At 44.1% G+C, this 144,179-nt stretch overlaps 2 protein-coding genes across 2 annotated transcripts; both read left to right on the top strand.

Moving 5' to 3' along the window:
- Positions 1 to 37,257: 37,257 nt before the first annotated feature.
- Positions 37,258 to 98,074, top strand: LOC137563177 (peptidyl-prolyl cis-trans isomerase FKBP8-like). Its single transcript, XM_068275316.1, has 8 exons — positions 37,258 to 37,888; positions 48,228 to 48,391; positions 50,525 to 50,613; positions 57,078 to 57,295; positions 58,551 to 58,723; positions 61,787 to 61,864; positions 89,364 to 89,510; positions 96,969 to 98,074. The coding sequence occupies exons 1-8, from the start codon at positions 37,498 to 37,500 to the stop codon at positions 97,053 to 97,055; spliced, it is 1,347 nt and encodes a 448-aa protein (XP_068131417.1). The 5' UTR covers positions 37,258 to 37,497; the 3' UTR covers positions 97,056 to 98,074.
- Positions 98,075 to 135,182: 37,108 nt separating this feature from the next.
- On the top strand, positions 135,183 to 143,904 carry SERF2 (small EDRK-rich factor 2). The gene is made up of 3 exons (XM_068272492.1): positions 135,183 to 135,391; positions 140,753 to 140,855; positions 143,425 to 143,904. The coding sequence occupies exons 1-3, from the start codon at positions 135,385 to 135,387 to the stop codon at positions 143,486 to 143,488; spliced, it is 174 nt and encodes a 57-aa protein (XP_068128593.1). The 5' UTR covers positions 135,183 to 135,384; the 3' UTR covers positions 143,489 to 143,904.
- The last annotated feature ends 275 nt before the right edge of the window (positions 143,905 to 144,179 follow it).

Below are 144,179 nucleotides of genomic sequence, written 5' to 3'. Positions count from 1 at the left end.
GCCCCCTTCTTCTGACCCTACCTCTTGCCCCTCACTAAGTATATAGCTAGCCTCGATTGGGGGCCCACTCCTGTATGTAATGCAGAATAGCAGCAGAGCATTATACAATACCTGCTTCTGGCGGCATGACAGGTCCTCTTCTATCCTCTTTAGTGCAGCTCATCGCTATACAGCCAATCACCAAGGGGCTTCTGTCCCTGTCACATGACATGCAGAGATTAGAGCCACAACATGATTGGCTGTATGGTGCAGCAATGAGCTGCACAGAAAAGGATGGAAGATGACCTGTCATGCCTCCTGGAGCAGGTAATGTATAACACTCCACTGCTGCTCTGCATTGCATACAGGAGTGGGCCAGGCTTACCAAGACCTCAGGCCTCCTGTGTGACGGTGGGGGTCGCAAGGGTTATTGTTACACCCCTGGTTATAAGGGAGAGGAAAGGACAGAGGCACTTATTGCTAGGGCTGCCAAGGAAAGGAGAGAGGTTTTAGTACCAGTGATGCTCGAATGTACCCAAATTCGATTCGAGTACATTCGAATTCAGGTCCGGGTCAAATTCGGGTTTGTCCGTGATCACGACCAGTAGAATTCGATTCGAATTCTCAACGTGATCGGTAATTGAATTCGGCTATTACCCCGAATTCCTGATCACAAATTCGGATGGCCTTAAAGCGGATCCGAGATGAAAAACTAAATATAACAAGTGACTTGTCTATATATCTTATCTAAAGTTTAGATAGTTTACACAGCAAATCCATCTTCAAACAGCTTCAACAGTATATTAATATTTTTCCTCCCTGTGATACAATGGGAGCAGACATGTTTTCTGCTTGTCACTATTACACAATTACACACACAGGCAAGCTTATCTGTATCTAGGCATGCTAATCTGCATATTCTGTGAAAACTCCACTCTTATCTCCTCCATTACACAGGCAACTGATCTGTATCTGCACTGCAGCTCTCAGATTGTGAAAACTCTGCCTCTGAAAATCTATAGCTAGTAACACCTTTTTTACCTGCCCAGACTGAAATCCCACAATCCCTTGCAAGCGCCAAGCCACTCTGGAGAAGCTGTGGGTGTGGCTTGTTTAGTTTATAGGGAATTAGAGTATTAAAACAAAACAAAACAAGTATTTGGCTTGAGGAATGCCCTATAAACTATATGTAAGGAACACAATTATGCAAGGAGTAAAAGTTCATCTCGGATCCACTTTAAAGCTATTTTTTTAAAGAGAAATCACAATTAAATAGGTGTAATAAAAAAAAAAAAAAAAGGATGAAAAACTTTTTTTCTGAACTTCTGGTTTATTCTTCTTCACCGTCTTCACCTTCTTCTTTTTCTTCTCTCCATCTTCTCCTTTTCTTTTTCTGTTTTACCATCTTCTTTCTCATCACCATCATCTTCATCATCTTCTTCTTCACTGGCACCTGGTTCTTCTTCTTCTTCTCCTTCTTCTTCTTCCGTAATTTTCCTCTTGTACCCAGCTTAATGTTTTTTCCCTTACAGAACTCAACTGTTGTAAAATTTGTTCTTCAACAGCATAGCTAAATTTGTAGCGTAATAATAGCTAGTGGCGTATGGCAGCAGCACATAATTCTGCGGACTCTGGCGGCGGGAAGACAGACAGCTGGTGTTAAATGCAGCAGCAGGAGGAGGAGTGATGTGTGGCAGCAGGCAATGTAACAGGCCATGGTACCTAGCGTTGGTACCACGGCTGTAATAATAAACACCATACAGCAGGAGGTTCCGGACAGCAGTCGTGAAACCCACATTGTGTCCAATACACAATTGGGACAGCACAGTTTTCAACCCAGACACCTCAAAATATATATATATTTTTTAAATGTAGCTATTGTAGTGGCGTAATAGCTAGTGGTGCATGGCAGCAGCGCATAATTCTGTGGACCCTGGTGGTGGGAACACAGACAGCAGGAGGTTAAATACAGCAGCAGCAGGAGGAGGAGTGATATTTGACAGCTGGCAGTGTAACGGGCCATGGTCCCTAGCGTTGGTACCTTGGCTGTAATAAACACCATACAGCAGGAGGTTCCGGACAGCAGTCGTGAAGCCCACATTGTATCCAATACACAACTGGAACAGTACAGTATTCAACCCAGACACCTCAGAATATTTTTTTTTAATGTAGCTATTGTAGTGGCGTAATAGCTAGTGGCGCATGGCAGCAGCGCATAATTTTGTGGACCCTGGCGGTGGGAACACAGACAGCAGGAGGTTAAATACAGTAGCTGGAGGAGGAGGAGGATGAGGAGTGACATGTGGCAGCAGGCAATGTAGTAGGCCGTGGCACTTAGCGTTGGTACCACGGCTGTAATAAACACCATACAGAAGGAGGTTCCAGACAGCAGTCGTGAAGCCCACATTGTGTCCAATACACAACTGGGACAGCACAGTTTTAAACCCAGACACCTCAGATTCATTTTTTTTACACAAGAACAGAAATAGTAGCTATTTTGAGAGTGTGTTAAATAGCTAGTGGCAACAGCGCATAACGGAGTGGACCTTGGTGGTGGTGGTGGGAACACAGACAGGAGGTTTAATGCAGCAGCAGAAGGACATACATGGCAGTAGGCAGCCTAGGCCATGGCACCTAGCGGTGGTACCACAGCACCTAAAGAGAAACCAGGCCAAATTTGCAGGGGACTGAAGGTTGATGTTCTGATAAAATAATTCCCAGGCACCTCATGTCCTCCTGTCGCCGACAACAGGTGCCTGGAACGTGCCTTCAATCCAGGCCTGGTTGATATTCAGGAATGTGAGTCTGTCCATGGACTCTGTGGACAGACGAGGGCGCTTCTCCATGACCACGCCACCGGCCGCACTGAAGCACCTCTCTGACACCACGCTGCAAGGGGGGCAAGACAGGACTTCCAGGGCTAGGCTGAGGCTTAGATGAAATTGGCACCAGAAAGAAGCATCTGACTCACCCCAAATGTGTCTCATTCTTCTCAGTGCAGCCATGGCTAGAAGCAATGACACAGCAATGACACACACCTGCGCACACAGCCCAACCATGATCTGATCTTTATGCTGTCAGTGAGTCAGTAAGAATTATTGTCTCTAGAATGCTGGTGGTGAATGTGTAGATGTGAAATCCTGTGGAGGGGTGATCGAGGTGGTCAGGTTTGAATGCATAGGCAAAATGCAGGAGGGGGGGTTACACCTGCCGAGAATCCCCCCTCAGGCCAGGGCTGGTGCAGTGTCTGGGGACAGGCACAAGTTGAGACCTCAGAATGTCTGCAGGCATCCTGCAGCTCACTGCACTGCCCCCTTTCTTTCCCCTGCTACATTTGACTTTCGATGGAGCAGTAGCATGTGTACAGAGCATGGAGCAGCAGCATGCTTACAGAGCATGGGGAGCTTAATATAGTTAGGTATGAGCACAGCCCTGTGCTCCTGCTGGGTGAATGCTTCACTTTTTCTTAATTACCAATGTCGGCTGTGCTCATTATTATCTGTAGCCATACTGCTCCTGATCGATCCCGTTGTCGATCAGGAGCAGATCAGACATTTAGGAAATAGTTGTAAGATCCTGTCCGGACGGGAAATTGCATTATGTGTGACCAGCATGATGTCCTACCATATTATTATACTGTATTGTGCGTGGATGAGGGAGACTTTTCAGGAATCCCCCCGTTTGAAAATCCTAGATTTGCCCCTGGAATGGTGAGCACCTTTATCAGTCAGCATAAATAGTGAGCAAGCTGCAAGCACAGTTCCCCCCTTGGTGGCATCCCTCTCCACTTCCCTCTCTAAATAGTGTCATTATGGTATGTTTTGGGGCGATAGAGACACAGTTTGTCTTGCTTGGGCAGAGAAGGATTAAAATGAAATGGGCCCAAGGCAAGATAGTAGTTTTAGCTGCACCCATTGGCCTTGATTCACTAAACCGTGAATTTGCAATCGCGCGAAAATGCATGTGAAAATGGCTGTGATATGGGTTATCACGGTTTAGTGAATCAAGCCCATAGTCTTTTTGATAGTCTAAGGTGGTAGACGAGTCAGAGAAGGTGGCCGCTGGGTCCTTTGATACCCTTCAGGCCCCAGGTGCCTGCTTAGATTTACCACTGTTCTGCAACAGTGTAACAGTGTACCTATTCCAAAAGTTTTCAATAGGTGACAGGTCTAGACTGTAGCAGGCCAGTTCATCACCCAAACTGTTGAAATACTTGCAACATGCAATTTGTTGCTGAAATAAGCAAGACGTTTACTGAAAATGATGTAATCTGAATGGCAGAAATGTTGCCCCAAATCCTTTATACATTGATCATATTTTATTGATGCCTTTTCATAAATTCCATGTGCATTACTATCCTGCCCCCCCCCCCCCCCTCTGCATTACAGATGCTGGGTTTTGAAATATGCACTGCTAACAAGCTTGATGCCCCCTCTTCTTGGCATAAAGAATGTCGTGCCCATGATTTCCAAAGCATATTTCACATTTTGATTTGTCAGGCTTAAGCTTAGGGAAGGTGGCCGTGTTTCTTTATCATGTTTATATATGATGTTTCTTCATTGCATGTTAGAATTTTATCTTACATTTGTGGATACAATTATTAAATATTTTTTTATAAATAATGGTTTTTAGAAGTGTCCCTGAGTAATTTCCTCTACATAATCTTGAGTGGACCTAAAATCACATTCATCCAATATTGGCCTTCAGTCTTGCATACAGAGTTACTTCCAGATGCTTTGAATATTTTAATGATATTGTTATATTTCTTAAAGGGAACCTAAACTGAGAAAGATATGGATTTTTCCTTTTAAAATAATACCAATTGCCTGACTCTCTTGCTGATCCTGTGTCTCTAATACTTTCAGGCATAAACCCTGAACAAGCATGAAGCAGATCAGGTGTTTCTGACATTATTTTCAGATCTGACAAGATTGCCTGCATGCTTGTTTATGGTTTAAATCAGACACTACTGCAGCCAAATTAGCCACAGCCCCTCAACAAGCATGCAGAGCAGGTGCTCTGACTGAAGACTGGATTAGCTGCATGCTTGTTTCAGGTTTATGATTTAGCCACTACTGTAGCCAAAGAGATCAGCAGGACTGCCAAGCAACTGGTATTGTTTAAAAGGAAATACCCATATCCCTCCCAGTTAAGGCTCCCTTTAAATTCTTTGCAATTTTTTAAGGGACGTTATTGTTAAATTGTATTATTTGGCTGGTGCAGTATTTTCAGAGTGGTGAAATCTTCCCCATCTTTACTTCTCAGCCTGTCTGAGATGCTATTTTTATACCCAATCATGTTATTGATGCCTTGCAAATTAACTTTATCAGCTGTGAGATGTTCCACTAGGTGTTTTTTTTCTTCAGTCTTCTGTTGTCTCTTTTCAACTTTCAACTTTTGTGAAATAATTGTGTTCCTGGGCCTGGCATTAAATGTACAAAGAGCATATATTTTTTATAGTAGTAGAGATTTGTACCATGTAAGCCATGTCTATGTATCCCCTTTTGATGTTGCATGTATATAGTTATCTGTTCCAACATCTTGTAAGCAAACAGTATTGAAGTCTGAAGAAGGCTACACAGGTGAAAGTTTGCTTACTCTTATACTTTTAAGTTAGCCAATAAATAGTATCATCCTGATTAAAAACGTATTGTTTATATTTTTTATAAAGAATCATTATAATTTTTCTTAATATCACCATCATTATTCTTCGAATCATTAAATGATCATTGTTTTATTTGCAGATACTACAGCATCCCAACTCTACTGGAAACAGAATAAAAAATGTTTATAACACTTTTCGTAGTTGCTAGGTGAAGAAGAGGTGTTAAGACAATACAATAAATATTTAAGGTAAGAGAACTTGTGAGAAAAGTTTAATCTATGTGTGGCACTTTTGTTTCGCTATATACAGTGGCAGCGCCAGGGGGGTGCTTTGGGTGCTAAAGCACCCCCTAAAATTCTCCTAGCACCCCCAAAGCACCCCCCAGCGTGAACTGACTTTCGGCGTCCAATAGAGGCCGTGTTAGTTCACCGCAGCCAGCAGCTCCGGCAGCAGCAGAGCAGGGCTATGGTAAAATGGCATCCGGAGCCCTGCTCTGGAGACTTTGAGTCTGCAGTGCAGGGCTTCGGGCGCCATTTCCCCGTAGCCCTGCTCTCAGCGCGGGAGTTTCAGTTGCTGGGCGCTGGCTGCAGAGGACCGTGGGTGCTGCGCGCCGGACGGAGGCCGGGAGAGGAGCTCTGCTTCAGGTGAGTAAATGGTTTTTTTTATTATTTATATTAGCAGCCAGGTGTATCGTGTATGTTCTGGCCAGGTCTGCTACATGATTGAAGTGTTTTCTGGCCAGGTCTGCCACATGATTGCATGTATTTTCTGGTCAAATCTTCCACATGATTGCATGTATTTTCTGGTCAAATCTTCTACATGATTGCACGTATTTTCTGGTCAAATCTGATGCATGATTGCATGTATTTTCTGGTCAAATCTGCTACAAAATTGCATACATTTTCTGGGCAAATCTGCTGACATGATTGAACGTATTTTCTGGTCAAATCTGCTACATGATTGCATATATTTTCTGGGCAAATCTGCCGACATGATTGCACGTATTTTCTAGTCAAATCTGCCAACATGATTGCACATATTTTCTGGTCAAATCTGCCAACATGATTGCACATATTTTCTAGTCAAATCTGCTACATGATTGCATGTATTTTCTTGTCAAATCTGCTACATGATTGCATGTATTTTCTGGGCATATCTGCCGACATGATTGCACATATTTTCTAGTGAAATCTGCTGACATGATTGCACGTATTTTCCGGGCAAATCTGCTCACATTACGTGTATTTTCTTGAGAAACCTGCACGATTATGTGAATTTTCTGGGGAAAGGGTCATTAAAACTTGGGCCCACTGTCTTTGCGTTGCACTTTTAAAGGGAACCCGAGGTGAGACTAATATTGAGGCTGCCATATTTATCTCCTTTTAAGCAATACCAGTTGCCTGGCTGCCGTGCTGGTCCTCTGCCTTTAATTCTTTCAACCATAGACCCTGAACAAGCATGCAGCGGGTCAGGGGTTTCTGACAATATTGTCAGAACTGACAAGATTAGCTGCATGCTTGTTTCTGGTGTAATTCAGTTTACTACTGCAGCCAAATAGATCAGCAGGGCTGCCAGGCAACTAATATTGTTTAAAAGGAAATAAATATGGCAGCCTCCATATCACTCTCACCCCAGGTTCACTTTAAATTACAGTTAGCTCCACCCTCATCTGGTCATGGCCACGCCCATTTTTCCACACACCGCATGTTATAGCCACACCCATTTTTTGCAGCGGCACGCTTTGCACGTCACGGGTCATCGGCTACCCCGGAAATTGGTCCAGCACCTGCATAGCAAACCCCCACACCCCCCCCAATAAAAATCCTGGAGCTGCCACTGGCTGTATACAATAGCTCCTTCAGGTGTTCACTTGTGCCCATAGTGGTATGATATATATACAGACGCATATAGATATCACTGTAGTTCCCACCCAGATTTTCTCTTGTGCCACTCTTGCAGAGTTTACGTTTCTCCATTTATTTAGGAAAGCCCGGCAGCTGACTGCATTAAACAGATGTGATGTCTATCATCATGCCACACACCTTGTGTAATATTAAACCCAGGAGCATATGTAGCAAAGTGATCCATCTATGGAGACAAGTGAACTGCTCCTTAATGATTGCAGATATGTTCTAACACGTTGGAAGAAAACTCTGAGAATGATAATGAGCCTTTTTGATGCTTGAAAATGCTGATTGTCGCTTGCATTCGTGTGTTGCTAGACTGTTGCAAGATGTGATAATATCTTTTTCGCCAGTTGGGAAAATGTGATACTTTGATAAATATGTAAATTGGAGTTGTACAGTGTGATACTTGCTTCATGTCCTGTTACGTTTACCTGAATGAGTGGTGTTTCAAAATGTTGGCATTCATGAGCCAAAATATACTGCAATATGTGCTTCAGCCAGTCTGATGGAGGAATAAAGTGTTGAACACATAGTTAAGAGAACTCGGCGAGGCGGACTTATAAAGCTGTCCCGTCCAGCAATCTAGTGTACATACAAGTGTCCCATGAGCTTGTTTAAAGATCTTGCATGGTGTAGCTTGAATTACAGCAGTGGTTGAGCACGTTGTTCCCCTTGGTTGCTTGAACTTGCTGGTTCAATAGCATCTCAGCTGTGACCAGAGCAGCACACACATGCAGGGATGGTCTTTATACTTTGGTGGTGGGTTGCTCTGCCCACGTAACAATGGGGGTAACAATAGACCCTGCAAGGAATGCAGCCACAGGGGGACCCAGAAGCCACAGGGTGCCCCGGTCCTGAGAGACTGACAACTAAGGACAAGGGGAAAAAAAGTTCTGCTTTCTGCACAATTGTTCTAATGACTGCATCTGCTCAGCCACTAATAAGGAATCATACAAAGTTTTGCAGGCAAAGATTTGTAGACAGTCCATATTCAGTGTTCAGCAGGGTCTTGTGTACAGCGCTGTTCTACCCCCAGCCTTTCTACCCCTCCCCAAGTGTTGTGTCCTGTAGTGATGCTTGAGGATATTGGGCACAGAGAGAAAAAGCTTTCTATTTTCTGCACAATTGTTCTAATGACTGCATCTGCTCAGCCACTGATAACGAATAATACAACGTTTTGTAGACAGTCCCTATTCAGTGTGCAGCAGGCTCTTTTGTACAGTGCCCATCCCTTAACAACTCTACTCCTCCCCAAGGTCTCTGTACTGTAGTGATGCTAGAGAAGGCTGCAGAGCTAGTTCTGCTCCATCAGAGATGGACACAGTGGGTGTAATAAGCTGAGACTAGGAGCAGTTTGGAGTGAGCCCCATCCAAAGTTTCGCATGGGGGCCCAGTGACTTCTAGTTATGCCCCTGGCTCTGCCTTTTTATAATTTTCCATTCTCTGTTTGCACTATTTTCCTCTGACGAAGCCCATTATCAGTGAAACATATTAGGAATTTTGGGTTGGTTTATGTAGGGTGTTTGAGCGCTTAATTATTTCCACTCTGTACTATCCTGTGGACCAGTACAATGAGTACCATCCGGCTATGCAATTTTTGTGATTGACTACTAGGAATACACTGTGTCTACCCTGATACACCCCTATCTTTCAGCCCACTTGTGGTAGGGTGAACTGCTCCATTGACCCTCTACAGATAGTGCTGCTCCACTGTGAGCTTTATGATATATATGTTCAGACTTTGTGCTATTTTTAGACAGACCCAATAAAAGTTATGTTTTATGTACTATTAGGGCTTTTCCTAGGCGGAACATGCTGCACACATTGTTCCCCTTCTTACCCTGCCTACCATAAGCTACTCCATCGTGCATTGTACGGTCACCGCCCACTGCAGTAGACCTTGTGATTTGTTGGTATCAGCTTGTGCTCAGAACTGTCACCACAGAGATCAAGCACTGATCTCCATGGATAACAGTTATAGTATGTGTGTATGTACCATTAGTCATCCTCTATTGGCAAGGTTATCTCCTCCATGGGTTTTAACTATCATCTGTATGCAGATGACAACCAGATCTACTTCCACACCCCTGACATATCTACCAGTACCATGGACAAGGTCTCCTCCTGCCTATCAGCCATCTCCTCCTGGATGTCCGCTAGGTTCCTGAAACTAAATCTAGACAAAACGGAATTTATGAACTACCCACCCCGGCCATCCATGAACCTCCCAGATGTGCATGTCACTGTTAACCACACTACCATTCGCCCTACCTCTCAAGCCTGTCACCCTGGACTCCGCACTCTCCTTCACTTCCCACATCCAAAACCTCACAAAGTCCTGCAACTTCCACCTTTGTAACATCTGTAAGATTGGCCCTTTCCTGACCTCTGCCACCACCAAACTCCTCATCCATGCCCTCATAACTTCCCGCCTTGACTACTGCAATGCCCTTCTGTCTGGTCTCCCTATGACCCGAACAGCCCACTGCAGTCCATCATGAATGCGGCAGCCAGAATTATCCACTGCTCCCATGCTCTACCACGGCGGATCCCCTCCTTGAATCCCTCCACTGGCTTCCTATCTAGTCCAGAATCAGATTCAAGATACTGTGTCTGACCTACAAATCTGTCCACAAAACCTGTCCAACCTACATTTCTGATCTTACTCAGAGGTACACACCTAGCCGCTCACTCCGCTCTTCCAATGAACTTCGCCTGACCGCCCCCCGCATCACCCAGTCCCATGCACGCCTCCAGGACTTCTCAAGAGCTGCTCCAACACTATGGAACTCTCTACCTCCACCTATTAGGGCAGCCCCTTCCTTCAACCTCTTCAAGAAGGCCCTCAAAACTCACCTTTTCACTCTGGCCTGCTACCCCTCACAAGTGCTCTAAACCCACAGCTGATCTCCGGTCCCCTACCTTTGTGTCCTTACCTCTCCCTCTAGATTTTAAGCCTGCGGGCAGGGTCCTCCTCCTTTTGTGTCCTATCTGATCATGCACCTCCATTACTGTGAACTCATGCTAGGCATTTGAGTGAACCTAACTTGCCTAATCTCCATGCTCCCCTCCAGTGACTAAGCATTACCTTGTACTCCTACTGTGCTGCCTGATCTGGTCTTTCTTGTATTCCTGTATTGTCATTTTGCTGTATGTCACCCCTAAATATTGTCTGTAACCTAAACGAATGTTCAGCGCTGCGTAATATGTTGGCGCTTTATAAACACAATAAATAATAATAATAATAATTAGCCAACAGACCCCTGATGGAGTACAAATAAGTTACACATGCGTTTTCTTTTCTCTGGGTGACATTTGGGACAGGTGCCTCGATCAATCCTAATAAAAAAAAAAAAGCAAAACATGTCTGCACACCTTCCAACATTAGTCAACTCATGCTTAATGTGGTAGACTGGGAGCATCTGTGTTATGAGTCAAGGGCATCTCTCCTTAATAAAGACAGATGCAAAGTATTCATTTAATGTCGCAACCTTAATTCAATCTTCCACAGTCAAATTCCATTCCTGATCTCACAGAAGTCCTTTATTCTAAGCTTCTTTTTTATTTATATAAGTCTTTGAAGTAATTTATTATGTTCACAAAGAAATGTTGTGCCTCCAGCAGTGGACACTGTGCTCTAGTGTCACATAGATAAGTCACATAGATAGATAAGTAAGAACACTTTAAAAATAAAGTTTGTAGTCCCCTTTGCAAGAGACTTCCCTCCACTGCTGAGTGGCCTAGGCTCTAATAACTAGTGTTGATTGAACACCTAAATGTTCGGGTTCGAGTCGGTTCGGCCGAACTTCGTCCCGATATTCGGCATTTTCGGGCCGAATTCCGAACCCAATGCAAGTCAATGGGGACCCGAATATTTCTGCTTTGCAGGCCAAAAAAAACATAAAAAATAAGGGAAACTTCTGCAAAATAGCTTGGCAATAGTGGGGAGGGGGAAATGAGATCCTGGAAAGCTGTCGTAGTACTACAACCCTAACCCTGTCATGATAACCCTAATCCTGATAAGCTGTCGTAGTACTACCAATGGGACCGGCAACGCTAACCCCGCAGCACACAGGATGGAAGAGGAGGTGCAGGAGGAGAAGGCCACGCTTTGAGACACAACTCAGGCCTTGCGTGAAGCCAAATTGGATACTGAAAGCAATGCACTTTGTCGCCATGCATTGAAAAATATAATAAAATTGAAATATTCCTGAAATTGGCACCGGCAACGCTAAGCCAGGCTGGCTTAGCGTTGCCGGTGCCATTTTCAGGAATATTTCAATGTTATTATATTTTTCAAAGCATGGCGACAAAGTGCATTGCTTTAAGCATGCAATTTGTCTTCATGAGAAAAAGGGAAAGCGGAGGAGCGCTCCATAGTATAAAACAAATTTATTAAGTTAAAATGCGCATAAAACAATTGCACTTACTAAAAAGTAGATGCATAAAAGCGTATCAAATGAGGGCAAAGCCCTTTTTCCTGGAACCCTGGGCGGCCGCCTTCTACGTGCTCCGTGGCCTGCGCAGATCGTGGTCCGGATGGAGAGGACAGGGGGTGGCTGACCCAGGGGATTTTTGCGTGCTGGCAGCATCACAACGTGTTTCGGCGAATCCTCGCCTTCATCAGGTCTTTTATGCATCTACTTTCTAGTAAGTGCAATTGTTTTATGCGCATTTTAACTTAATACATTTGTTTTACACTATGGAGCACTCCTCGGCTTTTCCTTTTTCTCTGTTTTTACTCAAGAATGCCTCTCAGCCGGGCATGAAGGAGCTACATACTGTGTGAAACCATCATCTGTCTGCCCGTACATCCACGGTGCCCAGAAGCGCAAGATTTCCCCTCACAATTTGTCCTCATGCCAGGCCTGGTTTGTGTCTCAAAGCGTGGCCTTGCTCTCCTGTGCCCGCTCTGCCATCCTGTGTGCTGGCTAAGCCAGCAAACAGGATGGAAGAGGAGGTACTACAGGAGAGCAAGGCCACGCTTTGTGACACAACCCGGGCCTGGCATGGCGACAAAATGCATGCGTACAGCAAAGCATTTTGTCGCCATGCAGTGATAAATGTAATAGAATGAGTTATTCCTTAAAAAGAGAGCGGCAATGCTAACCCAGCACACAGGATGGAAGAGGAGGTACAGGAGAGCAAGGCCACGCATTGTGACACAACCCAGGCCTGGCATGGCAACAAAATGCATGCGTACAGCAAAGCATTTTGTCGCCATGCAGTGATAAATATAATAGAATGAACACTAACCCAGCACACAGGATGGAAGAGGAGGTACTACAGGGGAGCAAGGGCACGCTTTATGACACAACCCAGGCCTGGCATGGCGACAAAATGCATGCGTACAGCAAAGCATTTTGTCGCCATGCAGTGATAAATATAATAGAATGAGATATTCCTTAAAAAGAGAGTGGCAACGCTAAGCCAGCAAACAGGATGGAAGAGGAGGTACTACAGGAGAGCAAGGCCACGCTTTGTGACACAACCCGGGCCTGGCATGGCGACAAAATGCATGCGTACAGCAAAGCATTTTGTCGCCATGCAGTGATAAATATAATAGAATGATATATTCCTTAAAAAGAGAGCGGCAACGCTAACCCAGCACACTGGATGGAAGAGGAGGTACTACAGGAGAGCAAGGCCACGCTTTGTGACACAACCCGGGCCTGACATGGCGACAAAATGCATGCGTAAAGCAAAGCATTTTGTCGCCATGCAGTGATAAATATAATAGAATGAGATATTCCTTAAAAATAGAGCGGCAATGCTAACCCAGCACACAGGATGGAAGAGGAGGTACTACAGGAGAGCAAGGCCACGCTTTGTGACACATCCCAGGCCTGGCATGGCGACAAAATGCATGCATACAGCAAAGCAGTTTGTCGCATGCAGTGATAAATATAATAGAATGATATATTCCTTAAAAAGAGAGCGACAACGCTAACCCAGCACACAGGATGGAAGAGGAGGTACTACAGGAGAGCAAGGCCACGCTTTGTGACACAACCCAGGCCTGGCATGGCGACAAAATGCATGCATACAGCAAAGCATTTTGTCGCCATGCAGTGATAAATATAATAGAATGAGATATTTCTTAAAAAGAGAGCGACAACGCTAACCCGGCACACAGGATGAAAGAGGAGGTACAGGAGAGCAAGGCCACGCTTTATGACACAACCCCGGCCTGGCATGGCGACAAAATGCATGCGTACAGCAAAGCATTTTGTCACCATGCAGTGATAAATATAATAGAATGAGATATTCCTTAAAAAGAGAGTGGCAACGCTAACCCAGCACAGATGTTAATGGTGATGGGTCGTGGGGTGTTGCGAAGTCATTTCCAATCCACGATTTATTCATTTTAATTTGTGTCAGATGGTCTGCATTTTCTGTGGAGAGGCGGATACGACGATCTGTAACGATGCCTCCGACAGCACTGAAACAGTGTTCGGAGATAACGCTGGCTGCAGGGCAAGCCAGCACCTCTATTGCGTACAGTGCCAGTTCGTGCCAGGTGTCTAGCCTAGAGACCCAATAGTTAAAGGGGATTGATGGATTGTTGAACACGGCTATGCCATCTGACATGTAGTCCTTGACCATCTTCTGCAGGCAATCGGTTTTGTAGGTGGAACTGGGCGAATGCTGTTCTGTGGGCTGCTGCCTGGGTGTCAGAAAAGTTTGCCACACCTTGGACACTGCCGATACCATTCCCTTGTGGGCACTAGCTGCATCTTGTGTTCTTTGCTCCCCTCCTAGTCCTGGGTTAGCGGAAGTCAGTCTCTTGACGTGGCTGGAGGAGGATGCGGGTGATTTTGCCGACCACGTGATCATGTAATGCTGGCACGGCACAGTACGGCAAAGTAGGGGCGGCTGGGAACCGCGTAACGTGGTATGGCCATCGACATCATGCATTTGAAGCTGTCTGTCTCCACCACTCTATATGGCAGCATTTCGCAGGCCAGGAACCTGGCAATGCTGGCTTTTAGTGCCATGGCCCGGGGGTCACTTGCTGGCATTTTTCTCCTGCGCAGCAACATCTCTGAGACAGATAGCTGAACAGTAGGCTCGCACACTTAAGGGCAGTTGGTTGTTGTCGATGACTGGAAACAGTCAAGAGCAGTACTGTTTAAACTCACATCGGGTGGTACGGATGTTTGTCCACCACGTAATGGCTGGTCTGCTGAGGAGGGTCTGGTGTCCACACCGGAGGAAGCGTTGCTGGGAGCTGGAAGCGAGCCCACTGTACCCTGGCCTTGCGCGTTTGACATATACATAGAGGCCAATGTATGAAGGAAATAGAATTTGCTATTGAATAATGGTTGTAGCAATAGCTATAGCAACCATAGCAGCTACTATGGGGCCCTGGAGAATAGGGGGCCCAGTGAGTACTTAATGTATTCACCATTAGCTTATTTGTGTTTCTCCACCCTCTGACTTTGTCTCAGGGCTCATGAACTATGTACAGTTTTGCTTGCAAGATAATGTCAATTGCCAAATTTACTCATATCCACAGGGTAGGGGTAGGTGGCAATGCTTAAGACTGCCTTGATCTGAGGGCCCCATGCAAGTTTTGCTATGGGGCCCGATGATCTCTAGCTATGCCACTGTATTGAATAAAATGCTTGAAATTACAAATGTAGAGTACTTGTTTGAATTATGTGTATGCCATGTTACTGACCTTTTAAGATTCATAAGGGTGTATGCAACAAACTGTGTTAAGCATATATGCTCTACTCATCATGCAGTTAGCACTGCTTTGTGAATCAAGCCCGATATATACTAAATACTATACTTGATACTAATTTTCAGAACTCATACGCTTGGCCACCACTGTTGGAACAATAAAGATCCCAGTAGGCCATTTCCACTGCTATAAGGTTTGTTTTTTTATACGCAAACACAGAGCCTGCCGCATTTTTTTCTGCAATTGCGTTTGGTAGTACAAAAATGTCACATTCCTGTGTGTAACGATCATTATCTAATGATACCCATACATATTTGGAATTGAAATAAACAATAGTCCTTCAATCAGGTTCGGCAAGACAGATCGGCACGGTGCACCGATGTCTGTCATTAGTTTAACCAAGTCTGGGCGCAGGTAATTGAAATCTATGCCCTGTTTGGGACTTGTTAACCCTGCCAGGGCGAAGATTTCAATTACAAAACCGCCTGCTACCACTGATTGCACCTCTCTCACGCCTCTTCAGCCCACTTGCCATTCGCTTTGGCTCATGCAGCTCTGTTGTCATAGCAACCGCAGAGCGACTGGGCTTCCACAATGGGAGAGCGGTGGGAATGGCAAGTGCAACGTGTCCATGCGGCGTGACATCGGGTAGCCCCGTATTTTGTATGAGCAATCTCTGGTCCGTTAAGGATCATTATCGCGAAAATCATAACTTTTAAAATACATATATATATATATATATATATATATATATATACATATAAGAAGTATTTTTCTTCCAGAGTAAAATGAGCCATAAATTACTTTTCTCCTATGTTGTTAACACTTACCATAGGTAGTAGAAATCTGACACAACCCATAGGTTTTGGTACTAGCCCATCTCCTCATGGGAGATTCTCAGGGTTTTCTTTATCTTCAAAGGCACTTAGTGAATGGCAGTTGCTCTGTCCAACTGCCAAAGAAGTGTGCAGCGAGCAGGGAGACTAGCCAGCATCACTGTATAAATCGTTTTCATGGAGTATCTTTACAAATAATGTAAGTAAAGTTGTATGTTGTAGGTAAAGCCTTAGTACACCTCTATGTAGTAGACAAATATTGAAAACCATGAGTAGACTGTGTAGGTAAACGCTCACTACATGAAGGTGGTAACATTGGTCAGTGATTGGCCAATTATAATTGAAAGGTGTCAGACCTATAGAAGCTGCCATATTTATTTCCCTTTAAGCAATACCAGTTGCCTGGCAGTCCTGCTGATCTATTTGATCAGTAGGATCTAAATCATACACCTGAAACAAGCATGCAGCTAATCTTGTCAGATTTGTCATAGACATCTGATCTGCATGCTTCTTCAGGCTCTATAGCTTAAAGTAACAGAGGCAGAGGATCAGCAGGGCAGCCAGGCAATGTGCATTATTTAAAAGGATATAAACGTGAGCCTCCATATCTCTCTCACCTCAGGTTCCCTTTAAGAATGTGTACGTAAGCGATGTTATTGTGCTTTGTAAAATAGTACAGTGCTGCTCTTACCTGAAGAGGTATTTGATCTGCTCCCGTGTTTAGCTTGTGCAGTATATGCTCAGCTTTAGATGCCTACAATGTAAGCTAGGACCACAGTTATCCATCTATAAGTGTATGACCACCTTAAAGGGAACCTGAACTGAGTAAAATTATTTAAAATAAACACATGATGTACCTGCAAATGAATATTACATACTTAGCTCTCCGCCAGTTCCTCTCAGAAGCTCACTATTATCTTCTTACAACAATTCCTTCCGATTTTGACAAGATTTTGTCAGAACTGAAAAATAGCAGTTGCTGTCAGTTATAAATGAAAGGACAATTGATGAGCAAGGCAATTTCCATGTTTACCTATGGCTCAAGTGGGCAATATTACAGTTTAAAAGCGTGCTGACCAGGAAGCTGTTATGGGGTAATGACCATTTTCAAAATGGAGGACGCAGAATTCCATTGGTCACAGTGAACAAACAGGATGCAGGAAAAGAGAAAGAGCTTGAGGAGTACACTACGTGGGAGATAAGTATGACATGTGTATGTTTATTTTAACTTTTAATTTTCTTTTCAGGTTTGCTTTAAACATGAATGATGACATGGTAACAGTGTGTCTGCACTCTAAAGGTGCGTACACACGCACTACCAGCGGCAACGACGGGTCCGCCGGACCCTGCCGCTGGGCGGACGTTCAGCCGACAGTAGTGCGTGTGTACGCGCTTTCGCCGGACTGATAAGGCTGTTTCTGAACGATCCGCTCAGCCGATTGTTCAGAAACAGCCTTATCAGTCCGCCGACAGCGTGTACACACGCACTACTGTCGGCTAAAAGTCCGCCCAGCTGTAGGGTACAGCGGACCCGTCGTTGCCGCTGGTAGTGCGTGTGTACGCACCTTAACACATAAGATCCTATGTCATATATATATATATGTCGTTAACACTGTGTCTGCACTCTACGACAGAAGATCCTATGTCGTATAAATATGTTGTTAACACTGTGTCTGCACTCTAATGCTGGGCATACACGGCTCGATTTTGCCGCTTGATTGTTTCACTGCTCGATTTCACAGTCAATTCTCTTATCTTTCACTTGTTTTCTTATCGTTTTCCATTCATTTAAATTCGGACTCGAGCGGCGAAACGATCGGGCGGGAGATCAGACATGTCGGAAATTATCTATTGAGCCATCTTAATGGCTCAAAATCGAGCCGTGAATTCCCAGCATAAGACATAAGATTCTATGACATATATGAAAAACGATTATTTTACAGAAGTCCAAAATATGTCAATCTCTTATATGTTTTGCAACATTCATTTGTGCTGGTGAATATTATCAAATCAACAGGAAAGTTACAGGCAGCACTGAAACTTTGTTAAGAAATAGATTGTCCTAATGCAACGGTCTTATCAGAAGAACACAAAAGCCATACTGCACGCTAAAGATAAAAGAGCTTCATGGTTTCTAGCAACACTGTAGGTTGGCCTTTGCTACACAAAGTGCAATACGTTTGTCAATTTTATTTGTCAAACTGTGTGGTGTGTAGCATGATAACAGAAAATTACATAGTGTACCAATGTAAATGATAGAAATAGCATTTAGAGTCTATTAACCATTTCAGCCCGCAGGTATTTTTCACTTTATGGACAAGAGGAATTTTCACATTTCAGCGCTCCTCCCTTTCATTCCCCAATAACTTTATCATTACTTATCACAACAAAATGATCTATACCTTGTTTTTTCCACCATCAATTAGGCTTTCTTTAGGTGGTACATTATGCTAAGAATTATTTCATTCTAAATGCATTATAATGGGAATAATAAGATTTTTTTTTAAAAAAAATCATTATTTCTCAGTTTTTAGCCATTATAGTTTTAAAATAATACATGCCACCGTAATTAAAATCCACACATTTTATTTGGCCATTTGTCCTAGCTATTGCAACATTACAATTATATCCCTAGTATAATGTATGGTGACAATATTTTATTTGGAAATAAAGGTGCATTTTTTCAGTTTTACATCCATCACTAATTTTCAGCTCATAATTTATTAATAATATGCCCTCTTGACATACATATTAAAAATAATTTTATTCCCTAAAGTCAATAGGTGTAATCAATGGATGCCTGCAATCACGGTGGCCTAGAGGCGAGATTAATGAATGGGCACTGTTCCCATTCATAAATGGAACGATCGGTGGTGGTAAGCGGCAGAAATCGTTGAGTGGGTGGAAGTGCGGCGGCTCTATTTAAGAATGAACTCTGTTTTTGAACTGAAACAGTGTTCATTCTCGGCAGACATATACGGATTGGCTCAGGGGACTTTTGTCCCCTGCAACCAATCCCCCCTGTTGCCAGCAACATCGCGATCGCGGGCATCTGCCTACACGATTGCATGCATAGCCCCCCAAACTGCAGGGACGTGACTAGCATGTCTCAGCGGCAGAAATGGTTAAACTACTTTTTTTGTAGAAAAATACATATATTTACATTGATCTGAACATGAGTGCTGAAAGAGGGACAATTGAGGAAGAAAGAGTAACAGAGGGATCTAGTACCCAAAGAGGGACTGTCCCTCTTAAAGGACCACTATCACGAAAATCGTAAAATTTAAAATGCATGTAAACACATACAAATAAGAAGTACATTTCTTCCAGAGTAAAATGAGCCATAAATTACTTTTCTCTTATGTTGCTGTCACTTACAGTAGGTAGTAGAAATTTGACAGAACCATCAAGTTTTGGACTATCTCAACTCCTCATGGGGGATTCTCATTCTCTTCCTTAGTTTCAAAAGCACTTAGCGAATGGAAGTTGCTCTGTCCAACTGTCAAAAAAAGTGTGCAGTGAGCACGGAGGCTGGCCAGTATCATTGTATAAATCCTTTTCAGGGAGTGTCTTTATAATGAAGAAATGCTTTGGTAAAAAAAACAATGAAGAGATAGACTACGGTTCGCTCGGTTCTGTCAGATTTCTACTACCTACTGTAAGTGACAGCAACATAGGAGAAAAGTAATTTATGGTTCATTTTACTCTGGAAGAAACATACTACTTTTTTGTTTGTGTTTTCATGTATTTTAAATTTTACAATATTCGTGATAGTAGTCCTTTAAAACAGTTGGGAGCTATGCCCAATGTAACTAACTGATCTGTTTGAAACTGAAATCCGTGCAGTTGCAAACTGCGCCTTACACGGGTGCTACTGCTTATTACATATATTGTAATGTACACGACTGTAGATCCTGTTTGTATGGCAGATGGTGGCAGAGCATGTTGGAACTTGTAGTTAATAGAACAACAGGCTTCCCCAACCTGTGACTCTTCAACTAACGCTACAGGCTCCAACAGGTGAGCTACCCAGGCTAGCAGATGCACAGATGCAGCCTGTAAAACTATAGTTTAGCTAAGAAATGAACCCATTGTTGTCCAACATGACAGAAATATGGTATGTCATATTTTTTAGGTATGTAAGGATTATGTGATATTATCTAATCACATGGCATGATTGTAGCAAGTCAATGCATTTTGGCATTTATGTACACAGGACACAATTTCTTCTCAGGTTGATGGGCTGAATCGAAATGTTCATAAATCACATAGCCATATTCACAGCTATCATATGGCGGTGGTGATAATCAGCTCCAGAGTTTGGCAATCGTATAGCTGAACTTTGTCTATCGTGCAGCAAAGGTGAACATCAGCACCGGAGTTTGGCTACCGTATAGCTGAACTGTGGATCATGGCGGCACACGTATAGATGAGTAACGGTATTGGCTATATCTTTCAGTGGTATTGGTGTGGTGCTCAGGTATAGTGTTAGGTGTAGGTTAGCAGGTTTAATATTAGGCGTAGGTAGTGGGAGGTTAGTGTTACCGTAGGTGTAGGTACATGGGGATTAGTGTTTAGTGTAGGAAGTAGCAAGTTAGTGTTAGTTGTAGGTAATTGGGGTTAATGTTAGGCGTAGGTAGTGGGAGGTTAGTGTTAGATGTAGGTACACGGGGACTAGTGTTAAGTGTAGGTAGTGGGAGGTTAGTGGTAGGTGTAGGTAATTAGAGTTAATGTTAGGCGTGGGTAGTGGGAGGTTAGTGTTAGGTGTAGGTAATTAGGGTTAATGTTAGGCGTGGGTAGTGGGACGTTAGTGTTAGGTGTAGGTACACAAGGATTAGTGTTAGGCGTGGGTAGTGGGAGGTTAGTGTTAGGTCTAGTACATGGGGACTAGTGTTAGGTGTAGGTAGTGGGAGGTTAGTATTAGGTGTAGGTACACAGGGATTAGTGTTAGGCGTAGGTAGTGGGAGGTTAGTGTTAGGTGTAGGTACACGGGGACTAATGTTAGGCGTAGGTAGTGGGAGGTCAGTGGTAGGTGTAGGTAATTAGGGTTAATGTTAGGCATGGGTAGTGGGAGGTTAGTGTTAGGTGTAGGTAATTAGGGTTAATGTTAGGCGTTAGTAGTGGGAGGTTAGTGTTAGGTGTAGGTACACAGGGATTAGTGTTACGCGTGGGTAGTGGGAGGTTAGTGTTAGGTGTAGGTACATGGGGACTAGTGTTAGGTGTAGGTAGTGGGAGGTTAGTGTTAGGTGTAGGTAAACAGGGATTAATGTTTGGTGTAGGTAGTGGGAGGTTAGTGTTAGGTGTAGATACATGGGGACTAGTGTTAGGTGTAGGTAGTGGGAGGTTAGTGTTAGGTGTAGGTACACAGGGATTAATGTTAGGTGTAGGTAGTGGGAGGTTAGTGTTAGGTGTAGGTACATGGGGACTAGTGTTAGGTGTAGGTAGTGGGAGGTTAGTTTTAGGGAAATTGGCCTTCCCCTCTGATGCTCTCCTGTTAGCTGCCATTGCAGAGTGTACAGGAAAACGCATGCACTGATTTTATATTTACCTCTGATAGCATGCAGCACAGTGGTCTCCTCCTCACACCTGGAACGCTTTCCCTATCCTTGCATCCACATAGCCTTGTGCTGATGCCAGTCCAGTGTTCCTTTATTGTCACTTTAGCGCCAAACTCTTGAGGGGGTGGGGGTGCACTGCTGGGGGGATTTGGCTATAAAAATACTGGAGGGTGGGGCGCTGGGCTTCATCATGGCCATACTATAAAAGTTTTGCTGGGGGACCTGTCACGGACGGTTGCGGGGACGCAGGCGCGTCCTAGCACCGCCCGTGAAGTAAAGAACGATCGCACTCGATTCCTGCATCGATTGCGCTTCAGACAGTATCCCTCAGCTAAGACAGATTCCCCAGCTGTTCCTAAGCTACAGTGACAGCCTGGGGGGAAGCTGTTAATTAGCTGGGACATATTCCCTGTGGAAGGCACAATTTCCCTTTTGGCTCTGGGAACCAGGTGACACTTAGCTGATCTCATGGAGATGTTAATTAACAAACCAGGAGTCTTTTCAGAGCCAAGGAAGCTAATCCCAGCAGGGGGCAGACTTAGCGGAACCATTCAGCCAGGATAGGGAAACATAGAGTTATGATCTTTATGCATGTTTTAGAAGTACCATACATCGGAGAAATGTGAAAGTTATATCATTCTGCTGGTCCGGAGCTTGTGAGTGTTTTGATATTAAATTTGGGCCCCTAGCCTAACCAGAACGCTGGGAATTCCACCGTTTTGTAACCGGGCATGCAAACATGCCCAAGTTTGATATCATATTAATCGGTAGGTTCTGGGGATCGAGAATATGTAATTATTATCTGTGTGCCGGCCGCGCAGGTCGGCCTAGGGAACCTGTCAGGATTATGGATTTGCTAAAGCCCCTGCCCAGGTGTGATTACCATAGTCCGGCCTAGGGGGCCGACTCTGGAAGCCCGCCTCTGAGCTCATCTCCATTAAAAGTGAATGAGCTGCCTGAGAAGATCTTCCTCCCTTTACCATCTTCATGACAATCTGCTGCCAGCCAGAGGACATAGGGCTGGTGGCCATTTTGCTGACCCATCTGAACAAAGAACTCTAAGAACTTGAAACCGTTTTGCTTGAACTTGATTGGAAACCAGAACTCTGATTTTTCCCACAAACAGGACATCTTTCCAGGAACTAAGTATTTTTCTCCCTTCTTTTATTTTTCATACTGGCTATTACTGTTTTCATAATTGTTGATTTTCATAATTGTCTGTATATATTAATTATTTATATTGCGTGAATAAACGACTTACCCAAGTCATTCACTGTTTCGCTACCCTGCTTATCAGCACACACAGAAATGATCCCGGGTCTCTGAAGATACGCTACTGTTTGTTTGTTGTTGGCTAGACAGAATATCGTGTGTTTAACCGTTTTATTCGCAGGATTAGTCAGTCAGTTAGTGGGCCCCACGGTCCCATAGTAACCGCAGTGGTGGCAGTTTACTCTGAACCAGTAGGTGACGTTGTAATCACCCGTGTCTCACAGGCTCCCTTCTGAGTTGTCTGCGGCTAATTCTTAACGGTTCCTGCGCATTGACTGCGACCAGAGTTCGCACGATCTGTGCGCTGGCACCGTTTAGAAGGCTAAGTGCAGTCAGCCACTAGGGCTCCTGTGACAGTGTTAGGCAGCGGTTGGGACCTGTGTTGTGCTGAAAGTATCTACGATAGCGCTAGCGCTATCGAGAAACGAACTAATTCGTTGGTGTAGCTGGAAGGCAATATATTTTTTATATATACAGAGAGACTGTGTAGCCAGTACCCCTTCCCCAAAGTTTTATTTTATTTGGCATGGAAATGTCCGGGAACTACCAGAACATGTGCCTAGCAGACCTGGAAAATCTTTGCGAAGAGAGGGGCATTGGCATCCTCCGCAAGACAAAACGGGACCTGATAGCAGACTTGTCCAGATGGGATGCCCAGCAACTGCGGGAGCCGGGAGTGTCCGCTGAGGTGGATACCAGCCCATCTGACAATCAAGGGGAACCAGAGGCTGAAGATCTTAGACGTACAGAGGTTGAGCATCCTGCGGGCCCTGTTGCAACAGTTACGCCAGAGACTGTCAGTGTGGTCCCCAATCTTAGAGGTTCTGAAAGTACTCGCCCGGAACCGGCCAGTACTGGACTGTCCGTTTGTACTGATCCGCTAATGCAGCAGGCATTACAAAAGCTGATGGACACTGACCTGGACAAGTACATGCAGTACATGGAAGCACGAGAGGAACGGGAGCGCCAATCTGCAGAACGCAAAGCTGCTGCTGCTGCTGCTGCTGCTGCTGCGGCTGAACGCCACGCGGAGAGGGATGCCGCTGAGCGAGAACGGGAGCGCCAACGACAGCATGAGCTAAACATGGCAAAAATGCAACAGGCCAGCCGGAGTTCACCGCCCAGCCTCCCTGCTGAAGGAGCTGCAGCACCCGTAAGTGCAAAATTTAAATTTGCTAATATTGAAAAAGACACTGACATTGACTTGTTTTTGCGGTCTTTTGAAAAAGCATGCCGTCAGTATCGTCTGTCCCAAGACCAGTGGGCCAGACATCTGACACCGTTGCTGCGCTACAAAGCGCTTGATGCCTTCGCAGAATTGCCTGCGGAGAAGGATAATGATTATGCTGCTATAAAAGACGCTATCATTACTAAGTACCAGCTGACGCCAGAAGCCTATCGGAAAAAGTTCAGGGCCTGGCAGAAAAAGTCTTCTGATTCGTACCGAGATGTGGTCAGCAGCTTGCTCACCACACTCCGCCAGTGGACACTAGGCCTCACCAAAGGGTCTTATGGCGTCCTGGAGGACTTGATAGTCCTCGAACAATTTCTGAACATTTGCCCTGCTGATGTACGACAGTTTGTGTTAGAACGCAGGCCGGCTTCAGCCACTGTCGCTGCAGACCTTGCTGAGACTTTTGCAACTACCCGGGTGGCTGATCCCCGCAGAACTGTCCCATCCAGCTGGAGAGGAGGTCAGCCCAATACCTCGGCAGACCCTCCTGCCCCTGTGGGCCGTCCGCCACAGAGGCCACCCAGCGCAGCTGCTGCACCCAGGCCCGCAGCGCCTGGAGAGGTCACCTGTCACTACTGCCGCCAGCCCGGACACATGAAATTCGACTGTCCGGAGCGGAGACAGACACCACCAGCACCTGGATCATCTGCATCACCTGCACCTCACCCACAGCAGAGGCAACCCGCCAGCGAACCACAGCCTGGATCATCCGATTTTGTCCTGTTTGCCCGCGGAAAGGAAATCCGCGACCGAACCGACCAGCAGCAACTTGTTAGAGTGAACGGCAAAGTTGTCACCGGATTCCGAGACACCGGAGCTGACATCACGTTAGTTCACTCACACCTTGTGCCAAAGGAGAGCATCAGCTCCAGCCGATCCCTTGCCCTTACTGGAGTAGAAGGCACCCTTTTTCACATAGCCCACGCCAGAGTGAAGCTGGATTGGGGAGTGGGAGGGGTCCAAGAAAGGGTTGTTGGGGTTATGAAGGATCTCCCAGTCCCTGTGTTGCTAGGGACTGATTTGGGCAAGCTTGTGTCCTACTATGAACCTGCCACGACCGCCTTGTCGCTCACGGAAGGAGACGGACTCTCCACCCACCACCAGGTACTTTATACACTTGGGGGAGCACCAGGGGGAGGTGGGTTGAATGTGCCCAGTTCAAGGGTACCAGGTTCAATAGTGCCTGCTTCAAAGGCACCTGAGTTTGAGGTACAGACTGTCTGTTGTGATGATGCTGTAACTGTACCTGAGTCTCCTGTACAACCTGTCTGTAATGAAAAAATGTCTATACCTGTCAATGTCATTACTGCATGCAATGATGATCTGAGTAATGTCCGTCTGTGCCATTCTGACAGTGTACCTGTGCTAGCAATACCGCGCAGCTGCACTGCTCAGAACCCGAGCTCAGAACAGGTGGAGGGGGTTCCGGGATCCTCCCCCTCCTCTGACCGCAGGGATGAGACCTTTCAGCCGCTGGCCTCGTGTGACATGAGCCAGTTGGCTGAAACTGACAGCGCCGTATTCTCAGCCGCACTACAAAGTGACCCAAGCCTGAAGGTGCTCATGCAGCAAGCCGCTGAGCCCCTCGCAGACGGGGCCGCTTTCAAGGTGTACTGGGAAGGTGGGAGACTGTACAGTGAGTCTGCACAGCCCCCTACAGGTAGATCCCACGCGAATACCAAATGGCTTGTGGTCCCGAGTGCGTTCAGGGGACATGTGCTGAAATCCGCACATGGTAATCCTCTGACAGGGCACTCAGGGGTCCGCAAGACACTCGCCGGTATTCGGAACCAGTTTTATTGGCCCCGGATGAACAGGGATGTAGCAAACTACTGCAGGGCATGTGCCGTCTGTCAGGAGCTGGGAAGGTCCAGGGATTCCCGCGGGGTTCCCTTAGGTCCACAGCCACTTAGCCATGGAACCCTGCGTGGGCTGGCTGTTGACCTAACCAACCCACTGCCCGTTGTCAGCAGTCCCGGCAGACACCACGTCCGACTGCAGTGGCGCAAACGCCCTGTCCAGAACGGTCCATGTTGGGTCAACCCTGAGGGTAGCAGACCGCGACCGGTCCAGGGGAACCGAGCCACAGGCTCCAATAGGTTTTCCCGCCGTACCGGCAACTCGAGGCCCGTCAGCCAGGTTAGCGGCGCCGCCACACATCTTGCGGATGAGTGGCTGAGCCGCGGACAAGGGGGAGGGCTGTCACGGACGGTTGCGGGGACGCAGGCGCGTCCTGGCACCGCCCGTGAAGTAAAGAACGATCGCACTCGATTCCTGCATCGATTGCGCTTCAGACAGTATCCCTCAGCTAAGACAGATTCCCCAGCTGTTCCTAAGCTACAGTGACAGCCTGGGGGGAAGCTGTTAATTAGCTGGGACATATTCCCTGTGGAAGGCACAATTTCCCTTTTGGCTCTGGGAACCAGGTGACACTTAGCTGATCTCATGGAGATGTTAATTAACAAACCAGGAGTCTTTTCAGAGCCAAGGAAGCTAATCCCAGCAGGGGGCAGACTTAGCGGAACCATTCAGCCAGGATAGGGAAACATAGAGTTATGATCTTTATGCATGTTTTAGAAGTACCATACATCGGAGAAATGTGAAAGTTATATCATTCTGCTGGTCCGGAGCTTGTGAGTGTTTTGATATTAAATTTGGGCCCCTAGCCTAACCAGAACGCTGGGAATTCCACCGTTTTGTAACCGGGCATGCAAACATGCCCAAGTTTGATATCATATTAATCGGTAGGTTCTGGGGATCGAGAATATGTAATTATTATCTGTGTGCCGGCCGCGCAGGTCGGCCTAGGGAACCTGTCAGGATTATGGATTTGCTAAAGCCCCTGCCCAGGTGTGATTACCATAGTCCGGCCTAGGGGGCCGACTCTGGAAGCCCGCCTCTGAGCTCATCTCCATTAAAAGTGAATGAGCTGCCTGAGAAGATCTTCCTCCCTTTACCATCTTCATGACAATCTGCTGCCAGCCAGAGGACATAGGGCTGGTGGCCATTTTGCTGACCCATCTGAACAAAGAACTCTAAGAACTTGAAACCGTTTTGCTTGAACTTGATTGGAAACCAGAACTCTGATTTTTCCCACAAACAGGACATCTTTCCAGGAACTAAGTATTTTTCTCCCTTCTTTTATTTTTCATACTGGCTATTACTGTTTTCATAATTGTTGATTTTCATAATTGTCTGTATATATTAATTATTTATATTGCGTGAATAAACGACTTACCCAAGTCATTCACTGTTTCGCTACCCTGCTTATCAGCACACACAGAAATGATCCCGGGTCTCTGAAGATACGCTACTGTTTGTTTGTTGTTGGCTAGACAGAATATCGTGTGTTTAACCGTTTTATTCGCAGGATTAGTCAGTCAGTTAGTGGGCCCCACGGTCCCATAGTAACCGCGGTGGTGGCAGTTTACTCTGAACCAGTAGGTGACGTTGTAATCACCCGTGTCTCACAGGCTCCCTTCTGAGTTGTCTGCGGCTAATTCTTAACGGTTCCTGCGCATTGACTGCGACCAGAGTTCGCACGATCTGTGCGCTGGCACCGTTTAGAAGGCTAAGTGCGGTCAGCCACTAGGGCTCCTGTGACAGGACCCATGAATTGCACTCATGCCCTTGGGGTAAGACAGCGACAAACATTCAAGAAGACATAATTGTTTTGTTCAATTGAACCATAAAATATCAGAACAGAAAAAAATAACTTTGTCTGTGCATGGCTGCACGAGGTAGTGTGCTGTTCAGTGATAAAGTTAAAAGGGTGATCTGAATTGTGTGGAACAGAGACACCTTCTGGCAGAATGCATTTATTATGTTCTGTGGCTTGTTTCAGTGAATGCGGTCTTCTGATGTTCTTATAGTCGGTGGCAAAATACCTATTTTTGTCCTGATAAATTATATGCAGTTTGACCAAAGTGGAAACGACTATAGAACCTTATATTGTAGAAGAGAACAGAAGAACCTTGTCTGCATTAAAAAGTCTGCAGCCTCAGTTCCAGGTTACAAATTACTGTGATTACATTAACCTCCTTTCTCATCAAATGAAGCTTCTGCTATGCAACCTTAGGATCGGATCCCACTTGCTGCCAAAACGTACCCATTCCATGCATTTTTAGCAGCTCTCACAGGGACATAACTAGAAATCACTGGGCCTCCCTGCAAACCTTTGTTGGGCCCCCCCACCCCTCTACATGCCTGCGCCTTGTATGCCTCTGACAGGAATTAGAACTAGCAGCACTGAAGACATAGAAGACTTAGGCACGCAGAGCCCCGTCCCCGCCTGGAAAACGTAAGTTAAAGGTGAGTTCCCCGTCTGCTGTCCCCACCCGCTTCCATAATTTCTGGAGGGGGGGCCAGGTCCGCTGAAGGGGGTCCCAAGGTGAGGGAGGAAGGGAGTTGGGCCCCCTCTCCACCACTGTGTGCCCATTGCCCCCTCTCCTGTGCTGCGCCCCCCTCCTGCTGCTTAAAACTACCTCCCCATCAGGCTCGGGGCTCGCCTGCGCCTGCATTCCTTGCAGGACACTATTGCTACGCCCCTGAGCTCTGAGTAATGCAGGAAGCGGATCCTATTGTTAAAAATAGGATACCCTTCCACTTGTGAATAAAACAGGCGGAGAAAAGGGAGTGGAGCGGTTTCTCAACTGTCTGTGCCGAACTGAACGATTGCGAGGGGGAACTGAGCCTTACTTTAACAAAAATGCAAACAGTTGGTTTTAGTCTCACTGTAACATGAGACACTTATCTTGATGGATAGGAAGTACAGATTGGTTTGTTGAGGGTGAAAATATTCTTAGTATTTAGTAGATATTTAGCGCCGACATCTTCCGCAGCGCTGTACAAAGTATATTATCTTATCATTTAACCGTCACAATCTATTCTCTCCCATAGTCATATGTCTATGTATGTACCGTATAGTGTATATATTGTAGTCTAGGGCCAGTTTAGGGCAAAGCCAATGAAGTTATCTGTATGTTTTTGGGATGTGGGAAGAAGCGAGAGTGCCTGGATAAAACTCAAGTAGACACGGTGAAAACATACAAACTCCGTGCATAATCAATGTATTATGACATTTTATTTCCAATCGCATTTATATGATCGCTCAGGTGGTTCTTTGCTGAAACTTGCACCGTTAGTGGGCAGCTCTTCCAGGGGTAAAAAAACATTATTAAGTAGAATTTGAACTGTATTGTCATCTTATAGCCAACTAAATACAATCCATAGACTTGAGAAGGCTCCCCAGTAATAGAGACATCTGCTTTTCGAGCTTTATTTTTTTATTTATTTTCTAATCATAGACGTCACTGACTGTGAGTAAGAGTTGCTCAACAGAGGCAGACAAGGGGGAGGATGAGGAGACCAGTGACAGCTCAGGGTTTACTGAAGGCCAGACTGATGACAGAAATAATTACACAAAGGCAGCTCTAGATGAGCATGTTCCCTGTTAACGCTTTCCTCTAACAAAGCCAATAAACTTACTTTCAGCATGTAGGAAAAGGATTTCTTATGACAATCCATTTTAACGTGTCAGTTCACCCTCATCCTTCTTTCTCACAGCTTGTGATTTCAAGTGAAATTTCACTCAAAGGATGTGATTCATGGATAAATTATACCCAAATAGGCATTATCTTAAATAATAATAAAAATTATCTTAGTCCATACAGTGGCAAACAACTTCTAGCAGATCTGTGGGGAGTATATATGTGAGTACATGTATGTTTGTGTATTGATACAGTTCCAGAGGTATTAGTAGTGCTTTGTATTCATCAAGGCACTTTCTAGGCTACATTGTTCTCAGGGCGAGGGTGTAAAAATTGCGTGTCCCAATTGAGAATACTATTTGCGATGTGGTATTAGGCAGCCCCCAGTATGAGTTAGCCAGAGGTGGCCCCCAGTATTAGGTATCCAGATATGACCAAAACTCCCCTCCCCACCACCACCCCCGGTATAGGTAGCCAGATACCCCTTGGTATAGTTAGCTATCCACATGTAGCACTCACCTCCCTGCCTAGATGTGCCTCCAGTATAGGTAACCAGGTGTACCGTTAGTATTGATAGCCATATGTAGCCCCCCACTACCACCAGTATTTGTAGCCAGATGTCCTTTTAGTATAGCTATCCACATGCAGCACCGTTCCCCAGGTGTCCCCCAGTATAGGTAGCCAGATGCTCCTTTAGAACAGGTAGGCACATGTACCCCCCCCCCCCTTCATTCCAGATGTGCCCCCACGTATTACTGATCAGATGATTCCCTGGGCCAAATGCAATTCACTTTTTCACCTGAGTCATCTCCTAGGAGATAATTTTCATCTTCTCTTTAAACTAACTTTTCAGCATTTTACAATTGAAAAAATACCAAAAAGTTGGTGAAAAAGTACCATCAAAATTATTTTGAGTATTTTCTTGCTTCCTGGTGGCTTAAAAGGCGTTTTATGACAAGGTGTGAAAATATCTCCTAGGAGAAAACTCAGGAGAAAAGTTTAATTGCATATGGGACCTGGGCCCATATGCAATTCACTTTTTCACCTTAGTTTTTCTCCTAGGAGAGTAGGAGGAGAATAGGGTCAGCCTGCGTTTGGACAAAATGATCAGTAAAGGTGGCCATACATTAGAAGATTATGGGCAGATTAGACCAAGAGACAAATTTATCTCTAATTGAATCTGATTAGAGATAAATGTGTCTCTTGTCGAATCTGCCCATACACTACAGGCCGATTCCCGTCCGATTTCAGCATGAAATCATCAGGGAATCGGCTGAGCCCGCCGCACCCACCCGGCCGCTGCCCCCAAAATGTATAAATGTATGTAGTGTGTGTGCATTTATACATCATACATACACCTTCATACACCTGTCCTGTAGCAGCCTCCGCACAGTGTCCATCCATTTCGCCAGGTAACAGACGCATACACGCTAGCGGCGCATAGCGTCTGACGTCAGATGCTATGTGCCGCCGGCATGTATGTGGAACCCGGCGAGATAGACGGAAACCGCGTGGAGGCCGACACCAGAAAGGTAATGTATAAATGCACCACACTACATACATTTATACATTGCGGCAGCAGCGGCGGGGGGGTTTTCGTCTCGTTGCTCGTTTGCAAATCGGCCGCCGTACCGCCGCGCACTCGACCAACCAACATCGGCCCGACATGTTCCAAAATGCGTGATCGACCATGCGGCCAATTTCTGTCCCGAAATTGGTCGCTTTGTCGGTCGGGCATGCACTTGGCAGCACCAATTTTCATCCAATTCGATTATAATTATCGAATTCGATGGTCGATTGGTTGGTTGGTCGACTGATATATGGCCACCTTTAGTCCAGATATCTTGGCGATGTATTAGTGAAGCATGAACCCACTTCCTTAGCCGAGAATCGGCTAACATTTGTACAAGGCTTTAAAGTACTAGTGATCATGGACTGATTGTCAGTGGCCAAAATATGATCATTTTTTTGATAAATATAGTACTATAAAAAGTGGTGCACGTGTTTTGAAACATAGGCCCACATGCAATTAGCTTTATCTCCTAGAAGATAATTTTTCAACTTCTTTTCAGTACTTTGCAATTGAAAAAGTCCATAAAGTCCTTTAAAAATGATTTTACCTATTGCTTGCTGGTAACTTAAAAAGGCATTTTATTGACAAGGTGTGAGAATACTCAGGAGAAAAAGGTAATTACATATGGCCCATGGGCCTTAATTCCATTCACTTTTTATCATAAGTTTTTTACTATGTGATAATTTTTCATTTTCTGTGTAAAATAACGTTTCAGCACTTTGTAATTGAAAATAACAAAAAGTAGTTGAAAAAGTACTTTTGAAATTATTTTATTTTCTTGCTTGCTGGTGGCTTAAAGGAAACCAGAGATGAATGCTTTGGCACAAAATAAAAATCTCCTCCAATAGATTTTACAAAATAAATACAATACCTGGTATTTTCACCGCTCTGGTGTGCCGTTTTTTGTGTTTTTTTTTTTTTCTTCTAAAACTCCATGCAAGACACGGTTCATCAGAAAAGCATATTATTTAGTGGGCTGTGTGCAAAATGAAAACAACATTTCTAAAAACCTCTTATGACTAACAAATATAGATTAAAAAAAAATGTTTTTCAATATACCTTTACATTAGCATCTCCTCCGATCTCATCACAGTCCTCTGTGATGCTGCAAATATACAGAACAGGAAAGCAGAGCCAGAAAGGGAAGGCTTGGGCTTGAAAAGACATCGGAGAAGACAGACTCAGCTACAATGATTCCTGAGCAAAGCCAGACTGAATGCTCAGTTGGGGATTTGCCCAGGGCTGATAACAAGCAGGCTGAGCAGTGAAGGATGAAACAAATAGCAGGGTAGGTGTTTTCTCTAATGTTCCTACTGATATATATGGTGAAATACATGAGGGTGCTTCGTCTCTAGTTTAAAAAACATTTTATTGATAAGATGCGAAAATGTCACCTAGGAAAAAACTCGGGATAAAAGGTGAATGGAGCAAGTTTCAGTAAATGGAAATCTATTTTTTTCTCAAATATTTTAGAAATTAATTTCCATAGTTTAAGCCTCCCTTTTTTGACGTTTGACGTTTTGACGTAGATTGTGTAGCAGGTTTTGGAATGAGTATCTCTGTCAGGTGTTCTGCAAAAGCTGCAGTATGGGAGGGTTAATCCATTACGCACCGTCTGCTGCAAGTTTCCAGAGGTTACATGATTTTGTACTTTGCAACTTCAAAATTCTTTGTATGAAAGTAACCTGGAGGAGGCTGGATGGAAATGGGAACCACTTCTGCATGTCCACATGGATCAGCAAAAAAGAGCCCCCAGAAAACTGGATTACTCAACAAATTAGGTCTTTGAACATCAAGATGTAAAGGAGCACCATTATTATGCTTTCATGCAGAATATTAGGTTTTGATGCCAAATCTGCAGAGTGGAAATGTGGTGCAGCATTTCAGAATGATTGCATAGCTAATACAATATATGTTGATACATTTCAGAAAATCATATCACGGTAAAGATCCAGTAGGCCTTTAATACTTTTTGTTCGTTAATATGTAAAATATAGCGATTACATGATGTACAATCATGGTCATTAAAAATGTTTTGCTTAGGCTAAAGCTGACCATGCATCTTCCAGATGGGCAATGATACTTTGCAGTGCAGTATGAACATCAATATATCGAATATGACTGCAAAAAAATGTTTAGGAAAGGCTCTAATATTACACTAATAGGCTTTTATTCTACATCAAAGGCTGTATTTTGAGATTCAGAAGCAATGTGACCAACCCTAGTGAGAGTGTTATCATTTGTTGGGAAGTTAATTAATGTTGAGGTTAGAGTTCATATGCAGGACATATGTGCTCCCCCTTGACCTATCTAGCACCTTATTTAGGGTCTGCTGCTCCTCCAATGTAAATGCTACACTTATGCATGAATACATTCAAAAACAGTAAAGTATGAACAGTTACCCTGTGTGAACCTCATACTTTCCTTGGAAGCACTATCCATAAGTCCTGTTTTAATTGTTGAGGTTAGGAAAATGGTTAAAGTACCCCTGACCTCAGGGCTGGATTTACTACAAGGCACTGTAGGCACATGCCTACTGGCACCTGATGATGGAAAGGCGGCTAACTCCCCTCCTCTAGTCAGAGGCGTAGCTAGGGTTTTCAGCGCCCAGGGACAAAGAGTTTTTGCGCCCCCCCCCAGACAAAATGGGTGTGGTCACACATCAGAATGTGGTCATGGGTGGAGTCAAATGTTATTCAGATAGCCATATGTGCCCCCTTACCCAATTCACATAGCCAGATGTACCCCGCTTTTTCGCCTGCTTGTAATGCTTCTGCACTCCTCTGCAGAGGGAGGGAGAGAAACATGGACACTTCAGGCAGCCAGTGAGCCACCTCTCATACATGTGAGGGTGCAACAACCATGCTGAGCGCCCTAACAGTGCTGTGTCGGGGACATATGTCCCCCCTTACCCAGCCATAGCTACGCCTCTGCCCCTAGTGCCTCCCTCCTGCCTTACCAATGCAGAGTCCTGAGCTGAGTGTAAATGAGCGGTTACTCACCCAGGTCTCGGCACTCCACTGACCAGATCTCCCTTCAGATTGGTGCACCCCTAGCTACTTAATACTGAGGATAGCTCTGGCTACCTAACACTAAGGGGCACCTGTAGCTACCTATAACAGGCATGGAAAGTAAGGGAGAAGTGACAGACAGCTAGCCAGCACACTTGCGGTGCGGAGGGTGTTTGTAGGTTTATGGAGGACTAAGTCTAGGGTGTCAGGACATCTGTGCCTATAGGCTCCTCTGATGTAAATCTGGGACTACCTGACTTCGTTTTTAAATGACTGATGAATGAATGTTTTTAATGCTTTTTTATTTGTGGTGCTGTGATATATGAGTCACAGCGCCATCCTCCCCCTTTAGCGCCCCCTCCCCCGCTCTGCTCAGCCGTAATGTAGAGCTCGATGACAGTCAGGGAGGAAGTGTCAGTACTTCCTCTTCTCTGCCCATCCTCAGGAAAGCCCCCTCCACTCACCGTTAAAAGCTCCTATATACACCGCCGGTCCTGAGCTAATTTATCTTGGAAGGATAGTGTACTAATACAGATATTAGTACACTATTGTTCAGAGCTAACTTACCTCAAGACCACACACAGCACAGCTCCCCAGCGTGCTGTGCATATAGGAGCTATTAGCGGCGAGTAGAGGGGGCGTTCCTGAGGACGGGCAGAAAGGAGGACGTACTGACACTACCTTCACGCCCATCATCGACATTCTGCTTAAGTCGAATATTTCGGCTGAGCAGAACAGGAGACAGGGGGGTTGCTGGATGGGGAGGAAGTTGCTGTGACTTATGGCACAGCACAACAAATAAAAAACATTAAAAGTATGTTATTTTAAAGCAAGTTCAGGGTTACTTTAAGGTTAGTGTCAGAATTAGGGTTAAAGTTAATGTAAGCTTAAAGGAGTCATCCATCAATCATTTAGCATCAAAAATCCATTAGGATGTAATTATTATTTTACCATCTTATGCTACTTGAATCGTTTATACACTGGTAAACTAGCATTGCACGACTTGTTGTCATGTAAAGCTATGTGGATGTCATTCTCATAGCACCACTTCCCATGCCAATTCAATAAAAATGACTGAAATGTTTGATTTATATAGATAAACTCTGTAAAAATTGACTGGAATGTTATTGATCGGCTTGCAGGGCTCAGAATGATTCACACTGCTACAAATGTTGACCAGAAAATTGCCTAATGGATGGGGGATCTTTAAGGCTGATAGTAGAGTTAATGTAAGGGATAATGGTCCATATACAATTACCTTTTTCTCCTCAGTTTTCTCCTAGATGATATTTTCACACCATCAAAATAATTCTGATAGTACTTTTTTACCTGCTTTTTGGAACTTTTTTAATTGCAAAGTGCTGAAAAAAAAGAGAAGCTTAACGTTATCCTCCTAAAGAAAATGCGGGTTAATTGAATAAGGTCCATTTTGTCTTTTCTCTCCTGACTTGTATTATATATCACATATGAAACTATTTAGTTCGCTACCAAGGCATTATTTAAAGTGAGAATGTTGGGGTTTACATGCGAGGAACCACAAGGTCTCTGTAAGTACTCATGTTATACTTTACATCTTTAACTGTACCCTCAGGAATCTCCTGACCAGAAATCCTGCTATAGCCGTAATTAACATTGCGGTCTATGCAGTGCCCATTTTGCCGCCGGTGCCATAATTACCCGCTTCGCCCTATCTGGACCCTTTTCCTTCCATAACACTACAATTTTTTTAACGAATGTTAAAAATGCTAAGAGCAACAGAGGTTGGTATTTCTGTGCATTTGGACAGTAGAGACCAGAGGCAAAGGGTCTGCCATATATATATAAAAAAATAGCTCCATTACTGTACCAGCACAGATAGGTCCAATGATGACACCTCCATCGTGTCGCATGGGGGCAAAGTCATGTGCAGTTGTCATGTGCAGTTGAAACTTGAAAAATAAAATACCTGAGCCTAGAATATTGAACATTTTCACAAAAGTCTAATGGTCTGAGATTTTGATTTTGGGGTTTTTGGAAGCTGTAAGCCATAATCATCAAAATTATAACAAATAGAGGCTTGAAATATCTGCACGTAATGAGTCTATTTCATATATTAATTTCACCTTTTAAGTTGAAGTACTGAAATAAATGGACTTTTGAACGGTATTCTAATTTCACCTGTAAATGTAGAGATGAGCGTAATGACTTAATTACGATTTCGCGAAATTTCGCGTAATTAGTGTAATTACGATTATGGCCGTAAGTACATAATCGTAATGAAGAAGGATTTCGTGAAATTCCGCGTAAGCGTAATTTTCGCGTAATTTTCGCATTACAGTGGGTATCGCGAAATTACGTTTGCCTTGCATGCAACCGTTTGTAAGCGTAGTTACATAACGTAATTTCGCGATAGTTCATATTACTGTAAGCGTTAATTTTCACGTCATTTTCGCTTTACGGATTGCTATTTCGCATATAAAATTTGCCATGTAGTGATATTTCGCATCAAAATTCGCCATGCAGACAAAAATGCCTTTGGCGAAAATTCGCGAGCAACCCTGCTAACAAGTAATTACGAAATTCGCAAAATTACGAAGAAATGCGAAATTACGTTAAGGTTTAACGCAAAATTACGTTATGGTTTAACGCGAAATTACGTTATGAACGAAACGCGAAATTACGCGTTGAAAATTACGCTTACGGTATTTTCAATTACGATTTTAATGGCAATTACGCTACCATAATTTCGCATCGTAATAGCAAATTTCGCATGCGTAATTATAGTAACGCGAAATTTCGAAAATTTCGGCTCAACACTATGTAAATGTGTAGAAGGATGTGTATCTCTTCCTATGTGATTAAATACTTAGCACCCTGTGTGGTAGTGTAGTTGGTGCATGTTAAAGATCGCCCCTGGCCTTCTAACATAATAATATACCAGTATCATTAGGACTACGCACAGTACCTTTAATGGTATGTGCCTGTAAAATTCTACACAGATAGCTTGCTTGAGTGCTGAGCTAATTCTCGGTTCAGCTGAGATGTGAGCTGCATGCTTGCCCTCAGTGAAGAGACTTAAGATCCTTACAGGAATGGAAATAGACAGAATGAGAGGGGAGAGAGAGAGAGGCTTATGTTAATCATTCAGTTAATAGCAGTAATTGAATTACAGACATTTAGAAGACTCGAGGTTCAAGTCTAAGACAGCCGCTGTTCCCAGCTTGTATTTCCTTCTCTTTTAACTTTATTTTGTGAAGTCAGCAATCATTAGCCATTTAACAAGACCTGGAGAAAGAAATGATGTGACAGATTAAGAAGACGTAGCAGTTTAAAGTGTTACATAACCATCATTTGGTTAATATAAATGTCATTAAAAGTGGAATTAGAGAAGAAAGCGATGACAGGTACACAAGATGTCTCAGAGGCCGGAAGCATCCCAGATTCTGTACAGCATGAAACACAATGGGATACACCAAGAGAACTAGAGAATAATGGAAACTCTCATAAGATACCTATTGTATTTGTGCAGGATACAGAGCCTCTGCAAGATGGACACAGAGACAATGAGAGGGTGCTGCAAAGGACCCCCAGTTTTGGAAAAACTGTCAAGTTTATTTTACCTCCCATCACCATTGAAGATAATGTACCCCAAGAGGAAGAGGTTCAGTTCTATCAGGCCATTGAAGAGGTGCTAGGATTCAAAGGTTACAATTTTGATAGTCTTTTCTCCTCAAACAAGTGGATAGACATCACAGGTACGTGGCAACTGTCATTAAACTTTGGACTGGTTCTCTATTTGAGTCTGCTTTATTGTAATTTCATTGAGACTTCTTTTCAAATAACAGTTGTTTATTATAATACTTTAGTCATTTGGTTGGCTTTATCTATAAAACTGGGTGAAGATCCCAGAGGTAACCCATAGAAAGCACATTTCAGGTTCAGCCTGTTGCTCCCCAGTTCAGGTGTGAAAGTCATTAGTTGGTGTGCGAATTGTTAATGTCGCTTCTTCCTTCAGGTATTATAAGTAAAGCCTGCATTTATAGGCCTTTATTATATATCCCTTCCAAATAATGATTATGGGTACTTATATCTATCTATCTATCTATCTATCTATCTATAATATAATCTATAATCTATATATATATATATATATATACATTCTTTCTTTGCACAGATTTTGTTACTGTCGAACTTACACATAATTTTTATTTTATGTATGTGTAATTGTTGTGTACGTAGCTAATTGTTATTATTGCCATATACAGTTTAAGCACTTCTGATTTTGAAGCCACGTCTATATGTTTGAAAAAATATAGTACAATATATAATTTGAAGTGGATATAATAAAATTGAAACAATGCATTGCATATTACTTTTTGCTAAAATGTTGTTTCCTACTGTTCTTAAATATCACACAAACAATCTGCAAAGAAGTTATAATGTGCTGCATAGACTCTAAATATGTTAATAATTATACAAGTACACATATGCAGTATGCAGGTATGTGTGCTACCAATCCTACTCACCAATCCTGCTTATAATCACCATTATGTGTGCTTCCCATGTGTCCTACCACCTCCACTATGTGTTGCCGCTCTTTCCTATTACCCCTAACATGTGCTCCACCCACTGGTAACCTGGCTTACAGTCCCCCACTATGTGCTTATACCATCTTTCCTACCAACCCTACTATGTTCTCACTTATTTCTCCTGCCACCTATGTGTGCTGTCACATCTGTCCTACTACCCCACTGTTTGGTGTCACATCTGTCTTTCCACCTCCTCCTCTGTGTGCTTGCCTATCTTTCTAAAGTGTGCATCCCCACTCCCTGCTGATTTGGCTTAAGCTCCACTACTATGTGCTTGTCCCATTTTTCTTATGAGCCCTACTGTGTTCTTGTTCTCCACTCCTTCCCCTGTGTGCTCTTGCATTTACCTTACTGTACCAGCTCCATTGTATGCTCACCACACTCTGTGCAGACCCTTTCACCTGTCCTACTTACCATTACTCTTTTCTTGCTCATCTTTCCTACAACTTGAGCTGTGTGCATCCCCACATACTAGTGACTTGGCTTAGTCTTCACCATTATGTGCTTGCCTGATCTACCACCCACTGTGTACTCACCCATATGTTATACCAACCCCACTGTTCTCTCATTCTACTTACCTTTCTTATACCCTCCAGTTTGTTTTCTCCCCTTTTTCATGTTCTATCAGGATCACTGACTGCTCCCTCTGGCGCATCTGTTCTACCTACACCCACTGTGCCCTTACTGTGTGCTCCACCCCACATGCACATCTACCTTACTCACTTATACTGTGTGCTCACCCCAAATGCCTTATGCATCCCCACAGTGGGCCTCCCTTCATCTGTCCTATCATGTGCTCTGTGTGCTCCTCCCTTTTTCCATCCTGTCATGCCCACTCATATAGTTTACCTTCTGTCCTCCCTATCCCCTGCCCACCCTTCTCATATGTCCTATGCATCTCCTGTTTTTTTACCCTGTCTGTCTACTTAAACCATTGTGTGCTTACCCACCCCAATTACCTGATCTATGTATCCTCACTGTGTGCCCCTACACCTACTAACATGTGCTCTTACCACTTACCTGTTCTATCCTACCCCACTGTGAACTCCTCTCACTCACCTGCTTTAACTTCCTCTGCTATGCACCCCACAGATCTGTCCTACAGACCACCACTCCGTGCTGCCCCCTCATCTGTCCTACCATCTATACTCTCCCTTATCTCTTTCTCCATTTTCTCATGGACTACCATTCCTGACCTGTCCTATGAATGGTACAGAAGCAGGTGAAGGAGCCCATCTTATGCTCTTTGACATGCAGACAGGGTGGGTACCACAGAGGCTTTTAGAATACATCAATCTACTTTATTAGCTTAACAGTAGCATCTGTAAGTCGGTCATGCCTGATATCCTCCTTCATGTGCTGACATAGAGAAATTACCACAAGTTCAAGTAGGGAGGCAAAACCAAGAGGTAAATAGCTCTACAGCCATTTTGGAATATAAGTCACAGGAGGACTTACCATTTAGGCTCAAACTTCAGAACTGTAAGTAGTTGCTCTGCACAGATGACATACTTAGGATGCAAAGCAAAAAATGGGGTTTCAGATACTCACAGACCTAACACAAGGATCTAAAGGGCTATATTTTCCTATTTGGATCATAACTACTATTTTTTCCCCGCAAACCCTCAGCAGCGATGGTATGCCATATCCCAACCAGAAATTGGCTTCATCAGCACCTTCCCCTTGTTGGGTGAATAGTTGCATCATGATTTGCCATTAGTGGTGCTCGAATACCTCTTTTTGATATCCGGGTGGTTCCGGATTCGGATAGCAAAAAATCTGGATAAATCCAGATATCTAGATTCGAACCGTTCGGAAATCTGAATCTATCCAGATATCCAGGAAATCCGGAATCCGGACTGAAATCCGAGAACTGGCCTTTAAATTGCTTCCAAAACGTCTTTTACAGTAAATGATGCATGAAGCATCATGTTTTTTTAAAGAAAAACAGCAGTTGTTTATGTGGGTAGGTATAATACCAAAAAAAAAAAAAATTAGTAGTACAGTAATCTAATCCCTAATAACCTACAAGCTATTCTGTAGCTGAGTCTGGCAGCAGGCCTAGCCTGTGCACACAGCAGGCCCCTACCTAGCCTAGCAGCTGCAGCACTGAGTCTGACTGTCACACTGACTAAAATCAAAATACAAGCTAGCTAACTAAAAAACAATAAAATAATGGTGTAGTACAGGTGTTTAGGAGCAAAAACGCTAGGTTTAACACAGTAATACAGCACTTGCTTCGCCAACAGCACTGGAGATGTCTCTCAGTGAGCAGTCACAAGCAAGGACGAGATTCTCATCATGGCGCCCGCCTTATATACAGGAGGGGCTGGACAGGGTTCCTCTCTGTGATTGGTTGCTAGGGCTTTGGCTGGGAGCCCTCTGATTGGCTCAATGACGTCATGGACGTCATCTCCGTGGTTACGCTTTCTGGATCGGGTACTCGAACTAAGTATCTGGACGGATTTCCGGATACCTAATACATATCAGGAGGATTCGCATGGATAGTGCATTCCGGAGTTCGGATATCAGAAAAACATTCGGATATCTGGACAGTTCGGGTATCTGGAATCTGGATGAGCATCCCTGTTTGCCATATATTTTATTTAGTAATCTTATTAAAATTAAAAAATGTTAGAAATATAATAAACAATCCAAAATAATAATAGATTACTTTTCACTCAAATGTCCCACCTACCATACACCATACATATCACATACATCCTCCATATGGATCATAACTACTATACTTGTATTTAAAGTGTATTTACAGTTTGCCAACACTACAGCTACTTCTAACAGACATTTAGGCTAGAAATACTTAAGCAAGGCCGGATTTATAATTTGTTTGTCCATAGGCCAGGTGTGTTGTGGCTCCTCTTCTTTGTGCAGCAGCACCCCTCCCTTTCCATGTCCAGCCCCCTTTTCAATGTCTAACATCCATGTGCTGCAGCGCCACTCGCTCCATTAACAGTTCCCTTAGACATTAGCTTCCCTGTTTCATGTGTTGCTCCCCGTTTGGAGCCCCTCTTTCATATGTATCAACCTCTTGGGCTGCAGCTGCCCAAGGCCCTGGTCTTTGTGGCCTTTATAGAAATTCGGCCTGCACATAAGCTGCATTTTATGTCACTAGTATTAGTACAGTACATCTTATGTTGGTTAGAAGCATGGTGCTGGCTTTTCTGCTGTGTGCAGAAGGCCCCCCTGCTCCATGCAATAGGGACACACAAGGAGTAGAGGAAGCAGCCAGGAGAGTGGGTAGAAGAAAGGGAAAAGTAAAGAGAGCTCAGTAGTATTGGCTCAGTCCTGCTTTCCTAAAAAAAAAACAAAGACAAACAAAACATAAGCTGGGACAGTTCATTCCCACTTTAGAATAACACTTTTCAAACTGATTTATTGGAAATATTGACCTATGTATGGCCAGCTTTAGTCAATGACCATCGCTCCCAACTGTCCCTCCTGTGGAGGGGCCGTCCCTTGCGTACCATCCCTCTGTCCCTCTTCAGCTGTCCTCTTTTAGGTTTTATGTAAAGAGTCCTGTGCAGTTTTCCATCCCTAAACATTATGGAGTTAGAGATGAATCAGAAAGTGTTGAAGGTAGAAGGCAGGGCCGGGCTGAGGCATAGGCTGGAGAGGCTCCAGCCTCAGGGCGCAGTGTAGGAGGGGGCAGGGCCGAGGCATAGGCTGGAGAGGCTCCAGCCTCAGGGCGCAGTGTAGGAGGGGGCGCAGAATTCATTCAGCTGTCATTCCTAATTGTGTTTGAAGCAGAAAGAAATAAGAAAAGGGGGTACATGGCAGTGACTGCAAACCAGATAACTAGATATTAAGGTGTTGGGGAGGTTGTGGGCCCTGTGGCCCTCTTAGTCTAATAGCAATCAGTGTGTGACGGCTGGGGTGGGAGGGATGGAGGGGCGCACTTTGGTGTCTCAGCCTTGGGTGCTGGAGGACCTTGTCCCAGCTCTGGTAGAAGGCCAGCATGACAGGTAGGTCATTTTCTCTTCTTTAAAACAAATCATCCCATATGTTCCTTTTTGGCATATATACGTATGCTTACTATTCACATGGCAATATGGTATCATTCAGAGCATTGCTGAGGCTATTTATAAGAAATGTAGACATAAAAAAGTTATATGAGAAAAAAACGAATACAGACTGCTTTTAGTGAGAGAAGTACATAGTAGCTACAGCCGTGGCTATCCATGACTTGGATTTCTTCAGTTGCCAGCAAACATAGCTTTTCTTGCTCTGTAACGGGAGATGTGAATAATCACTCCCTCCTAGAGCCTGACCTCGGGAATCATGTATGCTGGGGGCAGCTAGCTGTGACTGATCGCTGTGATCACATCTGTGCTCTGTCCTCTGTGCACTTGGAAGCTGATTAATATTACTGCACCATGATCTGGGCTAGGGAGGCAGATGACTATGGAGTTGGAAATCAATATTGGAATGTATCATTATCTGTTAATAGTCTAGTGCTACTTGTTTATATGTGATAAAAAAACAAGGGGCCTGATGAACTAAACCACTTGTAAAGCTGCTGTGCGCTGGTAACTCCTGTTCCCCCCCTGTGCTAGTGACAGTAAAATTTCTGTGCCCTCCCTGCGCACAGCAACTTTACAACAGTTTAATCCATCTGGCCCAAAATCTTAGGGCCTATTTCCACTACACGCGGATTCCGCATGCGAATTTCTGCATCAAAAATGCAACGCATGTTAGTGACTGGAGCTATTTCCATTCAATTTCAAATTTTTGGACGTGATGTAGTGCAGAAAAAATGTGGATGGTATGCTGCATTTTTCCGCATGCGGGTGGGATCTGGATGCAAATCGCAGCTAATATCAATCAAGTGAAGTCAATAGGGCCATATATAATCTGCATTACAAATGCATAAATTTACATTTCGAACGCGGATTACCCAGCAAACACATGTGACATATGACACATAGGTGTTGTTGCTGGGCAGTTTTCAAATTGCAACGCGTATTTTCCCACAAAGATGCGTATGCAGAACGTGTATCCGCATTAAAAACGGATGCGGATTTCCGTACGCGATTCAAGCGCGTGCTAGTGGAAGTAGGCACTTAATGTAACTACTTGACTATTACAGGTTGTGTTCCCCTTATGGACCAGGGCAGTTTTCACCTTTCAGCGCCACCTCCCATTCATTGGCCAATAACTTTATCACTACTTATTATCACACCGAAATGATCTATATCTTGTTTTTTTCACTACTAATTAGGCTTTCTTTGCTCACTTTTTGCAAATCATTATTTTACTTTACATGCATTTTAACAGGAATAATAAAAAAAAAAATGGAAAATTTTTTTTTCAGCCATTATAGTTTAAAATAAAATGTGCTACTGTGGATAAACCACCCACATTTTATTTGCCTATTTGTCCCGCTGTAACGATTGGTGTCAGCAAAGGCAGAATCTGATTATTAGGTGATCTGCAGTATCACCTATAATGCAGACATATACCTGATTATACGGTGATCTGCAGAATCATCTATAATGCTGGTATATCAGAAGGCTGCCGTGACAACAAATACAGAAGGTGTAACAGGTGTAGCCACACACAAGAGATGTATAATGAATAATGCTTGGTGTAACAGTAGCACTGATAGCTAGCAATTGCCTCACCAGAGGAGCTGGTGAGTGTATCAGTATAGAAGTCCTCACCAGAGGAGCTGGTGGGTACTATCTGTATGGTGGCTTTCTCCAGAGGAGCTGGAGGATGTGATTAGTACAGTAGCCCTCACCAGAGGAGCTGGAGAGCACTAATAATATAGAAGCCTATCACCAGAGGAGCTGGTGGATAGTAACAATACTGTAGTCCTCACCAGAGGAGCTGGTGGGTACTATCAATAAAGAACCTCACCAGTGACAAGGGCTCACTGGTGAGTAGAGTGGTCAGACAGATCAGTTTGGCTACAGACAGGAAGATACAGTGCAAAGTCGGCAGGCAAGAGGATGATGGTAATTCAGGCAGAGTTAGCAACAGGATCAGATGGGCTAAAGTACAGAGACGTAAGCTGAAGGGAAGTCAGAAGATAGCCAGAGTCATACACAAATAATCAAGCAATATAACAATAATACTGATAATCCTAGTCTGTGTGAAATCCCCGGTTTCCTCCCGGATCAAAGCACACCGGATCTATCTAAGGGTCTGAGTGCTAACACGTAGCATTTGCAACAGCAGACAAAGAAGGACTGAATCCTCCGGGCTTAAGAGCCCGAGGAGACCTCACAGCACGCCCCCCTGCGTCCGGCCAATCAGCGGCAGCGGGCGCATGACGTGACGTCAGTCGATCCGTAGGTTAGCTGAGCCGCCTCCTTGCCGCACAAAGTTCGTGACGGTGCACGCGCGCACACGTAACAACAGCCCTATGGGCAGCTGACAAACCCGTCCTCGGCGTGCCAGATGCCGGGGGCACGGGTGAGATACTGGCTAATAGAGCGGAGGCAGCCGCGGAGGACACCAGGCTACCCGCAGCTGCCTCCTCCATGTCCCCCTCAGTGACGCTGGGCAGCAGAATGGAGGCAGCTGCGGAGGACGCCAGACTACCCGCAGCTGCCTCCTCCACATTCCTTACACCCGCCTATTACAACATTTAAATGATGCCCTAGTACAAATAAAGATGTATTATTTTCAGTTTTGTTGTTCGTTTATACTATATCACCAATTTCAAGCTATCGGCAATGAAGCCTTTGTCAGACCAATTACTGAATACTGACTTACTATAGAACACAGCTTATATATAGGGTGGGCCATTTATATGGATATACCTTAATAAAATGGGAATGGTTGGTGATATTAACTTCCTGTTTGTGGCACATTAGTATATGTGAGGGGGGAAACTTTTCAAGATGAGTGGTGACCACGGTGGCCATTTTGAAGTCGGCCATTTTGAATCCAACTTTCGTTTTTTCAAGAGGAAGAGGGTCATGTGACACATTAAACTTATTGGGAATTTCACAAGAAAAACAATGGTGTGCTTGGGCTTGGTTTTAATGTAACTTTATTCATTCATGAGTTATTTACAAGTTTCTGACCACTTATAAAATGTGTTCAATGTGCTGCCCATTGTGTTGGATTGTCAATGCAACCCTCTTCTCCCACTCTTCACACACTCGTAGAAACACCGCAGGAGAAAAGCTAGCACAGGCTTCCAGTATCCGTAGTTTCAGGTGCTGCACATCTCATATCTTCACAGCATAGACAATTGCCTGCAGATGACCCCAAAGATAAAAGTCTAAGGGGGTCAAATCGGGAGACCTTGGGGGCCATTTAACTGGCCCACGACAACCAATCCACTTTCCAGGAAACTGTTCATCTAGGAATGCTCGGACCTGACACTCATAATATGGCGCACCACCACATTATGGGTGTCAGGTCCGAGCATTCCTAGATGAACAGTTTCCTAGAAAGTGGATTGGTCATTGTGGGCCAGCTGAATGGCCCCCAAGGTCTCACGTTCTGACCCCCATAGACTTTTATCTTTGGGGTCATCTGAAGGCAATTGTCTATGCTGTGAAGATATGCGCAGCACCTGAAACATTCTTATTCTTAAGGATTCAAAAGGAATTTATGGCCAAAGAAAACAAACAAACAAACAAACAACAACAAAAAAACAAAACAAAAAGGATAGTGGGATTTAAAACCCATCATACCTGCTCAAGAAATTGTAATACTTATTTAAACCTTCATCTACAGTTTTAAACCAATGTATAAACTTAGCCTCTCTTATTAGTCTGTTGGCAATTTGAAGCCACCCATTAATACAGTGACGAAAAGATCACTTAAAGAGACTCCGTAACAAAAATTGCATCCTGTTTTTTATCATCCTACAAGTTTCAAAAGCTATTCTAATGTGTTCTGGCTAACTGCAGCACTTTGTACTATAACAGTCTCTGTAATAAATCAATGTATCTTTCCCCTGTCAGACTTGTCGGCCTGTGTCTGGAAGGCTGCCAAGTTCTTCAGTGTTGTGGTTCTGCTATGCACTCCCCCCTCAGGGGGGAAAGAAACACACAAATGATCTCTTGAGATTCAAAAGGAATGCTGTATACAGCCTGCTTGTGTATGGATGTATTTTCTATGTGTGGACATACTGTACATCAACCTACTTCCTGTTTTGGTGGCCATTTTGTTTGTTTATAAACAAACTTTTTAAAACTGTTTTTAACCACTTTTAATGCGGCGGGGAGCGGCGAAATTGTGACAGAGGGTAATAGGAGATGTCCCCTAACGCACTGGTATGTTTACTTTTGTGCGATTTTAACAATACAGATTCTCTTTAAACCGTGGCCACGTGAGCAGAAGTGTATGGGCAATGGGAGATCAGCATATTAATTTTTTTTTCTGTTAATGGTGGACCTGCAATGGGTCATACGCTCACGTAGGGTTTGTCTTGTTTCTCCCACATAAATTCCATTAGGGCATTTAGCAAACATGATCATAAGTACCACATTAGAAGACTCACAGAAAAAGGTGCCTTGCACTTTGTATTCCTGTTGTTTACCTGGTATTGGTATACTGTTGGTGGAATGGATGTGTTTGCAGGTCCCACATCTTTGTTGTCGGCAGGGAAATGTTCCCTGATAGGAACGTACTGATGGCTAACACGGTACAACACTCTACTGCTTCTTATTTACATGCTTCATGGCATATATATTAAAAAAAAAGTTGAGTCCCAAAGGTAACTATTTATGTTTTTTTTATCTATGCATTTTTTTAAACGTTACTTTTTTGTTTTTTACAGGTGTCTCAGTGATGCCAGTGATCATTGATTACAGGCACCTTGATCTGCTTTGGGAACATCTGTTCCCATTCACCGATCAGTGTAGTAACATGTGGCAACAAGAACACATGCAGCCAGTGATCAGAGTGGAGTACATATATCTATGCCCCTGAGGCTAAGGTTAAGTCTCAAGAGGCGTAGATATACTGTACTAAAACCAGGAACTGGTTTTAACCAGAAAATAAAGAAAGTGAAAAATACCCCTAAGAAGCATGCATGATGAGCTGAGATAATAGTGGTGTTATCTCTATATATGGTTGTGTGTTATCTGGATATAACTAGTACTGAAACCATGTGTATATGTTTGGAGAGGATTATGCTGGGTACACACATTGTGCTGGGTTTTTCTGATCAATTTTCCACCTGATCAATTTTTCCACTCGATTCTGCACTGGATTCTCTTATCTTCCGCTCGTTTTTCTTATTTTTTTCAATTCATTTCTATGAGAAATCGAGTACAGAATCGATTGGAAGGAATATCGGACATGTTGGAAATTATCTATCGAATCCATCTATCAAGAGGAAAAACTTATGGTGTTTACCCAGCATTAGTGGTACAGGGGACAGAGCCCTGATGAGAGAAGGCTTGTTTTGGCATTAAAATCTAGCTTATATATGTACACATGCATGAAATTCCATGTGAAGATTGTGCTGATTGGCACTTTGTACATTTATTTACTAACTAAAAAAAACTATTTATAGATGATAAATTATTAAGAAAGAAAATTCTGAAGCCAGGCTTTGGTGAAAAGCCCCTCCCTGGTCAAGAGGTGACTGTGTATATCATGGGCATTTTGGAAGATGGAAGTCTGGTGGAGAAAGACCCCAAGTTAACATTTGTCCTGGATGATGGAGATGTAATACAGGTAAGGATGTACACAGAGAATTCTTCAGGTTACAGGATACTGATGGTTACCTATTTACATTATGGGGACAGGCAGTCTACAGAAAAATTATGTGTTATGAAAAAAATAAAATATCTCACCTTTATTTTGTTTGCTAAGTTGGTGATAATCTGTGATGTAGAACTGAAGGTTTATCAGATCGGTGCAAGCTTTGCTTATGGACCCCTTGCTGTTTTGAGTGGAGTTGTTTTTTTGAAAGAAGTGGACATTTATTCTCCTTTTATTTAAAAAAAAATACAGTGATTTCTAATTACAATAGCTGCATTTTATATACACACTGCAAACTGAGATTAACAGGTGGTTCACCTAGTCCTAGGGCTTGATTCACAAAAGTGTACTAAGTGTTAGCACGCCAGTGAAAAGCCACTTAGCACGTGCAAACTGGCTTTGCACGCTCCAATATGCGCGCAAAGTTTCACGCTTCGCGTGCAAAATCAGACGCTTCGCGTGCTAAGTAGCATACTTTGCAAAGCATACTTTGCACGTGAAGCGGCTGATTTTGCACGCGAAGCGGTGCGTGCAAACCTTTACACGCGCAAACTTTTACGTGCGCTAAAATAGCACGCGAACAGTAACAGCTTTGCCATGCAAACTACTTAGCACCCTAGTTTTTCACGTGCAAAGCTTTTAGGCGTGCTAACTGTGTTAGCACCCTTTAGTGAATCAAGCCCCTTGTCAGTTCTGTAAATACAGCTCTCTGTTGTGAAAGTTCTGCAGCCACACTGCAGTGCAGTGCTTATAAAATAGGGGAATTAAAGCTCAATTCCCGGCATATATTTAAACAATTGAAGTCAATTTTAGGTTCTGTGTGGAGTGCTCTTAGGCAAACTTTCTTGATGTGTATGCAGCTTATTACAGAACTTGTACCGCACCTGTAGGACAAGGAAAGAAAACGGGAAAGCTGCTCCCTGTGTGTATACAGTTAGTCTTAACGCCTGCTAAAAAGCATATCACCTATTCACCTTATATGTTGGCTGATAGCTTTGTATGAAAAAATCAGCATTAAGGCATTGTTTGACAGTGTGTTTATGGGCTTGAATCGCCTCATCCACATCTGATCTGGTCATGGGATGTCTGCTGTGTCTGTGCTCGGGTGGGTTTGGTTGTGGATTGGCAGAGTCAAACTCATAGGCACGCCAATGCCTGAATGCTGATTTTGACATAGAAGGTGATCTGCTATCTGTATACTTAAACACACAAGAAGTGCCTTTCATTTTTTTTATATTTTTTATGTTCTTGAATGGGATGATTTGTGTGCCTGATTGCAGAATGCTTTGCGATTATCTGAGAGCTGCCTTTTACATGTTTAAACTGAATGCTAAAATTGCATGCAGCAGTGCATAGTGGCTGCCATGCTGGAAGTGAGATGTCCTCATTCCAGCAATGAGTCTATCTGGCACTATCCGCTGTGCAATGCATTTACAGTAGTGCGATGCGATGCAATACACAATGCTGTAGTGTAGCGGCCTGCATGAGGTCGGGTACCCGCGGGTTACCCAAATTGTGGGTCGGGTTTGGGTACCCATTTTGATTCTAATTGGGTTGCGGGTAACTGCTGGGTCAGTTCGCGGGTAGCGCAAGCAAGCATGAGATAATTTAGTCATAATTTAGTCAAAAGTAAAAGAAAAAGATCTTAAACACTTCTTTGGCTTTGGTTTGTGTATAAAAATAGTTTTCACTTACCTTAAAGCCTTCCAGTGAGACTACCAATGTATATTTTATAATACAATGGAAAAAGCGGGTCGCTGGTCGGGTGCGGGTACCAGATTCACCAGAAAGTGGGTTGCAGGTCAGGTGCGGGTAGCGGGGCTGCGGGTGCGGGTCGCGTGTGGGTCTGCAAATTAGACCCGCGTAGGCCTCTACTGCAGTGGGCACGGTGTAAACTGATCATGGGGTTAGGATGTTTGGGGGATGGACATGGTGTATGGATAAGTTTCAGAATTCAGATACAATTCATATACACTATACAATTCATATATACAGTTACAGTAATCGAAACAATGAATCATTAACACATAGAATACATGAAAGGTTTTCTTGGATAACTAAATTACATATAAATGAATAGCTTTATATAACCCTTTTTATACGCAGGCACTGGAGCTCGGCGTCCGATCAATGCACCTTGGAGAAGTGTCTTTTCTGCTGACGAATGGATTATATGCCTTCGGTCTTCTGGGAAGGTATTCACTGTATGGCATCTTAGCAGCAGTACATAAACATAGGTGGAGTTAGACAAACATGAAATAAAACAGAACACATTTCCATTCACCTTGTTTGATATTAAATTGATTGGTAAATGTATCTACTATGCAGGGCATTCCCCCTGTCATTTTCCTCCAAACAAATCTAAGAATCGTGTGTCCCCACACATGACATGTCTTAAACAGATGCAATATAAATGTATTAGGCTGGATTCACAGTGGTCAGTTGCATAACGCATGCGCTATAATGAGTGTGAATTGCAATGGAGACTGGATGTAGACTTTTATACAAAGCCTGCCTGCAACGAGATAGAATAACAGGATATGTTACAACACAGAGATGTGAGCAGCCCCACAGAATGGTATGGGCATTGGGCAGTGAGATGGCATGCAGAATTATTCTGCAATGCAACTGAGCACTGTTAACTAGCCCTTGCTGTTGTATTTTTTATCAATAAGGTGAATGGTAAATATGAAGCTGATGCCGGTGTTTCCCTGCGCCTTTGCATTGCAGCTATCGGTGAAGTGTTGGAGTGGAAGTCTGACAGGCCTCCTCTGACTCAGACCCCCCAAGTCTGTTGGACCTGCTCCCTGGGTAGTTAGGCCACTAGTGAGGAATTATTGATAGTTTAACAATTTTTGAAAGGTGTTTAAATACAAATATTCTAATTCAATGCCCAATCCAGTGACCTAATTCTACACTACAGAAGATAGGGGCAGGGAGTGGTGAGCAAGACAAAGCAATCTGCTGATCAAGCAAGCTGATCTAGAAAGTACTAGCCCTGGTATGTACTTTTTACAGTAGATTTTGAAGGGCTTTAATCCACATTGGGTTTTATATAACTGTCTGCTACTAAGGCTTTTTAGATTGGATTTTAGATGGGGTTTAACGCAAACTGGGGAGTACATAACAGCTTGTAAGGCTTTCTTGCTCAAATGTCCCTAAAAAAGGTCTTAGCAATGTATGGCTGGTAATTGGCAGGTGAATGGAAAAAATGAAAGAATAGCTCACATGTGACAGTTTCTTTGACAGTTGGAAGCAAGGAATTTATGTCAGTGAGCAGGCTGGCACTGGCAGGGCTGGCCTTTGATATGAGCGACCGGAGCGGTTGCTCAGGGCGCCAGCTCTCAAGGGCGCATGCGCCCTGTCGCCCCTTGCCGCCCCGCTGTCTCTCCCTGCGTCCTCTCCATCTGTATTTAGAGCAGGACTACAAGAACATGGTCGCCGATGTCCACAAATACGGACAATCGGCGGCCATTTTCTTGTAGCCCTGCTCTAACTACAGATGGAGCGGAGGCGGGGAGAGAAGAGTGACGTCGGCGTTGGAGCATGGAAGTCAGGTGAGTCAGTCTCTGCCTGGCCCGCTGCCGCAGAAGGGGGGGATTGACTGGGGGCATACTACCTACACTGGAGGCATACTACCTACACTAGGGGCATACTACCTACACTGGGGGCAGCTATGCTACTACACTGGGGGCATACGACCTACACTGGGGGCAACTATGCTACTACACTGGGGGCAACTATGCTACTACACTGGGGGCAACTATACTACCTACACTGGGGGCAACTATGCTACCTATATGGGGACAACTATGCTACTTACACTGGGGGCAACTATACTAGCTACCTATACTGGGGCAACTATACTACTTATACTGAGGGCTACTATACTAGCTACCTTTACTGTGGCAACTATACTACCTATGCTTGGCTACCTACACTGAGGGCACCTACACATGAGATCCTATACTGAGGGCACCTATACCTGGCTACCTACCTACCTATACTGAGTCTGAGGGCATTTCTGGGGGAGGGGCGCACCACAGTTATAACGAGCGCTGCAAATTGTTGGTGCTATATATGGGCCTGTGTGTGTGCGTGCGTATGTGTGTACGCGCGCAAAGAGGATGGGGAGGCACCAAAATCCGGTTTCGCTCAGGGTGCAGTGAAACCTAAGGCCGACTCTGGGCACTGGAAAAAAAACATGGAGCTCCTCTCATCCTTGATCTCTGTAGGGGAGCTTCTAGTGAGATCTGGTCCTTGGCTGTGCAGGAAGAGGGATGAAAATGTGCATATGTGATATTATAGTTTTTAGTTTGATTGAGGCTAGATTCACAGGGGTCAGTTGCATAACACGCATGTTATAATGACTGTAAACTGCAATGGAGACCGGACATAGACTTTAATACAAAGCCCTGCATCAGCGAGTTAGAATAACACGATCAGTTACTGTGAACAGACCTATAGAATTGTGTAGGCAGTGAGTTGACATGCAGAATTATTGTGCAGCGCAACTGACCACTGTGAACAGGGCCTGAAAGTCTGTAGGGTTTCTGGTATAACACCTATTAGGATAGCAGCCCTTGCAATTGCTATTGGGCCGTGGTGACCACCAGCCTCAGGCTGGGACTGGGATCACACTAGGCAGCGCAGGAAACTGTGCGTTGTCTGCAGTGTGCGTTTTTTTTTGGGGGGGGGGGTTCTCTGCGTTTTTGTATATGTTTACGTTTGTATCAATTTCCATCATCAATGGAGTAAAATACAGTAACATATTTTTCTTAAAAAAGAAAAAACAATGCATGAAAACGCATGTAAAAACTCTTTGCGTTTTTACATGCGGCCTATAGACTTTAATCAGCTGCAAAAGCGCTGGTGTTTCTGCCTAGTGTGTTTCTAGCCTCAGCCACTTGTAGGTGGTGTGGAGATTTTCCAGTTATCTTCTCACGCTAATGGCTTCATTCACAAAGCCGTGATAACTCTTCTCACGGTCGCGCTAGCGGTTTGCATACGCTATAATGCGCGTAACAGTTTTTGCGCAAATTTGCGTGCAAAATTGCTGACATTTTTGCGTGAAAATTAGTGTTTGCGCGCGAAACGGTCACGATTTTGCAAACAAATTTGCATTTGTGCACAAAAATTTTACCATGATAAGCGTTATCACGCCTTTGTGAATCAAGCCCTATGACCTCCTGTGTCTGCCTGTTTTTGTTGCCCATAGTGCTTGCCAGTAGAATGTATTACTCCTCTTCACTACTCCACATCTCAGCAGGCGGTGGTCGAGACAGACTTGTGAACATCCTTCATCCTGGTTCAGCTGCCAATCAGAGGCTGCAGAGTATCACTCGGTACTGTGCTCAGTAACAACTTAGAACACAGGAGTCAGAGCACAAGATGTGCGCAGTTCTGCTCCTCTAAATAGCAGAAATTAGTTTATGGCTGATCAATTCCAGGGACAAGTTAGCTTTAAAACCATCATTAGCTCAAAAAATAATTTAAACATTGCTGGAGTGATGCTTTCCTCTTACCGCATCTCTATCCAACTACCCTCAACAGACTACTAAATGACAGTGACAGCAACAGAATAGTTCTCTGTCATTTAGTGATAAAATGCTAATGTTTTGCTCCAAATGCTTCTTAATATATCACCCATGAGCAGTAGACTGTGCATGCTGACACTGCCCAGTCTTGTGAGATGACAACAGCTGCAAAATCAGAAATATCTCTGGAAAGTTACAGTGCGTCCATTTCAAATGTTTTATTTCAATAATTTGTCAATGCTGTCACAAAAGTCCCTCTGCAAGAACAATGTTTCCATAAAAGAAGACAGCAGTTTTATATCCAACTTACATATGGCCGATTTATTGTAATTAAAGTAACACAAGGAACAGAGTAGAGACAAAACAGTACATAATGGTTTTCAAATTCTTTACTGATGATTTCATACTGTTATATCTGAAGACAGATGTTTGGTGCCTAAACCATAGTTCCCAACTATCCATTTTTTGGAGGGAAAGTCCCTCTCTGGGAAGTAAATACCCCGGTCCCTCTGTCCTTCTTTCTTCCTCATTCTCATTTCACTTCTTTCTCATTCAGGACTGATTTACAGATCTGAATAATTATCTTTTTTACTGAAAAATGTGTTTAATTTACTGTCCTTTAAATTGATATTTTTACTTTTATTTTCAAATGTTAATATCAAGGAAAATGAACCAGGATAGAAAAGATTAGTGTGGTTTAAAATGATCAAACTACATATTGTTCTTATGAAATCTTTAAATGACGGTAATAGGCACAAAATACTATGCTAACTATGGCTAACCCTAGCTGCCCTTCAACTACTCCTAACCCTAACCACCCACCACCTACTCCTAACACTAACCAGCCCCTATCTAAATTAACTTCAAAAAAGCCATAGGCGCATCTTGAGAATAATGGATTGCTGTGCATCCAGTTTGCAGTTATGTTGCGAACCTCCGATTTTCGGTTCGCGAACGCTGTTCGTGAACTTCCGCAGAAGGTTCGGTTCGCGGAAAAGTTCGCGAACCGCAATAGACTTCAATGGGGAGGCGAACTTTAAAATTTAGAAACATTTCTACCGGCTGGAAAAATAATAGAAAACATGTTTCAAGGGATCTAATACCTGGAGGAAGACATGATTGTATTGTCCGCAATTTTGGGCAGAAATTGGTCATTCCATTCCGTTTGGTCGGAACAGAATAGCTTTTTCAATCCGGCAGAATTTCGAAATTGCCTGTGAAATTCTGCTGGTATCCGTTGATGCCATTGAAGTGAATTTTCAGCTTAAAACCATCAAGTCCTAGAGAGAGAGAGAGAGAGAGAGAGAGAGAGAGAGAGAGAGAGAGAGAGAGAGAGAGAGAGAGAGAGAGAGAGAGAGAGAGAGAGAGAGAGAGAGAGAGAGAGAGAGAGAGCAAGCTCATTTTTCTCTTGGGTATATCACAATGGTACATGCTAGGCTGGCTTCAGCATGTAGTGTTGGTGGTGGTATAGTGGTTAAGAGAGCTATGCTATCTACCATGCACTCAGACCTGGGTTCAATTCCCAGCCAAGGTATGTGTAAGCTGACTTCTGAAAGACTACAAATCTTTAAGCAAGCTCATTTTTCTCTAGGATATATCAGAATGGTACATGCTAGGCTGCCTTCAGCATGTAGTGTTGGTGGTGGTATAGCAGTTAAGAGAGCTATCTACCAAGCACTCAGACCTGGGTTCAATTCCCAGCCAAGACCTGGGTTCAATTCCCGGCCAAGGTATATAAGCTGGCTTTTGAAATTCTACAATTCCTTGGAAGATGAGACCCTCCTCCCTCCGGGAGGAGGGAGTGAAGGAGGAGGGAGGAGGGAGGAAAGTAATATAAGGAACAACAATTAGCTAGGAACAAGCCTATAAGAGCCTAACTAAACTCTCCCTAGCAGAGTCTGTCAGCAGCTGTCCCTTAACTATTTAGTGTAGGCAGACCAGTGAGTAAAACGGCACAAGCACCTTGCCTTTTATAATATTATTATTGCAGGTGAACGCAAACCACCCGAAGTTCGCCTGGACCCGTTCGCCGGTGAACCGTTCGGGACATCTCTACCAGTTTGTAATCAAATTACATACTGTAATTCTGACCTCATTTTAATCATAATGAGTTGTAGAATACATTTTGATGTGTCTTATAGCTTGGACCCCTGTCACATATAAATTGAGGTAGGGATAAACTCAAAAAATATAATTTTCAAAATTAAAATTATAAAAGTTTTAGCACTAAAACTACATGAGTCAGTAGCTTATAAAACACCCACTTTTGAATAGCCCTGGTTGTTAGCTTTCCATCATGGTGACATTTGTGGTTTGTTTTTTTCTGCTGTCCAGACTCTTCTGGGGCTATGCAAACAAAGTATAATCTGTAGAAAAATAAGGGTTTATTTAAACCATGGTAAGTTGTAGAATACATTTTAAAGTGTTTTAGGGTTGAGGCATATGTCTTGTGAATTATTTTAAGAGGCAAACTGAATCAAAAGCAATCACAATTTTATTTTCATATATTCTGTACCAAAATAAAAAGCTTGCAAAAGGAAACAAAGTGACAGAACTTAAAATAGAATACCTAAATTGTTATCTTAGGGACTCAGCTTTGTAAATATGTATGTCATGCAGGGCTTGCAATTAATGCTAGGTACAATAAGAAAACAAAAAACACAACATAGAAAAAGTAAACCTTTATTTCCAAATAATATATTATCTCCATACATTGCACTAGGAACATCATTAAATGTTGGGATAACCAAGACAAACGGGCAAATAAAATATGTGGGGTTTATTTATTTATGGGAGCATTGTTTATTTTGAAAATATAGGGAATGAAAATGGAGAAATAGTGTATTTTTTCATTTTTTTCTTGTTTTTACTTTAAAAAATGCATAGAAAATTAAATAATTACTAAAAAAAAAATAAAGATATCACACACTAAAATCTTAATTTGTCCTGAAAAAAACAAGATATAGAAAAGTTAGGTGTGATAAGTAATGATAAAGTTATTGGTGAATGAATGGGAGGAGCACTAAAATGTGAAAATTCCTGGTGTCCATAAGGTGACAATAACCCTCAGGGCTGAGTATACACATAAAGAAAACTGTTTTTTTTTCTGTTTCTGACTACAGGGATCCAGACATCCCATCTGATGCCTCTCTGATGTATAAATTGGCTTTGATCAAAGTCAGAGACAAGCCCAGTTTAGGAGTCCTCACCACTGCTGACCGCATTTGCCTTGCAAACCAAAAACGGGAATGTGGAAACTTCCACTATGAGCGTGAAGAATATCGAAGTGCCATGCACTCTTATAGCCAAGCACTGAGCTTCCTCACCCCAAGCACTGCAGGTAACTCATCTGACATTGAATGATGGACTTTTATACTGCTGTCGGTACCACTATCCTCTTTTATGTTACTCACTACCCCACAATAACCTTATGCGGGTATGCAAATCATGTCTTCCAAACCAGGAATGTAAAGAACCAGTAAAAAGAGTTTTTGCTAGCATTCACAGTTACAGTGCAACACCAGACAAAACTAAGTTTTAAATGTTAAGTTTGGGAAAGGATTAAATGTTCTACCCGGTTTTTACTAATGTATGTATCTTTGCTGGGGGAATCTGACCCTCACTTCCTGTTGAAACCATGTGACAGGAACCTCTGATGGTCATCATTGGACAAGGTACTCCTCTTTTCAATCCAATTCACTCAAACAAACAAACACAGAATATTTATATCGCGCTTTTCTCCAGGCGGACTCAAAGCGCCAGAGCTGCTGCCACTAGGGCGCGCTCTATAGGCAGTAGCAGTGTTAGGGAGACTTGCCCAAGATCTCCTACTGAATAGGTGCTGGTACTCACTGCTCACTGTCACAGCAACAGGGAGTGAGGTGACATCTCCTCAGCATGGACACATGGAAGGATTTAGCCCTTTGCTATGTTAATAAAAATTGCACACAAAAAAAAGTTATGCTTTAAAATTGTTTGGTTTAGAAAGTCGTTTTCAGACTCTTAGGCTAGGTTCATAGTGGTCAGTTGCATAACACACGTTTTATAATGAGTATTGTGTATGCTGTAATGGGAACAAGCTTTTGTACTATTAGCCTGTGTGCAGTAAGTGGAAATAATCACATGAACTGTGTAAGATAGATTATATTCAATGTCTCTTTAAATAGTGTTTGCTTGGAGAGTGCTTGAGGTCAGTATTCTGCCTGCGTCACAATGTGTCAGGATACCTGCGTCACAATGTGTCAGGATACCTGCGTCACAATGTGTCAGGATACCTGCGTCACAATGTGTCAGGATGCCTGGCCACAAACTACTAAATGCATTAGAGGAGATTACCAAAGCAGAAAATGTGCATCACGAGTAGGAAACCGAATCACGAAGTTAATAAGACCCTTGTGACTCCAGGCTTATTATTAACAAAATCAGTGTGTCCTATATGTGTCTTGTAATCAGTGAAAGCATGGCGATAGACACAATGCTCTGCATGCTTGGTATTCCAAGATGGAATGTCTGGATATGTTGTCATGGCACCATGCATCAGGACATACATGCATTCATCTCTGAGAAAATGACTCATCATTATCTCTATTACTCAGAACCGCTGAGCTCAGAGGAGGAAGAAGAGATTCGTGAGCACCGCATCAAGTGTCTAAATAACCTGGCAGCCACCCAGCTCAAGCTTCATCACTACGATGACGTCATGAATTCCTGCAATGCAATCCTTGAGATGGATGTTAACAATTCAAAGGCACTTTATAGGAAAGGCAAGGTAATGTCGGTTTACCCCTCTACACACGACTGAGATAATCAGAACGGTGACTTTCTTCCCTGATGTTTATTGACCATTTACGGATCCCAGAATAATGGGGAGCAATCTAAGAGTGTTACAGGCTAAATAATATTGCTAATATATGGTGTGTAAAGGAAACTATAGCCCTCCACTATAAACAAATTCAAACTTAAAGTGGAACTTCAGACAAAGTTATTACTTTACCAAGGCCGTAACAATAGACCCTGCAATGGATGCAGTCACGCAGTCGCGGGGTGGGGGGGGCAGGTGTCAGAAACCGCAGATGGGCCCAGAAGCCGCAGGGGGGCCCCTGTCCTGAGAGACTGAAAACTAAGGGTACGGAGGGAAAAAAATGTTATGCTCTTTGCACAATTGTTCTAATGACTGCTTCTGCTCAGCCACTGATGAGGAATCATACAAACTTTTCCAGACAAAGATTTGTAGACAGTCCATATTCAGTGTGCAGCAGGCTTTTGTGTACAGTCCCTAGCCCCCAACCTCTCTACCCCTCCTGAAGTTCTGTGTACTGTAGTGACACAGGAGACGTCTGCAAAGCCAGTTCTGCTCCATCAGAGATGGAATCCTAGGGAATCCCACATGTTGACCCGGTGGTGTAGAGAAGTTGCAGCAGCTTTTGAGGCACTTATACCTTACATACACTGGGGCAACTATACCTGGCTTACAAATACAGGGGCACCTATAGCTGGTTAACCTATTGAGGGGCTTATACTCACCATTGGCATACTAATTCCTTGACGTGTACCTTCGATAGCCTCCCCAGTGTCTTATTCCATGTCCCTCGGTGGATTTGCTTCTCCCTCAGAGATGACCTATTTCCTGGTGATCGGTGTTCAGATGACGTCAGGGTCACATAATGTCTTCAACATCCATCTGGTGGCAAACTAATTTTTTTTGTATTGAATTTAATACAATATCCTGTATTGAATTCAATATAAAAAAAAGTAAAAAAAAAAAAACCTTGAAAATTATTTGAAATTAATTGGGTAGAATTCATAGTATCTCCATGACTGTTCTCCCGAAACTACTCTATTTGAAACTCTCCCAGTACGGGTCCCATGCCCGCACTACATTCTTTACAAAGAGATATTCTATGTTATATATGGGCCTCTAAATACCATAGAATCCCTAACTTGGTTATGTTGGCGCGGAGAGAGTGTGGTGGTCTTGGAACTCCTGACATTATTAAATATTATCTAGCAACGCATTTGAGACATGTGGTTCCTTGGACTCATTGTCCGGTTTATTCTAAATGGATGGAGATTGAAAAACAATGCTTAGCTCCGCTACACCCAATGCTCTCTCCTCTGGTCATTCCTAAACAACCCAACTGCTACCTCATTGTTAAAGACTATCCAATTTACAAAAAGTATTTGGTTGTACCGTAAATCCAGGTTTTCTATAGTCACTACTGAATGTACACTGCTTAATGTATTGGACAACCCAGAACTCCCCACTAATATCTTACTCTACTATGTGAAAGCCCCCCCCTTTACTAGAAAACTTTTCTCAGTGGAGCATGTCAAGGATAAATTCCAGCTATCCCCTCGCCTAGTTTACAACTACCAACAGATTCAACATTACGCCCAGTCGCTCCAGGGCCCACTTCTCTTTGAAAAGCCTACTCCTTGTGAGCTTCTCTGTGTTAAAGGCCATACCCAACCACATCTAATCTCTATGATATATCAAATCCTTACACCCCCCCTTGAGATTGTCACATTAATCATAGGTATATGGCCATGTGGTCGCATTACCTGGCTGTCTATATACATTACGCTTCCTATGTGGCAGAAACCGTGGAAGACATCCTCCTTGCTCCCTAATTGCACAGCATATAAAGAAAACCACTACAAGGTTCTATTTTTGTGGTATAGAACTCCTGATATAATTAATAAATGGCATCCCAGTGTGCCAGCTTGTTGTTGGAGATGCCAGACCACCCGCGGCACTTTACTATACATCTTTTGGGACTGTGTACGCATTATACCCTTTTGGAAATCAGTTGCCCAGTTACTGAGCGAAATTTGGGAAATCCAGGTGGAATGCAAACCACTTAACTTACTCCTGAGATATCCTCTCCCTCGACAATCATGCAAAGCCAGTAAACTTACAGCTATTTTCGTAAATGCCACTAAACGATCCATTGCAGCTTTGTGGCGCTCCCAGTATCCCCCGACCAGAGACATGCTAATTGATAAAATTCTAGATGTAAAATGGTTGGAAGAGATGACGGCTAAATTAAATAATACTGTCGATAAGTTTGATGAAATTTGGAATCCCTGGCCCTGGGAACTATGGAAAACCATTACAGACTTCGGCCCACTTACATAACCTTACAACCTTATATGCCTAATATGGTTATTCAGACGACCTTTTCACATTTTTTTTGTTCTTTAATTAATTCTTTCGTTCTGCATTATCCCAAGGATACTTGGATCTTGTTGATGACGGGTTATTAGATACTATTATATTGTGGTTCATTGTTTATTTTATGCCTATCTGTCACTACTGGATACTGTGACTTAGGCATATGAGACTTATTGGTTCTTGCTTGTACTTATTTTCTTTTACGAGCATTACTTTATGTTCTGCATATTATTTGCTGTTTATTCATGCTTTTATTGAAAAATTCATAAAAGTTTAATATCTTGAAATTTATTGAACTGCCAGGGAGGTTAAGGAATTCATTCATTAACTCATAACTAACTCATACAAGGCTTATTGTGGCCACACAAAGATACAATTTAATGTAAAAATTGTATGTGATCAGCTTGAAAATGACTGCAAGTGGAATGATCCGGCTGCTTTTGAGACAATTACTGTAAGTTGTTTCACATACAATTGACTGAATGAGAATTAAATGACCAGACACTCTTGTTCCAAAAGTTGATTTTATTTAAAATATCACTATTCATTCGTTCTAATCAGTTGAATTTGTGTACGATTACATCTTGACATGGCAGCCAACATTAAATAGTGTATAATATATATGAGGTCAGTGATGAGAAACTGTCTCTGTTACAGGTGCTATCTGAGAGAGGAGACTATGAAGAAGCCATGTCTATTTTAAAGAGAGCACTTAAACTGGACCCAACTACAAAGGTATGTTATGTAGTGATGGGCAGATATTTTCCGTGATCATGGAATAGCCGTGATTCATGAGCATTTTTTCACTATTCGGCTTTGGTATTCAAAGCATGCCACGAGGCATGCCATGATTACAAATATTCACGCTCGTGATCGCGTAAAAAAAGCTGTGATTAGATAGGTCGTGAATGGGTGGAAATTACGTCTCTGAGCCAATCAGAGTCCCCCCCAGCAAGGCCCTAGCAACCAATCATAGGAGGGGAGGCTATGCTCTCCACTCCTGTATATAAAGCGGCGGCTATCTTAAAAAGCTCCATCCTCCTTGCTAAACTGTGGCACTGAGAGGATCATCTCCAGGCCATTTGTTGTTTCAGCAAGAGCGTTTTTTTGTCTAAAACATAGCGTTTTTACTCCTAACAGTGCTCTTATACTGTAGTATATACTTGTATTCAGCTAGCTAGCCAGTGAGTGATTACTAAAGTTAGTTGTAGTTGTAGTTCAGTGAGAGAGTGTACTGATTGCTGCTGTGCTTAGTGCAATGCAGGCAGGCAGGTTCACTGATTCTATCTACTACTGCTCTATTACTGACTGTATACTTGTATTTAGCTAGTCAGAGAATGATTATTAAGTTAGTTGTAGTCAGTATAGTTCAGTGAGAGAATGTACTGAATACTGATTGCTGTGCTTAGTACAGGCAGCCAGGTTCACTGATTCTACTGCTCTATTAGTGACTTCATGGGGGATTCTCAGCATGGCCTTTATTCTTTATAAAGACATTCCCTGAAATAGATTTATACAGTGATTTCTGGACAGCTTCTCTGCTCACTGCAAACTTTTTGGCAGTTGGACGGAGCAACTGGCATTTACTTAGTGCTTTTAAAAATAAAGAAAACCCTAAGAACCCTTATGAGAAGATGGGCTAGTTCAAAATCTGTCAGAAATGTCAGAATTCTACCACTTACTGTAAGTGACAGCAACATAGGAGAAATTTAATTTATGGCTCATTTAACTCCGGAAGAAACGTACTTCTCATTTCTATATGATAACATGTATCTTAAATTTTAAGATTTTCGCGACAAAGGTCCTTTAACCATTTCAGCCACCCGGACGTGATCCTTGTTATAATTTAAGTAGGCCTCAGTTACTTGGCCTGAGTTTTATGTAAAAGGCTTGTCCGCAGTGTATGCCTTTAAAATAAATAGAGGTTTTGTGATGCAGGCAGAGGCATCTCAGGGTCTGCGTGTAGCAGAGGATACACGCAGATACTGAGAACATGTTCCTAAAAGAAGGCCATCGGACTACTCTGACCTTAACACTACACCACAGGAACAGAAAACATTGGCCATATTTACTTATCATCCACGTTCCTGCATATGGGTCAAATGCCTCATTGATTATTAATCAAGTAGGTGTGTATGATGACACCACGAGTGGGTCCACCAATAATCTGGTCTAGGGGGTGGCGAAGATGATGACATATTTAACTCTTTCCTAGTCGGTATAAAAGGCTGAGGGAGCTACGAGAGCTCACTTCTGCTTCTTCCTTCTGCACTAGCTAGCAAGGCTGACTGGGACGACTTCTAAGCATGTTCTTCCTTTCTGTAATCTGATATAATGTATGCTGTACATAGGTAGTTTAGTGTAACGTAGTTAGGAAGAAGGTACCTGATAGACTCCAGCAGGGAGTCTAATCACGAGCTTGTAACGCAACATGAAGATTGGCATAGCTAGGATATGATGAATGTATCTATCTGTATTCCTGTTTCCTGAATAAATAACGTAAACATTGAAGAAGCCTGAGAAAGTCTATATCCTGTTTGCGGTGTGGAGAGTCAAGTGATCTCACAGTCTGTGAGACGATGGTGTCGAAGCAAGGTGATTAGAACAGTTTATAACAATCCTCACATCCAGGCGGCTGCTCTGATGCAGAGGCACGCTGCGGCGAGCTCTCGCGCAATCCCGTGTCTCCTGCTGTCCCCTGGTAGCCCTGGGATCAGTGAATGGGGACATGGTTCCCATTCACTGATCTAAGTTGCAGGCAGAAAAAAAGACGGTTTCTTATGAGAGGCCGCAGTTTTTCTAAAAAAAAAAAAATCCCCCGTCCTCCTTGTGCTTCCGGTAAGCGAGAAGCACAAGGAGAAAAAAAAAAACTCAAGGCAGCCATCTTGTGGCCAAATAGTAAAACTACACCTACATACATTTTTCATGCCAATTTACACATATTATAACATTAAAAATTAACTGTTTATTTCCCACACCAAAAAAATTACCCATATAAAATTTTTTATGAAAAAAAAAATTACAATAAAAAAACAGAGCATAAATAGTTACCTAAGGGTCTGAGCTTTTTAAATATGCATGTGAAGGGGGTATACTACGAACAATTTTTAAAGTATAAGCTTGTAAATAGTGATGGACGCAAAACTGAAAAAATGCACCTTTATTTCCAAATAAAATATTGGCGCCATACATTGTGATAGGAACACAATTTAAATGGTGTAATAACCGAGACAAATGGGCAAATAAAATACAGAGGTTTTAATTATGGTAGCATGTATTATTTTAAAGCTATAATGCCCGAAAACTGAGAAATATGATTTTTTAAAAATTTTTCTTAATATTCCTGTTAAAATGCATTTATAAAAAAATAATTCTTAGCAAAATGTACCACCCAAAGAAAGCCTAATTAGTGGCGGAAAAAAACAAGATATAGATCAATAAATTGTGATAAGTAGTGATAAAGTTATTAGGAAGGTGAAAATTGCTCTGATGCATAAGGTGAAAAATCCACGCGGGCTGAAATGGTTAAGTAAAGCATATGCAAATAAACATTATTTCACAAACCTTTGTTGCATTCTTTATTATGGACTGCTTTGACCGAGGAGATGACAACAAAAGTTTTGCCACCTAATAGCAGACAATTTTTGAGTAAACCTGGTCCTGTTTTTATGGGTCAAAGCTGTATCTAAATAGTTTCCCGTCTTGGATAATGTTAACAAACCAAGTTATCTTTCAGGTTTAATGTGAGTCTTTTATACAGAGCAAAATTTAAAAGGACCTGGACTCAAAACTCTCAGATCTCCAGCGGCTAACACAACATCCCAAAATAAACGAGATTGTTGGTGCCACATATACGGTTCTATTTGAAAGGTCTCGGCAACTAAACAGTGTGCCAGTGGCTGAGGTCACAATGCCAAATATCTTAAAGGGAACCTAAAGCAAGAGGGATGTAGAGGCTGCTATATTTATTTCCTTTTAAACAATGCATATTGCCTGGCTGTCCTGCTGATCCTCTGCCTCTAATACGTTTAGCCATAGACCCTGAACAAGCATGCAGATCAGGTGCTAAGACTGGTCTGACTGGATTAGCTGCAGGCTTGTTTCAGGTGTGTGATTCAGACACTATTGCAGCCAAAGAGATCAGCAGGATAGCCAGGCAACTAGTATTGCTTAAAAGGAAATAAATATGGAAGTCGCGCTTTAGGTTTCCTTTAAAGGGCAAAGCATCAATGCCAGTGCTTTGCTTAGTATGGGGCTCAGTTTCAGTGATTTAGGAAATATTTGGTAAAGGACTAAGGAGCAGTGGCGTAACAATAGGCCCTGAAGCCCCTGCTCCCACGGGGGGCCTGGCCCCTCCCTGGGGCCCGCTCGGGGCCGTTTTGCAGGGGCTGGAGGGGTGGCAGCATGAGGGGAAAGCCTTGGCCACAGTCGGCGGGGAGAGGGGAAGTTCCCCCCCTCTCCCTCACCTCGGGGCTCTCCCCTCTGCGCTCCCCTCCAGCTAGTTACAGTGTGTGGGAAGCGGGCAGCGGCGGGCAGATACATACCTTCTTCCGTGTGTTCCATCGCAGACTCCTCGCTCTAGCGGCTGACGTCACTTCCGGAAGTGACGTCACTTCCGGAAGTGACGTCAGCCGCTAGAGCGAGGAGTCTGCTATGGACCGCATGGAAGAAGGTATGTATCTGTCCGCCACTGGCCACACACTGTAACTAGCTGGAGGGGAGCGCAGAGGGGAGAGCCCCGAGGTGAGGGAGAGGGGGGGAACTTCCCCTCTCCCCGCCGACTGTGGCCAAGGCTTTCCCCTCATGCTGCCACCCCTCCAGCCCCCACAAAACGGCCACGAGCGGGCCCCAGAGGGGGGGCAGCTCTGAAATTCTGCAGGGGGGCCCGGTGGGGCCTAGTTACGTCCCTGCTAAGGAGGCCAGTTGTTTCCCATGGTAAAAACTAATCATATAATATAACTTGTTATGAAGAGAGCTTTGCTTCTGAAGTAATCCTTGCACTCAACATTCTCCTCTGATGTCACCAATGATTCTTCTGGAAAATGATTAACTGAAGGAGAATGACTGAATTGAAAGGAGATGTTCTGTTAAATCTCACTTTGTGTGCCAGTGGAATTATTTTTCCATCTCATTCATGAATGCAAAGATCAGTCTGAACTGTCATTACAATTACATCTACATCTGGCTTTTTAGCTTGTTCAGGCATAGTTTATATCAGAGGTATTCATTATAATTAATCTTACAGGAAAATAACACACTCAGTTTTCCAGAACAGCTTCATTGTTTCTGAAAATAACAAAAAAAACTCTAAAAACAAAACAAAAGACAAGTTATGAGGTAAAAATGAGGTAAGCTTCAATTTCAAGCAAGGTTTACCTCATTGTTGTTCTCTGTGGATTAATGCCTTAAAGAGAAACTCCGACCAAGAATTAAACTTTATCCCAATGAGTAGCTGATACCCCCTTTTACATGAGAAATGTATTCCTTTTCACAAACAGACCATCAGGGGGCGCTGTATGGCTGATATTGTGGTAAAACCCCTCCCATAAACTCCCATATTGTGGTAAAACCCCTCGCCATCCAACTTACAGCATCTGAGCCTAATATAGTGCCGAAGACCATTAGCAGAGACAACGTAACACCTTGGTCAAACTTCAAAGAAATTGATGAAGAAGTCACATCAAGCATCCTCCTTCAAGTCCGCCTAACTACCTGTGACCTGGATCCTGGCCCAACACAGTTCATGTTGAACTGCCCCGACCTGTTCGTACCGGTATTCCTCAAAATTGTTAACTGTTCCTTACAATCAGGGATATTTCCTGCTTTACTGAAGGAAGCAATCATCAGGCCTCTCCTCAAAAAACCCTCCCTGGACCCAGATGCAATGACCAGCTACAGACCTGTCTCTAACCTCCCCTTTCTGGGAAAGCTAATTGAAAAAGCTGTATACCTCCAGCTAGAAGCCAGAGTCCTACAAAATAACAGTTATGACCCATTCCAGTCTGGCTTCAGGAAACACCACAGCACTGAAACTGCCCTCATCCAAATATGCAACCACCTGCTCATGGCAAGAGACAGAGGAGAGTGCTCGATCCTCATACTGCTAGACCTTTCTGCAGCCTTTGACACAGTTGACCATGACATCTTGATAAACAGGCTACAGGAATACTGCAGCATTGATGGCATAGTACTTCAGTGGTTCCAATCCTTCTTGAGTGGCAGAACCCACAAAGTGTCTATGGGGCCCTTCCTGTCCACCCCTGTAACACTTAAGTATGGGGTGCCCCAGGGCTCAATCCTCTCTCCCCTGCTTTTCACGATTTACATGCTACCGTTGGGAAAACTAATCCAAAAACATGGCCTGACATACCACTGCTATGCAGACGACACCCAACTATATCTTTCCTTCAAGCCTGGTGTGACAGACCCAACTCTAACTATAAACGCCTGCTTACGTGAACTACAGCAATGGATGAATGACAACTGGCTGAAACTAAATGCAGACAAAACTGAAGTCCTTCTGATTGGAGGGCAGAGCATGATAACAAAACAACTTAACTTGCAGTCTTCACCACTGGGAATAGGAGGCACGGATCTACGCAGCTCTGATCATGTGCGTAGCCTGGGAGTTCTAATTGATGGGGATTTAAACTTCAGAACTCAAATCTCTGCTGTGGTGAAATCATCCTATTTTCACCTGAAGAACATTGCAAAAATCAAGCACCTCATACCCCCAGAAGATCTGCCAACCTTAGTCCACGCCTCCATCACATCCCGACTGGACTACTGCAATGCTCTCTACACTGGCCTTCCAAAAAAGGCCTTGTACCGCCTACAGCTGATACAGAATACTGCTGCCAGACTGCTAACCAACCAACCCCGTCACTGCCACATAACGCCAGTCCTGCATTCCCTTCACTGGCTACCTATAGAATGGAGGGTCCTGGGGCGTGGCTTGGCGCTCAAGTGAGATGGCTGCGTGAGAGTGAAGCTCCTCCACTGAACCCGCTCAACCGGCCCGCCGCTCGCTTCTAACACCATGCAGAAGAACCAGAACAAAAATACAGCACCTACTAAACATCTAGGTGACCAAGGAACCACTGCCAACCGGCAAATCCCGAACATCTTTAAACCCCAGAAGTCGGGGCCTACCTCGGGCGCGCCACCCAACATGGCGCCTGTCCTGGCCGAAACCTCAGACTCCGGCTCCGGCCCCACAACACACCAAGAAGACACTGCGGCTGGAGGAATAGTAGTCGGCATGCTAAAGGATATCCCCACCACCTCCATCATGCAGGACATCGCGGCAGATATCAAACGCACGCTTACCGCCGCTATCACTGACCTGAAAGAGGAAGTGACAAGTCTCGCCTCCAGAGTGAGCCACTTGGAACAAAATGGCGAAGACCTCTCCAAACAAGTCGGAACGCTGCAAGCCTCCTCTAGCAAGCAAGATACACGCATGATGGAATTCAACAGAAAGATTGAAGATCTTGATAACAGAGGTCGGAGGCACAATATCAGGGTGAGAGGCCTGCCAGAATCTGTGTCGTCAGAACAAGTAAGATCCGCATTACTGTCTATCTTTAATAACCTCCTAAATAGAGAATCCGATTCCCCTATCACCATGGACCGAGCTCATCGAGCTCTCAGATTAAGGAGATTTGATGACGACCCACCCAGAGATGTAATTTGTTGTATCCAAGACTTTAGCTTAAAGGAAGAAATCATGCAAAAAGCACGCAGTCAGGATGCGATATACTTCAACGAGACAGAGATAAAGCTCTTCCAGGATCTGTCCCCTATAACCCTGCAAAACAGACGCACACTCAAACCTCTCCTGGAAGAGCTCAGAAAACGCAGTATTGTCTATAGATGGAGGTTCCCCTTTTGCCTAACAGCTACAAAAAATGGGAAGATCGCTAACCTACGTCTCCCTGCAGACCTCCCAGACTTCTGCCAAATTCTACATCTGCCGACCTTGAAAATCCCTGACTGGTACACTGATGTCGACCCTATCCCTCCTCCAGATCGACGTAGATCAAGACAACAGTCCTCTTCTGAATCTGACGATGAATCGGCACAATCAAACCGCGCCGACCACCAAGAGCAACCCTCAAAGCACCAAAGACCGCAAGACCCTGAGCCGGGGAAACGATACCTACGCTCCACTGCCCGAGTTAACAACCCCGACAAGACTCCACTTCAGCACCAGCAGGACGATGAAGAACCTTGAAGATGTGGTAACTTTATTCACCCACTTGTTTATACCTTTAAGTCCCCTCTACTCATTCAAAACTTGGTTACTTTAACTACCCCTATATCCAATGCTTTTCTGCCTCCGCTGCAGCAACCTATGGCGACACACAAATACACTCCAAATACTAGTGCCAATCGTCTGAACTTTCCACCATGGATCCACACAGACTTGAACAGCAAAGTCACCTCATTCCCCCCCTTTTTCTTTTTTAAACTACTCATAACGAACAATTCTTAAGCTCTCTTTTTGCATTGAGATATGTTATAACAAAAACTCCCCCCACTCAGGTTGTTCACTAAATGTTTATGCTCCATGCCAATCTAAGTTAACTAATACATAATCACATAAGAAATGGGGACTCTCCATTACTTTTTTACTGTAATTTCTGGTTCTTAAAGGTTCTGCTTAAGCTCATATGGCTTATCCTGCTTATAGCTTTAGTCGATGCGTATAAAGTTTGAAATGGCTATAGGAAGCCTAATCGTTCAATGGTTATTTGTTCTGTGCTCTTCACTAATAATATGTTCTATAATTTTTTCATCTTAAACTACAGGCCGTAGGGTTTAGAGGTTGAAAACCACTTTATCTCCCACTTGTCTCCAAATCCCTACCCCACTCAGTGTGTGTATCTAAGATTACACCACTGAAACTTTTCGGACATAGTGCTCAGTCAGTAAATATCTATAACTGACTGATCCGAATGTATTTCATATCCCACCCGCTTTACATTCTGTTAATAGGACTTACCTATATAGGACTGTCTTCACAACGCTTTACTAAAATGACTCCTTCAACCTGCCATACCCACACAGGTTCACTGTCCTGGAAGATATGCTCATTTAATGTCCATGGTCTCAATACTCCTCAAAAGAGATCCCTCCTCTTGGACAAACTGCACAAGGAAAATATCTCACTGGCCCTCCTTCAAGAGACACATTTTAGATCAGACTCAATCCCCAAAATGCTCTCTAAAAACTACAGGACCCACTATTATGCCACCTCCCCAACTTCTAAATCAAAGGGTGTCTCAATTCTCATCCACAAAAATTGCCCCTTCCAGAAACATGAAATGAAGACTGACCCAGAAGGTCGCTTTATTTTCATTAGGGGTACAGTTGAATCGAGAGATGTCACTATTGCCAACGTATACGCACCAAATACTGGGCAAGTCAGTTACTTGATAAAAATCTTAAACTCATTGCAATCTTTCGCCAAAGGAATGATTATTTTTGGAGGAGACCTAAACATTCCCTTACTACCCTTAATAGACACATCAACAGGACACACAGTCCTTCCCTACAAAGCCCTCCGAGCCCTCAAAATTAAGCTCAAAGAACTGTCACTGATAGACACTTGGCGTCTCCTTCATCCTAAGGGACGCGACTATACATACTATTCGAACCCCAACAAAAGATACTCCAGAATAGATTATCTTTTTCTTTCCCAACCTGATCTTGAAATTATACGTAATGCTTCCATAGGCAGTATTGACATCTCAGATCACGCCCCTATCTTTTTAACCTTAACAATGTCTACACCTAGACAGAAACAATTCCACTGGAGGTTAAACCCTCAATTACTAACAGACGACGAAACACGTGAATCAATATCTAGAACTCTGACTAACTATTTTAAAGAAAATACAAACCCTGATGTTTCCCCTTTGACTACATGGGAAGCACACAAGGTAGTTCTTAGAGGTGAACTGATAAGAATAGGAGCTAGGAAGAAAAAAGAAAGATTGGGGAGGTATTTGCTTCTGACATCTAAAATTCAAGCTCTAGAACACCAACACAAGCAAACTCTTTTGCAATCCACACTACAGGAACTAACACTTCTCCGAGAAGATTTGTTAAACCTACTTCACAGAGATGTCAGAAGGAAATTTATGCTCCAGACTAAACTTTTCTACGAATACGCAAACAAAACAGGCCCCTTGCTAGCTAGGCTCCTCCGAAAGAAACAAGCTTCCCGTCAAATCCACAAAATCAAAGATAACTCTGGCAAGGTCCACCACTCCTTCCCAGAAATAGCTAAAATATTCCGATCTTATTACGCACAGCTCTACAACTTGAAACCCAACCAAAGTGACACAGATGAAAGGCAAATAGAGATAAACAAATTTCTCTCCAGCTATGGCCTGTCCCCTGTTAATTCAGAAATAGCCAAGGACTTAGACAAGGAAATTACAACTTCAGAATATTACGCAGCAGTAAAAGCTCAAAAACCTGGTAAAAGCCCTGGCCCTGACGGCCTAACTGCTCAATATTACAAAACTTACGCACCTATCCTGGCCCCTGCCTTTGTAAAGGCCTTTAACAACTTACCCCCTGGAACTACCCCTTCTAGTCAGTTATTGGAAGCCCACATCACAATTATCCCTAAAAGTGGCAAAGACCCTGCTATCTGCCAGAGCTACAGGCCAATATCTTTGCTAAACCTTGATGCAAAGATACTGGCAAGAATATTGGCCGTGCGCTTGCAAGAAACAGTGCAAGAAAAGGTGGGAAAAGATCAGGTGGGATTTGTGATGGGGAGAGAAGCACGAGACAATACCTACAAGGCGGTGGGGGTGCACTCTTGGCTTTCTCGGCATCCCGTGGAGGGCATGTTTCTATCCACGGATGCCGAGAAGGCCTTTGATAGAGTAGCATGGGACTACATGTTTGCAGTCTCATCCAACCTGGGACTGGGCCCCGCTATGATGTCCTGGCTCACTTTAATGTACTCTAATCCTAATGCCAGAGTCCTGGCCAATGGAATCCTTTCTGATTCTTTCTCATTGAGGAATGGAACGCGACAAGGCTGCCCCCTATCGCCTCTATTATATATATTGACTCTGGAACCCTTCCTGAACATGGTCAGAGCGCATAACCACATCAAAGGAGTCACAATAAATGGTAAAGAATACAAAATTGCAGCATTCGCTGACGATTTACTATTTTTCATAACCGAACCTGTAAAATCTCTCCAGCATCTTATGGCTGCCTTTGAGGTCTTCGGACACATATCAAACTTGAAAATCAACTATTCAAAGTCAAGTGCTCTCAACATAACTCTGAGCCCCCAGACTCTAGCAACCTGCAAAACCTCATTTCCCTTCAGATGGGAACCAGAGTCAATAACCTATCTGGGTATAAAACTCCCATCTAAACTAGATAACCTTTTTAAACTTAACTACGCACCACTAGCTCAGAATCTTACTAACTTATTTGAAGAATGGAATGGCCTGTCGTCCCTCTCTTGGTTCGGCAGAGTAGCAGCCGCCAAAATGACCGCCTTGCCCAAATTTTTATATATTAGTCAAGCCTTGCCAATACAACTACCCCCCTCATTTTTCAAAGACATCCACAAACACCTCCACCAATTTATCTGGGCTAAAAGAAAACCACGCATAGCCGTGAACACCCTGAGGCGCTTAAAACACGATGGTGGAACCGGCCTCCCAAACTTTAAAACCTACCATATGGCCGCTCAACTCTCTAGAATTGTCGACTGGTCGACACACGCTGAAATAAAAGATTGGGTGAATCTTGAACAAGCCTTTGTAGGACCAGACTTGGCTAGTCTCCCCTGGAACCCTGACCCATCACTGCGAGCAAAGGGGCCCCAACATCCTCTCATTAGTGCAACACTTAAAGCATTCAACACTGCCTGTAAATGCCAAACCTTATCCAACCCTCTAGGCCCAATGACCCCGCTTCTTCATAACCCCAGTTTCCCACCTGGAATGGACAAAAACTTCTTAAAGGGATGGACCCCACAACACGCCCCTCGCCTGGGTGACTTCACCCACCAAAACCTACTGATAAGCTATGATCAAAGTAAAACCTTAACCTCCCCCACCCCAATTTCCACTTGGAAATACAGACAAATCTCACACTTTCTTAACTCCAGTAAAACTGCACCTGCACTCAAAAAACCATACACTCTTTTTGATCAAAAATGCAATTCTCCAGGCCCACACCGACATACAGTGTCCTGGTTATACAACCTCCTTAGCCCAGTAAACTCCCAAATCCTCCTCCCTTTTCAAAAAGAATGGCATCAAGCATTGGGAAAGGAATTTACTGATGAACAATGGGAACAGCTCTTTCTCAAAGCACACAAAACCTCACTAAACACCCATGCCCAAGAACAGAACTACAAATTCCTGACATCTTGGTACCGAACACCGGCCAAGTTGCAGAAAATATTTCCCTCTTCCTCCAATATATGCTGGAGATGCCAACAAAGTAATGCTGACCTGAAACACATTGCATGGGATTGCCCCAACATTCGCCCCTTCTGGATGGAAATCCACAAATTGATAAATATAATATCCTGTGGAACACTTCAATTCACACCTGAAGTCTTCCTACTGCACGCGTCACCAGACAACCTAAAAAAATATAAACAAACCTCAATCCCCCACCTGATAAACGCCGCACGGGCCTTAATCCCAGCTATGTGGAAATCCCCCTTAACCCCAACCACCCTTCAGTGGATTCAGAGAGTTGAGCGAATCAAAGAGGTAGAAGAGGCTATCCTAATAGCCCAAGATAAAGCAGACAAAATCACACTTCTTTGGGCAACATGGTATGATATCCAGGATTCTGACACTTATAAACAGATCAAACATTTAGCTTAATAAAATCGATTTCCAAACTAAATACACGGTACATCAATGGCAAAACAACCCTAAATACTTCCAGGACACCGCCCTATATTTCAATATAGGAGTCCTCTCCTCAATTCTTAAACCCGTTCCACTAGAAATAGCGGACAGTCCACCCACTATTCCTTATACATAAAAACTTGATTTATAAGTCCAATAAACCTCGCACCTTGATTTTACACACCTTGGGATATATCCACAATTACCAGAACCACCCCGACCTGATGGCATCCAACCTTACTTCCACTAAACTCCTCTATAGGTTTAGTAATAAACACAATAAGACAACTTTTCAAAACTCGTCCTACTAATACCACTGTAGACTTTGGATGCCTTAACTGAGATTGTCAACCATTCTTCAAAGCTGATTGATGTTTTTGTAAAGTAATTCTGGCAATGTTAAAATGTTTTCTCCAATTGTACTGTTACTTATACTCTTAATAAAATTAAGTGAAACAGAATGGAGGGTCCTATTCAAGATCGGCCTACTGACATTTAAATCCCTGAATAATCTAGGCCCTGGATACATGAAAGATATGTTACAGCTGCGTAGCAATCCCCGCATTCTCAGATCCACAGGTTCTAATAATCTAGTCATACCCAGAGTCCACTTAGAAACTTTTGGTCCCAGAGCCTTCTGTCATGCTGCCCCTACGTTTTGGAACTCCTTACCTCAACAGATCAGGACAGCCCCATCCCTGGACGTGTTTAAATCCAGACTGAAAACCCACCTGTTCAGTCTGGCATTTGCAGAAATATAACTTTTGTTGTGTGAATACTTCATCCTACTAATTACTGAATCTGAGAGAGCCTAAGCGCTTTGAGTCCTATGGGAGAAAAGCGCTATAGAAATGTTATTGTATTGTATTGTATTGTATAAAGAAATTCTGAGTACGTACTCTTTGCAGTTTCCTGTCTATGAACCCTGTTTCATTATGGCAAATAGCTGTTTACAGCTGTTTCCAACTGCCAAAACAGCAAGCAGCAGCTACATCACTTGCCAGCAGTAAAAATGTCACCATGTGATAAATGTCAGAATATAAATCAGGGATTTAAAATATTTTACAATGGGCAAACACTGACTAAATCATTTATACAGAATTATTGTAAAAATGAAGCACTTTTTTTTTTTACATTATTTTCACTGGAGTTCCTCTTTAAATCAGTATGAGAGCAATGGGCTTCAAACAAATACCATAGATTGTGGTTGGTTTATGCAGCAGTCGGTGTGTATCCCCAACACTCACACATTACCAGAAGCAGAAAAATCCATGAATTAACTTTCTGAACAAAAATAAAGTAAAACATTTTTTCAAAATGTCACCTATCATACACCCAATGGCAACAATAATGTCTGAGCAGACATACAATACAATATACAATAACATTTGTAATTCGCTTTTCTCCCATAGGACTCAAAGCGCATAAATATGTCACATAATGAATAACACATCCTTACACCAGGATACATCCCTTTGTCTACACCAGGGGTCTTCCAGCATTTGCCAGTCAAATGAAATTGCAGTGATCCTCTGTCAGAATATATTTGTTTGCAAACTTCATTACATAAACAAAGATGCCCATCGATTTAAAGCAGAAGTGTGAGGAAAAGTTAACAACTATGTTAGATATAGTGACCATTTGCAAATTAGAAATAAAAACATTTTTTTTTTATTTCAGTTATGCTTACTGGGAAGTGACCTAGCAGATTTAGGTGCTTAGGCATGATTAGAATATGACTGGGAGGCTCAAGTTGGTAAGTCAGTTCCCATATTTGTTGGATGTAGCCCTGCTCAATGTTGTCCACACCTAATAGACCCCTGCCTCTCCTATTGCAAGGGCTAGTTTGTTACCTTTTTTCTCCAAGCACTGAAATGGGGTTTTCCCTGTAACTCACAAATCTGTTCTTCATGGTTCTTCTGATGATGGATTATTGACCACTGACATTTGTCAATGTAAGAGAGTCCTTTAGGTGTTCAAACATTAACCAGAAGGTTTTTTTTTTATATAATTTTGGCATACTTCAAGCTGTCTCTTGCATTGATCTTTGTTGGTTGACCACTCCTGGGCAGGATATTGTTACACTCACCATAGACGTTCCTCCGGGCATCCCCGTGCGCGTCCTGCTGTGCGCACGCGCGGGGGTTCACTGGGCCTCTTGTGCTCACTTCCTGCTCGTCGGTGTGTGTGGTGGAATGCGCACGCGCGCAGAACGCTGCGCGCGCAGCACCTAGGGCACCGCGCATGCGCGCACCCGCGTGCGCGCGCACGCAGAGAAGTGCGCGCGCATGCGCAGAAGGGTTGCGCACGTCCTGCGCATGCGCAGGGCGTTAATTTCGGCGCCAATTGTCCCTATATAAGCAGCACTGCCCTTGACTGCAGTGCTGCTCTTTCTGATCAGCTAGTGTGCCGTTCCGGTTACCTGTGGTTCCTGTTTATGCCTATTGATTGATCTCCTGCCTCGACCCTTGGATTGTGACCCCGACTTCTGCCTGATTGCCGCCTGCCTCGACCCTTGGATTGTGACCCCGACTTCTGCCTGATTGCCGCCTGCCTCGACCCTTGGATTGTGACCCCGACTTCGGCTTGATTGCTACCCGCCTCCGGACCTTTAACTTACCTTGGACTCCGCCTACTCCATTAAGAGTGTCTCCTGTTCTCCTGACCACTCGCTGAGACTATCCCAGTAGTGACCTGGTAGGGTACTAGGCAGCTAAGCTCCACATCCCCCTCCTGGGGGTGTGGTCCTGCACCCCCCTCAAGGGAGTGTGGGTGAAGACCCGTGGTCACCTAGACTCCACTACTGGGGAACGTCTCTTCCTTCGTGGGAGGGTCAACAGGGACTGAAGAGAAGTCCTAACAGTAAAGAGCAGCCACAAATGGAGACAAATGGAGCCCGTACCCCGGTGGAGATCTTATATGAGCTCGTGACGCAACTCCGTGTCTCAGTGGATGAAGTCCAGAGAGGCTACCAAGAGATCCGTGATCAGATCCGGGTGGCCGTTCCCGCTGCTGAGGCCGTGGTCGTCCCTCCCGCTGTTCCGGCTCCAGTGGGCCCGCCACCAGCTGGGGAGAGAGTGGTTCCCGTGGAAGGTGCTGCTTCTCCTCCTCCTGAACCAAGACTGCCCTTGCCTGAACGCTTCTCGGGGGACCGTTCTAAATTCCGGTGGTTCCAAAGTGCCTGCCGCCTCCACTTCTCCTTGTTACCCCGGACATATGCCAGCGAGGAAATTAAAGTCGGAGCGGTTATTTCTTTGCTTCAAGGAGAACCTCAGGCCTGGGCCCTTCGTCTAGTTGAACAACAACATCTGGCCCTAGGGAGCCTCAATACTTTCTTTGAGACCATGGCGGAGATCTATGACGATCCAGGGAGGGCCGCCTCTGCCGAGAGCGCTCTCCAATCTCTCAAGCAAGGAAGAAGACCGGTGGAGGACTATGTGATGGAGTTCCGCCGGTGGGAGGCAGATGTTACCTGGAATGATTCCGCTCTGAGGTTCCAGTTCCGTCAGGGGCTTTCTGATACCCTCAAGGATGAGCTGGCCAGGGTAGGAGTTCCTGATTCATTGAAGGACCTGATTCATCTGTCCATTCAGATCGACAGAAGGCTGAGAGAAAGACGCTCGGAGAGGTCCGGATCTGTTAGACCTGCATGGGGTGTGCCTAATCCCAGGCCCCTGCCTACTCCAACTCCATCGGGTCCTCAGGCAGAAGATGAATCTGAGCCTATGCAAATAGGTTTGGCTCGACCGGCCATCTCACCAGAGGAAAGATTACGCAGGAGGTCGTCCAACCTTTGTTTGTACTGCGGAGCCTCAGGTCACTTCCGTGTCAACTGCCCTATTAGACCTTCGGGTGAGCCTGAGTATGTGGTGTGTACGAGTGGTACCTTTTCCCCTCCGTTTTCCTCTTCTCACATACCACTCACTCTCTCGTTACAGGGGCCGCAAGGAAGGACCGTCCCAATTAAAGCTATCGTGGATTCGGGAGCTTGCTCATGCTTCATGGACCTTCAGTTTGCACAGCAACTTCGACTCCCTGTACATCAAAAACGCCAACCCCTGGTCATTCAGCTAGCAGATGGATCTGCCATCAGTTCGGGTCCCATCACCACAGAGACCCTGCCACTTCTGGTCAGCATTCAGGGGGAACATCAAGAATATCTGAGTTTCGATTTAATATCCTCTCCACTGTTCCCCGTGATCCTGGGAATGCCCTGGCTCAGAACTCATAACCCTGCAATTAATTGGGTCTCTCAGGAGGTGGTCTTCAAGTCGGACTATTGCCTACGTTCCTGCTTCCCTCGAGCCGGTACCTTGTTCTGCCTGGATTCGCCCAAGAAAGATTTAATTCCAGTGGCCTATCATGACTTCCTGGACGTGTTTGACAAAGCTAAGGCAGATTCTCTTCCTCCCCATCGTCCATATGACTGTCCCATTGATCTGCAACCTGGAGCTCCTATACCGTTCGGGAGAACGTATCCTCTGTCTGAACCGGAGACTTTAATCCTGAAAGAGTACATTGAGGAAAATCTCCATAAGGGGTTCATTCGCCCGTCTACGTCTCCTGCTGGGGCTGGCATATTTTTTGTTGAAAAGAAAGACGGTTCCCTACGTCCCTGCATAGATTATCGGGAGTTGAACAAGATCACGGTCAAGAACCGCTATCCACTCCCTCTAATGCCTGATCTCTTCCTACGTCTTGGTTCCGCCTGCATCTTTTCTAAACTGGACTTACGAGGAGCCTACAATTTAGTTAGAATCCGAGAAGGAGACGAATGGAAGACGGCGTTTCGCTCTCGCTTTGGGCACTTTGAGTATCTTGTAATGCCCTTCGGCCTGTGCAACGCTCCCGCCACCTTCCAGCACTTTGTCAACGACATCTTTAGAGACTACATTGATCACTTTATGGTTGTATACTTGGATGACATCCTTATCTTCTCCTCTTCCCAAGAGGAACACCGGACGCATGTAAAAAGGGTACTGGCCCGCCTTCGTGTCCACGGACTATACGCCAAACCTGAGAAATGTGAATTCGACAAAGTACACATACAATTCTTGGGTCTGAAGATTTCTCCAGGAGGAGTGGAGATGGATCCTCAAAAGGTGTCGGCTATTCTGGAATGGCCAGTCCCAGTGGACCGTAGATCTGTACAACGCTTCATTGGCTTCGCCAACTTCTACAGAAAATTCATTAAAAATTTTTCACAGATTGTGGCGCCTATTACCCTCCTTACTAGTACTAGCAAGGCTTTCCACTGGACACCCGAGGCTCAGCGTGCTTTTGAAACTCTTAAGTCTTGCTTCACCTCAGCACCCATATTGAAACATCCGGATCCCGCAAGAGCTTTTGTCCTGGAGGTGGATGCCTCTGAAGTTGCCATCGGGGCTATCCTTTCCCAGAGGTTCGGGCCAAAAGCCATTCTTCACCCAGTGGCCTTCTTTTCCAGGAAACTTAGTAATGCGGAAAGGAATTATGATGTGGCTGACCGCGAACTGTTGGCGATCAAAGCCGCTCTTGAGGAGTGGCGCTATCTTCTGGAAGGCGCAGAACAACCGATTTTAATTCTTACAGACCATAAGAACTTGGAGTACCTCCGAACTGCCAAGAGATTGAGACCACGTCAGGCTCGGTGGTCGCTCTTCTTCTCGAGATTCAACTTCCATCTCACCTATCGGTCTGGATCCAAGAATACTAAACCCGATGCCCTGTCCCGCATGTATCATCCTGAATCGTCTCCAGACCCTGTTCCTGAGAACATCCTGTCTCCGCAGCACTTCTTGCTCATGCAAACTAGTCTATTGGATGCCATTAAACAAACTTCCTCCAACAGTAGACCTCCTGAACTTCCCATGAGAGAGGGTCTATACTACTTTAAGGACAAGGTCTTTGTTCCTTCTGAGGTACGTTTACAAGTACTCCAAACTTGTCATGACGGCAAACTGGCAGGTCACTTCGGGGTCACCCGCACACAAGAGCTTATCCGAAGAAGGTTCTGGTGGCCTGAGTTAGCCAAAGACTGTCACTCCTATGTTTCTTCCTGTGAAGTCTGTGCACGGTCCAAGACCCCTCGTTCTAAACCGTGGGGACTGTTAAATCCTCTACCTGTGCCAACCCAACCTTGGAGCCATATTGCAATGGACTTTGTGGTCGAGTTACCTCCCTCTGAAGGGTTTACCACCGTCCTGGTTGTGGTAGACAGGTTCTCCAAGATGGCCCACTTCTTACCTTTCAAACAAGTCCCATCTGCTGCGGGGACCGCCCAAGTGTTTATCCAGGAGATTGTCCGGCTCCATGGGTTACCATCCGACATAGTCTCAGATCGTGGGACACAGTTTACTTCTCGGTTTTGGCAGGAACTCTGTAAGAAGTTGGGAATCCAACTTTCTCTCTCCTCTGCCTATCACCCACAGTCCAACGGCCAAACCGAAAGGACTAACCAGACCCTGGAGCAGTACATCAGATGCTTCACCGCCGCTTCCCAAGACGACTGGTACTCTCTGTTGGCCACAGCGGAATTTGCCTTCAATAACTCTGTTCACTCATCGACCCATCAATCTCCCTTCTTTATTAACTATGGCCTTCACCCCGCATTCTTACCCGACGTTGATGCTTCCTCAGCATGTCCTGGGGTGCAGGAGAGGATCTCGACCATTCAGGAGAACTTCAAGACTGTGCACCGGATTCTGGAACAGACACAGGAAAGAGGGAAGAAGTCTGCTGATAGACTCAGGAGAGTGGCTCCATTATTATCCCCTGGAGACCTTGTCTGGTTGTCCACAACCAATCTCAGACTCCACTGCCCTTCAAGGAAGCTTGCACCCAAGTTTGTGGGACCCTTCCCTGTGTTACATCAAATCAACCCAGTGACATACAAACTGTCTCTCCCTTCCTCTCTCCGGGTGCATCCTGTTTTTCATGTTTCTTGTCTCAAGAAGGTGGTGAAGAATGTATTCCCAGGCCGCACACCTGACCTCCCTCAACCGGTCATTATTGAAGGATCTGAAGAATTTGAGGTGGAAAAAATTCTTGACAGTAGAAGATTACGGAACTCCCTTCAATATCTGATCAAGTGGAAGGGTTTCGGGGTTGAAGAGAATTCCTGGGAGCCTGCTGGTCATGTCCATGCGCCCTTATTGATTAGACGCTTTCATCAAAGGTACCCTGAAAAACCAGGACCTAGGGGCACCCAGAGGTTGCCCATAGGGAGGGGGCAATGTTACACTCACCATAGACGTTCCTCCGGGCATCCCCGTGCGCGTCCTGCTGTGCGCACGCGCGGGGGTTCACTGGGCCTCTTGTGCTCACTTCCTGCTCGTCGGTGTGTGTGGTGGAATGCGTACGCGCGCAGAACGCTGCGCGCGCAGCACCTAGGGCACCGCGCATGCGCGCACCCGCGTGCGCGCGCACCCGCGTGCGCGCGCACGCAGAGAAGTGCGCGCGCATGCGCAGAAGGGTTGCGCACGTCCTGCGCATGCGCAGGGCGTTAATTTCGGCGCCAATTGTCCCTATATAAGCAGCACTGCCCTTGACTGCAGTGCTGCTCTTTCTGATCAGCTAGTGTGCCGTTCCGGTTACCTGTGGTTCCTGTTTATGCCTATTGATTGATCTCCTGCCTCGACCCTTGGATTGTGACCCCGACTTCTGCCTGATTGCCGCCTGCCTCGACCCTTGGATTGTGACCCCGACTTCTGCCTGATTGCCGCCTGCCTCGACCCTTGGATTGTGACCCCGACTTCGGCTTGATTGCTACCCGCCTCCGGACCTTTAACTTACCTTGGACTCCGCCTACTCCATTAAGAGTGTCTCCTGTTCTCCTGACCACTCGCTGAGACTATCCCAGTAGTGACCTGGTAGGGCACTAGGCAGCTAAGCTCCACATCCCCCTCCTGGGGGTGTGGTCCTGCACCCCCCTCAAGGGAGTGTGGGTGAAGACCCGTGGTCACCTAGACTCCACTACTGGGGAACGTCTCTTCCTTCGTGGGAGGGTCAACAGGGACTGAAGAGAAGTCCTAACAGATATACTGTAAGTGGAGTCTGACTGCCTCCATTTGTACACAATGCCACTGACAATGCAGAGGTAGCCTTTGTGGGGGGGGGGGGGGGGGGTCAAGTGGGGCGATCGCCCCAGGCCCCACACCTGAGGGGGGCTCCGCGGTCACACTGAGAGCCCCGCTCTTCCTGGTCGGCTCACACTCAGGTGCTGACCTGGCAACGTGTCTTTGATTGCGCACATGCAGTCATGGTCATTTCCTGCACAAAATACCAGACCCAGCGCCACCAACCACTGTGACTATACACCTCTCACAGGTCTCTCAGTCAGGAACATCGTATTTGGGTATCTGGTAAACAGGGAAAGACTCTACAGTACCACCAGCACAATATATTGGCTCTAGGCCCCGCATATGACACTCGCCCGAGGCCCCGTGTACTCTAAGGCCGCCTCTGGACAATGGAGTGGTGGAGTCCTAACTACATAAAGGTAGTTTTGTAACATTAAAACCTGAGGAACATCATTATTTGTTTGTTGGAGTTGGAGTTTCCAGTGTTACAGATTATTGTCCATAATAGCGTGTTACAGATTGTTGTCCATATAGGTACCAGTCAATGATCATCTTGAGAATTAACATGTCCAGTGCTAAGATCATGTGATGTAAATATACAATTTTACACGTGTATTATGCAGCATATTTGTCACATGTTCTATATTTAATTCAAATATAAAGACCTTAGTATACAGTACAAAAATGCAAATGCTTTTAATCCCCCTTCTGTTATTGTGTTATTGTGATCCACTCAGCGGATCGTTCAGAAACAGCCTTATCAGTCTGTTGACAGCGTGTACACATGCACTACTGTCGTCTGAACGTCCGCCCAGCGGGAGGGTCTGACGGATGTAGTGCATGTGTACACACCTTTACAGCGTCTAACAGGCCACTTATCATTTTACCTATTAGGTGAATGAGTCAGACTTTTTAAAGGACAGAAACACATGCCTGCTTGCATCCATGGATTCATTATTTCTGCTCACAGAGAAATATTAACCACTGTAGGACTGATCATCATATTAAAACAGAGCCTGGTAGCAACTGTTAGATGTAGCATCCTTTTAAAATGACGGCCTTATATGGGCACTATACGCCAGAATGACTATCCACAGTCCATTTATTTCAGTAATTCAGCTTAAAAGGTGATACTAATATAGGAAATAGGAACCATTTGCAGGTGTTTTGGATTCATTAGCTGATTAGAGCCTGACAGTTTGAGCCTAGAATATTGAACCTTTTCACAATATTCTAATGGTCTGAGATTTTGATTTTGCGGTTTTCATAAGCTGTGAGCCATAATCATCAACATTATGGCCTTGATTCACTAAGGGTGCTAAGTGTTAGCACGCCAGCGAAAAGGGCACTTAGGCTGCGAAAATGGCCGCTTGCGCAAAGTTTAAGCAATGCGCGTGAAACGTTGCACCGGTGCAACGTTTCGTGCGCCCGCGGTGCAACGTTTCGCACACATCGCACAGCACTAAACTTTGCGCGCGATCTGTTACAGCTTTAGACGTGCAAACTACTTAGCACCCTAATTTGCACTCCAAGGCTGTTAGGCGTGCTAACTGTGTTAGCACGGCTTTGTGAATCGAGCCCTATAACAAATAGAGGCTTGAAATATCTTGCTTTGCATGTAATGAGTCTATTTCATATATTAGTTTCACCTATTAAAGAGGACCTAAACTTATCCACAGGAATGAAGTAAAACACGGAAAAACCCACCCTGTTTGTATTTTGAGATAAAGGGCTGTCCAATTCTCCCTTATCTATTAGTAATAAATCACTATAATTTGAGCTGACACCTCTCTCTGATCTGTGCTGCCCTGTGCCCACAGCAAACACAGGAGGTTTCACCCAGGAAGAAGTAACTGTACCTGCTTACATTTCTCCACAGAGATGCTGCTGATTAAAGATTTTTTTTTTGTAAAGGATATTATGAAGTTACTTATCTTTTAGAGCAAAGGGGAAATCCTGAGTTTAGGTCCACTTAAAGTTGAATTAGTGAAATAAATGAACTTTTGCACAATACTCTATTTTTTTGAGTTACAACTGTTTGTTACTATGGTGTATCTTTAACCGCTTGCTGACCACTCCACACCAATTGGTGTGGAGCGGGGTTTTGCAGGAGATCGCGCTCACCGATGCAGGCACATCTCCGATTGAATGATTGGGCTCTGCTCTGTCATCAGTCACCCAGCGGCGAAAGCCACTAGGACACTGTTAGATGGCGAAACCGCTGTCTATTTACAATGTACAGCGCTGTACTGGGGACAGCCGTGTCACTCTGCTGTCCCCTACAGAGCATCAGAAGCAATCGGCTGTCATAGGCTAATGCCTGTGACAGCCGATTGCAGTGATTGGCTGGCGGGGGGAGGGAGGGTTGGGAATAAAAAAAAATTAAATACGTAATTTATTTTAAAAAATCCAAACATATAAATACAAATAAAATTAAACAAACATCCCTGCAGCGATCAGAGCCCAACAACAGAAATCTGTGTCGGTGGGCAGAAAAAGGGGGTGTGGAAATCACTTGTGTGCTGAGTTGTACAGACCTGCAGCGAGCCCTTAAAGCTGCAGTGCCTAAATTGTAAAAAATAGCCTGGTCACTAGGGGGGTGTAAACCTAGGGTCCTCAAGTGGTTAACTCATAATTAGATGAAATTAAAGCACTTATAAACAAGTGGCAGATTGTTGAATTTTGAACAGATCTGACCATACACATAACTTCAGAACTTTTAAGGCTCATTTTTCACAGATTTCCGCAACCTAACATTTTATTTACAGACCCGTTTCTTAACATAGTAAATATCACTTGGTGTAATGGCGTTTTTGGCACGGTATTTTTGCTTGTCGTTTCAGATACTTGAAGAGTCAGTCATTGCTTTTTGAAACCAGAGCTCTAGGACTTTCTTTCACAGTAGTAGACAAATGATTATAACTATGATAATACGCTCTGGGAAATAGGATTATCGTAAGTATAACTGGACAAAAGAGGCTAGGGAAGCTCAGTAGGCCAAAGTGCATACTATATTTCCACTGATGGATGCATGTAGGTAGTTAGGGCTCAGGGACATTACATAGCCCTATTAGATAAAATAGTACATTAGAGGTCTGCCATTTAAATAGGCGTTTACATAAAGTATTACGATTGGCTTAAATAATATATTTAAAGCTCATAATCCAGATATCACACAAAGATACAGTATGTGACCACATCGTTTTCTCCAGTTTTTATTTATTTAATTAAGTATTTATAGAGCGCCGACATATTACGCAGCGCTGTACAGTGTATATATATCTTGTCACTAACTGTCCCTCAGAGGGGCTCACAATCTAATCCCTGCCATAGTCATATGTCTATGTTGTGTAGAACATGTATTGTAGTCTAGGGCCAATTTTAGGGGGAAGCCAATTAACTTATCTGTATGTTTTTGGGATGTGGGAGGAAACCGGAGTGCCCGGAGGAAACCTACACAGACACGGGGAGAACATACAAACTCCTTGCAGCGGTTGACCTGGCTGGGATTTGAACCGGGGACCAAGTGCTGCAAGGCAAAAGTGCTAACCACTAGGCCACCGTGCTTGTCCAGCTTTGGAATATAAGTGGTCCCTTACTTACAAACAGGTTCCGCCAGAGCAGGATCATCTACAAGGAAACCTAGGCAGGTGCCTGAGGAATAGTGGGTGTCAAAGGGCCCAGCTGCCACCTTTTTTGACCCCTCTCCTGCCTCAGCTTACCAGGAAGACTATAATGGGGAGCCAAAGCTTTTACTTTGTTTGTATGTTGTATCCTTTGTTAAACATGGCGAAGCACAGGTACATTTTTTACTTTCGGACTAATCTGGATTTGGACGAATAGTATAAACTATGTTTTTTGGGTTTTTTTCTAATGCGTTTTAAACTACTTATAACAGTTTGTACAATACTGTAACATTTAACAGCAAAAATATGTCATTAAAAAACAGTATTGTATATTTTGTACATGATGACAACTTTGTTTGTATCTCTGAAACATTGTAGCTCTAATGGTTTGTGGGTAGGGGACTGTCTGTATTGCATATGTTTGTACTTAAAAAAAATATCTATGATCAATAATTAAATCAGTAATTTGAAATAATCAAATAAATATAGACTATTTCACATTCAGAACTTACATAATTTACTTTAGCTGATCTATAAGGGCTGGTTCACATTGAGGCGATTCTGCAGTGCTTTGCTGATCACCAGCGATCAGCAAAGCGCTGCTACAATGTATCTCTATGGATTCACACTGAAGCGGTTGCGATTTGGATCAGTCACAAACACGCTGCATGCAGCGTTTTGGGGGTGATTGCTCTGCGATTCCTGTTCTATTGAACGGGAATCAGAAGCAGAAAATTGCGCTGAATCGCAAGATTTTGCCCGCAAATCGCAAAGCCAAATGTGATCGCGGGCAAAGCACCAAGTGTGAACCAGTTCTTAGACATTCCACTCTGGAAAATATCATGACGTATTTGATTGCAGGGTAAAGAATGTCACATTGTCAGTTATATTAATGAGGCATCATACAATGGGCCTGATTCACAAAGCGGTGCTAACAGTTAGCACGCTGGTGAAAAGCCCTTTATCACGCCTAAACTCAGTTTAGGCATGATAAGTTTAGGTGTGATAAGTTTAGGTGTGATAAGTTTAGGCATGATAAGTTTAGGTGTGATAAGTTTAGGCATGATAAGTTTAGGTGTGATAAGTTTAGGCGTGATAAGTTTAAGCACCAACTGGGTTAGCACCGCAGTGCACAGCTGATCAAAGGTTTTGCGCTAGCAAAGTCTGGTGCACGTCGCATAGAGTTTAATGGCGCTGCTTTGCGTGCAGGACTTTGCGCGCGATCTAAACTTATCTAAACTTAGCATGCCTAAACTTATCACGCCTAAACTTATCATGCCTAAACTTATCACGCCTAAACTTATCATGCCTAAACTGGCTTTTCACCAGCGTGGTGCAATGGTTATCACGCCTAAAGTCTCTAACTGGGTTAGCACCGCTTTGTGAATCGAGCCCAATGTGTATGCTCATAACATGGATCATAACCTCTAACTATCTTTGGGTTAAAGGGGGGTACAGATATGTCACAAGTTATGGTATTGATTTAACCACTTAAAGGACCTCTGTCGCGAAAATCTTAAAATTTAAAATATATGTTTACATATATAATTAAGAAGTATGTTTCTTCCACAGTAAAATGAGCCATAAATTAATTTTCTCCTATGTTGTTGTCACTTACAGTAGGTAGTAGAAATCTGACAGAACCAACAGGTTTTGGACTAGCCCATCTCCTCATGGGGGTTCACAGGGCTTTCTTTATTTTCAAAATGCACTTAGTGAATGGCAGTTGCTTCGTCCAATTGCCAATAAAGTGTACGGTGAGCAGGGAGGCTGGCCAGCATCTTTACATAAATCTTTTTCAGGGAGTGTCTTTATAAAGAATAAATGTCATGCTTGTCACGGAAGAACCGTGAGAAAAGAAAACGCCATTGCAATCGGTTTGCTGCACTGATTGCTGTTGACGTGCCAGATCAGAATCTGACGTTTAGGGATAGCAGGCTGCCGAGCCTTGGGGGGTTCTCTCTTAGGAATCAGCTCTTTCATAGAGTTTCTTTTCATGGGGATTACTTTGTTCTCCAGAGAAGCCAGTGTTTACATTCAATTGCCTGGTTCAAAGGAACTTCTCTCTCAGCTGAGTGTGTTTCAGTACCATTTTGCCTAACCTACTTTAGAATGCAGGGAGCCCAGAAGACAGTTTAGCACGTACCTATGACAACTCAGACCAGGTAATTAACCTCGTCACAGTTACCTGTGAACGACAGCATACACAGGAATAGTCAGGAAACACACAGCAGGTGGCCTATTCAGAACCTACCTTCCCCCAGACAGCCTGGCAGCAGCTCAGCATGGTTCCTACTATGGATAGCATAAAGTGGAAAATATACCCAGTATTTTTTTGGTAAGATTGTAGCAGAATGCCACTGACTATCTCTATGATAATAACACATTTAAGCGCAGATGAAATGGCGCTTATTTTAAGATATCATGGAAGTTCCTAGCTCTTTCCTAAGCTGAGATATTAATTTTGGTGCAACCACTTGGGCTAGACCCTTTTTTATTTTTATACTGTGCTACTAGTTGAACGCTATGTCAGGCGGGGTCAGAAATGGGAGGCAGACTTTTATGCTGGCATCAGCCAATGGATGCAAGCATGCAAATTTCCACACAGCTGAATGGTAATCACTCAATCCTGAGCTGGCTTGATTACCATTTGCTAACTGGCTGTGAATGCAAAGGACTCCCATAAGAAATACGTGCAGTATTATGTAACAACATGCATGCAGGATATCCAGGGCTATCTGGCCGCAGCTCAGCTGCAACAAACAATTGGTGGAATGATGACAGCATCCTGAGCTGCCCAGAACTGCAGAGATTGCAAATGACAATGAGACTTATTGCAAATGCACAACCGAATGCAAGCAGATAAGACAGAACTGTCCGTTTGCAGCTCCACTGCAACAGACAGAATACGCTACAGGAGGGATCCTTACAAGGGACATAGATAATCGTATATTGCGGAGAATGGCCGCCGCTCACTCCTGCGTGCATTCTCACCGTCACCTCTTCCTCCCATATATATAAAAATACAAAAATAGTTACCTTAGGGACTGAACTTTTTCTTAAATATATATGTCATGAGGGTATATAACTGTTATTTTTGAAATTATGGACTTGTAATTAGTGATAGATGCAAAACTGAAAGAATCCACCTTTATTTCCAAATAAAATATGGGTGCTATACATTGTACTAGGGAAATATTTTAAACGTTTTAGTAACCGGGACAAATGGGCAAATAAAATGTGTGGTTTCTAATTACAGTAGCATGTATTATTTTTTTAAACATGGCCGAACACTGAGAAATCATGATTTTTTTTTCAATTTTTTTCTTATTTTTTTTTCTTAGCAAAATGTACCAAAGAAAGCCTAATTGGTGGTGAAAAGACAAGATATAGATTGTTTTGTTGTGATACGTAGTGATAAAATTATAGGGGAATGAATGGAAGGTGTGCTGAAAGGAGAAAGTTGCTCTGGTACAGAAGAGGAAAAACCTCTCAGTAGTGAAGTGGTTAATGTGTATATTCTTGGCAATGAAAGTGAAATCTGGTCACTACTTTCTCTGGTTACTCTAATAAACTAGAGTGAATTCCCGAGAAGCTGATACTCGTAATGCAATGACTTGTTTCCTTTCAGGCCATTCATGCAGAGCTTTCCAAGCTGGTAAGAAGACAAAAAGGACAGCCTGAAACTCCTAAATCCCTGGTGAGACTTAAACCCAAAGCTCCTCTCAAGCTTAGAGATGACTTAAATCCGCTTAAACGTCACAGCTCACAGCATACAGTAAGTTGTGTCTTCCCTGCAGCCAGCCTGCATTAGGTCATTTTTTTTCTTTGCTATTGTACAGTAATAACACTGCACAAAATGCTAAAAAATAATTGGCAGTTTCCTTATGAATCATTTTATAATCACCAGTTACACTTATCATACATATTAAAGTTGATCTCGCAGCTTAGCTTCTTTTAGGTAAAAGTACTCCTTTACCCCGCCTTCTGATTCCAATTTTGGGTTAAAGTTATGGAGCCCAATCCAATTCACTTTTTCTTCTACGTTTTCTCTTAGGAGATAATTTTTCATCTTCTGTTTAAAACAGGGATCCCCAAACGTTTTCAACCTTTTCAATGGCCGGGTCAACATACTTCAGACTGCTAGGGGGCCGGAACATACATAAAATGATGTTGAAAAACATTACATTGAATCTAGGTATGGATTTCCCCAATCATGTCCGTAGAAGAACTCCCAGCAGCAGCCATTCGGTCATGCAGCACCCGAAGATAGTCTTCAGACAGTGAAGTGAAGTCTCCAGACAGCAAAGTGAACCCAGGTGACATTGGACAGCAGTGTCACCTGATGCAGAATGGGATTGGAAGCCAGCGAATGGCTGCTCCCTGGCTTCTACAACACTATTATTCTATATGCAGGGCGCCAACATTTAAAGGTGCCGTGGGCCACATCTATGTTACACATTTTGTGTTTGAGGGGCCAGCCAGTGAAAAAACCTTGGCGGGCCGCATTCAGCCCACGGGCCGTAGTGTGAGGACGACTGGTTTAAAATAACTTTTCAGCACCCTGCAATTGAAAAAGTACTAAAAGGTAGGTGAAATAGTACTGCCAAACTTATCTGAGTATTTTCTTGCTTGCTGGTGACTTAACCACTTGAGGACCACAGTCTTTCTACCCCTTAAGGACCAGGCACTTTTTCCCCATTCAGACCACTGCAGCTTTCACGGTTTATTGCTCGCTCATACAACCTACCACCTAAATGAATTTTGGCTCCTTCTCTTGTCACTAATAAAGCTTTCTTTTGGTGCTATTTGATTGCTCCTGCGATTTTTACTTTTTATTATATTCATCAAAAAAGACATGAATTTTGGCAAAAAAATGATTTTTTTAACTTTCTGTGCTGACATTTTTCAAATAAAGTAAAATTTCTGTATACATGCAGCGCGAAAAATGTGGACAAACATGTTTTTGATTAAAAAAAACCCATTCAGTGTATATTTATTGGTTTGGGTAAAAGTTATAGCGTTTACAAACTATGGTGCAAAAAGTGAATTTTCCCATTTTCAAGCATCTATGACTTTTCTGACCCCCTGTCATGTTTCATGAGGGGCTAGAATTCCAGGATAGTATAAATACCCCCCAAATGACCCCATTTTGGAAAGAAGACATCCCAAAGTATTCACTGAGAGGCATAGTGAGTTCATAGAAGATTTTATGTTTTGTCACAAGTAAGCGGAAAATGACACTTAATGACAAAAAAAAAAAAGTTTCCATTTCTGCTAAAAAAAAAATGAAATCTGCCACGGACTCACCATGCCCCTCTCTGAATACCTTGAAGTGTCTACTTTCCAAAATGGGGTCATTTGTGGGGTGTGTTTACTGTCCTGACATTTTGGGGGATGCTAAATTGTAAGCACCCCTGTAAAGCCTAAAGGTGCTCATTGGACTTTGGACCCCTTAGCTCAGTTAGGCTGCAAAAAAGTGCCACACATGTGGTATTGCCATACTCAGTAGAAGTACTATAATGTGTTTTGGGGTTTATTTTTACACATACCCATGCTGGGTGGGAGAAATATCTCTGTAAATGACAATGTTTTCATTTTTTTTACACACAATTGTCTATTTACAGAGTTATTTCTCCCACCCAGCATGGGTATGTGTAAAAATACACCACAAAACACATTATACTACTTTTTGTCACAAGTTAGCGGAACATGACACTTTGTGAAAAAAAAACAATTAAAATCAATTTCCGCTAACTTGTGACAAAAAAATAAAAACTTCTATGAACTCACCATACTCCTAACGGAATACCTTTGGGTGTCTTCTTTCTAAAATGGGGTCATTTGTGGGGTTCCTATACTGCCCTGGCATTTTAGGGGTCCTAAACCATGAGGAGTAGTCTGGAAATCAAATTCCGCAAAATGACCTGTGAAATCCTAAAGGTACTCATTGGACTTTGGGCCCTTTAGCGCAGTTAGGGTGCAAAAAAGTGCCACACATGTGGTATCGCCGTACTCGGGAGAAGTAGTACAATGTGTTTTGGGGTGTATTTTTACACATACCCATGCTGGGTGGGAGAAATAACTCTGTAAATGGACAATTGTGTGTAAAAAAATCAAAAGATTGTCATTTACAGAGGTATTTCTCCCACCCAGCATGGGTATGTGTAAAAATACACCCCAAAACACATTATACTACTTCTCCTGAGTACGGCAATACCACATGTGTGGCACTTTTTTGTACCCTAACTGCGCTAAAGGGCCCAAAGTCCAATGAGTACCTTTAGGATTTCACAGGTCATTTTTGTTTCAAGACTACTCCTCACGGTTTAGGGCCCCTAAAATGCCAGGGCAGTATAGGAACCCCACAAATGACCCCATTTTACAAAGAAGACACCCCAAGGTATTCCGTTAGGAGTATGGTGAGTTCATAGAAGATTTTATTTTTTGCCACAAGTTAGCGGAAATTGATTTGAATTGTTTTTCTTCACAAAGTGTCATATTCCGCTAACTTGTGACAAAAAATAAAATCTTCTATGAACTCACCATACTCCTAACGGAATACCTTTGGGTGTCTCCTTTCTAGAATGGGGTCATTTGTGGGGTTCCTATACTGCCCTGGCATTTTAGGGGCCCTAAACCGTGAGGAGTAGTCTTGAAACCAAATGTCGCAAAATGACCTGTGAAATCCTAAAGGTACTCATTGGACTTTGGGCCCCTTAGCGCACTTAGGGTGTAAAAAAGTGCCACACATGTGGTACCGCCGTACTCAGGAGAAGTAGTATAATGTGTTTTGTGGTGTATTTTTACACATACCCATGCTGGGTGGTAGAAATATCTCTGTACATGACAATTGTTTGATTATTTTTACACACAATTGTCCATTTACAGAGAGATTTCTCCCACCCAGCATGGGTATGTGTAAAAATACACCCCAAAACACATTATACTACTTCTCCTGAGTACGGCGATACCACATGTGTGACACTTTTTTTGCAGCCTAGGTGCGCTAAGGGGCCCAACGTCCTATTCACAGGTCATTTTGAGGCATTTGTTTTCTAGACTACTCCTCACGGTTTAGGGCCCCTAAAATGCCAGGGCAGTATAGGAACCCCACAAGTGACCCCATTTTAGAAAGAAGACACCTCAAGGTATTCCATTAGGTGTATGGCGAGGTCATCGAAGATTTTATTTTTAGTCACAAGTTAGTGAAAAATGACACTTTGTGAAAAAAAACCAATAAAAATCAATTTCCGCTAACTTTTGACAAAAAATAAAATCTTCTATGAACTCGTCATACACCTAACAGAATACCTTGGGGTGTCTTTTTTCTAAAATGGGGTCACTTGTGGGGTTCCTATACCGCCCTGGCATTTTACGGGCCCAAAACCGTGAGTAGTCTGGAAACCAAATGTCTCAAAATGACTGTTCAGGGGTATAAGCATCTGCAAATTTTGATGACAGGTGGTCTATGAGGGGCCGAATTTTGTGGAACCGGTCATAAGCAGGGTGGCCTTTTAGATAACAGGTTGTATTGGGCCTGATCTGATGGATAGGAGTGCTAGGGGGGTGACAGGAGGTGATTGATGGGTGTCTCAGGGGGTGATTAGAGGGGAAAATAGATGCACTCAATGCACTGGGGAGGTGATTGGAAGGGGGTCTGAGGGGGATCTGAGGGTTTGGCCGAGTGATCAGGAGCCCACACGGGGCAAATTAGGGCCTGATCTGATGGGTAGGTGTGCTAGGGGGTGACAGGTAGTGACAGGAGGTGATTGATGGGTGTCTCAAGGTGTGATTAGTGGGGGGAATAGATGCAAGTAATGCAATGGCGAGGTGATCAGGGCTGGGGTTTGAGGGTGTGGGCGGGTGATTGGGTGCCCTAGGGGCAGATGGGGGTCTAATCTGATGGGTAGCAGTGACAGGGGGTGATTGATGGGTAATTAGTGGGTGTTTAGAGGAGAGAACAGATGCAATGCACTTGGGAGGTGATCTGACTGCGGGTCTGCAGGCGATCGGATGGTGTGGGTGGGTGATCAGATTGCCCGCAAGGGGCAGGTTAGGGGCTGATTGATGGGTGGCAGTGACAGGGGGTGATTGATGGGTGATAGGTGATTGGCAGGTGATTGACAGGTGATCAGTGGGTTATTACAGGGAAGAACAGATGTAATTAATGCACGGGCGAATTGCTAAGGGGGGGTCAGAGGGCAATCTGAGCGTGTTGGCGGGTGATTGGGTGCCCGCAAGGGGCAGATTAGGGTCTGATCTGATAGGTAAAAGTGACAGGTGGTGATAGGGGGTGATTGATGGGTAATTAGTGGGTGTTTAGAGGAGAGAATAGATGTAAACAATGGATTTGGGAGGTGATCTGATGTCGGATCTGCGGGCGATCTATTGGTGTGGGTGGGTGATCAAATTGCCTGCAAGAGGCAGGTTAGGGGCTGATTGATGGGTGGCAGTGACAGGGGGTGATTGATGGGTGATAGGTGATTGGCAGGTGATTGACAGGTGATCAGTGGGTTATTACAGGGAAGAACAGATGTAATTAATGCACTGGCGAATTGATAAGGGGGGGTCAGAGGGCAATCTGAGCGTGTTGGCGGGTGATTGGGTGCCCGCAAGGGGCAGATTAGGGTCTGATCTGATAGGTAAAAGTGACAGGTGGTGATAGGGGGTGATTGATGGGTGATTGATGGGTAATTAGTGGGTGTTTAGAGGAGAGAATAGATGTAAACAATGGATTTGGGAGGTGATCTGATGTCGGATCTGCGGGTGATCTATTGGTGTGGGTGGGTGATCAGATTGCCCGCAAGGGGCAGGTTAGGGGCTGATTGTTGGGTGGCAGTGACAGGGGGGTGATTGATGGGTGATTGACAGGTGATTGACAGGTTATCAGGGGGGATAGATGCATACAGTACACAGGGGGGGGAAGTCTGGGGGGGGTCCTGGGGAAAATCTGAGGGGTGGGGGGGTGATCAGGAGGGGGCAGGGGGCAGGGGGGGGAGATAAAAAAAATAGCGTTGACAGATAGTGACAGGGAGTGATTGATGGGTTATTAGGGGGGGGATTGGGTGCAAATAGGGGTCTGGTGGGTGGGCAGGGGGGGTCTGAGGGGTGCTGTGGGCGATCAATGGGCGGGGGGGGCAGATCAGTGTGTTTGGGTGCAGACTAGGGTGGCTACAGCCTGCCCTGGTGGTCCCTCCGACACTGGGACCACCAGGGCAGGAGGCAGCCTGTATAATACACTTTGTATACATTACAAAGTGTATTATACACTTTGTAGCGGCGATCGCGGGGTTAACATCCCGCCGGCGCTTCCGTATGGCCGGCGGGATGTTACGGCGGGTGGGCGGAGCCAGTTGCCGGGGGAAGCGTGCGTCATCAATGACGCGATCGCTCCCCCGGCTAAGGAAAAGGACGCACCGCCTTAAGGCGTATTGCGGTCCTTAGGGGATCCACTTTGCCGCCGCCCATGGGCTGTGGGCGGTCGGCAAGTGGTTAAAGAGACTCTGAAGTCTCTAAAAAAAGTCTATCTGTTTAATATCTTAGCCCTAACTAAACCGCCGCATTCCCGCCGCTGTAAACTATCTAAATCCCCCCAAACTCCCCGGGTTGTAATCCGGGCAGCGCTTCTGGGAGAGGCAGAGTCATGAGCTGCAGCTCTGCCTCTCAGCGCATCTGCAACACACACAATTGCTCACTACCAGTTCAGGCATTTTCCTACCTCTATCTGGCCAGCAGGCGCTAGTCAGCCAATCAGGTGCACGGTCGTACACCCGTGTCTGTGAGCCCGGATCACCGCCTCTCTCCCGCCCCTCTCAGTCTTCCTTCACTGAGAGGGGCGGGGAGAGGCGGAAATCTGCCGCTGATAGATGCATGTGAGGCAGGGCTGCAGCTCATAGCTCTGCCTCACACGGAAGCGCTTAGGGCAGCAAAATCCACGACCAAGAAAGTCGTGGATTTTGAAGGGGAGAGGGAGGGCAAGTTAGGGGGGATTTAAATAGTTTACAGCGCCGGGAATGCGGTGGTATAGTTAGGGCTAAGATATTAAACATATTTGTGAAATAAAAAGACTTTTTTTTAGAGACTTCAGAGTCTCTTTAAAGGCATTTTATTGATAAGGTATAAAAATATCACCTAGGAGATAACTTAAGAGAAAAAGTGACTTGGATTGGGCCCATGGTATCTTGATCTGTTTCCTGATCTATGTCCATTGTAGTCAGTCAAATCCTCACCAGCTCTGCTTGCAGTTAGTATAGCCCCATTCCCCTGACTCGGCAGCAGTTAATGGAGCACACTCAAGGCCGGAATTATACTTTATGTACTTCTAGGTATGTTGTGGCTCCCTTTCTTGTGCAACAGTGCCCCTCTTATTCCATGTGCAGCCTCCTCTTCCATGTGTATCATCCATGTACTGTAGCCCCTCCCATTCCATGTGCAACCCCCTCTTCCATGTGTAACATCCATGTACTGCAGCCCTTCTCATTCCATGTGCAGCCTCCTCTTCCATGTGTATCATCCATGTACTGTAGCCCTTCCCATTCCATGTGCAACCCCCTCTTCCATGTGTATCATCCATATACTGTAGCCCCTCCCATTCCATGTGCAACCCCCTCTTCCATGTGTATCATCCATGTACTGTAGCCCCTCCCATTCCATGTGCAGCCCCCACTTCCATGTGTATCATCCATGTACTGTAGCCCCTCCCATTCCGTGTGCAGCCCCCTCTTCCATGTGTATCATCCATGTACTGTAGCCCTCTTTAATAAAGAGTTCTCTTGGGCATCATTTTCACTTTTTTTATGTGTTGATCCCATTTTCAGTCTCCTCTTTCATATGTAGCAACCTCTATTTCATGTTCAGGTGCCCCATTGGTCTGCAGCCACCCAAGGCCCTGGCCTTTGTGGCCTTCCCAGAAATTCTGGCCCTGAGCACAGTACAAATCAGTGGAAACCTAGCCTTGCATTAGACCCACTCGGGGCTTAGCAGTTGCTACAGCAGCCATAGCAGTTGGCACACTTGCACTATCCGGACCTTGTGATGTGTGCTCTCTTCGCGTATCTTAGTAGGAATACTATCCCGCGTTTTGCCTCTCAGTTGATCATTTACTTTTCTTAATATTTTGTTTTATCTGTATGTTTCTGATACATATCTGCAATCGATCTCATCTGATTATACTTTTCAAAACTTGTAAACATTTGGCCATTCATGTTACTGTCCTCAACTCCTGTCTTTCCAGGTAACCTACAGGATGCTATTCTTAGGAGCTGTGATTGCTGCATTAGTAAGCCTACTGGCAGCTTTCTTCCTCACATATAACACCTGAATATCAACATACAAAGGACTATTTGTTTTATTTTTTTGCGTGAAGTCATACTTGGCTTATACTGAAAACTGCACAGTAGAAGACTGTACACCTAAGCAACTCCAGTTTGATGGATCCTGATCTTCTGCACATAACCGATACTATAGATGATGTGGGACACAGACGTAGGCTTCAAATATATGCCTTTTTTATTCATCCAACTGGAACATTGTTTTGTTTTATAAGGAATTCATGCACTCAATACATTAATATAGCAGTAGTCTTATGACAGACCATACTAGTGTTTGTTGGTTTGCAATAAGCACTTTCAGAGGAGACCAGAAGCTCTCTAACATAATTTCAGCAGCTCCTACTAGGTAATCCATAAAGCCAAGAAACACAATACTAGCTGAAATCATTTATCTAAAATGTGGGTGAATCTAGTGGATGAAATTCAAGAGATGAACTCCAAGAAACGGAAAGGAAAAAACAAGAAGACATCAGGAGCGCCAATATAGTGTAGTATTTCAATGTGGAAATTGTCAAAGAAATGCTACTTACAAAACGGGGTTGCTTAAAGTAATACTTGTGTGAGAATAGAGATTAATAATTGTTTCTATCTGCCTACTTCTAAAAATGACTTTTAGATATTCCACAGTTTTATGTTATGTTTAAAAACTTAAAAAAGATTTATTTTTTGTCTTAGCTCAATGAAACAGTCTGCCCCTTATCTCTGAGTGCTAAAATATATGAACTATTGACCCTTTTGTATATCCCCACTCAGTTCTCTGCCAGGAAAGCTATTATTCCTTATCAGTGAAGGAGGCTATAGGCTGACTGGGTGCCGACTGGAAAAAAAATTGTCAGCTCCAAAGCTGAATATTACCTCTTTCAGGCAGAGAAAAAAGAAAAGCAACACCGCATATTTGTGTGCTTGGCACTGTAGATACAAATGTCTATCTCGCCATGTCACATGTCACTTAAAGGGGCACTATGGCGAAAAATTGTAAAATTTAAAATATGTGCAAACCTATACAAATAAGAAGTACATTTTTTTCCAGAGTAAAATGAGCCATAAATTACCTTTCTCCTATGTTGCTGTCACTTACAGTACGTAGTAGAAATCTGACAGAAGCTACAAGTTTTGGACTAGTACATCTCTTCATAGGGGATTCCCAGGGATTTATTTATATTCAAAAGAACTTAGTGAATGGGATGCTGGCCAGCATCATTGTATAAATCCTTTTTAGGGAATATCTTTATAAAGAATAAAAGCCTTGCTGAGAATCACCTATGAAGAGATGGACTAGTCCAAAACCTGTCACTTCTGTCAGATTTCTACTCCCTGCTGTAGGTGACAGCAACATAGGAGAAAAGTAATTTATGGCTCATTTTACTCTGGAAAAAACATACTTCTTATTTGCATAAGTTTGCACATATTTTAAATTTTAACTTTTTTTTTTTGCCATAGTGCCCCTTTAAGCTTCCCTTAAAGAGAATCTGTACTCTAATATTCTTACACTAAAAAGCATACCATTCTATTCCTTATTTTCTCCTGTGCCCCTCTGTGCTGTTTCTGCCACTCTCTGCTGCAATCCTGGCTTGTAATTAACAGTTTTAGGCAGTGTTTACAAACAAACTAACCAGCTTGTAATAGGTTCACATATACAGAGTGTGTGAGTCATTCAGAGTGTGCAGGGGGCCTCCAGAGGGTGTGTATCGCTTCTATCCAATGACAAGCAGCCCTGCACATTCCACACATCCAAAGCCTTAGCCCGACAGACACGACAGAGGAAAGATACATTGATTTATTACAGAGACAGTGTAATTAGGAAAGGCTACAGTAAGCCCCAGCACATTAGAACAGGCATAGTAACGTATAGGATAGAAGAACTAAGGCTGAAAAATTTGTTACAGAGTCTCTTTAAAGGACTTACGAGCCCAAATAGCGAAAAAAAGATAAGTACCTTAATCAGTTTTAAATGCACGGAGGACGCCGTCAGCGCCCTCCGTGCAGTTCCGCCGGGTCCCCGCAGTCTGATCGCCCCCCCGTGCCGCTCCCGACCCCACGGACGGGGTCGGGCTCCCCTTCCTCTCCTAAGATGGCCGCCGGAGGCGGCCGCGGCCGCGCAGTCCGCATACGCATTAGTGCGGCTGCGCAGCTCTAGGGCCCTCCCCCCCGATCCACGCACAGTAGCGTGGATCGAGGGGAGAGGCCCTAGAGCTGCGCAGCCGCACTAACGCGTATGCGGACTGCGCAGCCGCGGCCAGCTCTGGCGGCCATCTTGGGAGAGGAAGGGGAGCCCGACCCCGTCCGTGGGGTCGGGAGCGGCACGGGGGGCGATCAGACTGCGGGGACACGGCGGAACTGCACGGAGGGCGCGGACGGCGTCCTCCGTGCATTTAAAACTGATTAAGGTACTTATCTTTTTTCGCTATTTGGGCTTGTAAGTCCTTTAAGGCTACTTGCACACCAAGACGTTGCGTTAGGTGCTACGTTAAGGTCGCATAACGTGCACCTAGCACAACGTATGGTGCTGCAAGAGAGGACAGTAGAGTGAGCCGCGTTAGGCGGCTCTATCCCTATAAGGTCTCCCAGAGTGGCGCTGATTGCCCGGCGGGACCACGTGATGCGGAGCGAGACACTCCGCATCACGTGGTCCCGCCGGCCAATCAGTGGCCGCCAGTGCAGTGAATATTAAGTAGCCATGTGCGCGGCTACTGTAGCAGCATCTCCCCGCCTCCTCTCACCCCCCACTGAGCATGTGCAAACAGTCTAATGCGGCTATAGCCGCTCTAACGGCGTAGCATGCTGCACTTTACGGACAACGTGCAGCGTTACATGTAATGCAACGTGGGCTGTGTGAACAGCCCACTTGTGTTACATTGCTGTGCATTGGGGGAGCGTTACAGGCGCACTAACGTGCGCCTGTAACGTCCCTGTGTGTAAGCAGCCTTAACCTTCTTGGCGGTAACCCCGAACGTAGTTCGGGGTAAGCCGCCGGAGGGTGCCACTCAGGCCCTTCTGGGACGATTTGTTTAATTTTTTTTTTGCTGGACGCAGCTAGCACTTTGCTAGCTGCGCCAGCACCCCGATCGCCGCCGCCGCGCGCCCGATCGCCGCTATACGGTGCGGCGCGCGGCCCCCCCCCCAGACCCCGTGCGCTGCCTGGCCAATCAGTGCCAGGCAGCGCCGAGGGGTGGCCCGGGACTCCCAATGACGACCCGACGTCAGTGACGTCGGTGACGTCATCCCGCCCGTCGCCATGGCGACGGGGGAAGCCCTCCAGGAAATCCCGTTCTTTGAACGGGATTTCCTGATCGGAGATCGCCGAAGGCGATCGAAGAGGGCGGGGGGATGCTGCTGAGCAGCGGCTATCATGTAGCGAGCCCTGGGCTCGCTACATGATATAGAAAATTTTTTTTAAAAAAAAAACTGCCGCGCTGCCTCCTGGCGTATTTTTTTATACCGCCAGGAGGGTTAAAGGCAACCGCACAAGCATGTGGAGAACTCCGTTTACTGATAAATGGGAATCTTCTTTAAAATGTGTCTGTTGCACAATGGAGAAAATCCCCCAAAAATGTGATTTTGTACCACAGGGGAGGCCTTAAAACTATAAAAATCTTGTAGGTCTAGTTCTCAGTGCTCTCAGCTGCATTGAAGAATAATTATTCACATCAACTCAGTTCCCATACAATTCTATGGACCTGTTCACAGTACTGCGTAACAGAGTACATTAACGAGTATTTTAACTCACTGCATGTAGGCTTAGCATTAGTCTATGTTCCATCTCTATTGCAGTTCACACTCATAACGCATGCGGAACACTGTAAATCCAGCCTTGGTTTCTAATAAATATTAAATTGTTTCATTTTAATGTTTTATATTTTTAATCTAAACATGTTCAATACACTTGCACATGGACGTAAAAGGATTTCAGAGCAAGCAAGAGAAACTATTAGCATTTTTTAACTTTGTTATAATTCTTTGCAGTGAGCAATAAACAAAATAAGGAAAATTCTATGACAAAGGCAGCCTGTACAGATGGGTTTTGTTAAAGGACAACTGAAGAGAGAGGTATATGGAGGCTGCCATGTTTATTTCCTTTTAAGCTATACCAGTTGCCTGGCAGCCCTGCTGATCCTCTGCCTCTAATACTATTAGCCATAGCCCCTGAACAAGCATGTAGTAGATCAGGTGTTTCAGACTTTGATGTCAGATCTGACAAGACTAGCTGCATGCTTGTTTCTGGTGTTATTCAGATACTAACGCAGAGAAATAGACCAGCAGGGCTGCCAGGCAACTGGTATTGATTAAAAGGAAATAAATATGGCAGCCTCCGTATACCTCTTACTTCAGTTCCCCTTTAAATAAGAATCAGTATAACTTACAATTCAGACAGCTTATATCGCAAGGGGACTCCCCCGGTGAGTTGATTGTTATCACCGTGCTTGGATTTTACCCAGCTGGATGCATGCTTTGAGGTCTGTCCTGTCAAAATTGTTCAGTAGAAGAGCAAATTTTCATATAGGGACTTCATTTACTTTATAAGATGCAGGACCCTACATGTCAGTCTGCCAACATACACTTCCAATAGAAATACCTTTTCCTCTGGCTATACTAAACACACATTTTCAACTGTTACAGCTCAAGCTATTATACTTTGCCCTTAAAACCACTTGATGACCCACCCTTTACCCCCCCTTAAGGACCAGCGCTGGTTTGATTGATCTGTGCTGGGTGGGCTCTGCAGCCCCCAGCACAGATCAGGGTGCAGGCAGGGAGATCAGATTGCCCCCCTTTTTCCCCCCCTATGGGGATGATGTGCTGGGGGGGTCTGATCTCTCCTGCCTGCTGTGGGTGGCGGGGGGGGCACCTCAAAGCCCCCCTCCGCGGCGAAATTCCCCCTCCCTCTCCTACCTGCTGCCTCCCCCTGGTGTTCCGGGCTGCACAGGACGCTATCCGTCCTGTGCAGCCAGTGACAGGATGTGGTCTGTCACATGGCGGCGATCCCCGGCCGCTGATTGGCCGGGGATCGCCGATCTGCCTTACGGCGCTGCTGCGCAGCAGCGCCGTACAAATGTAAACAAAGCAGATTATTTCCGCTTGTGTTTACATCTAGCCTGCGAGCCGCCATCGGCGGCCCGCAGGCTATTCACGGAGCCCCCCGCCGTGATTTGACAGGAAGCAGCCGCTCGTACGAGCGGCTGCTTCCTGATTAATTAGGCTGCAGCTGGCGACGCAGTACTGCGTCGCTGGTCCTGCAGCTGCCACTTTGCCGACGCACGTTATGAGTGTGCGGTCGGCAAGTGGTTAAATAACACCACAGCTTCAGTCTCTCCTATTTTACCCCTAATGACCTACTGCCTTCCTCAGGCTAGGTCCACTCATTGCTGGATTGGCAACATATGTGGTCACAGCAGAACTGGTATTATTTAAAAGGAAATAAATATGGCAGTATCCATATCGCTCTCACTTCAATTGAAACCACCTACCTATCTTCATAGCAGCCCTAACTCATCACTACTAACCACAATTCCATTTCAACAAATGTTTGTATCCTATATTCCCTACCTCATAGACTAAGTGCAAGGCTCCTCTTCTTTTATGTCATAGTTTATAACAGTTAGGTATGTAAGATTGTAATTTTTGCTCCTTGTTACTGTATTTTTTGGACTATAAGACACTCCTGACCATAAGACGCACCTAGGTTTAGAGGACAAAAATCAGGGGAAAATATATATATATACTAAACTTGGTGTATCCACGATGAAAGGGCAATATTTTTGTGGATTATGCCCCTTCGTACCTCATGCCCCCTTGTACCTCTTGTGTCTCTTTGTGTCCTCCTCTGTCCCCCTTCTGTCCTCATGTGTCCACCTCTGTCCTCCTTGTGTCCATCTCTATGCCCCTATGTCCTCAGTTTGTTCTCCTGTGTCCTCCTATGCATGGGCACAGCACAGTACAGAGATCCTCTGACATTGTGGCAGGTTGGAGGTTTGTATTGGAAGGCGTTCACAAGTCTGGAACAACCTGCATTTGGACTTATTTACTCCACTTTTGGGGGGAGGAAAAGTGAGTCTTCAAGTTCTAAAAATACAGTATTTATGTATTGTACAGGTCTGCATAATACTTTGTTTGTGTCATATGAATAACTATAATAATGTTTAATTCTGTCTCCAAACGTTCCTTTATGAATTCACTTCTGCACCCCTATACCAAGAAGCTTACACTCTAACCAAACCAAAGTTCTTATCTCATCTGGGTGATATCCTTTGACCCCAAGTTCTGGCTGACCAGTTGTTTCTAAAGACGTGTCAGTATTAATTACAATTACATGAATTATAATGTGCCATGGGATGTTTACTTCATATGACATATTTCTTGGAAGTGTTTATGTACAGGTCTTTTCTGTCAGGTAAGGCATTCTTGCCTATCTTTACAAAAAACAATCAGTTCTAAAGGTGATGGAAGGCGACCCTGGTGACACTTGGTATAGGGGTACAGAACCAATCTGGAAAGAGCTGATTTGGAAAGCTGTATTTTCTGTAAAAGCATGTCTCTTTGTTGCCCAATTCCTCTTAATTTTAAATAAGAATACTGACATCCCTGTGGTATTTATGTTTAAGCATTTGGCATAAAGATTTTTCTTGAGATAAAGTTGTTGAATTGTTTTTAAATATAAATCCATCCATAACAGTATAGTAGCAATCATTCCAATTCCATTATTTGTCCATGGATGAGCCCCATTACAAAGTTAAGGGAATCTGAACTGAGAGGGATATGGGGGAAGCCATATGTATTTCCTTTTAAACATTGCAGATTGCCTGGCTGTCCTGCTAATCCCTCTGCCTCTAATACTGTTAGCCATAGGCCCTGAACAAGCATGAAGATCATGTGTTTTTCATGCCTGTTTCAGGTGAGTGATCTGGATACTACTAATGCCAGAAAGATCAGCAGAACTGCCAGTCACCTGGTATTAAAAGGAAATAAATATGGCAGCCTCCATATCCCCCTCAGTTCAGGTGGAAAGAAGGGTGTACACTGTCCAAGGCACCGGTGATGGTTGGTACTCCCATTGAGTGGCAATGAAGATGAAGAATCGATTAGCACGCTTAGTCAATAGTGTGATATTGTATTCCATTCATTCATTAGGCTACTTTCCCACCAAGATGTTGCGTTTTAGGGGACGTTATGGTCGCATAACGTGCCCCTAACGCAACGCATGGTGGTGTTGAAGTTGGACGTCAGATTGAGCTGCGTTATGCAGCTCTCAAAGCAGCCGCTCCAGGTTAGTGATAGGAAGTCCGGATCTTTTTAAGGTTTCGGATCATTCGAATCGGATCATTGAACAGATCCGGATCTTTGAACCGAATCATTTAAATCATTTTACTAGGGAAGCAGACTGGATGAAATGACTAGCAGGACAGGACTTTCCCTGCACTGTATATTCTGTATGTTCCTGTTTCTTCCAGACAGACATCCACTGTGAACCGAATCTTTCATTGTGATGATCCGGATGATTCGACTCACAAAAAAGATACGGATCAAATAAACGATTCGTTCATGATCCGGACAACACTACAGTCCCACCACGAGTCACCACAGTGCAGTGAATATTAATTAGCCATGTGGCTGGCTGCGGAGGAGGAGGAGAGACCTCCTCCTCCAACATTACTGTGCACGTGCAAACAGTCTAACGTGGCTTAGCCCAGTATAACGTACGGCATGCAGCACTTTGTTTAAAAGTGCTGCGTTACTATGTAACACAACGTGGGCACTGTGAACAGCACATTGATTTTACAGTGCTGTGAGTTAGGCTGCGTTACTGGCTGCTGTAACGTGGGACTATAACGTCCCACTGTGAAACCAGCCTAAAAGTATACAGATGATTGTTTTATGAGTACACAGGCTCCCTTTCTCAATGTACTGTACAATGGTGTGACTGTGTACTGACCTGACTGAGTACTCCTAAAACAATCATTTGTGTACTTTGATGAATGATGGAATAAAATATATAATCATTACAAAGTTATACTTCTAGGACTGTAGAAGGCCAGCAGAGTAAACAGAACATACCTGAAATCCCAAAAATATGATTCACAGTAACAACTACCCCATACTGTACCATGCAGTTATTGACAAGACAAATAACATTTATATTGCGCTTTTCTCCTGGCAGATGCAAAGCACCAGAGCTGCAGCCACTAAGGCGTGCTCTATAGGCAGTAGCAGTGTTAGCGATTCTTACCTAAGCTCCTTACTGAATAGGTGCTGGCCTACCTGGCTTACTCAGGTCTCCTGTGTCAGAGGCAGAGCCCTTAACCATTACACTATAAAGCCACTATATATTACATCATGTAAAGCTAAATTACAGGTCAGCCACCACTGGGGACAGAAACTAGAGTTACTGTAAATATTTTCATCATTTAAAGTACAAGAATTACTGTATAGATTTGTGTTAGATTGTATAAGCTTTTGACATTGCCACTCACAAAGCAATACATTTACTAATCATAACTTATAAAGCAAATAAACAGTATGTTATATCATACAATCTTTAGCCTGTATTGCAGGGGTTCTCAAAGTGGGTGCCGCGGCACCCTTGAGTACCTCCCAGGTGCCTCGGCCTTCATCCCCAACCTTTTTGCATTGCCATCAGGTAATGCAACTGCACATTGATATACAATGCGGCTGCATAAACTGCCAGTTAACCTTTAGCTGTGGTTAAAGTTGGACATCAAAGGCATCTGGGTGGAGCAACAAATCAGTGCTCCTTGGCCTGGACAGGTAGGGAAATGTTTGTCCTTCCCTCCCTCCCCTCCTCACTATGGGCGGTACAGGACAGCGATTTGTCCTGTACCGCCTTAGATAGGCTCCAGCCTATCAGATGCCGGCGATCCCCGGCCAATCAGAGGCCGGGGATCGGCGATCTCCTTTACGGCGCTGCTGTGACAGAAGCGCCGTGCGACGTAAACACCTGGGATTTCTTCCCCGCGTGTTTACATTTCGCATGCGAGCCGCGATTGGAGGCTCGCAGGCTGTTGAGGGAGCTCACCGCCGTGAACTGACATGGAACGACCGCTCGAGTGAGCGGCCGTTTCCATGGAAATCCACAAACGATAAGTGGTTCCTTGACATGTTCAATCAGGGGGGATGCTGCACAATGGGGGGCATTCTGCCTCTCTGACTTACTGGAGTGAGGGATGCTGCCTGATGGGGGGGGGGGGGGGATTTCTAATTATTTGGAGGGCAGTGCTGCCTGATGGGGAGTCAGTGACTTTTTGGAGGGGATAATGCCTAACGTGGGAGTCAGGGAGTCACTGAATATTTGGAGGTGGTGTTTGCTGCTGCTGGGGGAAAGGGGGTGCTGCCAAGCTGTCTTACAAGAGTCATAGCAGCATTTGGGGTTGCTGTGCAAAAATCTAATAGCCATCAAGGGCACAATAGCAACCACTGCTATAGTATTTATTTGCTCCATTTTGGACTCCTCGCTATGATATATTTAGTTTTGCATTGAGTACAATACAATTGTGAAAAAATATACTATACATTTCATTGTTTATTAAAATGAAAAACTGTAGTAAAGCAAACCTGTGGGTTGAAATGCGAGAGAAATCAGATACTTTGGATCCTCTAGAGCAGTGGTCCTCAAACTAAGGCCCGCGGGCCGAATGTGGCCCCCTGAGGCTTTTTTTTACCAGCCCCCCACACACAAAATGTATTACTTAAAGATGCGGTCAGCTACATCTTTAAATATTGGTGGTCAGCATATAGAATAACGGTGCTGGCACCACTCATCCACATGGAAGCCAGAAAGCAGTAATTCGCTGGTTTACAAATTCCACATCAGGTGACACTGCTGTCCATTGCAGGTTGTCACCTGGGTATGCTTCACTGTCTGGCCCGCAAAAACTTTTATATCGTCTTATGTATACTCTGGCCCCCCAGCAGTCTAAAGTATGTTGACCCGGCCCTCGACCCAAAAGGTTTGGGGACCCCTGCTCTAGAGCCTTAACACTTCCTCCTCCAGACCACTGCTTCTCACTGGGACCATCTTAAAGTTTGTGGTCCCATCCATGAACGAGTGCAGACGCAGGACGCCTCCCCTGCACAGTAGCATGCAGCTACATGGTGGAAAAAAAGCCCTTGTCAAAAAGGTTTGGGGATCTCAGTGCTGGAATGATGTGGTGGAAGGGGGGCCCTTCACTAAGGTAAGTACCCATTTAGGGCACTTTTCCCCCTAAAGGTACACTTTAACCACTTCATCCTTCAGTCATTTTTCACCTTTTGCATCCGAGCAATTTTCACCTCCCATTCATTCACCAATAACTTTATCACTACTTATCACAATGAATTGATCTATATCTTGTTTTTTCCACAACCAATTAGGCTTTATTTTAGTGGTACATTTTGCTAAGAATAATTTTTTTCTAAATGCATTTTAAATGTAATATTAACCACTTAAGCCCACAGGGTTGAAATTTGTTTACATCCGAGCAACTTTTACCTCCCATTCATTTGCCAATAACTTTATCACTACTCATCACAATGAATTGATCTATATCTTGTTTTTTCCACCACCAATTAGGCTTTCTGTGGGTGGTACATTTTGCTAAGAGGCACTTTACTGTAAATGCATTTTAACAGAAAAGAATAAGAAAAAAACGGAAAAAATTCATTATTTCTCAGTTTTCAGGCATTATAGTTTTAAAATAATACATGCCTCCATAATTAAAACTCACATATTGTATTTGCCCATATGCCCCGGGTATTACGCCATTAAAATTATGTCCCTATCACAATGTATGGCGACAATATTTTATTTGGAAATAAAGGTGCATTTTTTCAATGTGCGTCCATCACTATTTAGAAGCCCATAATTTATTAAATCATATTGATATACTCCTTTGACATACATATTTAAAAAGTTCAGACCCTTAGGTAACTATTTATGGTTTTTTTTTATTATTATAGTAATTTTTTTTAAACTTGTATGTGGGTATTTTTTGGTGTGGGAGGTAAACAGGGTTTTTTTTAATGTATTTAAATGTGTTTATTTAATACTGTGTGTTTTTGGTGTAATTTGCTATTTGGCCACAAGATGGCCACAATAAAAAAGTCCTGGGAGCGATCGATCTCGCTCCCAGGCAGAAGAAAGGAGACCAGCCGGCTTTTCTCCGGGGGGGTCCGACCAGCGAAAGGGATTTCTAATCCCTTTCACTGATCGGTGGGCTAGCGGCCAGCAGCGGGGGCGCGCTCGAGGGGAGGGGCCCGCGGGAGTGCGCGCAGCCTAACTGCATGAAAATTTTCGTCCAGTTAGGCTTAAGTGGTTAAGAAAAAATTGGAAAAATTAATTATTTCTCAGTTTTAGGCCATTAAAGCTTTAAAATAATACATGCTACCATTAATAAAACCTACGTATTTTATTTGCCCATTTGTCCCGGTTATTACACCATTTAAATTATGTCCCTATCACAATGTACGGCGCCAATATTTTATTTGTAAATAAAGGTACATTTTTTTCAGTTTTGCGTCTATCTCTATTAAAAGCTTATAACTAAAAAATATTAGTAATATACCCTCTTGACATGCATATTAAAAAAGTTTAGACCCTTAGCTAACTATTTATGTTTTGTTTTTGTTTCTTTTTTTATTTTGTTTTTTAGTTAAAACTTTTATTTGGGAGGTAAATAGTTCATTTTAAATATGATTGATTGTGTTAAATAGAAAAACATGTATGTAGATGTAGTTTTACTATTTGGCCACAAGATGGCCTCACTCATTTTTTTTCTTCCTGTAAGCTCTTGCTTACAGGAAGTGTAGGGAGGATGTAATTTTCTTTTTTTGTGCAGAAAGATTGCGGCTTCTCATAGTAACCATTGATATTTATTTTTTTTGTACATTCTTTTTAATGATTTTAAAAACATAACACTTTTAACGAAGAAAATTGCTCACTCGCAGGTGAGCTAACAGACAGTTAAACAAAGAGCTTACATCTATAGCAGCTCACCCAACTTCCCACATCCCCTCCCCTCTCCTCTCACCCTCCCCCTCCCACATCAGCACAGATTCTTACAGGGTATTGCTATCTATATATCTGTTACAACCAGAGTATATGACAGACAGGAGATATATTGTTGGCAGTAGCCTACTTACACTCTATCCTCATGTTGGCCACTAGCTGTTTAAGAGGTATCTTTATTGCTTAACCAGAGTTTCCAAACCTTATCAAACTTTTGTGGGCATCCCCTGGCTATATATGCCTCTTTATACAAATGCAAGGATTCATTAATTAGCTTCTTCCAGAATTGAAGAGAGGGAGCCTCCTTCTTTTTCCAGTTTAGAATAATCGCCTTACGGTAATAATATAGTAGAAGGCCAATCAGCGATCTTTGGGCACGAGTTGGAGCCAGTTTGGTGGCATCTCCCAAAATGCAATGAAAGGGATCCGTAGGTACCGTGAGTTTTGTAATCTTTGCTATGTATGTACAAATTGTCTCCCACATAGAGGATACAATAGGGCACAACCATTGCATATGATCTAAGTCTGCATCACTGGCTGCACATCTCCAGCATTGCACCGGATTCAATCTGTCAAATCCGGATAGCTGAGAAGGGGTGAGGTATGCTCTGTGAAGTATTTTGTACTGAATTAATCTGTCTCTAGTCGAAATCAAAAAATTGAAGGGTTTTATCCATACATCTTCCCAGTCCTCATCATCCAGAGTTGGAATAAGATTCAACCATGGGGCTTTATAAATGCTGAGGTGTGGTTCAGTTAATAGTATAATATGTTGATAAACTGTTGACATAAGTTTGTTAGCATTTTCATTCGATAGGATATCTTCAATTTCAGCCGTATTAAGTCTAATCTGTTGTCCTCCAAATTGGGCCCCAAAGGCATGGCGTATCTGTAGAAAGCAAAAAAAGTGGGTATTGGGAAGAGAGAAGGTTTCCTTCAAATAATCAAATTGAGCTAGCCTACCCGATTGTACAATATGCTGCAAATGTGATACTCCCTTAGTTATCCATATTACCGGGTCAGGAATTGAGTAGAAGTGTGATAATTGTGGGTTGTTCCATAATGGAGTATTCGGTGAGAATTGGTTCTCCGGGGGACGGGACCATTTGTGCACTAGATCCATGCCTTTATAATGTGTCTCATATTGTTAGTTAATGGGTAAGGTGCAGTGGTCCCTCTAAATAATATTTGCTTCAAGGCTTCAAAGGAGCCTAAAAGGGCGGCATCTAGAACAGTTGCAGCATTTGTAGGGTCCTGAGTCATCCACCAGTGCGCAGTCACTAGTTGACTGGCCAGATAATACTTAAACAGTTCTGGGAAAGCCAGTTCACCCTCCTCCCAAGGTCTCCGGAGCTTCCTTACGCTTATTTTGGGAATTTTGTTATACCAGATAAAACTTGTAAGGATTGACGTTAATTGTTAAAAAAGGTTTATGGGATCCAAATATGGCAGTTTCGAAACAAACATAAATACTTTGGTAATAATTTCATCTTTATTAAATTAATCCTTCCTGTCAGAGATAAGGGAAGAGATTGCCAGCCAATCAGTTTTTGTTTTGTATATGAGATTAGCGGTGAGATATTATCATTAAGATAGTCATTGCATTATTGGATATAATAACCCCTAGGTATTTAGTTTTGGGTACCACCTCCATTTGGGATTGCTGTATACTTGTGGAGTTTAATAGCAAAAGCTTGGATTTAGCCTGATTTACTACAAGGCCCGAATAGGGAGCAAAGACCCGGAAAGTCTCAAAGATTCCTTTCAGAGAAACTACTGGATCTGCAACATAGACCACCAAATCGTCTGCATATAGGGATACCCTCTCCTCCAGCCGACCCACAGAAAAACCCTGAATGTTACAGTTTTGTCTTAAGGCAGTAGCAATCGGTTCCATTGCTATGGCAAATAGGGCTGGAGAGAGAGGGCATCCCTGCCTAGTGCCCCTGAAGAGACCCACCCGTCCAGAAACCTGGGTACCAATTCTTATTTGTGAAGTAGGCCTTTTATAAATTGCTTTAAACCATGAGATTAACTTCTCCCCAAAACCCAGCTTCTTAAGTGTGGACCATAGGTATGGCCATTCAACCGAGTCAAATGCTCGTTGTATATCAAGGAAAGCTAGTGCCCTGGGGAGTCAAACTGCTCCGATATCTGTATGTGGGTGTAAATTCTTCTGAGATTTATGTCCGTGGTTTTATGCGGCATAAAGCCCGTCTGATCCGGATTGATGATTTCAGTAATGTATTTGTTTATTCTGGTAGTCAATATTTTTGCGAGAATTTTTAGGTCATTGTTCAATAAGGAAATTGGCCGATAGGACTGATAGTCGAGTGGAACCTTTGTCTGGTTTTAAAATTAGTATTACGTGGGCTTGGTAGAAGGTCTGGGGGAGCTCACCATCAGCTAAACATTTATTCAGGACAGATTTAAAGTATGGGGCAATTAATCGTGAGTATCTCTTATAAAATTCTATTGGGATGCCATCTGGGCCGGGGGACTTCTGCGGCGGGAAAGAAGAGATTGCATCTAAAATCTCTTCTTCAGAGATTTCAGACTCCAGTTCAACCGAGATCTCCTCCGATAGTGACGGCATATTTAAATTATTCAAAAGTTGGGAGCAGTCTAAATTCGGATTGTCATAGGAGGACTTATACAACATTTTGTAATATTCATGAAAGGTTTGGAGGATTTGAGAAGGACAGGTTGAGACCTCTCCAGATTGTAAGCGTATTCCAGGGATATTAGATTGTGCGGTAGGGTTCCTTGAAATATTTGCCAGTAGTTTCCCATTTTTGTCCCCTTTTTCAAAAACTAGTTGCTGCCATTCTGTTAAAGAGATTTTGGTGAGGTCAGTTAAGTGTAGGTTTAAACTCCTTTGAGTATGCATAAGGTCGGAAAATTTTGATTCGTCTGGGGATTCTGCATACGCTAGGGTGGCACTTTTTTCCGCGTTCTGGAGAGATGTTAGAATGGTGTCGAAGTTTTTCCTCCTGGCTGAGATTTGATTAATGTAATCTCCTCTAATTGTAGCTTTAAAAGCATCCCAATCTATTCTCTCATTTGCTGTATCTAGGTTAATATCCCAATATTGTTGAACTGCCTTTGTAATCTTTTCTCCAATTTCTTTATCATTTACCCACTTTGGATCTAGCTTCCAGAGAGATCTGTTGTATCTGGTTCCCAATTTACACGTGATTTCTAAGGGAGCATGGTGTGAAACACCACTTGGTAGATATGCTGCCCCGGAGACCACTGTAAGGAGGTCGACGTTGGCAAAAGCCAGATCAATTCTTGATGCAGTGCGGTGTACTGCTGAAAAGTGAGAGTACGCCATGCCTTGGGAGTTTTTCCATCTCCATATTTCAGTTAAGGAAAGAGCATCCGCACAGGTAGTAAGGTCAGAGTTGTGAGGTCTATTTGGATTAGTCGAATCCTTCCCAGTCAATATTATATCATTAAAGTCGCCGATTATTAATAGCTTGGCGGGTAAATACTTTTGTATTAGAGACGTTAAGGAATCCAGGAGTGATTTTTGCAAAGGGGGCGGTTCATATATCCCTATAATACAGAAAGGTATGCCTGAGATTATTAAATAGATGATTACAAATCTACCATCCTTATCCGAGTATGTACTTATTATTTTGTGTGTGATATTTTTGTTACTGAGGATAGATACGCCTCTCGAAAATGTAGAGAAGGTAGAGTGATAGGCCTTACCGACCCATGCTTTGGATAATAGCTTTGTAGAGGCTCCCTCTAAGTGCGTTTCTTGTAATATTAGAATGTTAGGTTTATGTTTGATTAGGTACTGAAACATTAATGAGCGTTTAAAAGGGGATCTTAGTCCTCTAACATTCCAGGATATTATTTTAAGGGAGGACCCCATTTATACCTTGTTTTGAAGTTCAGAATAGAGCGGGAAGAGAGGGCAGGGGCGGGGAGGCCCAGCGCGCTGAGCTAGTAACAATATCTCAAAAGATGTGTGTCATAGAGCGACTCCTTTGCCATATCTGCAAGCTTAAGGACTAACAAAAAAACAAGTGAACTTAAATACCCTGCTGCAGTATTCGAAAATAACTGAGTTATACCACAGCTTAAATCCCAAGAAACAGCTAGTTGACAAGGGAAATTATAGAATTTCCCTCTGTCCTAGTTCACAGCCCAGACCAGCGTTCAGTGAAATTAACAGAGAGGGAACAAGCAAGGAATTGGTTAAAGAGGGAGAGAGGTGGGGGTATAGTGTAGGGGGGATAGAGTAAAGAAAAGTATAGGCACCTAAAAGAAGAACTGCTGGCTGGAATATAGAGAGGGGCGTGGAGGCGGACAAAGCAGAGGTCCACCATCCAGCATCAGCCAGTATAAACTGGGGGCAGTGTATCTTTAACAGTTGCAAACCTTAAGAGTTAACTAATATCTCAGGCTCCCTGATTATTGTTGGCTTACATCAATCAGCGATGGTAACCATATATTTGACCGTGGTGAGTTTATTCGGCAACACTGCAGCAGAACCATTCAGTTACAGTAGTCTATACCTGACAAGACATTTCAATAGCCCAGAGTCCGAGTCATACAGAGGTATTCCTGTTTATGGGAGGAGATTGCCCTCTAGTGGGCCAGAAATTAAATAGAAATGTAGGGAGCTATTATGGTATAACCAGAATCAGTTTGTCCAGATACAAACTATGTCCTTTCATAGTTATGGATGGAAAGTCAGAGTTTAGTTGTTTTAACTTATGTTTGTAGCTTTAGACTAATATTGCAGCTTCTAGATTAGGGTACTACAGCATATAATATCATATCAGGGGCTTGATTCACAAAGCGGTGCTAACCTACTTAGCACGTCTAAAGTCTTTAGACGCGCTAACCAGGGTGCTAAGTAGGTTAGCACCGGATTTCTCAATCAGATCGTGCGCTAACTTTGCGCGCGTAAAGTTTTACGTGCACAAAGTTTTACGCGCACTAAGTCCCATAGGCTTTATTGGGCACTTCGCGCGGTGCGCCCTGCGCTCTGTGCAGTACGCGCGTAAAGTTTTACGCGCATAAAGTTTTGCACGCGTAAAGTTTTATGCGCGAAAAGCATGTTTAGACGTGCTAAGGGGGTTTTCACAGGCGTGCTAACAGTTAGCACCGCTTTGTGAATCAAGCCCCTGGTCTTCTACCTAGGCTCCACTGCACATCTCGCCCCACCACCCATATATATCGCCGGGAAACATCCATGGGGCACCCCCCCCCCCCCAGGACCCGACCCAGAATATCTCACAATAATCTCATAGCGTTAATCATATTTCAATTTACAGTATAAACCATTTAAAAGACTAAACATTTCAATCAGACTCTGCATCAGATCCAGGGGCGTAGCAATAGGGGGTGCAGAGGTAGCGACCGCATCGGGGCCCTTGGGCCAGAGGGGCCCCGAAGGGCCCTCCCTCAACTACAGTATTAGCTCTCTATTGGTCCTGTGCTCATAATAATCACTTCTATAGATACTATGAATAGTGGTAATAATTAACAAGCTGTTCCCCATCCCCCTCTTGCACCTCTGACACTGTAGTTGCCATTGGCAGGTTTTGGTGCGCCGTATCAATTGCTATGTATAGAGTGCTTGGGGGGGGCCCCATGTAAAACTTGCACTAGGGCCCATAGCTCCTTAGCTACGCCACTGATCAGATCCTAACCGAGCTAGGGGAGGAGACAGGAGACAGGGAGTCCTCAGGGCCGGGTATAGACCCGACGACCGGCAGGTCCAGTGACGGGGCTCCTACAGGCGCCCCGTCCCCCCAACCCCCCCACCCCAGCCGGCATAGCAATAAATGTGATGTCATTGGTTAGGCATGTTTTACGATTCTATATCTTATCAATCGGTATTATTATGGATCAATAAACTGAACACACAAAGACTAAGTTGCAACTACATGTCAGTGCCACATCTATTACAGATAATACCAACAGGGTCTCGTGTATATATATATATATATATATATATATATCTGCGCAATGTACTTTATAATGAGGCAGGGTATCCCGCACTAAGAAAGAGCGGGGAATAATGATCATCTCTAACTTTATCAGAGGATTCATCGTCTCTTATAACCTTTTTTGCAGAAATGTAGAGAAAGAGTCTTTGCAGAAATATAGAAACCGGGTAAATGTCCTCTTCTGTGGCTTGAAAACAAAAGATCATTCATCCCTTGCATAAAAGCAAGATTCAGCCGTATGCTAATATTCTGATGCATTGTATATAGTAAGTGGGAGAATCCCTAGTGCAAATTTACGTTAATCATCACCGTATGAATCAAATCACTAATTTACAGCAGTCAGCAGATTATATTTCCCCTTCTGATTAAGTTAAGGATCTTGCCGTGGTAACGCTTCAATCCAGTACATAGCGTCCTCAGGTTTATCAAAGAATAAAGTGGACTCACCATCTTGGCCGCGCAGCCTCGCCGAGAAGAGCATGGCATATATTATTTTATTTTCTCTCAGCTTGATTTTAACTTGAGAGAATGGTTGGGGCCACGCCCATTTTTTAGGAGGGGGGGGGTGTCTTTTAATACCCAGCACCGGGTGCCAAATGCCCTAGGTACGCCACTGCTACAAAGCCACCAGTAGATGACAGCAATTTGCCTCCTGCCTCTTAGCCCAACAAGGCAACCACATGTAACGTACCTACATAGCTGGAGACCGATGTGCTGAGGGAAACTCTTGCAAATTACCAACTGGGAACCCTGGAGTGGATACAGGGCAGGCACCTCCAGTTGGCACGGGGCAGGAGCACTTGCTGAACCAACTGTGCGACGACCAGGCGTGTGACCAGATAGGAACTGTAGCGCCCCCACAGGCTGAGTCTGGCACTGCAATGACTCAGGCACCAGGCAGACTTGGATACTGGTTCTGCAGCAGAACATAAACTTAGACGGACTGGAACTGGCAACAGAGCGGATCCTTGGACAGGCACGGATTTGGCAACAGAGCGGGTAGTCGGACGTGCAATGGTCAGCAACAGAGCGGGTAGTCGTATGTAGCAAAGGTCGGTAACAGAGTGGGAAATCAGACAAGCCAGGTTGGTAACATCAGATCAGGGCAGAACAAGTCAAGGCATGGGAGCACACACTCAAGGAACTAGTTGCAATACTACAGCAACCAGAGAGTGGTACTCTCCAGGCTTAAATAGGCCATTTTGGCGCAAACAGCGTGACAAGTTACGCAAGTTCGCATGCACGCCGCGCAATCACACACGTCATTACAACATGTACAAACAGACGCCCCATACGTGCGCGCTCGCATAGCGCTCACAACAACGCCTTATGGCGCCATCATTTACACCGCGCAACGCAACACGCGTGAGTGCACAATGCCATGCCCCCAACTGTGGAGACCCGAAAAGATGCCCCCAGATGCCTGCCAACATCCGTGCGTACGAGCCGCCTCGCCTGGACAGGTAACTGATCGTGACACCACAAAGGCGTACATGGAAAAAAGGGGTCTGCTAATTTGGGTACCTTATACATTCAATAGTAAAATATCCATAAGGTTACCTATATTCTGCTATTGACTTCACTAACATAACTTTCACTTTACCCCTCATCTTGCTATGTCTAACACTAAACCCTCCACCTATACCTAACACTAACCTCCTTCTCTACACTGTAGCTGAGCACTCGACAGCCACTGCAGCCGAATGTCCCACCCCAAATCACCTCCCGGCGTTTTGCTATCCTATAGCTGATCACCTAGCTGAACCGGCACTTGCTGTAGCTGAACCCCTAGCACCGATTTTAACCCCCCGATACTCGGCTATACTAGAGCCAAGTGCCCACTGTCACTGAGGTGAACAGCACTCGGCTGTAGTCTAGTCAAGCACATATTACTGAACCACTGTCGCTAGTTGCCAGCCTAAGTTTGGCTATACAATAGTAAACTCCCACCAGACACCAGACTCCCCACTGCTATACAGACAAATGGTATTGTGGGCTATGGGGGCGCCCAAGTTACCAGCCACATCTGGTGCCCATTTTACCTGCTTCGACCATGAACTGCATAGCAGGGACAAGTCATAATGCAGATGCAACTCTGTACATCTGGATGGTGCAGATGGTCACCTGCAGGCCAGGAGACAATATGTAGAGATGGGCCGAACCTCCGATTTTAGGTTTGCGAACCGGGTTCGCGAACTTTCGCGTAAAGTTCGGTTCGCGTTAAAGTTCGCGAACCGCAATAGACTTCAATGGGGATGCGAACTTTGAAAAAAAAAAATAATTATGCTGGCCACAAAACTGATGGAAAAGATGTTTCAAGGGGTCTAACACCTGGAGGGGGGCATGGCGGAGTGGGATACATGCCAAAAGTCCCGGGGAAAAATCTGGATTTGACGCAAAGCAGCGTTTTAAGGGCAGAAATCACATTGAATGCTAAATGACAGGCCTAAAGTGCTTTAAAACATCTTGCATGTGTATACATCAATCAGGTAGTATAATTAAGGTACTGCTTCACACTGACACACCAAACTCACCGTGTAACGCACCGCAAACAGCTGTTTGTGTAGTGATGGCTGTGCTGGACTGGTGCGCACCATGGCGAGAGTGCAGGTTTTGGTGGCTTTACAGCCCATATGGTCGCCTGGCTGATGTAGCTGAATGACAGAACAGTGACTGTCCAGCTGATCAAATTTGGTCTGACCACAATGAAGCAACGACCTTATTATCTTTTGTGTGCCCCCCGAGACACTCATCGAGGCGCCGGTCATTGCTTCATTGTGATACGCAAGCCCCTTCACCACGGCAAAGTAATGATCACGAAGGGGAATGGGCGCATGTACATGCCTTTTCTTTTGTTGTTGCAGCCGCCCGCAGTGCAGCCAGAAAAATTAGGCAGTCATGTACACGCACCAGAAAAATTATTACAGCGGCCGCTGCTAGCAGCGGCCTAAAAAATTCAGTACAGGTATACAGTGGCAGGTTCACTGAACAGAACAGGTATGCAGTGGCGGGTTCACTGAACAGTACAGGTATACAGTGGCAGGTTCACTGAACACAACAGGTATGCAGTGGCGGGTTCACTGAACAGGTATACAGTGACGGGTTCACTGAACAGAACAGGTATACAGTGGCGGGTTCACAGAACAGGTATGCAGTGGCAGGTTCACTGAACACAACAGGTATGCAGTGGCGGGTTCACTAAACAGGTATACAGTGGCGGGTCCACTGAACAGAACAGGTATGCAGTGGCGGGTTCACTGAACACAACAGGTATGCAGTGGTGGGTTCACTGAACAGGTATGCAGTGGTGGGTTCACTGAACAGGTATGCAGTGGTGGGTTCACAGAACAGGTATGCAGTGGTGGATTCACAGCACAGGTATGCAGTGGTGGGTTCACAGCACAGGTATGCAGTGGCAGGTTCACTGAACAGGTATGCAGTGATGGGTTCACAGCACAGGTATGCAGTGGCAGGTTCACTGAACAGGTATGCAGTGATGGGTTCACAGCACAGGTATGCAGTGGTGGGTTCACAGAACAGGTATGCAGTGGTGGGTTCACAGCACAGGTATGCAGTGGCAGGTTCACTGAACAGGTATGCAGTGATGGGTTCACAGAACAGGTATGCAGTGATGGGTTCACAGAACAGGTATGCAGTGGCAGGTTCACTGAACAGGTATGCAGTGGTGGGTTCACAGTACAGGTATGCAGTGGTGGGTTCACAGAACAGGTATGCAGCCAGCCAGGAACAAGTTAAGCCTAACTAATCTTTCCCTGAGAGACAGTCTGCAGCAGCTCGCCCTACTCTAACTAACGCAGGCAGCCCACGAGTGACCGTAATGGCCGCCGCCGCTGCCTGCCTTATATAAGGGGGGGTGGGGCTCCAGGGGCTAGTGTAGCCTAATTGGCTACACTGGGCCTGCTGACTGTGATGTAGAGGGTCAAAGTTGACCCTCAAGGTGCATTATGGGGCGAACCGAACTTCCGCAAAGGTTCGCCAGCGGGACGCGAACGCGAACCAGTGAAGTTCGCGTGGAACCGTTCGCCGGCGAACCGTTCGGCCCATCTCTAACAATATGCAGTAGTCCAATGCCCAGTTATTTGAGCAACAGCTCTGCAGGCAGAGGTAAGTGCCAATGCCTGTAACCTGGCTTGTATGTAAGTTCTTAGAGAAAATCTAATAAAACTGGATCTAGAATGTTGTTAGAGAATACTGGAAAACAATGTGCACTCATCAGCTTGGAAGATGCGCACTTCAACTTTCCAACAAAACAATGATCCAATCACTGGCTACAGCAGAAAAAAAGCTCATCTTCATTGACTCTGATAATCATCAACCAGCAAGGACTATTGTTTTTCTGTGGGAAATGTAGGTGAATAATTAATGTACAGTACATATACCTACAAAATTACATTACTGAATTAAACCAGCAGGGGGCGCTAGCTGACTACAAGAGATATTTACTGAAGAATGTATCATTCTGCTGAAGAATGATACATTTTTATTACTGTGCAAAACAGAAGTTGGCCTTCTTAAAACAGCAGGTATTTTCTTTTTTTCAGGTTGGAGTGAGCTATGTTTTGTTTAGCATTTTGGTAAGGAGGCTTTTTGGTCTCTTTCAGCCTTGTACACACTCCTAGTAGATCTGGTTCACCATGAGCTTGCTGGGCAATCTGTAACTTTGTATTACTGTGTAACTGAGTAAAGAGGTCAAGGTTGGACTGAATTGTGTTGCAGACAAAACGAATTTGGCACTAATAGAGAATTTGAACATAGTATCTATGAGACTGATACATGAAGCTTTACTTGCACACAGCAAATTTACCGGTATTAATGGCAGGGGAGCAGCACGTATTACGTCGTAGAGGATCTCTTTTCATCTGAATGGGATGCTAATGACATCTACGGTAAAACTATTCTGGTGACAAAGTGCCAGTTTTGCACCTCTCACACAGTCAGAGCGGCCTGCACCAAGATTATACAGCGGGGTGACCGTGAGGGTCTCTATGGCTTTATTGAATATTTGAATTCACTGTTTACTGGTATTGTTTTTAATACGGAGATCTATGATTGCACTGTACCTTTCCTGGACATCATGGTTGAAAAGACTACATGCGGTTTGAACACTACATTGTATAGAAAACCGACAGATCGGAACACTCTGCTACTATACAGTAGTGCTCACCCGAGCCATCTTATGAACGGATTACCTGTTTCCCAATTTTTAAGGGTATTACGAATCTGCTCTGATGTACAAAATGCAGAAGCCGAAATCTTCAATATGAAGGTCAGATTCATTGAGAGAGGATACCCTGAACACATCCTACAGGGAGCGATTAATAAAGCACATGCCATATTCAGTGGCACCGTGGTTAAACAGGTTAAAAACAATATTCCATTTGTACAAGATTTCAGTCCAATGTCTATGGTTGTTAAAAAATCAGTAGAGAAGAACATATCCATCATGCAATCTGATAAAAGTTTGAATCCCATTCTTAAGGGGCCCATACACTCAGCCGATTTCTGTCCGATCGATCAAAATCGATTGGTCGATTGCGAATCGATTGACCAATCGACCAATTTGCGGCTGATTTTGATCGATTTCGATCGATTTCAATCGATTTGGCAGGCTGGAAAATGTAGGTCAATCTGTTGAGATTGCTTATCATTTTGCATTGGCCCTAATGGAAATCTAATGGCAAAAAAATGCAATTAGATCGATTTTCAACAGATTTCAAACTGAAATCTATTGGACATCTGTTTCTAGTAAAAAATGTTCCTAAACACATTGGATAGATCAGAAATCTATCTGATGATCTATCTGCTGCTAATCTAACGAGTGTATGGCCACCTTTAGAGAAAAAACATTGTTTTCATATAGATCAAATAGAAGCATTCGAGACATTTTAGTGCAAGCTGATCCATGTCCAAAGTATCATAAACAGCTATTTGTTTTTTTCTGAGAAGAAAGGATGTTACAGATGTTTTAATTGTAACGTGCGCAATTCTCTTATTACAGGAACCTTCTTTGTGCATCCGAGTTCTGGTAAGAAATTTTTCATGAATGAATATTATAATTGCAACAGTGAATACTGTGTCTACTTACTGAAATGCCCATGTGGTCAGGGATATGTGGGAAAGACTACTGGGGCCTTCAAAGTTAGGTTGCAACACCACAGGAGTGACATACGTGTTGCAATAAAGGCACATAATGAAGGCAAACCCCTTGACTCTACCAAACCAGTAGCAGTACATTTTGTGCAAATGGGCCACCGAGTCAGTGAACTAAGGGGTCTTGTCATTGACAGAGTCAAAAAACCTAGGAGAGGTGGCAATTGGGACAATCTCCTAAAGAGACATTTTGGATAGATACCCTGGACACTGTTTCACCCAAAGGACTGAATCAGTTCAATTCCTTTACATGCTACCTTGATGAAAGATGATATACTTTCTCTTTGCCTCCTCTGAACTATCATCATGTGAGTTTCTAAAATAGTCTGAAACTAGAGTGACCAGATTTTTGTGGGTCCAACCTGGGACGGTTGCGCTGCGGTGAAAAGTGGGGGGACTGAGGAGCGCACAGCGATGAAGACTGGGGGCGGGGGATGCGGCGCGCCGAAAATGGGCGTGGCCATGACATTGTATGGGCGGAGCTAACGTAATGATGTAACAGCGAGGCATAAGAAAGCAATGTTTACGCTATGATTAATCATGGGTGTGCAGAAACTGTGTGAGGCTAATAGTATACCGTAACCACAAAACAGCAAACATAGCCATCTATGACCATTAAATGATAAATGCAGTAACCGTTACCCCGGACACCAGAAAATAAACGCAATGGGCAACATGTCAGTACAAAATAAACGCAATGCGGGCAGCATGTCAGTACAAAATAAACGCAATGTGGGCAAACATGTCAGTACAAAATAAACACAATGCGGGCAAACATGTCAGTACAAAATAAACGCAATGCGGGCAAACATGTCAGTACAAAATAAAGGCAATGTGGGCAACATGTCAGCACAAAATAAACGTAATGTGGGCAACATGTCAGCACAAAATAAACGCAATGTGGGCAACATGTCAGCACAAATTAAACGCTAGGAGGACACTGACTGTGTGGGTGAGGGTGACAATGACTGGGTGGGGGAGGGTGACACTAGGTGAGGAGGGTGACAAGAACTGGGTGGGGGAGGGTGACAAGGACTGGGTGGGGGAGGGTGACACTAGGTGAGGAGGGTAACAAGGACTGGGTGGGGGAGGGTGACACTGGGGGAGAAGGGTGACAATGACTGGGTGGGGGAGGGTGACACTAGGTGAGGAGGGTGACAAGGACTGGGTGGGGGAGGGTGACACTAGGTGAGGAGGGTGACAAGGACTGGGTGGGGTAGGGTGACACTGGGGGAGAAGGGTGACAAGGACTGGGTGGGGGAGGGTGACACTGGGGGAGAAGGGTGACAACGACTGGGCGGGGGAGGGTGACACTAGGAGCAGAGAAGACACTGACAGGGCGCTCTCACCCATTTCTTCTCCTCGTGTAGCTGCCTGGTCTCCACGTGGTTGCCGGAGGGTGTGCAGCAGGTTGGGGGCGTGCCTGATGTGGCCAGGCGGCCGTTCCGATTAGAGGAGCTCTAGGGGCGGAGCGGACAGGCAGGAACAGCACGCTGAGGGGCAGGGCTGATGCAGCCCGATATCAGCGCTGATTGGAGGGAAAGCGAGGAGCAAGCTAGGGGCGAGGCAAATGTAGCAGGGTGGCCGCGCCTACCAGAGTCCGTCCGACGGTGGCCAGAGTCCTGCAGCTGGGACGTCCCGTGTGCAAAAGCGGGACGTTTCCCGGGACACAATGCTGCCCGGGACAGGGGACCCCAAAAGCGGGACGTGTCCCACCAAATGCGGGACGTCTGGTCACCGTACTGAAACATATGTAATGTAGCCATTGTTATTACATCTATATATTATGCAACTGCACAATTTTGGTTATAGGTCCCCATGAGTTCTTTTATTTTTTCCTCCTCTTTCTGTTCCTTCCCCCCCCCCCCCTTCTTTTACCCTACAAACTCACCCCCCCCCCCCTCTCCTTTCTTTCTCTCCCTGATTTACTGTATACATTAAGATGTGATCTGTTATGGTGCCCCTCATTTTGATTGGCTGTTGCTGTTGACGGCTGTGATTTATTATATATAATTTTTAGGCTTATTACCTCCCCTCTTTTGTGGGGTTGCAGCGTTCCCACAGCAACAATTATTGTTTACTATTCGGTCACTAATGACCTTCTAGATCCATTTTAGGTGGCCTTGTATTTTTTACTTAATTCAATCCACCATGTAGAATTATATCGCGGTGGGACGCTTCCATATACTAAGCACAGTCTCCTATCAGTACGCTGTTTGATCAGTGTCTATAGGAGTTGCCATAGCGATGTGATTACACGCACGTTGGCATGCGTGGTGTGGTCCAGTGTTCTACTGGACCTGACACTCCGCCGTCTAGCCACACCCCTTCCGCTACGGCGGACCCTTTGGATTTTGCATTTATGCATTTCGCCGCTGTACTTCGGCAGGATTGTTTGCAATAACGGTTGCTGGTGGCGGAAGAAGCTTCCCACGGTGAGTAATGCTGGCCAATCAATTTAAATGTGGGGGTGAATGACAGGCTTCACTGTTATCATCATTATACCATTTTATGCTTATAGCAAAAGTTTGCTTAGAGACCCGTTAGTGGGCATTGTGCATTACTTCCATGGTACATGTTGATGGTTGTGCAATATGTGTATTTGGTATTGATTTACTTTTTCTATATGTATACATGGTAATTAGTGGGTGTTTCTCTGATCTTGTGGGTTGACCTTATTGTCACTAGTATGTATTTAAGTCTATGTGCACGGTATATGGAAATGTGTGTCTGCACTTATCTGATGAAGGGGACCCTAAGTGGCCTGAAACAATTGTAATACATAGTGTTTGACATTAGAGATGTAGCGAACGGTTCGCCGGCGAACGGTTCCAGGCGAACTTTGAAGGTTCGCGTTCGCCTGGACCAAGCGAACTTTTGCGGAAGTTCGATTTGCCCCATAATGCACTAGGAGGGTCAACTTTGACCCTCTGCATCACAGTCAGCAGGCACATTGTAGCCATTCAGGCTACACTAAGCCCTGGAGCTCCACCCCCCCCTTATATAAGGCAGGTTTGCCGGCCATTACACTCACTCGTGTGCCTGCTAGAGACAGACTAGGGACAGCTGCTGAAGACTTGTTCTCCTAGGGAAAGATTAGTTAGGCTCTTGGTCTTGGCTTGCTCCTGGCTGATTGTTATTGCTAAAATAGCACCCCTCAACATCTCTTTTGAGAGATAATGTTTTCCATATGTTTTTTTTTGTGTGTGTTGGTCACTGACAATATACAGCCCTATCTGTTGCAGCTGGACCTTGGTAATTGTTATTACTGTGCCAGCCAGGCCCTGCCTAACTATCTATACTGGGACACCTACCTAACTACTGGGGCACCTACTTACCTATATGGGGACACCTACCTACCTACCTATACTAGGGGACCTACCTATGCCTATCTACCTATACTGGGTCTCCTACCTATGTCTAGCTAACTACTGAGGCACCTACTTATGCCTGCCTACCTATACTGGAACTCCTACCTATGCCTACCTACCTATACTGGGACTCCTACCTATGCCTAGCTAACTACTGGGACACCTACCTATGCCTACCTACCTATACTGGGACACCTACCTATGCCTACCTACCTATACTGGGACACCTACCTATGCCTAACTACTGGGACACCTACCTATGCCTACCTACATACAAGAAGATAATAAGGTTGTTGCTTCATTGTGGACAGACCAAATTTGATCAGCTGGACAGTCACTGTTGTTCTATCATTGAGCTACCACAGCCCGGCGACCATATGGGCTTGAAAACCACCACGGCCTACACTCTGGCCATGTTGCGCACCAGTCCAGCACGGCCGTCACTACGCAAACAGCTGTTTGCGGTGCGTTACACAGTGAGTTTTGTGTGTCAGTGTGAAGCAGTGCTCTAATTACACTACCTGATTGATGTATACACATGCAAGATGTTTTAAAGCACTTTAGGCCTGTCATTTAGCATTCAATGTGATTTCTGCCCTTAAAACGCTGCTTTGCGTCACATCCAGATTTTTCCCCGGGACTTTTGGCATCTATCCTACTCCGCCATGCCCCCTCCAGGTGTTAGACCCCTTGAAACATCTTTTCCATCACTTTTGTGGCCAGCATACATTTTTCTATTTTTCAAAGTTCGCATCCCCATTGAAGTCTATTGCGGTTCGCGAACTTTTCCGCGAACCGAACCTTCCGCGTTCGCGACATCTCTACTTGACATATGATGGATAAATAAACAACACTTTTGCTTATTGAAAAGCTGGTGTGCAAACCTATCCTTGGACTTTATCGAACTTTACTGGATGTTTGCTTTGCATCCAAGGTTCTGCACCCTGTTACATACGGTAAGGTGTGCCGCTCCTAACTTCACCTTGGTACAAGATTATACAGCAGTCAGTGTTAACTTAACCATTTCAGCCTGCGGGGATTTTTCACCTTATGCATCAGAGCAATTTTCACCTCTCATTCATTCGCTAATAACTTTATCACTACTTTTCACAATTTATTGATCTATATCTTGTTTTTTCCGCCACTTATTAGGCTTTCTTTGGGTGGTACATTTTGCTAAGAATTATTTTTTTATAAATGCATTTTAACAGGATTAATAAGAAAGAAATTGAAAAAATTAATTATTTCTCAGTTTTCGTCCTTTATAGCTTTAAAATAATCCACGCTGAATATTTCAGATATTCGTTTATATAATCTGGCGTCTATTTTTAGGCATGTTCGAGACTGGATGGGAGATATTTCTTATGTCACCAATACATCCCTAGAGAAAGTTTTGATAGCTCCCTTCTCTTTCCAATATATTTTACATACTAAATTAAGCAAACTCCCGCAACATATTAAACAGAATCTCATCATTAGAGACACAGTCATATGTTGGAGGGAAATAAGGAAAAAACTAGGCTTGGAGTGACACATTTCTTCTAGGTTCCCTTTATTAAATAACCCTGGATTGACACCAGGACTATTACATTCTGCCTTTTCCCAATGGTCCAGAGTGGGTCTAATTAATCTAGGTGATGCTCTTCGAAAAGATATGTCTCTCATGTCTTTTAATGAAGTGATTGCTAAATACCCCAGTTTATCATTACATGGATTCTATTTTACTCAAGTGGACAGTCTCTTCTCAAGTGTCTTAGGCAAGCATGCGAAATTAAAAATACACAAGACTTTTGAAGATATTTTAGCTTCTCCAAATGAACAGAGATCTCTGTCTTGGATATTTGCCCTTATAAGAGATTTCGCCTCACCTGTTAGGAAAAACACTACACACTTGAGAAGCAGGGGCGTAGCAATAGGGGTTGCGACCGCATCGGGGCCCTTGGGCCAGAGGGGCCCCAAAGGGCCCTCCCTCAACTACAGTATTAGCTCTCTATTGGTCCTGTGCTCATAATAATCACTTCAATAGATACTTTAAATACTGGTAATCATTACAAACTGTTCCCTATTCCCTTCTTGCATCTATGACACTGTGGCTGCCATTGGCAGGTTTTGGTGCACCGTATCAATTGTTATGTATAGAGTGCTTGGGGGGCCCAATGCAAAACTTGCATCGGGGCCCACAGCTCCTTAGCTACGCCACTGTTGAGAAGATGGGCTGACTCACTAGCTATCGACCTAGAACAATACACTGAAATATTACAGGCTAGTTGGATGGCAGTTAGGAAAGCAATATTGAGTAAAGAATGGAGAGAAATATTTTTAAAGATCCTACATAGAGCATATATACCAATTAAAGGCCCATACAAGCATGAAGGAGATTCTACCTCTCCAAGCTCGAGAGTATGTCCAAAGTGCAATGATCCTAATCCTAATCTAGAACATATGTTGTGGTTTTGTCCAGACGTACAATTGGTATGGGAAAATTCTGTAAAGATAATGAATAGAGTAACAAATTATAAAAGAAAACCTGAATTCGTGTTTTGTTTATTACATGCGTCTGATTCTCAATCTGACAAGAATCCACCCAAGGCATCCAAGTTTGAGCACTTATATTTACTGGCCACACAGAAAGCAATATTAAAGCATTGGATAGATTCTTCACCACCCTCTTGTGTCTTAGTGAAGGAATTAGTGAACCAAATTATGCATATGGAATCTCTGCAGTTGGAAAAGGGTAACAAGAAACGAATGGCAAAATTCTTTAAACCATAGAGAAAATACATAGAAACGTACCTAGATCCAGTGCAGATATACCATGTTATGAAACCATTTGAAAATACACTTGCTAAACAAGGTGGCTGGAACCCTGGGTAGGTTAGAGGTTGTTGAGCAATGTTTAGATAATTTGGGCAGATGATCAGGATTGTTAGCGGGGGGTCAAGAGGCGGGAGGGGGCAGGCGGCTGTTGTTGGGGTTAGGGTGGGAGTTTGGAAGGGGATAAGATAGTTGTTATGCTCGAAGTTCTGGAAAGTCTTGGAGATTCTTATAGGGTTATTATCATAGCCAGAAAAATATATGCCTGTCTCCATTGTTTAATATAATAGGTTTACAGGACGATCATTGATGCTTTAATTACTATATGATTACAATGCTATGAGTACTTTCAGCATTTCAATTGCATCTCCTATCTTCTATGCTCATCATACTTGTCTTCTGTTCTTATGTGAAAATGTGATCTCTGTATATTTGCCTCATCATATTGCATCTTGAACCGCAAATGATTCTGTATTATCCGAGTGCATCAATAAAAAATGTTATTTGAAAAAAAAAAAAATAATAATCCACGCTACCATAATTAAAACCTATGTATTTTATTTGCCCGTTTGTCTCGGTTATGACACCATTTACATTTTGTCCCTATCACAATGTATGGCACCAATATTTTATTTGGAAATAAAGGTGCATTTTTTCCGTTTTGCATCCATCACTATTTACAAGCTTATAATTTAAAAAAATGTTTGTAGTATACCCCCTTCAAATGCATATTTAAAAAGTTCAGACCCTTAGGTAACTATATATGTCTTTTTTTTTAATTGTAATTTTTTTTTCCATTAAAAATTTTATTTGGGTAATATTTTGGTGTGGGAAATAAACAGTTAATTTTTAATGTTATTATATGTGTAAATTGTAATGTAAAAAATATGTAGATGTAGTTTTACTATTTGGCCACAAGATGGCCACCTTGAGGTTTTTTTTCTCCTTGTGCTTCTCGCTAACCGGAAGCACAAGGATGACGCAGAAAATTTTACGTACAGAAAGACTGAAGCCTCTTGTAAGAGCGCTTCGGTTTTTCTGCTGGGGACACGGATCGGTGATCGGGAACCATGTTCCCGTTCACTAATCCCAGGGCTACCGGGGGATAGCACAGGAGCGCGGGGGCGCGCCTGCAAGCGCTCCGAAGCGCGGCACCGCAGCAGAGCAGCCGTCCGGACGTGAGCTCCAGTCCGGGCGGCAGAAATGGTTAAGGTGCCCATACACTAATCGTTTATTCTCTGCAGATCCGATCACTGTGGTTGAACCTGCCAGAGCCTGATGTGCCAAAATAGCGGCCGATCATAATTTTTATAGATTTCTGGCTGAAATGAGCTCCGTTCTGCCTTCAGTCTCCCAGCGGCCGCTCGGAAGACTGTTAGATGTCGAAATCGCCGTCTTTTCACTTGGTACAGCGCTGCGATCTGCAGCAGCGCTGTACTGGGGGCAGCTGTGTGACATGGCTGTTCACTCTGTTGCTATGGAGGTGATCGGCTGTCATAGGCTGAAGCATATGACAGCCGATCACGCTGATTGGCTGGCGGGGGAGGGAGGGGGGATGATAAAATAAAAAAAATATTGTTAAAATAAAGAAATAAATATTTATAAAAAAAAAAAAAAACACCTGGGGGGCGATCAGACCCCACCAACAGAGAGCTCTGTTGGTAGGGAGAAAAGGGGAGGATCATTTGTGTGCTGAGTTGTGCAGCCCTGCAGCTTGGCCTTAAAGCGGCAGTGGCCAATTTCTCAAAACATGGCCTGGTCTTTAGGGGGGTTTAACACTGCGGTCCTCAAGTGGTTAATTATTGCACTACACAAAGAATTGAATGTGTGCATTAAACACCAAGTGAACACCTGGCATATCTGGCTAAGCAAATTTGGCCTAATTGGCTATTCATGAGGCAATGCCTATGCAAATATGCATTCGCTTTCGCGAATGCATTGGGAAGTCTCCCCGTGGCGCTCCTGGATAGTGCTAATGTAGCATGAACTAATTCCCGCAGGGCGACCACTTTGCGGTATTGGTTTTCTGACCCTGCATAGTTTGGCATGCGAAAGCAAATGCATATTTGCATGAGCATTGCCTCATGAATAGCCAATTCGGCCAGATTTGCAAAGCCAGACTTGCTAGGGTTAAACTTGGTGTTTGAGCACGCATACATTTTCTCATGGAAAGCATTTTTTGTAGTTGGATCCTTTGGAGGCAGGTGGCTGATGGCTTGCTCTGGTGGTGTGAGCCCTGGAGTGAGTTGTCTGCGCCTGTCCCCCCCCCCCCCCGGCGTGTTGTATGTGAGCCAGCCCTGAGCTCTAAAGCTTGGGGTGACCCATGCTTCACTCCTTTCTCATGTGGTGCCCCCAAGTTAATGCGCATGTAGCAGAACGCAATGGACGTTAAGGTAAGTGCCTGCTTTTAATGGGAGGTGGGTTCGGACGGCTCTCCCCAGCGCTGGCCACGCTTGGGGGGGTTGCCTGCGCCACCCAGCCTCCCCCTCCGGGGTGCCGCTGTGGTCCCCAGGCAGTGAGAGAGCCTGGGACCCCGCGGTCTCCCCGGTTGTAAGGGGGCATTGGGAAGCCTCCCTATGGCGCTCCTGGATAGTGCTAATGTAGCATGAACTAATTCCCGCAGGGCGACCACTTTGCGGTATTGGTTTTTTGACCCTGCATAGTTTGGCATGCGAAAGCAAATGCATATTTGCATGAGCATTGCCTCATGAATAGCCAATTAGGCCAGATTTGCAAAGCCAGACTTGCTAGGGTTAAACTTGGTGTTTGAGCACGCATACATTTTCTCATGGAGAGCATTAATTATTGCACTACTTAAGTTCTTCGCCCCTTGTATAACTGGTAGGTGCTGGCTTATACTCCAACAATAGTCATACATGTTACAGGTATTAGCTAGCACAACACATAAGCCTTGATCCATGATGAAGCTTATCGCGCTGAAACAGTGGTAGTTAATTCTTAAAAGGCATGTTAATTAAATTAGCGCGACTTAATTATAGCGCATAGCATGGTAAGGGATAATTCCCTAGCATAACCGCTACTACTTTAACCTTCCTGGCGGTAAGCCCGAGCTGAGCTCGGGCTATGCCGCGCAGGAAGATATCTCAGCCCCTGATGGAGCGATTTGCTCCATTTAAAATGCTGTACGCGCAGCTAGCACTTTGCTAGCCGCGCGTACAGCTTGATCGCCGCCGCTCTGCGGCGATCGCCCGTACGCAGCGGCGCAAGAGGGGCCCCCCCCCGCCAGAGCCCTGCGCTGCCCGGACCAATGAGTTCCGGGCAGCGCTGTGGGCTGGATCGGAGGTGTCTGACGTCAGGACGTCGGCTGACGTCCATGACGTCATTCCGATCGTCGCCATGGCGACAGGAGAAGCCAAACAGGGGAGCGCGTTATATACGCGTTCCCCTGTTTGCTATTGATGCCGGCGACGATCGCACTAGAGGGACACATGCGCCCTCTAGTGGTGTTTCATGTAGCTACCACTCTGGTAGCTTTACATGAAACACAAAAAAAAAAATTAAAAAAAAAAGGATTTTTGCCATTTTGGCAAAAAAAATTAACCGCCAGGAGGGTTAATTGACATAGTAGTGACCGCGCTAGTGAAGTATCACAGTCAAACTACGCCACTATCGCGTCGCATTTGGAAGGATCATTCATTAGTAATGAGCGCACGCTACGCTGCCAGTAGTGCGTGTAGTATGCGTTCGCTATAATTAAGTCGCGCAAATTTAATAATTGTGCGTAATAAAAATTAACTTGTGCTGTTTCAGCGCAATAAGCTTTGTGAATCAACCTGTTAGATAGCAGATTTATTTTCAGTAAATGTTCATATTCCAACCTTCACACAGGACCCCTTTCTCAAGAACTCAATACAGAAATTAAGATTGGTTCAGTTGCTCTCACAAACTGCTGATAGCAAACACACTATGGGCTTTATTCACTAAACCGTGATATTATGGTCGCGCTACCCTTTTGCTTAACGTTTTTTGGACACAATCGTGAATTTTTGCAAAATGCTAGCGCGACTGTGATATCAGTTATCACAGTTTAGTGAATCAAGCCCTATGATTTCAATTTTTTTCTCTTTAAACCAAGCATTCATTTTTCAATGTTTTGTGACTTGATTTTGCGTTAGTTTTCCCTGATGATGAGGTTTGCATTTTTCCAATGATTTTTAAAAAATGTAAACGGAGATCACAAGACAATCACATAGAACACATAATGCCTGAGTACCAGAGGCGACAGGGCTGAATAAAAGCTTTTACAGACAGTCTCCTAGCGGTGATCGCCGCTGGGAGACTGAAGCGGGGATAGGCGTGCACCGGCGCGCACGATTCCATGCAAACAACGCCCCCAGGACTTAAAGAGGAACTCCAGTGAAAATAATGTAGTAAAAAAAGTGCTTCATTTTTTACCATAATTATGTATAAATGATTTAGTCAGTGTTTGCTCATTGTAAAATCTTTCCTCTCCCCGATTTACATTCTGACATTTATTACATGGTGACATTTTTACTGTGGGCATGTTATGTAGCTGCTCCTAGCTGTTTTGGCTGTTAGAGAAAGCTGTAAACAGCTAATTCCTGTCTGTGAACATTGTTACATTGTGGCAGTTTGCCCAGAGTACCGCGGTACTCAGAGCTTCTTGTGGGAGGGGTTTCAGCACAAAATCAGTCATACAGCGCCCCCTGATGGTCTGTTTGTGAAAAGCATTATATTTCTCATGTAAAAGGGGCTATCTGCTGATGATTGGGATAAAGTTCAATTCTAGGTTGGAGTTTCTCTTTAAAGCGGATCCGAGATGAAAAACTAACTATAACAAGTGATTTGTCTATATATCTTATCTAAAGTTTAGATTAGTTTAGATTACACAAGATTACACAGCAAATCTAGCTGCAAACAGCTTCAACAGTTTATGATTATTTATTCCTGTGATACAATGAGGGCACCCATGTTCTGTTTGTCACATTACACACAGGAAAACTGATAGCATCTCCAGCCCTCAGACTGTGAAAACTTCCCCCTCCCCACTCCTCCTCCCTTCTGCCTCTGAAATCTCTGGCTAGTAACACCTCCTCCCCCTCCTGCCCAGACTGAGCTCCCATAAGCCCTTGCTACTAAGGCTTAGAGTGCCAAGGCTCTCTGGAGGAGCTGTGGGTGAGGCTTGTTTATTTTATAGGGAATTAGAGTATTAAAACAAAACAAAAAAAATGTATTTGGCTAGAGGAATGCCGTATAAACTATATGAAAGGAACACAATTATGCAATGAGTAAAGGTTTATCTCAGATCCACTTTAACGCCAATTGGCCAATTGTCGTTAGGTAGTTAAAATTTAATATGAGTAAATCAGAACTAATCATTTTTCCTCGGTCTCTGTCCACTTCTTTGCTGATATACCAATAAATGTTAATAACACCCCTAAAACTTCAGCTCGCAAAGCACAGTACTTAGAGGTAATTTTTGAATCCTCTTTGTCTTGTATTCCTCACATGCACTCCCTAACCAGCTCCTGCCATCTCCAACGCAAAAACATACAGTATCTCTCATCCGACCTTTTCTCACTCAGGACACAACTAAAATGTTAATACATGCTCTTATAATTTCTCGTCTGGACTATTGTAACAAACTGTTTTGTGGATTAAAAGCTAGCAGACTGGCACCGCTCCAGTCTGTACTAAACTCGGCTGCTCGTCTCATTCATTTTTCTTACCACTCTCTGCTGCTCCTCTTCTTCGTCAAGGTCTTTTATTCGGCTACCAATTATCCAGAGGATCCAGTTCAAACTCTTAGGGCTTGTTCACACTAAGAGCGATTTCGCTCTTTTTTAAGTGCTGGCGATTTTAAAAATTGCCTTAAAAGCGATAGTACAATGGTCGCTTATGTGAGTGTTCTCACATAAGCGATCTGCTTTCTATTGAATCACAAACACGGCTACTGAACCATTTTCTGAGTGTTTGTGTTCAATAGAAAATATAGGGAAATCGCAAAGCAGTTGAAAAACCGCTTAGAATAGCGATTTCTCAAACACTTAAATGAATAAATACATTGTATCAAAGAGTCAAAGAGTTCACTTCCTGATTGAAGTCATGTAGTGAAAAAAGTAATCATTGAGCAAAAGCACTCAGAAAAGAGCTTTTCTAAGCAAAAAGCGCTTTTAAAAGCACTCACCAAATCACCAGCGCTTGCGAGAGAGCTGGCGATTTGTAATGTGAACAAGGCCTAAACTCTACCTAACAAAGCTCTCCACAATCTCTGTCCTGTGTACATCTCCTCACTAGTTTCCAGACATTTATTCATATTAATTTTGTCATTTTAATTACCAATTCTGTATTTTGTACCATTTCTGTAAGTTGTACTAACTCTGTATTTTGTAAATTGGTGTATACCATTGTCTGCATTATTTTGTACCCCATGTTTGTGTCTTACTTTGTACAGCGCTACAGAATATGTTGGCGCTTTATAAATCAATAATTACATGCTGCTCCTGTACAGTTCGCCGAAGTATAAAATGATGCTACCCAGTCTTCTACTCTTTCAGCGCATCCCGTCCGTGCTGAGTAGATGCATCCTCACATGCACTGCTGCCAGTGATGTGAGCGCACGCACATGGTTTCCTGGAGACCGCGGGGCGCACATAAGTGGTGGCCGAGGGTTTTTAAGTGCGCAGACACGCGGCCTGTCAGACTGCACATGCGTGGTGTGTAATGCACAATACTGCTTCCGGGCCAAGGATGGCAACCTAGGGGAGGGTTGGGAAACTTTTCACCACCGCTGAAGGCAATCAGGGAACGCACTCCATGTCCCAGATAAAAACTTTTATTCAGCCCTGTCGTCTTAGTTATCCTTTACACTAGAACTGAAGCGATTAAAAAATAAGTCTGATAGTTACCTATGGGGAGGGAAAGGTCTGGATCCTATTGAGCCTTTCTTATCCCCTAGTTCCAGCGCTGTCTCCCCTCGTTGCATGTATTTAAACAACTGGTCAAATACAACTTTGGATACCCTCAAAAGGCTTCATGAGCAATTGTGTCCCCAAGTTCTCCCAAAGATGGGTGGCTCCACATTGCACATATGCATTTATACTTACCTGGATCTTCTTCCAGCCTCCATCATGCTCCAGTAGACGGAAGCGTTCTGCGCATGCGCAGTTCGCCAAGACTGTAACTACACTTGCAAAGGATGCTCCTGGCCATGGAAGCGCAATCAAGTGCTTGCCACAATGGAGTGTGACTGGGGAATTTATCGAGTCACACTACGGGAGAACGGAGCGGCCGGGAGTACAGCAAAGTAGCCCACAGCCTACAGGAGGCTGCAGGAGGCCACAGGTAAGTATAAATGCTTGTGCTTTTTTAAGTTCAGGTTTCCTTTAAAGGCGCCCACACACAATACAATGTTTATAGTTCTTTTCAATTTGAGAGTTACAATCAATTATGTGTGCTGTAATAGTTTATACATAATTATAATACTTATAATTATTATAATCATAATTCTTTATTATAATACTGTAATACTTTATAAAAGCTTCATGAACCTAATGTAACTGTAGGAAAATAAACAACGAAAGCATACACAGCAATTAAGTACTTCTATGTCATAATATATTTAAACACTCTTTTTAGAATCAGAACATCCCTCATCAATCAGGTCAAACATCAACCTCATTCCGTTATTAGCAGCTGGAACGCAAACAACTATTCCACTCCTCCTCCAGTTACGCAATCTCATCTGTACGTAGTGACGTAAGTTCCCACAATTCTTTACGGTTTCAGGAGAGAACTCGAAGTCTCGAACGACTGTGTCCCGTTAAAGAGGTTTCACCCTCTGCTATTGGCTGGCGATCAGAGGAAGCCCCGCCCCTCCAGTGAGAAGTTTGTGTTGTGCGAGTCAAGTGATATATTTCAGCCAATCTGCTGCGAGGAGACGGCGAAGTGCCGGACGGAGGAGGAAATTGTTGTCGGAGCGGAGAGCGAGTGACGGAAAAGCCGAGCGATGACCCGTGAGTGAGACGTGTAGTCGGCGGGTGTGACTGAGGCAGAGGCTGCTCTGTGTGCTGTGCTGAGGGGCGGGCGTATTGGCCGGAGGCTGCGGCCTGTCTGCTGCTGCCTGTCTGCTGCTGCTGCCACGTCAGTGAGGGCCCGGGATCCCCAGGAGCGGCTGGAGGAGAGGCGCAGTGTGCCTGCTGGTGGGATGGAGAGGCTGCTTGTCCGGACTGCCCGGCTCTCATTCCCCTCTGCTGGGTGGCGGTGTCTTCCTGATTGCCTCAGGCGCCGAGTAACGGGCCACCTGTCCCTCAGCTATACCCTGCTATATATATCAGTGTCTTTACCCACTAGTACAGGGTGTACCCCCGAATCAGTGATGGTTTTCGCCAAGTTCCCTTAATAACCTAGACCTAAGAACCCCTTGACACTAAGCTATTTGTTAGTACAGTTAAAACTTCGATTGAGAGTTACTTGACTTCTGTCAGGAGAATCTTAAAAGGAACAAAAAAAAAAAAAAAAAAAAGTTTTACTTACCTGGGGCATCTACCAGCCCCCCCCCCCCCCCCTTTAAAATACATGTAAACACACACAAATAAGAAGTCCTTCCAGTGTAAACTGAGCCATAAATTACTTTTCTCCTATGTTGCTGTCACTTACAGTAAGTAGTAGAAATCTGACATTACCAAAAGATTTTGGACTAGCCCATCTTGTCATTGGGGGGGGGGGGGGGGGGCGGCAAGCCAACAGATGGCAATGATTCTGTTAGTTATTGTGAAAGTCTTGTTTACGTTTTTATTTTATACTATTCTACTATAACTGTTTTTGGATCGTCGAACAAATCAACTGGGTTCCCATTAATTCTTATGGGGAAATTTACTATGAGTGCTTTGGATTACAAGCATGATTCCGGAATGAATTATGCTCGCAAACCAAGGTTTCACTGTAGTACTCAATATTTGTTTTTCAAATGTTCCTTTATGAATTTAATTTACTAAAAATACTTAACCATGATTTTATTATATACCATTTTGTTTTAAGTTCCAGACTCTATGAAATACATCACAGAGCGTTGTGATTGGCTAAATATGTGGGCGTAGTTTACTACAAGGAACAGGGCATTGTTGCTGACCTTGCCTCTTCTGGAGTTGATGGTTAACCTCCCTGGCGTTCTATTAAAATCGCCAGGGAGGCTGCGGGAGGGTTTTTTTTTAAATTAAAAAAAAACTATTTCATGCAGCCAACTGAAAGTTGGCTGCATGAAAGCCCACTAGAGGGCGCTCCGGATCCGCACTTTCGATCGCCTCCGGCGATCAAAAGTAACAAGGAAGGCCGCAATGAGCGGCCTTCCTTGTTTCGCTTTCCTCGTCGCCATGGCGACGAGCGGAGTGACGTCATGGACGTCAGCCGACGTCCTGACGTCTGCCGCCTCCGATCCAGCCCTTAGCGCTGGCCGGAACTGTTTGTTCCGGCTGCGCTGGGCTCGGGCGGCTGGGGGGACCCTCTTTCGCCGCTGCTCGCGGCGATCAGGCAGCACACGCGGCTGGCAAAGTGCCGGCTGCGTGTGCTGCTTTTTATTTGATAGAAATCGGCCCAGCGGGGCCTGAGGAATCCTCCTGCGCAGGTTACCCCGAGCTGAGCTCGGGATAACCGGCAAGGGGGTTAAAGGGAACCTTAACTGAACGGGAGCTAAAGAGTTTTACTTACCTGGGGCTATTACCAGCCCCCTGCAGCAGTCCTGTGCCCTCGGCGCTGCTCTGGAATCCTCTGGTCCCCCGCTGTCACTTAGTTTCGTTTTTGACGACTCACCAGTCGCCGGCCGCCATGCGTATTATTGGACGCATTCACCAATGCAATTAGCGCTATTGCGGACCGCAACGCGTACAAAAATACGCGTTGCCGTATTCCGCACGCGTAGATATGCGGCAACGCGTATTTTTGTACGCGTTGCGGTCCGCAATAGCGCTAATTGCATTGGTGAATGCGTCCAATAATACGCATGGCGGCCGGCGACTGGTGAGTAGTCAAAAACGAAACTAAGTGACAGCAGGGGACCAGAGGATTCCAGAGCGGTGCCGAGGGCACAGGACTGCTGCAGGGGGCTGGTAATAGCCCCAGGTAAGTAAAACTCTTTACCCCCCGTTCAGTTAAGGTTCCCTTTAAAGGAACACAGTTGTGAGGGCTTTTCACTGTGGTGGGCTTCACCGACGTGGACATGGCATTGAGGACTGGAGTTGAACAGTCCTGGTGATTGTGTGTATTTATATGCTCAAAACAGAGGTCAACAACGTCCTGTTAGCACATAGATATACACTACATGGCATTCACAGGGATGAACATCCCACTGATTGGTAGTCTGTAAGGATTACTGATTGTTTTTTTGCTTTGCACCACTGAACAGTAATTTTACTTATCAGATTTCAGCAGAAAATCATTTGAACTTGAAACTGGTGGCACTACTACTGCTAGCAAACACATTTCTTTAAAATGGCCTACCCCCCATCTACAACACTAACCACTTAAGGACAGCAGGAGTTTTCTATGAGCTGTGCTGGGTGCCCCCAGCACAGATCCAGTGGCAGGCAGGGCGATCAGACTTTCCTCCCCCCCCCCCCCCTTTTTTTTTTCCCCACTAGGGGGATGTCCTGCTGGGTCTGATCGCCGCCGGCTATCTGTGTAGCGAGGGGGGCTCCTCGAAGCCCCCCTCCGCAGCACTATTGCCCCTCCCTCTCCTTCCCTCCCTCCCCTTCTTTCTATGGGCGGTACAGGACGGCGATCCGTCCTGTACCGCCTCTGATAGGCTTCAGCCTATCAAACTGCGGCGGTCCCCTGGGATCGCCAATCTCCTTTACGGCGCTGCTGTAACACCAGCGCCGTACGCTGTAAGCACCGAGGATTTCTTCCCCGGGTGTTTACATTTCGCCTGCGAGCTGCGATCGGAGGCTCGCAGTCTGTTCACGGAGACTCCCTCTGTGAACTGACAGGAAACTGCTTCATGGAAACACCACTGCGACCAGCCGCCGCCTATCGGCGTTGGCTGGTCGTTAAGTGGTTAACACTCTCAGTCGAGCACCTTTTCCACAGACCTACCATGTTTCTCCCCCACCCTTTAGATTGTAAGCCTTTGGCAGGGTTCCCCCCCCCCCCCCCCAAGGTGTCATCCTTGATCTTGAAACCCCAGCTATGTCACCCTTCTCATAGGCTAACGCGTGATTTGCTGGGTCTCTGTAAAATCACATGATCAGGCATCTTATACCCTGTTTGCATGTATAATTTTGTGCTATGTTGTATAACTGTTTGCTGCCTCCCTGTCTGTCATCCCTTGTTTACATTGTATGTATCCCTATTTATTGTCCAGCGCTGTGTAATATGTTGGTGCTTTTTAAATACAATTAATAGCAATTGTGAAGTGCAAACCCTTTTTATCTCCAACTGTACTTCATCAATAATGTCCCGATTGACTTAAATAGTACACTCTCTATGCAGGCCTTTCAAATAAAGGCCTATACCGCCTACACCTAGTACCAGAATGCTGCCACAACCTCAGAGCAAATGGCTACAATAACTTGACCACCTCCTGAGTTCCAACTGAAAACCTGAAAAGCCAGAGGTTTCTGTCATGCTGCCCCTACCCCTTTGAATGCCTTGCCAAACTTGACAGCTCCTACCCTGGACTTGTTTAAATCAAATCTGGAAAGCCACCTGTTTAGTCTGGCATCTATGAACATAACTGTTATCTTTGTACACATCACTATGCACTGATCTGAGACCAGCTTGTGCGCTTTGGGTCCTCAGGGAGAAAAATCTTAAATGTTTTATTGTTGTTGAAGCATTCCTATAGACTTGGTAGTGGGAAGCCTCTGGACGATCCAGACACTTCCTGGATCCTCTTGCAGTCTATCATTCGAGTGAAGGGTCTCTCCCTCTAAACTTTTATTAGTGTTGCGCCAGTTGCATACGGTTGTTTGGGCCATGTTCCTAGCCATAGGGGTGCTTCTGGAGTGGGGTTCTGCGCATGCCTAGTACAATAAACCCATATGTACATAGAGGGAAAAAATCTGTGTGCAAGCAACTTCTTATTTCTACTTGGCATGTGTGGACCTTACACGCGCAAGCTTGTTAGAATGGGCTTATCCATGACTGGAACACTTATTAGACTGGTGCAAGTCAAATACGTTTTAAGAGGATTAAGTGCCTGGACCACTACGGCCCGCAGATCATGCACAGCCCATTTTAACTTTTTAATATGGCCTGCCGATGTAGGACCGGATTCAGTCCCTCCCTCCACTCCCTCCCTGTGCAGAGTTGTAAGTGAAGCGATGACAGGCTCAACTTACCGCAGCTTCCAGCACCAATCTCCATGGCTACACCAGCATGGTGTAACACAGGCTAGATGACACTTGATCCTGTATGCTGGATATTTCACGGCAGTTCCCAAGCCCACTGTTTCCCATATATAAACATGGTACGGATTCACTCACCCCCCCCCCCCCCCATCCCCCTTTCCTTTCTACAGCTTTTTATGTTATCCAAAAGCAGGGTTGTAGTGTACCAACATTTTGAATGATTGGTTCAATCACTATTGTTAACTTATCTTATCTGAGCTTTTGTCCATTGTAATCTGCTCTTCTGTTATGCTGGGTACACACGATACGATTTTCTGACAGATTTACTGTCAGATCAATTATTTCCAACAGGTCCGATCTGATTGCCGGTCGTTTTTTTTTGTTTGTTTTTTTCCCCATAGATGTGAATGGAAAACCAATCAGATCAGACCTGCTGGAAATAGTCGATCTGACAGTAAATCTGTCAGAAAATGTAAATTGTATTGTGTGTACCTAACATTAAGGCCTCGATTCATAAAGCATTCCCGCATGCGGGAATGCTGAAAACGGCACACTTTACCGACCACACAGCAGAATCTTTATTCATAAAGGCTTTTTCCGCATGAAAAGCCGACTTTCGCGAGCAGAGTGATAAATCACCGCCTTGCGCGGTGATTATCATAGCAAAAGTAACAAGTAGTCAATTCATAAAGATTAGAGGTAGCGGTATGCGGACGGGTATTACCGCTACCTCTGATGTGGCGAGAAGCGTGCGGAATACAGTGCAGTGAATGGGACAGACCTCCCAAGCAACTGCAGAGAGAACACCGCACGGAGGGATTCCGCCTGCTTCTCCTGTTTCCGTATGTCTCCCGACAGCCTAACGCCTGCCTACAGCGGAATATCTCCGCATGCCTGTCACATCTAGCTACATTTTTATGAATTACCACCCTGAAGGCGGAAATACCGACAGCGGTGTTTCCCTGCTCGACAGCACTTTTATGAATCGAGGCCTAAGAGTACATTTATCCTATTTCACTTCTAATTGCACAGGTGGAAATCAACGTGAGTTAGCTCGTGCCAAGAATCTAAAGAAAGGTCAAGACAAGCAGAAGAAGGCAGATGATGGCCTATCAGCTGCTGCCCGAAAGCAAAGGTACTTGCAGATGGTGATAAACACACATTGCTTTGGAACAGTGATGGATAACATTGGCACTCCAGCTGTGGTGGAACTACAAGTCCCATGAGGCATTGCAATACTGACAGCTCTAAGCATAACTTGGGGAGGTAGAGGCATGATGGGATTTGTAGTTTTGTCACAGCTGGAGTGCTAAGGTTAGCCATTACTGCTTTAGAACGTGCTTGTTGAATAGTTTTAACTTTGATAAACTTGTCTCAGTGTTAGTGCATCGTGCTAGAGTTGGGGTTGAGCTCAGTACTGCATCTGGAGTAACTATGTGCATGCAGATGGTAATGACAATATTGTCCCCTTTCCCATGTACAGCTCTGAAATACACATTCTACATTGCTGCTGTGTTGTCCCACCTCTACATCATGCTCAAGACACAGTAGAATATTTATTTTACTGCTAAAGGAAATAGAGTAGATAGGGAATGCAACCTATATTTCCAGGATGGTTTGCCATTGTGAGTGTTAGTGTACCTCAACTGACAAGTAACATAATGATATGAACCAGGGCTGTGGAGTCGGAGTCGTGGAGTCGGAGCAATTTTGGGTGCCTGGAGTCGGAGTCGGGAAAAAATGCACCAACTCCGACTCCTAATGAATTTGTAACTGTAATTAAAATAGAAAATATGATAAAATGTTCTATTTCTCAGATAATAGTCATTAAAAATAATGTGTATATATACAGGAATAGCTTCAGTCCACAAAAATGAAATAAACCAATCAAAATTAGTTACTTGTGCTGCTTCAATAAAGCAGTCCCTGTATTTTTAAAGAGACACTGAAGCGAAAAAAATATGATATAATGAATTGGTTGTGTACTATGAATAATTACTAGAAGATTAGCAGCAAAGAAAATATTCTCATATATTTTTATTTTCAGGTATATAGTGTTTTTTTTCTCTAACATTGCATCATTCTATAATATGTGCAGATTACACAACACTCAGCATTCAAAATGATTCTTTCAGAGCAGTCTGTGAACTAATGACCTCTCCTCTGGCAGAGAAAAAGAAAACAGTTGAGATAATAAAAGTCAGATAACAGCCCTCTCCACGACTTTGAAAGTCGTAGAGCTTAATGGCTTTTTTTGCATAGAGATAACTGGAGTTTCTTAACTCTTCCTGTACTGGAAACAATTACTGATGTATCTGATCTTAATGTTTTATTTCTTAGCTGTACTACACATACAAATCATATCATTTTTTTTCCGCTTCAGTGTCTCTTTAAAGTCAGATATACATATCTGATTGTGACTGTACAGTATATATGATGTGTACACAGGAATCTCTTATATATACGAACATCCTTCAACCGCAGTATTAACTCTTTATTGGTCCTGTGCTGGTAAAAATCACTTCTGTAGATACTTTGAATAGTAGAAATCATTAACAAGCTGTTCCCCATCCCCTTCTTGCACCTTTGACACTGTGGCTGTCCTTGGCAGGTTTTGGTGCACCGTATCCATTATGTATAGAGTGCCTGGCGGGGCTCAATGTAAAAACTGTCCTGAAGCCCGTAGCTCCTTAGCTACTCCACTAGCTGTCTATTACCGATAAACCTGGTTCAGATTGTGCATAAAGAATGTGTAATAGAGGAAGAATTCCATCGTTCTCCTGCAGAGTACCTGCACATCATTCTTAGGGCTCAAACCCACTCGAAGCCTTTTCTAAATGCTAGGGATTTGAAAAAGCTCTTGCTAATGCAATGCTATGGGGGATTTTTATAAAATCATGCCGCTTAAGTGGGATCACATAGCATTACATTTGCAAGAGCTTTTCAAAGCGCTCAGAAAAAAAGCGCTCCTAGTGTGTTCCAGGCCTCAGTTGGGTTGCAGTACATATATCTGCCCTGCAGAAAATGGCCCTGGCATTTTCTCTATCCGATATAGAAGAGAGGCCTTTTTCTGCAAGGTGGCAGAAACCAGCCAATATGGGGCTTCAGTTATTTTTGTTACAGTATACAGATGACATGTTATAGCCTGATGCCTGTCGGCGTTGCTTGATCTCGCTTTTTTTTTTTTTTTTTTCGCCGCAGTAAGTAAGCAAATGCGCTGAGTGTGCATACGGTAGGTGAAAATGTTATCACTGCAGCGCTATATATAGATCTATCTAGCCAGCAAATACTGTGCAGCTTATTCATACTACCATCTTTATTAACCCGATGCTGCAACAATTCATATTTTGCATAGAATCTTGAAAATTTGGTTTAATATTGTATTTACATTACTGACCAAATAGAATTCAACATAGGATTTTGGAATTTTACGCTATTTTAATTTGTGACTAACAAATACATTTCCAGCCACTGTTCATAGTGTGCGATTATTTGGATGCAGTAAGCTGTAAATTGGGGTAGTACTCCCATCGTAGTTTGACTAATGCTTTGAATGTTTAAACCGATACTAACCTACCCAAAAATAATAATTCAGGAAAGTTATAATTTTAAAGATTAGATTGCTGGACCGTTGATTGACAGACTAAAGGTCTCTAGTAACACTGGTTGCTGATATTGCTATTTTTTTTCTTCTTCTGTTCCAGAGACGCTCAGATAATGCAGGAAAAGCAGAAAAAGGCAACGGAGAAAAAAGATGAGCCGAAATAGCACCTGTGGATTGTAGCGTGACTAAAGGCAAAGGATGATATCGCGCTCTATTGCTCAGTCCTCCAACAAAAACATTCGGCTAGATGGTTCTGTTTGCCCAAATGCAACTTTTTTGTTTTTTGCTGTGCGTCATTTCCAGCCTTTTCCTTTGTCATAAGCAGCATAGTACTTCTTCTGCTACATGTACATAATATAAATACCACCTCTTCCCAACCCTGCACAAAATTTGGACCCTTTTTTTTAAACTTTTACCTTTTTCTGCATGCTAATCTGGCATTGGTTAAGTCCGCTCTTGCTAACACTTATGATTGAGATCAGCCCTAAAGAAGGCACTTCACCATAATTGAAGTAACCTTTCATTTTGTATTCACGGTGGACCCAGTCAGAGAATTAATAAATTGACTTTTTCCGTGAAAGTTTCCGTGTCCTTTCTGAAAATGATCAGGAGTTACTGTATGTTAAGAGTCTGCTGGTAAAACTTGCCATTGGCACAAGATGCTACTGAGTCTCGCTTGCTAGTGATTCAACAGAGAACTGACCATGTCACTAAGAACTGAATCACAAGAGAAAATCCACTCTCATGGAAGGCTAAAAATGTGCAATCTTTGATAAATCTGTTCCAGATACAGGCATGATAGCTGACGCATATCGGGGTATTAGTCACTCTGTCATAGCTTGGTGTTCTCACTAC

This window comes from Hyperolius riggenbachi, chromosome 3 (assembly GCF_040937935.1).
Source record: "Hyperolius riggenbachi isolate aHypRig1 chromosome 3, aHypRig1.pri, whole genome shotgun sequence".
NCBI classification, from domain to species: domain Eukaryota; kingdom Metazoa; phylum Chordata; class Amphibia; order Anura; family Hyperoliidae; genus Hyperolius; species Hyperolius riggenbachi.
Note: the sequence above shows the minus strand (reverse complement) of the source record. Positions and strands in the feature narration are given on the sequence as shown.

What these genes read in the sequence shown, in the direction of transcription:
- SERF2 (XM_068272492.1), top strand. An exon ending in GCTGCTGCCCGAAAGCAAAG is followed by an intron (nt 140,856 to 143,424) that starts GTACTTGCAGAT and finishes CTTCTGTTCCAG; the next exon opens with AGACGCTCAGATAATGCAGG.
- LOC137563177 (XM_068275316.1), top strand. Translation starts at nt 37,498, where the DNA reads ATGTCATTAAAAGTGGAATTAGAGAAGAAAGCGATGACAGGTACACAA. An exon ending in CCTCACCCCAAGCACTGCAG is followed by an intron (nt 57,296 to 58,550) that starts GTAACTCATCTG and finishes TCTATTACTCAG; the next exon opens with AACCGCTGAGCTCAGAGGAG. An exon ending in CACTTTATAGGAAAGGCAAG is followed by an intron (nt 58,724 to 61,786) that starts GTAATGTCGGTT and finishes TCTCTGTTACAG; the next exon opens with GTGCTATCTGAGAGAGGAGA.